The 121,896-nt window shown below is 40.9% G+C and overlaps 2 protein-coding genes and 1 long non-coding RNA gene across 7 annotated transcripts; 1 reads left to right on the top strand and 2 right to left on the bottom strand.

Annotated features, from left to right (window-relative positions):
* Nucleotides 1-2,297: 2,297 nt before the first annotated feature.
* ISCA1 (iron-sulfur cluster assembly 1) lies at nt 2,298-8,947 on the bottom strand. Its single transcript, XM_074856712.1, has 4 exons — nt 8,787-8,947; nt 7,201-7,254; nt 5,420-5,525; nt 2,298-2,744 (listed from the first exon to the last, which is right to left on the bottom strand). Exons 1-4 carry the CDS (start codon nt 8,865-8,867, stop codon nt 2,596-2,598), a joined length of 390 nt encoding a protein of 129 aa, XP_074712813.1. The 5' UTR covers nt 8,868-8,947; the 3' UTR covers nt 2,298-2,595.
* A 1,225-nt stretch (nt 8,948-10,172) lies between these two features.
* On the top strand, nt 10,173-25,342 carry LOC141938150 (uncharacterized). Its single transcript, XR_012627184.1, has 4 exons — nt 10,173-10,338; nt 11,317-11,482; nt 24,236-24,292; nt 25,230-25,342. It is a non-coding gene; the product is annotated as an uncharacterized LOC141938150 (long non-coding RNA).
* On the bottom strand, nt 12,524-49,836 carry TUT7 (terminal uridylyl transferase 7). 5 transcript variants are annotated; one of them, XM_074856709.1, is made up of 29 exons: nt 49,728-49,836; nt 46,662-47,188; nt 39,299-39,474; nt 38,610-38,726; nt 37,440-37,617; nt 36,912-37,000; nt 35,266-35,317; nt 33,419-33,488; nt 32,422-32,548; nt 31,549-31,668; nt 30,298-30,429; nt 29,373-29,553; nt 27,875-29,016; nt 27,600-27,750; nt 26,840-26,926; nt 25,876-25,976; nt 25,291-25,348; nt 24,490-24,593; nt 23,439-23,528; nt 23,238-23,351; nt 23,058-23,135; nt 22,245-22,422; nt 21,476-21,523; nt 21,271-21,362; nt 20,671-20,786; nt 17,358-17,683; nt 14,483-14,559; nt 14,244-14,307; nt 12,524-13,117 (listed from the first exon to the last, which is right to left on the bottom strand). In XM_074856709.1, exons 2-29 carry the CDS (start codon nt 47,155-47,157, stop codon nt 13,050-13,052), a joined length of 4,632 nt encoding a protein of 1,543 aa, XP_074712810.1. In that variant the 5' UTR covers nt 47,158-47,188; nt 49,728-49,836; the 3' UTR covers nt 12,524-13,049. The 5 variants fall into 5 exon arrangements, 3 of the variants coding, with proteins under 3 accessions (XP_074712810.1, XP_074712811.1, XP_074712812.1); XR_012627182.1 differs by lacking the exon at nt 12,524-13,117 and adding an exon at nt 15,365-15,470 and having other exon boundaries at nt 14,289-14,307; XM_074856710.1 differs by lacking the exon at nt 14,244-14,307.
* Between the last annotated feature and the right edge of the window lie 72,060 nt (nt 49,837-121,896).

Here is a 121,896-nt window from a genome sequence, read left to right as displayed (position 1 = left end):
CCTTTTTGTACATAGTTATTTTTTCCCATATGTTTCTATGCTATTCCAATGCTGTTAATATTTAGAAAAGTTTAATATTTCCAATAAATAGTACTCAGGTAACAGTAGTATTCAATCTACTTTGTAATTCCAACATACACACCTATGCTCTCCCCTCAGTGCTTGTTTATTATTGTAAACAGAATCATTCAAGATAGAAGTATTTCATCTTTACCAACAGGCAATATTTATTATTATAACTGAGAACTCTACATACAGTATTTCACAAAATTATAATGGACCAATCAACAAAACCATGTTCCTATGCAATTGTAAATAGCACTTTAACAGAACTTTAACATATTGTGCGTTAGGTGTCTTAGTAAAGTGACAATTTAGAGGATTATTTCATTGCTATGAAAGTGCAAACTTTCATTCAAGGCATGTATACAAAACACATGAAAAGGATTGCTATACATGCCACAGGTCTAAAAAAACCCCAAACCAATCCCTCCCACCCCAAAACACACCTAAACAAGTTAAATGAGTAAGTACTAGCGTTCTTAGCAATCACCGGTGCTACCGCAAAGTCTTATCCTCTAGCAAGAAGCAGAGAAATGCAATCTGAAGAAATGCCTGTAGCTTGGGAGTTTTAGACATATCACTGCAGCTCTATCACATTAACTGCATTTTTTTGTTTGGCAAGACTGAAAGACTTACAGCACTATAAATGCACCTAGTCAGTGTATTACCAGTAATTCCTGAATTACTATATAAAGTTACTGTGTAGGACGGTTGACTGTTGAAGGAAAGTGTTTTTATATTAAAAGGTGATACAGTATACAACTGAAATTCAAGTATTTAACATTAAACTATAGGTGTGGAAATTCTGACCTTCTGTTCCTATGCACTACATAAAACAGATCAAGAATTATACTGGGTTTGGTTTTTCTGCCCTGTACACCTGGGAAAAGGTGTAGAGGAAAACACAAAAATGTAGCTGCAAGCCTGTCTTGACCACATGACTATTCCAAAGCTGTTGACAGGCATGAATTTTCAGATCAGCCTTTACGCTCTCAGTTCACTCCTATTTCAACACCTTTTTGTCCTTGACTGCAAGATTCCAGTCCCTGTTGTGCCCCTCCTTTTTTTTTGCCCTCTTTAATGCAGCTGTTCCGATCAGTTGCCCAGGCAGACATATCTTCTCGTCTGCGTAAGTGAGCACCTTAGCTGCACAATGTCACCTTTAGACAACCAGGGAGGCACGGAGATAAAAGGATGGAACAGTACTTCTTTCATACCAGCTTTTGGGAAGGCCTGGAGAGACATTTACACTTCTGTCTGAGCACCAGTGAAGAAGTGCTGGAAGAACACTGGTTTACAAAAACAAAATTCTGATTAGGATAAAGTTTAAATTCTTTAAAAAAAAAAAAAGACCTCCTATAAACATGGTATTTTCATTACAGTCTAGATTCATTTAAAGCAATTATGAAATACTAGGATTTTTTTAATTATAAATGCTTTTTCTCCTGTTACCAAGTTAACTTCAAGACAGGAGTTAAATGGAAGTTACAATAAACTTTGGTGAAAAACCCTAACATCTACAGAGTTACAAAACAGAGTTCAAGCTGTACAAAATTAGTAGCAGACATGACTACAAAAAAAAAAAGTAATGAGAAGTGCAAGATTCCTCTCTCAAAAAGTGTTCACAGCTTTTGATGCAGTCAGCACATTCTGTGAACATGGAGAATCAGAATCTGGAGACGGTTTTACCAACTTTGCAATTTAAGTGAAGAAAGATAAATCACAGAAACGTGAGAAACAAGGCCTGTGTGTACCCTGATTTAGTACTTCAGTGTCTGAATATATTTCATGTTCTTGAAAATTAAGTTAAGCAGACTGTGCCTTCAACAAGGAAAGGAACAGAATTAAAATTGGGTTAGCCCATTTTGAAGTATTTCTACGAGCAATGCTATAGTAGCCTACCACTATAAATACATTAATACATGAACTTCTTTTTGGACTTCCCCAGATTTCTGGGAAAACAAACCACCAGAAAACCCACATGTAAAAAAATGAAAGCATCAAAAAACTACAAAAGCAAAGCAAGTATCTACATAATCATAGTGAACTCTGAAGCTGAGGACTGTGCACCTGTGTATATAAATCTTCATAAACAAACACACATAAATGGTTGGAGGGGGGTTTTTTTGGTGGTTTCCCCCCCCCCGCCCCCAAATCAAAGCAAAACACACAGGCAATATATTCTTCCAAATGGGTTTTGGATGAGGAAGTGCAAGTAGAGAGGACGAAGAATATGACAAAGGAAAAGAACAGTGAGGTTTTATTTCACTGGCATGTGAAAGTACAGAGATCTTACTACAGCACTTACTGTTCTTACCTTTTGGATCCCAACTCATCACAAATAACAGCATAACTACATCAGTGGTGGAATTTAACACAAAATTTACATTTTCAAAATTTTTAAACTTTATTTTTCTTAATGGTATCCACACTTTATGCAGCCTATGAACCTGAAGAAAACGCATTTGCTTCTGAAAGCCATAATAGTAAGTGTTATAGGGTGTTCAAAGTCAAAGTAGTCATCCTGAGATTTCAGATGTTAAAGCTTTCTCCACAGCCACATGTTCCTTTGATGTTTGGATTATTGAAGACAAATTCACTGGACAGTTTGTCTTCTACATAGTCCATTTCAGTTCCTAGAAGCGTCAGCTGTGCCTTCTTCTCAATAAACACTCTAACCCCTTGAAGACAACAAAGAAAAAAAATGTACATACAGCAAAACCATCAATCACTTTGAAATTGTCTTTCCATCAGTGATAAAAATATGAAAGCTAAATATTAAGACTACTGGTATAAATTAGTTTTCCTGGCCTAACATGAGGCACTTCCATCGCTGTTTTTACTCTACCTATAAAAGCCTAGAACTGTTATTTGTGTGTGCACATGAATGTATGTATTTTTTTGAGGGGGGAATTTAAAAACATGACACCCAGGGAAATAAGCTGAACAACTTCGGAACAAATCTCAGTTTCAATACTTAATTCCCATGCATTACAGTCAGTAACCCATTTCCTACTATTCCTGAAGTCTGCACATCCACAAGATGAAAAACCTTGAAAAACCAAATGTTCCTCTCTCAAAATGATTATTTTTTGCTCTGCCAAAAACATTAGGTCTACCTTAACTATTAGCCATACTCAATCCTCTAATAAGGCAGATGTGTGAACTACCAAAGATATCACAACCTTTAAGGATTAAGAATTAGTAGTTAATCTTAGGAACTAGAAAGAGGTCCCTTTTCTAAATTATACAAAGTATCTACCTCCCTGGAAAGCTGCTGAACTTTAAAACTGCAAATCTGGTAAAAGGTGAGAGTGGACTGCTTTAGTCCTCCACAGACTAGGAAATAATAAAAATATAAAATTGTATCAGTGAACAGCAATAAGAACTCATTAAGTTATATGAGAGATTGCTTGAAAGCTGTTTCATCATAGTAGCATTGAGACAAAGCATATTACTAACACAAGTCTGTGGGCAACTGAATTGCATCAACACATTTTTGAGGTCAATTTGAACAGTAACTGACAGTGAAGGCTAAACCTAATGAAAGAGTTTATGGACCTTATGCCTGAAGCAGTCACTTACTACCTGAACACCAGAAAAATTGTGCTGAGATGCAAAGCCACCAGCTTATTGAGCAGAGAGTTATATAAAAGTCAGAGCCTTCACCAGCAATCTGTCTACAAGCAACCAAAACAAAACAGAAAGCACACAGGCACACCTGAAACTCTCTGGCGCTGGAACTTAAGGTCTACAACCTGACTGAGGAAAACTGCTTTTATCTTGCTTAAGACCCAAGCCAGGAAATGCCTTCTGAAAAATGTGTTTTCAGCTCTGTAAAGCCAGAGCAGCTCTGAGTCACACAGAAGAGGCAACTCCAGAAGTCAGATGAATTGGAAATCAGAAGGCACCTGCAGAATTAGGTGGCAGTCCCTATCTCACATACTCTGGTTCAATTTAATAATTGCCTTAAGTTTCAACTAATTCTCTGTTTAAGAGAATAAAATTTATGAATTGGTCACAGGTGTTTTGAAGACAGCTGGAAGATGGACTCTGCCTAGCAGCGTAGCTTCTTTAAGAACATAATTGTGATATCCCACTTATACTCAAATCTCTTACTTTGCCACCAAATTAGAAGTAATAATGTAACAGAGTTCAGTAATGCCTAAAAACCACTGTCAGAAATCTTTATAAAAACTGGAAAAATGTATAGAACTGTACTGTAGCTAGTATGGGGCTTTATTTTAGATTTGTGCTGAAAACAGCGTTGATAACACAGGGGTGTTTTGTTAATGCTGAGCAGTGCTTGCACAGAGTCAAGGCCTGTTCTGCTCCTCTCACCACCCCACCAGCGAGTAGGCTGGGGGTGCACAAGAAGCTGGGAGGGGACACAGGTGGACAGCTGACCCCAGCTGACCCAAGGGATATCCCAGCCCATATGACATCATGCTCAGCATATAAAGTTGGGGGAAGAAGGAGGAAGTGGGGAGACATTCAGAGTGATGGTGTTTGTCTTCCCAAGTAACCGTTACGTGTGATGGAGCCCTGCTTTCCTGGAGATGGCTGAACACCTGCCTGCCAGTGGGAAGTGGTGAATGAATTCCTTGTTTTGCTTTGCTTGCGTGTCCACAGCTTTTGCTTTACCTCTTAAACTGTCTTTATCTCAACCCATGAGTTTTCTCACGTTTACCCTTCTGATTCTCCCTCTCATCCCACTCCAGGGGAGTGAGCAAGCGGCTGTGTGGGGCTTAGTTGCTGGCTGGTGTTAAACCAAAATAGGAACTTTACCAATAGACCTGTCATGAGATGTTCAATAAAATTATCAGGCAGAAAGTTTAAATACCAGCATATGAAAACAATTTTTTAAATACTCTTAAATTAAATCATAGAACCTGTTGTAACAAAGCAGTGTAAAGGTCAAAAGCATAGAGGGTAAAAACAAATTACAAATCAATAAAGAATAAGACTAGTTAGAAAAGGTAACTGGGAAAATCCCTTGCAAATAAAATCTTTACTTTGCCAAGCCTTGGTTTAGGTATGCTGACAGTATTCCTTTATATATGCATGGTTCTGTATTATTCTCTAAATATCTGCTACGGGACACCTCCAAAGACATGAACAATGAACAAGACTATTCTCGTGGAGTAGTCTCTGATGCAGAGACTGCAAAGCTGCAGATTTTAACTAACTGGTTACTTCAAACCAGAAACTAAGGTGACAACAATTCCCATTACAGCACAGTAGAACCTTTTGCTATAACTCATTACTTCAAGTAAGTTCTAACCCATGGCAAACCTATAATGGGTTTTTCTTCCCTACCACCACAGAAGTTTGCTCTGCTGCATCAGAAACTCACCATCTTGAACTACTTCTTCATCAGAGTCTCCTTTCGATTTTGTATATTCTAACGTGTAAGAAAGTCCATTGCATCCTCTTGTACGCACACCTACTTTCACGCCTACCTAAAAAAAACCAAAAACAAACCAACACCACATTCATGGCTTTTCAAAAACCTATTCTGGAATGCCAAGATAAAAACTATGCAGAACAACAAAATGCTGACATTTATTATTCTCCACTGCCTCAAAGCAGAATTACCTTAATGGGTAAGACTTAACATTTTTTTTTCCTTTTACAAAACTGACTGCCAAGGTAAAAGCAAATGTCAGATGTTTGCTACTATGGATCAAGCCCTAAAGTATGTTAAAGTTTTGAAGTAATAAATTCTTGGCACTCCTGTAGGTGCCTGGTCTCATAAAGACAGTCAAATTTCAAAGATGGATATTTCTGTGACTTCAAATTAACGTTTACTCAGATGCTAATTCAGGTGCTATGTTAAGAATACTGACAGTAACATAATTATGAAGCTGTGAGGTGAAGACAAGGGCAGATACTAGATTTTCACAGAACTCTTGTAATGACACCATCAGAAATCTTACTTACAAACCAAAATTTTGAAAAACGTACTTTGATTTCCTCATTAACTCTATTGCCAGTCTCACTTAAAATGCAATCCCCTCCTGGAATCATGTTTAATTGTTTACTATTTTAATAGGCCTTAAAAGCTCAACCTAGTAATTATGTTTTTAACATTCACAGTATCCAGCAAGTCTGACAAAAAGAGCACCTGTGTAAGTAAAGAACTAAGAAAAGGTTTTAAAGAAACAGAAAGTTATTCGTGCACAACAATCTTTCAAAAGTACTTGTACCATCTTACACACACCAATGCTTCAGAACTAAAGAGGAAAATTATATTGTCTAGCTCCATAATCAATGTTACAATAAAAATGTATCAAAACATATCACTTGTCATCAAGTGGGATCTCAGACAAACAGCATTTATCTTTTCAGACTAAATACCCTTCTCTACAGGAACTACTACAAATGGGCTAGAAAATGCAAACAGCATTTATAGCAAGGGGATGACTGACCAGCTAAGCTGTAGGCTTAGGACTTCCTTAGGATGGTTTAAAACATTAGAACAAAGAGTCTAGTTAGTTGCAGATGTGCAGGAAGCAAAAGAAACAATGGGCCTTGTATGAAAGTTAGAAGAGAAATATTCTTCTTGAAATAATATTTACTGTAAAGAAGAAAATCTAATGCTTGTTTTTATAATGGTTAGAAAGCAAGACCGTGTGTTTTTCCCCAAGAAGAAAAGATGACAAGCTCAATCAGTTATTTTGAGAAATGCTGGTTACTTAAAAAAAATACATTGTCTGGCAAGTTTCCTAAGAATTAGACATTCTCCAGTGGGTGCGAATCTAATTTATTATTATACACTTCACAATGAGAATTCATATAATAACTTGATTAATAACATTTTAATATCAACAGCTGAAGATCTCTTTTCCTACAAGAAGTCACCACTATGTCATACTAAAATGCTTCATCAAAACATAGCTCAAGAATTATTTGGAAGCTTAAATTTTTTTCAACTCAAACAGTGTAATATCATTACAGTCAGTTATTTCCTACATTTTATTTTATAAAAAAATAAAGCTTGATATATAAATATGCCAACATCTCTTAACGCTTCAGTGTTTCATTCAAACTTCTAAGTTAGTGAGAAATGCTTTGTCATCATGAGCTATACTAGTACTCTAGCACAATCTACAGGTTGGCCCTGTTTATACTTACATGCTCAGGTTTATCTTTAAGAAGCTGTTTTATCTTCTGAACAGCTGATGGGGTCTGAAAAACAAAGACATATATATCAATTTGAAATGGGTTTTTTTTGGTTTATTTGCAGTGAGTGCTTGCACATACTGAAGTGTACAATGTATTTAGCTGTACTATAAAAATTTTCTATTCCAACTCTGCACAACTCCGTGCACTCAAATTTTTTCAGTTTACATTGTCTCCTATCTACAAAGTCCACCTTCAGCATCAGCCACCTATCAGTATTGACTAGCCTGTGTTCTACTTGAACTGGTATCTGATATGAAGACATGCACTCTGCTGTAAAACAGATGATTGCTGAACCTAATCCACGCAGAACACAATAGCTCTTCACTCCCCTCATCACCCACATTGTCAGTAAACAGACAGCTCAAGAACTGCAGTCCTTAATATTAGGGCATTTATTTGTTTTTTTCACCACAAAAATCAATATCACAATTCAGCTAAGTAGTTCTGCTCTTGTGAAAGTTTTGTCACATAATCATTACAGACAAAAATAAATTAGGCACAGGAGCATTTATGGCCTACTTCTCTCCTCCCACTAACCAAGAGGGGAACTGTGACTTTACAGCAGATAATTCACTGTTCATGCAGCTCCAGTTGTTGCAGAAATGCAAGATCACAACATAAACACAAAAATTTACATTACACAATTACAAGTTTCTAAGACAAGGAAAAGCATTAGTAACGTGAAGTTCTCACCATAAGCAGGCTTAAACACACAAAGCAAAACAAGTAGACTTACAGTAGAAAACCTTTTTTAATTACACATATTAATCCTCATTTGTTGCAAAATCACTACCGAACAGGCATTACCTTCCCTGACAAATGACTGAACTACCTGCACTTAATCTGCCCCTGTACGCAGGGAACTGGCTGTACTCTCCTCTGCAGTACTCCCCCTCAACACTACAGCCTCCCCAGTACTGCCCCTCGTAGCAACCGTGCTCTTCATAACAAAAGGATACAAAGTCTCCTTGGAAACAACCTACTCATCAGCTTCTGTAGACAATGTATTTCTTTTTTTTTTTTTTTTTCCCAAATAAATACACTTCTTCAGGTGACTCCGCAAAAAGAACCCCCCGCATGAAAGGACCGTTCTCCCGCCGCCTGCCCTTGGCGGTCCTGCTTTCCGCGACGAGCGCCTGCACACGGAGCAGAGGGTCCCCCAGTAAAGTCACGAGGGGGAAGTCACCCCATCAGCCTCCCTACAGCCCTTCCCTTCCGAGCAGAGCTCAGCCTCAGCACACAGCTGGCAACCTCCAAGGGTTAACGGCACTGGCCCTCGGCCACGACACTGTCCCGGGCGAGTCCCACCCCCGGCACGGCCCGGCGCGGCGCAACGGCGCCTCGACCGCCATCCGCGCAGACAGCCTGGGCGGCCCGTCCCGCCCCGCTGTCACCGGCAGCGCAGGGGCGGCCGCGCACCACCTGCCGCGGGGCGGGCGGGAGGCCCGGCCCGGTCCGTGGCGCAGTTCTCGCATCCGTCAGGCGGCGGGAGCGGGCGGGCTGAGCGTCCCCGCCCGCGGCGGCGCGGCACTGACCAGAGTGAGGGCGGCGCGAGTAGCCTGGATCTTCCGCTTGCTGACGGCGCGCACCGTGGCCCTCACCACCGACGAGGCCATCGCCCCCCTCCGCCCCGTCCTCTACCCTCTGCCATGGGCGCCGACAACGTCACGCCGTGACGCCACGGCGCACGGCGCGCTTCCGGCGCCCGCCCCTGTTGGGTAGCGGGTTGTGATCGGCAGCAGCGGCGACTCCGCCCCCTCCGCCAGCCCCTAGCGGGTGGGGCGGCGCCGCCGGCTGCGGGCGCAGCTGCTGGGCGGCGGCGAGAGGAGGGCGGCCCGTCCGCGGCCTGCGCCGCGTGCCCGGCCCCGGGCAGAGGAGGGCTGTTCGCGGAGATAAGGGGGGCAGGGAGGCCGCAGCGGTACGCCCTTCCCTTCAGGCCCCGCCGGCGGCCCGGAACGGCGGCAGGGCCACAGCTCTCCCCATCTACGAGAAATACAGGCAAAGAACATAAATAGATATTGACGGTCACACAGACGGGCATTTAAAAAAACCGCGTAAGGCAATAGGAACCGTTCGCATGGCAAGCAAAACCCGTGTGTGGAGTGATCCAGTTTGGACAAACCCCCTCAGCAAAGCGTGCACAACCCGCGGAGGGCGACGGGTGCGACGTGTCACGGTTCATGCACGGTGTGTGCCCCCCCACCCGCCAGCTTCCTTCCCTTCCCGGCAGGGACTGGGCGAGTGCTGTGCGGCAGTGGGAGCCCAGCTGCTCTTCTCGACACCTGCCTGCTGCACGGTCGTCGTGGGAAGACAGCTTGGAAGCTGCTGGGACAACTGCACTGCCATTCCCAAACAGCTCATGGCAGCCCAGGGAGGGGTGCTGGGGCGACTTCTGGGGACTGCTGAGAAACCCTGACAGCCTTGGCCCAGGAACACTAGTCCCGTTAACTTTAAATTGAATGATGGCTATGCCAGAAGGAAAATGAGTAGCCATTTTTCATTTCCTGTAGCAGCATCCTTAAATATGCTAGATAGTACTATAAACCTGTATTTACAAAGTCCAAGCAACATGCCCTCATCACCACATCTACTTTGGGTACCTGTTTGTAAAGCTTGATAGTAAACGTGCAGGTGTTTTTTCCATATGTAATTATGCCACTGCTCTTGAATGAGGCACAGTAGTTCCACTTCAAATATAAAGATAGCAAGCGTATAGCAAAAGTTGTGTTTACCCACACAAAATGTTGTCTTTCACACACGATTCATGCAACTTTGGGCACACATCCTCAACTAAAACACACCCATTTAGGGTGGGGGCATTTAAATGCAGTATCAGCCTGAAGCTGAAGTCAGTAATATATATGCTTGGAGGGGGAAACTTATGTATGAATTTAACTAATACCTTCATCATTCATACAGGCATGAAGAACTTCTTGTACTTTCTTAGGATGCTTCCAGTCATCACTCTTGAGTCACCTGTCTGCTGAATGAATCTCATCATGAAAGACTGAGCATGGGCTAGAAAACAGCCTTTTTCTAAGATGCTTTTCATCTTTGCTACATTACCAAAAGATGATAAAGGCAAAAGTCAGTATTAAAGTCTAAACAGTTCAACCGAGTAACAAAAAATAGTATTGCTAACTTTATCAGTATAGGAAAAAATATTTTCTTTGCTAGCAAGCTTCATTCTAAGCTGCTATTTCAGGCCCCAAAAAGTTACTAGTGAAGATAATTTTTGATGTGGCTTCTGCAGTTCTTACAAAAATGTGATGAGGTTTATAAAATAAAGCATTGTGTATTAAATACATTTAAATAAAATTTTTAATGGATGACAAAACAGTCTTAAATATAGCTATAAAACAAATAATCACCAGAACAATTAAGTTAGGGGAGATGGATGTGTGTTTATCTAGAACTCATATAGTTTAACTGAGATTAAATTGCCTAAGACAGTTAACTGTGCTTCATACCTGAAAGAGAACTTCATCCCTCTCCTTTTTTCAGCACTGATAACTAACTACTCATAGCATAATACATTTTCCAACTCTGAAAACTGGGACATCAAAAGCATGTGAAACTTTTTTTTTTTAAATAAAAAAAGTAGCGCAAATAAACAGTGCCACCAACTCAGTGTCCGCCCGTATCATTAGAATGACTGAGTATACAGGTGGTTCAGAAGAGTGCTTTTAAATTATCAGTCTCTTAGTATTTATTATTACATTTTATTAGCACGAATTTAGTTCTAAACTATTATGTTCATTTATTACTGTTACTTTTGATACTGTTCTTTTTCTAGAAACTTTTTATTAATGCAGTGTGTCTTTCCGGACTTTTTCTTTGTATGTGGAAAGTTGCTCCCTAATATGCTCCCACAAGACAAGCAGGATCCTGGATATCAAGAACTGTTATACAGAACTTTTCTTCAATTTTAATTTTCAATCCATTTCCTAAATTTTACAACAACTTAATCCAGATATGTATGCCTCCTCAACTGTGTCACATAGCATTTTGTAAGTTATGACTGCGCTCTTTCAGTAAAGGATTTATTGCTTTACTTTATTTTAGGGCTATGAGATGAGTAACTATATGGAATTCGGAGTTGCATAAGGAAGCAGCAGCTGCAAAGCGAGAAGACTGGTGGATCTACTGAATGAGTTTTCATTCAGATGAGTTTAGAAATTTCACAGTTGAAAATTTCACCACTAAACTACCAAGTATCACAAGCAAGAGGGTGAGTATGCATAAATCTGGGTTTTTTTTTTAAAAAAAACCCACAACTTTTACCTTTGTCATAATGCCTTAGAAGTCTATACACTTCATCCCCATTAGCAAAACTGAAAGTAACTCTGAATAGAGGGCTAAATAAGACATATGGAAGGCATGTCAGCCTTTTTTTTTTTTTTGTGATGTGAATGGAAAAAACTACAAGAATGGAAAAACTACAAGAATGAACTTTTTTTGAGGGAAAAACTAACTTAATTTTCTATGATGAAATATGCTATAGAAGACAAAGTTGGAATTCTTGTCTGTTTGTTGCTGGCTAATATTTTGCTTGAAAATACTTTGAGGAAATACAAAAGAAAGTATTTGCGAAACTTGCACGTCTAAAAGTTTACAGATAGCTGGCTACAGATGGATGAAAACCAAAATGGGATTTAGGATCCCAGTTCCCTAAGACCTCTTTGGCAATTCTAGCTTTCAACTTGAATAAAAATAGATGGGTAAGGAAAAAAATTAAACATGACATTTCTAGAACCAGATAATTCTAATAAGTTATCATTAATTCTACATTTAAGTCAGGAATACTGAAAACTACAACCTAAAAAGAAATACAGAAACTTTTAAGTCTTATTATTTTTTTCTTAAAATTTATTTCAAAGTCATAAATAACAGTGGTTTCCATTTTACCATGTAACTAATTCTTTCCTCAACAAGATAAGACAGTACATTACCAGCTCTGGAAGGATTTCCAAGTAAAGCTCAAGTTCTTACTACTAATTAAATTCTTGGCTGTTACAAAGATCCTCTTCACATTTTATGAAAACGGGCATGTGTTTTCCCCAGTTGCCAAATACAATACCTCTGTTCCTTAAAGCATTTTAGTCTCTATCCCCAAGGCTTTGAAAAAGATTCTTAGCAGCATCAAACAGGACTGACCTGTTTCTTCAATCTTTCTTTCTTCCTGTGCACAAGCACAGCAGCAAACGACCCCCATAAAATCACAGAACAGATAAAAACCCAAGAAATCTCAATGGCACTGCTTGTCCGGAGATTGTTTTATGTATGTTTACTAGTATCTATGTTTTCAGTTCTCTACAGGAAAAAAAATAATGTAGCAGTCTACAAACATTTCAAACACTTTTACACAAGGATTCAGTAAACAATCAACATTAATAAATATTTGCTCCTTCAAAAAAATCTATTTTTGAAGAAAATATAATGTATTTGGCTTGCACATAGTTCTAGTGCATTTCAAAATGGCCAGGTGGAACAACAAAACCTTGATAACAGTCCATTTTTAGTATCTGCCCTTTCCTATATGATTTACCTAGTAAACAAATAACAAAACATCACGGCTTTCTATCAAAATGGTCAAATCAATCTATGTAAGAGCAGGGTTCCATATTAAACTCCACAGTTGCTTGTACTAGCAATCTAAAATAAACCACCCATATTTCATTAAACTGAAGTTGAAGGTTGTCTATGCTGCTGTCCTGTGAATCCAGATGCTTCAGCCAAAAAAATTTTTTTAAATGAACAAAGGGCCTGTATTGCAATTTAACAGTGCGTAATATCCCTCATGATTCTTGTTGGGTCCTCTTCGGTGAGGCTTTTCCCTGAGTCATGTATTTATTGGAAAGGCTGCCTAAGATTGGGAGGAAGAAAGCATCACACTTTAAAAGTTTAAAAAGAAAAAAAGACAAGACGTAAAACAACTGAAATAATCCCACAGGAGAAACTTACTGTTAAGTCAAACTATAATGAAAGAACACACAGATCAACTTTAGATCATTACCTGCTGGAAAACAGTAGGAAATATTGAAATACAAGTTGAAAACTAGCATTTTTTTCAATTAAACACCTAATGACAAATCACTTTGTGTTTAAAAATCCCTAAACTTCAATTTGAAAAAGCCTTTCAGTGAAAACAGAAGATACTGTGTCCTCCCAACACAACTGAGAATTTAATTTGAGACACTTAATAGCAGTTTAGTTTTCCAAAGTTTGTAAAGACTACTTAGGTTCCCCCTTCAGGTGCCCCAGAAGACATTTATATATTTCATTGAATTTATGTATTTTATTGAAAAAAAAAGCTGCTAAAACATTTGCAGAGTTGCACTAGAAACTCAAAGTAATTAAAAAAAAGCAGCTGCTTTTAAAATCTTCGTTGTACCTGTTAATAAGTGTGTGAAATTACTGTAAGGAAGCTTCATGTGAAACCATGAATCTAACACAAAACATCTCTGATCCAGAGAGAGTACATAAAGGCCTTTATGATTATCATCTGACTGCTACTTGTAAGTGTAATTTTAACTTCATTGCATTTTGGCAGCTCAGACTAAGGATGTGCTTTGATAGTCTCTCCTAAGTTAGTTGATCATATGGAATTCGAGACAATTACTCTGAGGAAGCCTCACAAGAATGCGCTGCACATGTCATCCCTGAACACAGAACCCCATGTATGCTGAAACAGGAGAGAAGAGAGAGATTGGTAAAAACCCACCATATCCTTCTACAAAATAAATCTACCGGAGTTGAAAAAAAATGCACAAAACTGACATGCCTAAGTTTTGCTTCCAAAACAAAACTGAAGAATTGCACACTTTTCCAGTAAAAAAAAAGTGGCTTCACTTCAGAATTATCTAGCAACCTGTCCAGACTGCTGCTGTTTCGCAAATTAGGTAGAGTTCCCATAAGGACTGATAGAGAAAGCAACTTTAAAATACATGCTTTTATGCAGAATTTCTGAATTTAAATGAAGATATACAAACCTGACTGGGGACTCAAAAATACTTTTCCTTTTTGTTTCTTTTTTTCTTCATGTATAAGCACTCCCTATAAACAACATATACACACTGATGAACCAACAAAACTGAACTATGTCATTCCACAATAAAAAAATGAAAGGTTCTCCTTGAAAGCTTAAGTAAAGCTATTTTGAATTACTTTATATGGACTTTAGAACATTTAAAGAGAAAAAGATCAAAGAAAAGGAACACTTGGTGTTTACCTGATTTAATCTACCAACATGTTTGGCAGTGCTGGGTGAAGAAGGGGATCCATACAACACTTCTGGTTTTGAACCACCTGAAGAGATCGTAATATAACAAAGATTTGCTAACTTGAAACTAGTTTCCATTTCAAGAATCGTAAGATAAAAATACCAAAATATTTGCAATCTACATTCATAGAACGTAGAAGGTAGGACATTGTTATTTTCCTCAATTTTATAATGTGGAAAACTAGCACAATGAGGTGGGATGCCTATATAGTTAAGCACCTAAGTTAGGAACCTACAATAAATTAAGCTATGTATCCTTCTCCAGAATCAGAGGGAGACAAGGAACTTCAGAGAATGAATGAAGATATGGTGATAAGTGAATTGTCCATAGTCTCACAAAATGTATTACAGCAAAGAATGAAGTCTGATCTCTTAGGTCCAGTTGTTCATAGTCCTCAAATAGAGAGCGCACTTCAGGCACTAAGCAAGCAAAAAAAAGACGAAGCCCAACCTACAGCAATTCTCTTCAAATTCAAATAAAGTTCCCTAAATACAGATAATAGACAAAAACACCTACTCCAGAATTCATGATTTTAGACATATGTACTGTACAGCCTCAGCATAGTTCTCGCATGATGAATGTTATAAAACACAATGTCTCTGACTACAAAACACTCAGGCATACTCCCCTTCACCTTAGCAAACTGAATATCATGGTAGGAGGAATGGTAGGAGGAAAGGCTCAACAGGACAAGGTCAAAGATAAGTCAGGTTAAATTTAGCCTTAACATATACCTTCAGAAGGTCACAAGCTGAGTAAAATGTGGCTTCAATTTTTTCTGTCAACCCAACACTTCTAGTGGTCTACTGAACTAAGAACACTTCAAATACCTTGAAAGTTCTGAATATATTTGCACCATTTTCCTCCCACTTGCAGTACTTTGTTAGCAGAGTCTTATGCTCTCTCCACCAATTACTTCTGATTAAGAGGAGTCTCCTAATATAAACCAGACAGAACATTTTTGCTAGTAGAAGAGCTGTTTTGAAAATATATGTATACAAAGGATTCCTATTTGTTACTTTAAGAGCTTGTGCTGGGTTTGTGTGGCAGGGTCTTTGGTAGCAGGGGAGGGGAAGCACAGGGGTGGTCCCTGTGAGAAGCTTCTTGAAGCTCCCCTGGCCCCAAGTAGGACCCGCCTTTGCACCAAGGCCAGGCCAATTAGTGATGGTGGCTGCGCCTCTGCGATAATATATTTAAGAAGGGGAACCTGGGAGGGGGTTGGGGCTTGTAAGGAGGAGTTAGAAGAAGGACGTGTATGCCAACACAGAGGTCAGTGGAAGGAAGGAGAAGGGAGGGAGGTGCACCAGTGCAGAGTCCCCCTGTATCCTGTGGTGAGATGGCAGGGCTGTCCCCCTGACACCCACGAGGGTCTACGGTGGAGCAGATGCTGACCTGCAGCCTGTGGAGGGCCCCATACCAGAGCAGGCTGCTGCGTTTAAAGGAGGCTGGGACTCTGAGGGAAGAAGGCAGCCCCAGTGTTGTAGTTTGGTGCTGGGAGGATTGCAGCACGTGGGGGTGACCCACACTGGAGCAGCATGGGAACAACTGCATCCTGTGGGAAGAACTCATGCCAGAGAAAGTTCATGGAGGTCTGTCTCCCATGAGAGGGGAGCCATGTACAGCCGGGGATGAATGAGTGGAGTTCTCTTTCCCCTCCTGAGGAGGAAAGAAGCGGCAGACAGACTGCACCCCCCATACTGTTACCTGCATTGCAGGGTGCAAGGAGGTAGAGAGATTGGGAGCAGAGCTGAGCCCAGGAAGAAGGGAGGGGCAGGGGGAGGTGTTCTTAAGATGTGGTAACGCTTCTCACTGTCCCACTCTGTCTGTTAAGTGTTGGTGTTGTTAGTATTTGAATTAAAGTGAAGTTCTTTTTTCTTCCCCTAAAGAATCTGCCTTGCTCATAATGGTAATGGGTGACCCACCCGTCCCTGTCCTTATCTCGATTCCTGAGTCTTTTGCTTCATTTTCTCCTTCCCATTGCTGGTGTGGAATGGGTGAGCTCAGTTGCCCTTGGGGCTCAAACCATGTCATGAGTAACCTGCAGAGCAAATTTTTCCAGCATGAATTTAAATGCTCCTAGGTTTACCTACAGGGAAACAATAATACTGTGTTCCTCTGGAAGCTAACTAAGAGTACCATTCACTGTCTTAAGGAGTCTCATTTTTATCTTAGAATGATTTTGCTTTACAACACAGAAGAGAGATCTGTCTTATCTGAAGGATGACATCGATACTGCTAAAACAAGTATTTGATTATTTCATTCATGTCTATCAGTCAAGATCTGGATTTGGGAGCATTTTTGTAGGTGTGGGGTTTTTTTAAGTCAAATTTGCAAACTGACTCCATGAAAAATAAGAAAGATTGTTGTATCCAGGAACATTTCTCTGTTTTCTCCATAATATTCTCTCTGAGCCATCTGTACACTTTCATAGTGACTTTAGTGTCTTATGGAATAATTCTGGTTTAGGTGATGTGAAGAGCTATAAGGATAGCTTTTGCTGCAGTTAAGAGAAGCTGTAATTTGAAATGTTAGCAAACTCCTATGGTGGGGACAATGGAAGCAATTTCAACATACTAGTCACTCATACCTTTTCTACTACAAGCATCTACCCCAGTAAGAGAAACCATGTCAAATCTCTTGGGATACAGCAAAGTTCTGAAAGGTAGGTGAGGATTAGAGGAAAACTGACTAAATGTGACTACATAAAAAAAAAAAAAAAAAAAGAGATAGCAAAGCAAAAATGTTACCTGTTAGTCAACCCTCTTAAAAATACCAAAAAACATAAGGTCTGTTTAAACTACTCAGCTTGACCAGTTTCGTACCTGCAGCTCCTTTATACTGTGGGCATTCCTTTTTAATATGACCTTCTCTTCCACAGATAAAACAACGTTTTTCTCTTAAGTCTCTGTCTTCCAGGCGCTTCCACTTTTCTGCTGATTGCCTGGGAGTCTTTTCTTTTCCAGTTTCCACTATTGCTCTTGCTAGTTTCCTCTTCTGAGGTGTACATAGATGCAACTTTCCCTCCTTGACTGAGTTCTCATTTTCAGTTGTTTTATTCTGAGTTTCTTTTTCCTCTTTGCTTCTTTTCTCCTTGCTTTCTGTGTACCTCTGGATTTTGATATCTTCGTAATCACGACGCCGTCTTAGTCTGCAGGAGCAGAAAAATGCTGCAGAGTTCATAGGCCTTGCATAGATACATACAGTAAAAAAAAACCCAAAACCAAGTGCTGTCTACAGACAATGGATGTATTTCAGTATTTCTTCAGTGAGTTAAATAAAGTGAATTCATGTACTTGTCCCTTTGACTCTGCTACCGAACAGTGCTACACTAATGTAACATACATGTAACTTCACAATCAATTACAATACATCCCTAAATTCTAATAATTATATCTCAAAAAATATAAGCACAACAGAGTATCTGTGTGCTAGAGTTGCAAAGACAATGCAAGAAAAGAAACACTGAGCAAAATGCTAACAAAGCATAAAAAATAGGGCTATAGTTCTAATTTTTTTTCCTACTTGTACAATTCAATTGGAACTCCTTTCCTTCTAAAACTGTATATTCACAGTATCTCTAAAAGTCTGTTCTACTGGGAGAAGCTTGTAACATTCTACATGACTTAAAGATCTAGGAGTGGGGAAACAGCTACCACTAACAGACTGGTTTTATCTAATTCTTTATACATGCCCCAGAGAAGACATCTGTGAAACCTCCAAGTCTGAACATAATACTAGGTTCCTTTGGTCAGTCAGATGTAGTGTTATTGGCAAGTGACTTAGAAATGCCTCACAAAACTGAATGAATAGGCAAAAGAATAGCAGATGAGCTTCCCTTTTTTTAAAAAGGGAAAAAAGGAAGACCTGGGGAACTACAGGCCAGTCAGTCTCACCTCTACCCAGCAGGATCATGGAGCAGATCCTCCTGGGAACTATGCAAAGGCAGATGGAAAACAAGAGGTGATTGGTGACAGCCAACATGGTTTCCCTAAGGGCAAATCGTGCCTGACAAATTTGGTGGCCCCAGCATTGGTGGATAAGGGAAGAGCAACTGACATCATCTGCCTGGACTTGTGCAAAGCATTTGACACTGTCCCGCACAACATCCTAGTCTCTGAATTGGAGAGACATGGATTTGATGGATGGACCACGTGGTGGATAAGGAACTGGCTGGATGCTTGCACTGAAGAGAGTTGTGGACAATGGCTTGATGTTCATGTAGAGACCGGTGACAAGTGGTGTCCCTCAGGGGTCCATGTTTGGACCAGTATTATTTTACATCTTTGATGGGGACATGGACAGTGGGATTGAGTGCACTTTCAGCAAGTTTGCAAATGACACAAAGCTGTCTGGTAGAGTTGATACTCTAGAAGGAAATGATGTCATCCAGAGGGATCTTGACAGGCTAGAGAGGTGGGCCCAAGTGAACCTTATGAACCTCATGAAGTTCTACAAGGCCAAGTGCAAGGTCCTGCATATGGGTCAGAACAAATCTCAAACATGGATACAGGCTGGGTGATGAGTGGAATGAGAGCAGCCATGTGGAGGACTTGGGGGTACTGGTGGATGAAAAACTGGCTATGAACCAGCAATGTGTGCTCACAGCTGTGCTGGGTTTGTGTGGAGGGGTTTTGGGTAGTGGGGGAGGGGGCTACAGCAGTGGCCTCTGTGAGCAGTGGCTCCCCCAGCTCCAAGTTGGACCCACCTCTGGCCAAGGCTGAGCCAATTTGCAATGGTGGCCATGCCTCTGCAATAACGTATTTAAGAGAGGGAACCTGAGAGGGGGGCGGGGGACTTGTGAGAAGGCATTATGAAGGTGGGGGAGGTGTATCCTGTGGTGAGAGGGCAGGGTCACCCTCCCTGCCACCCATGGAGGTCACCAGAGCAACAGGGATCTGCCTGAAGCCTGTGGAGGATCCTCTACATGAAGAGCCAGCCCCCACTGTTGTAGTTCAGCGCTGGGAGAACTGTAACACATGGAGGTGACCCACACCTGGGCATCTTGAGAAGAACACATCCCATGGGGAGGACTCACAACAGAAAAAGTTTGTGGAGCACTGTCTCCTGTGAGAGGGGCACCACGTGGAGCAGGGGGAACATTGCAGAAGAGTGCTTCCCCAACCCTTGCAGGAAGAAGCGGTGGACTGACTGCACCCCCCAGCCCCTGTGCCGCTGGGAGAGGAGGTAGAGATAGCGGTAGAGAACCCTGGGAAGAAGGGAGGGTTGTAGGGAATTTTTTTAAGATATGGTAACACTTCTCACCATCCTATTCTGTCTGTTAAGTGTTCTTTGTGTTAGTGTTTTGAATTAAAGTGATGTCCCTTTTTTTCCTCTCCTGAACAAGTCTGTCTTTTGCCTGTGACCGTAATGTCCTTATCTGAATTCCTGAGCCTTTCTCCTTCCTTACCAGTGCTGGGTGGGGAAGGGGTGAGTGAACAGGGGTGTGGTGCTCAGTTGCCCTCTGGGATCAAACCATGACAACAGTTCATAATATGAAGAGCAGCAAGATCAGTTTGGTATTCATTTGTTACAAGAAGATAGTTGCTTTTGGACATCTGGTTACTGAGGATCAGGAAACCTTCTCTTGGATGTGAAAGAGGACATTGCTCTCCTAGGGGTGTGCTTAAGAAAAATAATGCTGTGCCATTGTCTGCTTTTTGATATGAATTCCATGATTCCGTGAAGATGACAAAAATCTGTCTTGCTGGAGTAGCAGGATTCTAGAAGTAGATGCTATTAAATGGAATACATAAAAATGCTTTCATGGGTGCTTTTCATAGCACACAGCTATTCAGCTCTACATTTAGACTCTCTTTGACTACTGCTCTCCTATATAATGAAGTGCAGAGTCAGCATTATCACCTTGAGCTAAGCAGTTTTGCAGCCTTCTATGAAAAGATTCTGTTTAAAAACACTACAGATGATGCTGGCAGAAGTTTAGTAACTTAACACAGACCACAGATTTAAAAAAATACCACCAACCACAACTTTCAAAATTGGTATTGATACATTTTCATTTCAACAGTAAAGGAAATAATCCGCAGCATGTACAAATTTTGCTTTAACATTGCTATCCTCATGTTTCTTCTGAACAAACCTAAGGAAAAGTTCCACACATGCCAAAACTGTACTCACTTTCTTCTCATGGGACAATCTTTCATGAAATGGCCAATTTTACCACAAATTCTGCAGCACCTATCATTTGGTGCCAATTCTCCTTCCGTTAGCACCTCTGGATCAAAAAAGTACTCCTGAAGAAGAAATCATGCATTTAAAATGAAAATACATATGCTTGAGAATCAAGACAGATAAGCAAGTGTTACACAGCAGGAAGAGTTACAGCGAAAAATAAACCTGGTGTGTGCAGCTGAACTCCTGAAAGACCCAATGAGATTAACTGGCCCCTGGCCTCCTCTTCACAGGCAGCCTGCTGACATCAGGTCAGCAAACCCTTCTTTAAAACTGCATTTTTAAGAAATGATAAGCTGTTTTTGACAGGGACTAAAATATGTAAGCCTGTACAATGAGGCTCTGACTTGATTAGTATTCCTCATGCCGACACATTTTACAGGCAAACAACACGAAAACAGTACCCAAGTAATAACTCCCATAAAGAATGTTAGAGTACTGTGAAAATTTAAGAGAGAAGGGCTTAAAGACAGTGTAACCATGCTCCTACAAGTCCTATGTTATACACCCAAGAGCATGCACATATTGCTCTTAGAAGCAACTTACCATTTTTGATGGATATTCTTTAGGAAATATTTTTATAGGGGTACCAAATACCCTTCTGCCATTGATAAAAGCCTTCATTATAAAATTTGTCACTGTGGAAGGAAAAAAAGAAAGAAAACATCATCCAAACGTCAAACAAGCCAGTAAAATAAGATCTAAGACAAGATCTTCACTTTGTACCCAAATTTGTTAACAGGAGACTTACTTTTTCTTGACAATCCAGCTCCAAGATTGTGGTTCAAATCAAAGGGGTCTGTACAAAAAGAATTACAGGCATTAATCAAGTCCAGGACAAGATCAGCAGTGTATACATACACATGAACAACTCCAAGCAGCTATTCCCAGTGCAGAGTTAATATACTGAAATTTAACTGTTCGCAAATTTATTGTAAAGAAATTAACTCCACAGACAAAGGATCACAGCCATCCAGCTCTGAACTGACTGAAGTATTTGAAAAGAGTAAGCTGAATGTGCGGGCAAGGGTGTAGACATTTTCTGCATGAAAGTCATGGAACTAGTCACCTAAGCCATGAAAGTGGTTTAGGGAACATTTCCAAGACATATCACTGCATTTTCTTGATAGAGACCATGGTATTACTTAATGGTGTAATAATGGACAGGGTTAAATCGGTCATGTAAATATGGACTCAGCTAAACCTAGTATCTGTGAGAAAACCTCAACTATATTACAGCTAATTTCTTTTCCAAAGGATTTGATTAAATCTATTTTTCTGTCAGTTACCATCATCATGAAAAGTATAAAGGCTGCTTTGCAGCTTCTTTTCCGTAGATAAAAAGCACCCTAATTTTTACCACTACTGAAACTCAATGGGAATTTTGCAATGATTTCAAAACATGAGCAAGTAACAATTTATAATCCAGTAATAAAAAAATAAGCCTTGTGGAAAGACCAGATTTTTTTATATGGGCATTAAAGAAATTCCACATATTCATGTAACTCACATGCTTTTACCTTCAATTACAATATATTTGGAGGTCCACTGCTTCTTGAAAGTTGTAAGCAGATTTTTTCTCCTAATGGAGATGACATGCTCTTTGAAATCAAATTCTTCTGTGTAGAAACGGAGAAGTCCCAGCCACAGCTGCCCAACAGATTCAGTGTTTTTGCCGTAGTCTGGCCAAAGAACTGACTGAAAATGACAAATATTTTTACTTCCAGTACTTACATTAAGCAGAATAATTTTCATAACTTGGAAACTCAGACCATGCAAGTCTTATAAACAAACACAATTGAGTTATACCAGAATACTTCCCTTCCTTTCATAATTTGCATTAATAATGCAATATTGATTTTAAAATGGTGTATTTTTAAATATTAAAAACAAAAGTGAACAATTAATAAAGCTTCTAACATTAGGTTTTGCCTGTTATAAAAAAAGAATTTATTAATTCACTTTATATGCCTATTTAACACAAAATTATTCAACAGGACTAACCAGCTATGACTAGATATGCAGCTGCTGTTTGTAGGAGTTACCTGCACCCAGTAATGAGACACACAGAGCAATTAATCATCATTAATACCTTAAAATAATTTTTTTAATCTATTTTTTCAAATTTTTCAGATTTTTTTTTTTCCTCAGATGAATTACAACCAACCGTATTCTTAAAGCTTTACAACATGGAATTAGGATTTTCAAAGCAATAACTACTCCACTTCCATTTCTATATTCAAGCACCATATCCGAGGACAATGTTTCTTAAAAGGAATTCTTTTTCATTTACAAAGCTACAGGTAACACCATTTCAAATTAGGTTTACTCACCAACTCGTCTAATTTATCAAAGAAATATACGTTCCAGTCATCAACTAGAATTTCAGGCTTTTTTGGTTCTTTGTAGATCTGAAAGCATATTAAACTCATTAGAAGAGCCCTTCAAATTCAGTACTGACATTCTTCTTGTTAATGTGTACAGATACACATTTCTTTCTTGATATACTGTACCTCTTGAAGAACAGGGATGACAGGTGGCTCTCTCTGTTGAAGAAAATAAAGCACCATAAGAGTATATGCATAAGAAGAAAGGCTACCTCGAGATGCGTCTCCAATGTCACATATCTAGAAAAAGAAACATGATTTGTATCTTATGGTTTTCATCTCTTGCTGCAGGCATTACTGCTTCTAGAATGTTTGAAATATACTTACCTTCGTAAATACTTTCATTGTGTAACACAGATATTTTACTCTAGGATCAATGGCTGCATATGATGACAGGAGTCTTGTGTTATGTAAGGCCTATAAAAATAAGAAAATTATGTACAGGAGCTCTGAAGAAATGAATAAGCTGGAAACAAAAACTTTTATATTGTGTGCTCAAGAAATGCAGATATGAAGCCCTGCACAGTAGGATATATATTGAGAAAGGAAGCATTCAACAATGAAGTTATCACCTGCTCTGTTAAAAAGCCGATCAACATCCTTAATCTGTGCAGAAATGGTACAAAGCAGCATTCACAGAAAAGTACTTCAGAAAGGGAAGTGTTAATCTACTACTGCATTTTCAAAATATTTGGTGGTAGCTAAGTGCTTGAACTAAGATCTCAGCCCAGAAATGTGAGAGCTATCAACTAACCCATATGTGCATATGTGCAGAACTTCAAGACGACTTTCAGAATTACTTGGTTGAGGTATCTTCCTCAAGACTCCCCTTCAGCTCAAACAAAAACTTCAGAAAGTTTAATGCTTAGCTCTGAAGTTTATTTTCCTTTGGTATTTCAAGTAACTGGCTTTTGAAGTTCAGAGACATTGAAAAAAACCCAAAACTTGTTTTTCAAGTATTTGGCCAAGAACTTCTGTTTTTTTGTAAATTCTAACACATGTTCCAGTTCAGGCAAGTTGGGTTCAAAGTCACTATTCCAGCTTTCAAGGCTAAGAAAAAAGCCATGACAGGAAGTGGAGTGTAGGAAAGCTGAAATTGTATTATTTTGTCTTCTCTTTTACAGAAAGACTTTAACACCTAAACCATTATTTCTTACTGAAGAATGAATATATTTTCTTAGGTAAGTGACAACTCTGAAGTCACAGCTGTACAACTAACTCCATTCATAGTCAAATAAAAAAGGTTGTTTGGAAATCTCAAACTGCAAGATGTAACTGGAAACAGTTGATTATTGAGCCTCAACAAAACAATCACTTCAATCTCAAGAAGCAGACCCACATTTTTCTGTTAAAAAAAATTAAGAAGAGATAACCTTACCAGAGTATTATATAAACTGATGTCTACTTCAAGACCACTTCTGACATGGAAAAATTTGACAATTGGCACTTTAGCAGTAGTTATAGGCAAGACATTTTTTAAACCTAGGATGAAATGTTTAATTACTGAATGACTGCAATACAGTCGTAACAGTATCAAATGCTCTACAAATAACTGCAAACTGCAGTAAAAAGGCCACAAAATAAAGTCTTAGTTGATACCAAAACTGTACTTCAGTTATATTTTAATACTGATTTTAGGCATTTATCAAACATGATGAATCTGCTAAACATAATATTTAAAATTATACATTAGACCCCTAATAAAACAAAGATCAGTCTAAATGCTACAGAAAAGCTTAAGAGATCATTGATAGTTCATTCCAATTGTATTAAATTCATGTGAGATACACCAAAACCAGCACTATAAAATCATAATTTCTTGTAGAAAAAACAGAATTTCCATTGCTAACTTGTATCAGCCTACCTTTTACTATTAACTTATTAGGCACTGAACATACAAGTACAACATAACTACTAACTTAAAGCCTCAAACTTTAACTTAAGGTTTGTTCTGATGCATGTAAGTTATAAATATACCATCTGCCCCATTTGGATGTGTTATAGCCTCACTGACCTACATATGCAAAAGTAAATCCAAAACGTTCACAACACATAACCTCACTCTTAATAACATTAAGCTCTTTGATATAGCTTTATCTTAATGATTTTCTTCAACAGTGCCCCAGACCATTCTCACTACAGCAACTGAACCATCTGTTTCAATTTTCAAGGAAGTTACCTGACTGCTTCTTGAGAACTTTTGCTAAATCTTCAATGATTCTGATGCAATCAAGTCCCTAAGGCATTAAGAAAAAAAGTTGAAAGTTGTATCTGCTACAAGTATTTTAGGTAAACCTTTTATCACTTGCCATTAAGCTTAAAGCTGTATAATTGAGTTTCATATTATACAGAATTATGTGAATACCAGAAATTGTTTCAAAATAGCACTTGTAAAATCAACACTAAATAGTATCCCCATACAGGCTTTTAAAAAGTTTATATTGGGCATGAAAGGAGATTGATGTCTTTTTCCACTGTCTCCCATTCCTAGTTGTTTATGCTACAAAGGATGTTATTTATCTGAACAGCTAATGCTAGAAGTAATGGTAGTGCAGAAGTCAGAAGAAGACTGACTACTGAGAGTAGTTCTTAAACTCATGCCTACGCCAACAGCAAAACCCCCTAAAATAATCTGCCTTTGTGGCACCTATTTGTGTTTTCTTTTAATCTGAAAAGCTTTTATAAAATAATAAATTTGTTACACTATATACACAACCATAAAATTTTGTATTTATTAAAAAAAAAAAAAAACTTTTCAAACTACCTCGGCAGTTTCCAGCCCATCTATCGTCATACAGATATCAAGGTCACTTTGTTTGAAGCCAAAGCCATTTTTTGAGGAGCCAAACAAATTCAGCTTGGTTCCTGTAAGAGATGTGATGGGTTATAAATCACATATTGAAACAGAATCTCAAGTTGTATATAGCTTCAAACCACTGCATGTCTTTTAATACAGGCATGAAACATTACTATCTTTCTATGGTAGATCAAAACTTACTTCCTTACCAACTCTGCAGATGAAGAAAGAATCTCTACTTTTATTGGTTCAAATGAACAGTCTGACAGATCCAGAAACAGGTTTTCCAATAATTAAATCATCAACATGCAGGTCTGAGCTGAAATCTGATAAAAAAGGTAACACTGCTCTCTACAGAGATTTTCAGAATAAGGGATATATCCATCCATGTATCAGGCTCCAGCCAAAAAGATCTTTTGCTAATCTTAAAAGCCTATGAACCAAACTCCAGGTGTTACAGGTAGGAATGCCAGAAACAAACAAACAACAAAAAGATCAAATACCTAGGTTCTGTAGATAGGTGAAATGTTGTGCCTGTATTTTAATATATTCCCAAACCAGTAAGTTTCAGTAGGAAGGACTACAAAAAGGTTGCTCTTTGTAAGAGCAGATACAAGAAGAAGTCTGGCTAATGTATAAGGCTACAATAACAATTATAAAACTGTTCCAACGACTGCTTTGATTGTTTTCTCTTTGACTTGCCATTGTTCCTCCCTATGTGTTGTATATATGACTAAGTCAAAAAAGACTTAAACCAAAGAAAGACTTAAAACAGAAATTAATGTAGTGAAGTATAGCAATGCTGAGCAACAATATAGGTTAAATGTTCAAAACTGAAGTGTTTACTATGCTGATATGATATGTTTTCTTAGAAGACACTCAAGTATGAAGACACTAAAGGATAAATATAAAGCTAGAACTGCATAATTACCTGGGAAATCCTGTCTGATGAAGTTTTCCAAGTTTTGTCTTATATGTTCCCGAGCCTGATCCTCTACAATATTTGGAGCGAAATCATCTTAAAAAAAAAAGACAATTTAGACAAATTTCTGTAGAAAGAGTCAACAGCAAAGATTCAAATGAAACAAGTGAGGGGTTTACAGTGGGGGGGGAAGGGGGGATGGAAAAAGCAAGAGAAGATTCACACGTGAAGGAAAGAAAGCAAGGATGAAGTAGAATAGAAATACCTGTTCAAAGAAAAACATTAATTAGACAAATAATGCATTTTGTCTGGTCAGAAATGGCGAGAGAAAAAGGAGGAAAGTTGGGTCACTCTGAAAAGAACAAAAGTGGAGAAGTGTTACAAAACAGTATTTTGACTCCATTTTTTTCTAGAACACTGAAGTCTGTTTACTGAAAACCACAAGTTAAGGAACAGTAACAAAATTCATAGTAGACAGAAATGTAAAAGCATCAGTCAAAAAACCCACACAAAATTAAACTGTTAGAAATTATATTAAGATGCCTAAATGAGTTATCAGACAGCCAGTGTGTGGAAAATAAACCTAAATATTTTGTACTTCTCTAGATTCAAACTACTCAGTAGTTCTATTAAAGAACTTACAAATCTTAGAATTGTATCCAAGAGAGTTGGATAAACTGGCCCCCTTTATAATACCATTAGCCTGTTATTTCATTATTTTTGCAATTTTTTTTCTACCACACAACAATATTCAAAGGAAAACACTTACAGTAACATTGGACACAAACTTGATCTAGAATAACTGCAAATTTGGGTGTCAGCACTGGCAGTGGGTCAAGCTCAATTTTCTTGAAGTCTTCTGGACAATCCCTCTTTAAATGACCTTCCCGTTTGCACAAGCTACATACTACTGTAGGAGACTGCATGAACAGAAAGCAAGATTGGTTTTAAAAACTGTAATACTTTAATGAATTTGAGAAACACTGTCATATAACTGATAATAGAACACAGCAATATGTTTATATTCTCATACAGCTTGCTTACCTTGCCCTTTGTAAACGCTGTTTTACTGAATTCATAAAAAAGTTCCGATTCTAAACACTGTTCTATTGTGTTCTCTTCAAAAAGGCTTCCCTTCTCAGTAAGATGCTCTTGACTCAAGTTGATCCTCAAAGGTCCATCCACATTTTCTTCAAAATGTTTGCTCTCATATTTACTTGGGATAGAAAAATCTTCTTCTTCCTCTGACAGTACATCATCGTCTCCAGATCCAATATATGTGTTATCTAGTTCATCTCCAGCTCTTAGGACACCGCCACACTCTCTCTGGTTTAGAAGACTTGATTCTTCCTCTTCTTCTTCCTCATCATCTGAGTTAATCATTTGGGATATTTGACTCTGTGATGAACATACGAATTTTTTCAGGGATTCATCCAGTTCATCAGTATCTTCAGTGCTCTCCTCATCAACGTCAATCTTGTCATCCACTATACCACTGCATTCTAAGCCAAACTCGTCACTCTCTGTAAGTGCAGCATTTTGAAAGTGTTCTATGTCTGAAATACTACATGTCTCTGTATCATGCTCATTCACTCTAACAGGGAGATCTCCACTATCACTGTCTTCATCTATTCCCTGCTCAATAGTCAAGATATTATTCCATCTTCTTTTTTGTTGTTCATGTTCTTCCTCTTCCTCCTCTTCTTCCTCTTCATTTCCACTCTCTGTCTCTTCACAACTTGGTTTAAAATCCTCATTATCTCCAGAAATAACTTCCTCAATTATGCAGTCTGAATCCTCATGGGCAATTCCCAAATGACTTATATCATCAGCCAGCTCTTCTTCTGTGAAGCCTTCTGAGCCATCACACAGTTTTGAAGGATCAGTTCTATGTGCCTGGGGTGTACCTGTAGTCTCAGTTATGCAATCTTCCACTACTGCTGTGTTTGTTCTATCATCCAAGTTTTGCAACTCAGAATTTTCAGGCTTTATAGTATCTTTTCCATGGTCCAGCATTTGAGATTTCTCCTCATTGGCATTTGGAGAGGATTTTTTGCTCAATTTTGCACTTCTTTTGTGAGGCAAGGCAAAATACTTGTAAGTTGCTCTCAGACAGTGAAGAATATACTCATACACTAACTGGCTGTTCAGAGTTCTTGCCACATTCCTTCTGACTGAATATGGGTCTAGTAGAAAGAAGAAGTAAGCCAGCAGTGCAGGAGTTAATTTTTTTTAAAAAGAATACACTTACATCCTTACAAAATTTGAATATATTACTGTCAGTTACTCTAAAACATTGTGTAGGGACGTAAGATCTATGAACTGTGCTGAAGAGAATTTTTAAGTCCACTTAATTACTTTTGATAATGTTGAAAAAATACCCAAGAGAAATATTACTTTGATTTTTTTTCAAAATATATTCTACTATATTATTGGTAATCACAGTCCGATATTTAAAAATTTTAAGTTATTACACACAGTGTCAATAGCCAAGACAGTACCCTAGAAAATTAAACTTCTTTGAAGTTTGATATATATATACCTTCCACAGCAATGCGCTTTTTAGGCCAGTCCTTTGACTCACGAGACACTGTTTCTTTGAGCCGTATGCTAATAACCAAATCAGCCATATTGAACTCCAAGGCATAGAAACGAAGCAGTTCTACCCAGAGCTGACCAGCAGGTGCTGTACGCCGCTGTCCTGAATCAAATACTAAGTGAACCTGTCAATTACAGAAGAAAAGCTGAAATAATATTGAATGCACAAGTGTTTAGCTGTTACACTTCCTTGTATTTCATCTGTAATGTAATATTACATAATTTATAGTTGCTTCTATACTCCTGCAATTGCAATAAAAACGGCAATTAAAAAATTGGAAGAGATAGTGTAAACTCGGATTATAAAATTTCAAAATGAAAGACTGCAGCAGTGGTAAAGAATAGCATCAATGATTAATAACAATTGCTTAAGTGTTTATGCTGTAATTTATAAATTTCCAAGAAGATATCACATCTAATCTAATTGGACAGAATGGATTATATAGCCTATTTTCTAGCAAGGCCTAAACTGTATTGCTAACTGTCATAACATTCAACCATATGGTGATACTGTTTCTTGCAAAGTTGTTGTAAAATAATTTGTAAGAACAGTTCAAAGCTAAGAGGAAATATTTTTCATACACTTAACCTACTTCTGAGATAAAAGTGCTTCAACGCTATAAACTATATTCTTCCCTGACAGATTAAAACCCAGGGTCTTATCAAAGAGTTTGAAGTAACACCTAGTTTCCTGCTAGCTTCTTGGCATCAAGAGGCAAACATAGTAAATCTTGCATCAGTCATGCAGTCTCTTAGTTCTGCCCCTTGTTTTGCAACATAAAACACAAAACAAAAATAGAAGATAGTTCTTTTTTTGAGAACAGCGATAGCTGCTGAACTAGTACAGAAATAAATTAAATTGTTCAGACCTTGCCCCTTCTAGGGGAAGTTTCTTGTGGCAAATCAGAATCATCAGTGGGGTTATGCTCCCAAACCACAGCATCATTCTCAACTTCTTTCAGATGAAAATTAGTTAATTTGTTTAATGAGAATCCTCCAATCTAAAGAAAACAGAAATAGAAACATACAGCTAACTATCACGTGAACTTTAAATCTTACTCCCCCATGGCAGTAAGCCAAATTAAAACAGAACGAAGTTTAAAAATAGCTGTTACAGGCCTAGAATATGTCCCAATCTGCTTCTCTCTTCTCCCTATACTTCTCTACAAAAAGCTCTCGAGAGTTCAGTGCTTTTGGAAGGGTATCCATAAGCCATAGAATCTTGTCTTTGAACATTACAGAAGCAAAAATACATGTTTTTCAATTATATGGCCATATACTTTAGGACGTTTCATTCAGTGCAGAGAGTGGAGAGGCTTTGGGAATGAGTCAGTCGTGTATTGAAGGAAAATGTTACCTGCAAGTCCCATGTGATTGGTTATGGAAGCTGGAACATGCACACTAAATATAAACAGGTGACTATAAGAACAAAAACAGGTGCCATGAAGATAACACCTGAATGGTGTCCTGGAGAACTGGATTCTGGATTTGTGTTCATAATACAACTCCCAATATTACGATGAATTTCAGCATCTAAACTCAAGAAATACATACTCTAAACCCCTAGTCTGATCCCTTGGGCAGATATCACACCAGTGTGCTCCCCAACTCTGGTCTACATTTTGAGGAACTAGATATCAAAATCCAAGGCACTGTTTTGGGATGTAGCTATGTAATTCAGAGTTCTCAACTCCGGAAGCAACGCTGAAGAAATGAGGAAGTAGATTGTTATTAAGTGCATTATTCAATGCCCAGCTCTCTTTACTCACAAAGGGGACAACAGAGCACTTAATTCAATAACTAGGATTGTTAATTGCGTCCTTACAGACAAGCATACAAAGGTTACAGAATCACAGAATCATCTAGGCTGGAAAAGACCTTGAAGATCATTTAGTCCAACCATTAACCTCACACTGACCGTTCTCAAATACACCATATCCTTAAGCGCTTTGTCAACCTTACAGGTTAGGTGTAATCTTGCTGAATTCACATTATTTCCCAATTTCTGCAGAAACAGCTGGCTTACGGCTTGCTCAGAATAGCAAGAAGCTGACAGGTTACATGCCACTACAAGTGATTGGTCCTCTCATTCATACTATTTGGTGCATTAATGCACATACCCAGGGTCCCAAATAGACAGGTAGAAAAGGCTCTTTCCTCTGTTGTAGAAAGAAAACAACCATTAAAGCGAACACGTAAGGTGACAAGCCTCCCTCTTCAGGATGATCAACACAGCACAACTGTAAAAAAAATTGTGCAGTCATTAAGGCTTCAAGTGATACCATGAAAAATACTCTTTTAATTACTATTCAGAAGTCTATCACGTTAAAACACTGACAGAAACTCAGACATCTTTGAGCTCTTACAAGATGGACTTTGTTCTCAAGGCCTGCATATTTACTGGAGTCATGTTATTACCATAATGTTTTCAGTGTAAGAGCCATTGGATGCAGACTGGCAAAACAGACAGCATACAGCACATTAGCAAAAATGACGACTCATTTTATGTAGATACAGTACAAGTCAAACGTTTTTCAATCTTTTTCTTAAATCATATTTTAATTCCAGACACACAAAGTTTTAGAACAAGTTATTTTAATTCACAAGAAAGTTTTCATCTACATATGGAAACAAGCAGCTTTTTCCTTTAATTTTTTTTCATGATGGATTAAGTTTATGGGAAACTGGTAGTTCCATTTCATATACATTCTTCTGACTTGTTTGGTAACAGAGCAGGATACTTACAGCCTGCATACCACTGGCTGAGCTTAAAATTCCACTTTTGAAATTTAGTGGAACATTATAGCACACAAATTATAGTTACGTAAGTTATAAAATTTACAATTTAAAGAAAACGTAAATATCCTTTTTCCAACTTTTTCTAAAGACAGTTTCAGCAACTGTTTTCTAAACCATACCTACAGTCTCACCAGCATAGTATCAATGTTCATTTGATATTTATTCAAGGATGGTGGAGTACAAATGACTCTTACCTTCGCCCAGTACCTGAAGGCAATTACTAAAGGTACTACAGTAGGTTCCAGTTTTCCAAGTGTAGCCAAATGGCTTGTTGTCAGCCAAGCATTCTCATTCCCTGCACTCACTTTACAAATAAGGCCACTGAAACCCAAAAAGAAACAAAGTAAAACATCTTGGAGGTTTTGTAAGAACAGCCATGTATAAGATAACATCTCACAAAAAGTTGTAGCAGAAGGCTGTAAGGAAAGACTTATCAGCCTCTCAAAGACACTGTATCTACATTAAAAGAAGCATGGAAAATCAATTCAGTTTATGGTTAGGTTGAAGATATATGCATTATAATTTTCTATTGAAGTGTTTTCAAATGCAATTAAAATTTAAGTATTTGTTACTAATTACATTAATTCACTAAAGTAAAAATTACAGTACTAATTTCCTTCATGAATCAAAAACATTTTCCTGTACCACACCCATCAGAAGATAGTTTCTGTGCTGTTTTCACAGCACAAGAAATATTTTCAAATAGTGAAAGATCAACATAGCAGCAAATAACTGGTAATATTTCTGTATCAGTAGCTGTTCATAGAATGTTTCATGAATCTTAAGCGATATCCATTAAATGGGCAGAATAAAACGTCTTCCACTTGTTCTCAAAATACTGGTGAAGCTAAGCAAACTGATCTTGCCCTTACAGAAATTCATAATTTAATATGGTATCTATATTACCATAAGGAAGGAAAGTTTCTGCTTAAGTAGTTATCCCAAATGGAAGGGTAAGGGTACATGCTGGAAGCCATAATGGTTGAAGGGACTGGAAAATACACCACTGAGGACAGAACAACCCTTACCCTCTTATTCTATGTTAGGAATGACTTGCCCATGAGTGTTAGTTTGTGTTTCAAGATCCATGGAACTGTAATAATTTAGTACAGAAACGTCATTTTTCAGATGTTGGTACATATAATTTACATTGCTATATACTATTAGAACACACAAAGTGACAACCAAGACCTTTGCTTTTCTCTGCACACCACCGTTGGTATTCTAGCATGGAAATCTGCATCAACTTCCATAAAAGATTCTAGGCAGGAAAAAGAAAAAAAGAAGCCATGTTAAAGCATGGTGTTGACAAAAAAATGTTGAAATGGATGCAACTAGAGGAGTACAGCTACAACCTCAACTTCTTAATAAAATGACTAATTTTGAGACAAATAACTCAGTACATCTGATAGGTTAATCCTGTTACTCTTTTAAAAGCAAGTTTTTCATATGTGGTGGATAGAGTATGGTCTATATGATAAACACTGTTAAGAAAATAAAAAAAGAGGAACTTTTCAAAATTCATATACACAGTAGGTATAATTAAGTAGGTATATTTTGGTGAAGTGCTGGCTTCAGTAATCCAGGCATACAGACAGATCAATGGCATCTGTAAAACAATGTTAGTGTGAAAGACATAAAACCACAGCATTATGTCAGTACTAGACAGAAAGAAAATACCCAAGTTAATTTTCCCTGGTAATCTAGAAATGCTCTATGTAGGTGTAAGAACAGGCTTACTGACATGATGTAATGTCTTCTTGCTATGCTTAATTTTTATTTTTGCTCTTATTCTTTATATAGGTTTCCAAATACAATTCAGCTACATTTTTATCTTACCACTAAAATAGTACAGATGCCACTGCAGTCCTTTCTCCAAGTGGAGTTCATTGATCCAAATGGGGATTATTTTTTGATGCCTCACTGTTTCACTGGGCCAGGTAGAAAGAATACTATGAAACAATTTTAGATACCCAACTCAAAAGTTCTGAAATGGCAAGGTTTTCTTGATGTTACCTAGCCATTTGGATACCTCCTTCGAAAAACATCTTGCTCTTACCACTGGGGTACCTCAAACACCTAACGCTCCGTCCCTGTATCTTCTGCTGCACAGAAAAAGTCTTTGCACAAAATGTTAATGCAAATATTGCTTCCTTTCAAAACACATTAGAGAACTTCTTATGGGTTGTGGGCCTTCATTTGTCCAGTCTGGCTGAACAATAACCCCATTCTCAAAGATTATAATGGTCATCTGACCAGACAAGAAGATGCACATACAATGGAGGTGGGAATGGCAATAAGAAAAATCTAGGTCAGTAAATATATGTAAGTTTAATATATGTATTTGGAACCATACTGTCCAATTTCCCAACTGTGGGCATAAAGCAAAGCAAGAAAGTAGTAAAGCTACTTTTTACAATCTGCATTTAAAAAGACAAGAGTTTCTTTCCCATCTTTTCATTTTTTGCCTGCATATGCTTGAATTGTCTTAAGTGCATTTCTTTTAAGACCTTAAAATTTACTTGCCTGTATTAGTGCCTAGAGTTGTATTCATCACCTGGAAAAAACATGTGTCTGTATGCAGTCCTTTGTACGTGGCCTCACTGCATTAACAGGCATGTGCACATAAGTATAGGAAAAGAGACCCCAATCTGAAAGTATGTTACTAAATTTCTGATCACATGTTAGAAGAGCTTAGGCTACTTTCTGTACTCTACATGGCTATAGAGCAGTCTGGGGAAAGGCAGACAGCACAGTCTACCTTCAGTTCAATGACGTCTTCACTTACAATGTAGAAGAAAGCCTCCCACTACAAATTGCTCATGTCAACACAAACAATGGGACTTCAATAGTCATAAAACTGAATATAAAACCAAAGTTAGTTATGCCAATGTATTATTTCCTGAAGTATTTTTCAGTTTCACATCTTTCTGAAAAAAAAAAATAGCATGTGGTTTACCTGTTTAACAGAGGTGGAATTCAACAATACTAAGCAGTAATAGTTTAACAGAAGTAGAAAGGCAGCAATTTCTTCTTACCACTGTTCTGGAGACTTTCTTGCACAAGTAAGAGAACATCTGGTTGAGTCATCTGTCAGTAAAAGTAATAAAGCTGTTTTCATAGCTGTCAATAAGGTGATTTCTCACAACTCAAAAATTTTAAAACATCACTCCTAGGCCACTTCTGTTTTCCTTCCAGAGAGGGCAGAAAGAAGGAAACTTCTCTTAGTCCTTGGCTATTGCTAAACGCTATCAAAAGGAGCACAAACTCCACTTATTTTGAAGAAAAAAATTAATCCGGGAGTAATTGTAAGTAAAGCTATTTTCACCTCTATCAAAGGCTTGGTTGTGGGAAAAAAAACACCAACAGAAACACTATTTCATTGTGCTTAAATATGATTGCCTTCTGATATAACGGATCGACCTCACAAAAGATTGGAATCATAGCTTTTTTAAAGTTAGATGCAGTTTACAAATTTGGATCATTCTTTTTTCCTACATTTCCATCTTTGTTTCCTAGAAGAAATACCAAATTTTAACTATGAGACTGCCAAATCAACTACAGCAGGAGTAAGTTCAAGTATGAAATCAAAAGCTTTACAGAGTCCTTAATTTCTTTCCAACGTTCAAGCATAAAGATGTATAGAAAGAACTAACATGACAAATCAAGACTTTAAATTACTTCACAAATAAATGACTTAAGATAGTTTCATGGCTCAAAAATAACCTAGCAATCACTCTGATGTGCATATATGAGTAGAGAAACAAGATTATAGAAGTGCCATTTAATCCAGCTGTAAGATAAATAATGAGCTATCTCATAGGACTGCTAGGAGTACAGATGTTTCAAGTGTTTTCAATTTTTCAGAAGAAAGATTCAATAAAATAAAGCTATATTACACTGCCTATTACTGGTGTATGAAGCAAGGAATGTTAAAAAAAGGGCATTTTAATGTGATAGCTCTGTTTTACCTAATGCATTTTCATAAAAAATGCTACTACTACACTGTAAATTATATTTAAACTATAATCTACATAAAGGTGTGTCCTGGTTTCGGCTGGAATGGAGCTAATTTTTTCTTCTTAGTAGGTACAACAGAGCTGTGTTTTGGATTCAGTATGGGATTTGTTATGAGAAGAATGCTGGTAATACACTGATGCTTTTAGTTGTTGCTAAGAAATCAAGTACTTTTCAGCTTCCCATGTCCTACTAGTGCACAGGTGTACAAGAAGCTGGGAGGGAGCACTGCCAGAGCAACAGACCGAAATCAGCCAATGGAATATCATACAATGTCACGCTCAGTATATAGATGAAGGTTGTCTGGAAAGCTCGCTATCACTTCTGAGACTGTGGTTTCAGGATTTTCTCTCCTCTGGGTTCCCTAGCTGGGAACGGGCCGAACATTGGTGGGCGGGTAGTGAGCAATCACATTGTGTATTACTTGTTTGTAATTTTTATTATTACTATTATTATAATTTTCATTTTATTTTACTTCAATTATGAAATTGTTTTTATCTCAACCTATGAGTCTTCTTACCTTTACCCTTTAATTCCCTCCCCCATTCCCCAGGGTGGAGGACAATGAGTGGCTGCATGGTGTTTGGCTGCCAGATGGATTTAAACCATGACAAGGTGAAAACATTCAAAACCACTTAGACATACTTAATAAAATAGTCTTACTTACATTGGTAGGAAACTGGATATCTATGTTTATGTCTGAAGTTTTGAAACCAAATCTGCTATAGGAGGAGCCATACAATCTCAATGAGCACTCTGTAACAAAAAGAATTATATTGCATTTACTCTATACCTAATTCTAAGTCTGTAGCTACTCTATCACATTGTCAGTAGATCTTAAACCTAGTTTTGATAACCACAGGAAATTAAGGGTCTTCCAACAGCACAGAATCATGCTAGGAAATCCTGCCTTCCATGCTGTTGCTAGTAAAGGCTTATCATGAAGGTCAGATGTCCCCTATGCCTTGTTCATCTTTACTTTTTACTACAGGTCTGTTTGGGTCATGAGCACCATTGTAATTTAATTCTGACACAGGATTATATCACCCCATCATGTCATTCAACAGGCTAGTAGCTAAATATACTGTTTAAGAATTTAGCTAGCCAAACATTTTAATTAAGTTTTCACTTTATGAGCTGTTGTTTGTTTTAAAGTTGGCATATCTAGCATGTAAAAACAAAATTCAAATAATACCTGGCAATTTTTGACGCAGTAAGTTTTCCATCACTATTTTAATGTTGAGCCTTTCTTCTAGATCTTCATTATTTAAGCCAAACTCCTGTACTACATTTTCAATAGCAACACCAATAGCTTGTATCTGAGAAGGTGTTGGAGGTGGCAGAGCAGTCAGCAGCTGTTCTTCTTGTTTTTCCTTTAAAGACAGTAACACTGAAGTTTTAATGATTTCCTTGAGTTGCTTGATGTGCTAGAATGAATGTCTGCAACTCATTCCAAGTAACACCACCACAGGTTTTTCAGATAATGGAGGTAATTGGAAGCAAGAACATCAAGAGAGAAACTATGACAGGTATAAAGAATTATATATTCCAGGAGGCTTCAGTAATGTGCAGAGGTAAATATACATGTATTTGGAACACTAAAAAAAAGAGTCACCAATTCTTTCATCACCTATGAAGTGGGAAAGGGTGGGAGTTAAAGAGAAAGAAATAGAAAACCTGCAGAAGACAAATATTTTTGTCCACTTCAAGCTGAGACAGTAAATGGAATAGAAGACACTTAAAAAGAAAGTAAAATTGAGTTTATGTTGGAAGTTATTTTGATGTTTATGTTCAAAACAAACCTATTTCCTTTACGTATACACAAGCCTCTAATACTCCAGAAGTTCCTAATTTTTACAGCATTTCTGAATAGAAATCTTCACCCTGACATATAGGTTATAATTTTTAATTGTCATACCAACTATATTTGCTTATTGCTACTCCTCGTTGCTCTGGACTTGATCAAAACTGTTCATTGTTGAAATATGCCAATCAAATATACAACAAGGATACACATAACTAGTCTACAAAAACAATTATAGAACAGCATACAGAAGAGTCAGTTGGTACAGCTTTATTCTACTTCAATCACCAGTAACAAAATATTACTGAGTTAATGAGGACTTCTTTTAATATTAATAGGCATGAAAAATACAAATTAAATTCCAAAGTTGATGGAGGAAACAAAGTCTAAGTCTCAAGTTTACACTTTTTACCAGTATCACTAAGTAACAGTTTTTAACAAGATTCAAACATGGTAAAAAATGCAAAATAATTTTAGAAGCAATGCAGTTTCATTGTCATTAGTAGGGTGAGGACAGTTTCATAAGTCTGCATTTTATACTTTTTCTTGTCCTTAACTCACCTTTAGGCTTTTCTTGTGTCTTTTCTCTTTAATATGCTTATGAGCAAAAGCCACCGACTCAATCAAAACATCACATAATTTGCAGGTGTATTTTGCTGATGGGTAGCTTCGAGATTGCTAGAATAAAGATAGTAAAAAAACCCTAAAATATAGAAAGATACTACCTTCATTTTATTCAATACCCTTGCTAAGTTGAAAAACTAACTGTGAAATCCTGAAACATTCACTTTAGTTCTCCTAACTCCATCTTTACAGTCAGAAAGTTTGCATATCAAATATAATGCTGGAAGAATGGTGGTATACTGGGTCAATCAAGCCCAACACCTTGTCTTTTACAGTGGAAAATACCCAATGCCCATGGAAGAATATATTAACCAAACAAACACAATGCAAGTTTTCTGGTCCACCGCCCCAGCATCTAGTGATCTGACATTAATTCATGAACTAAAGGTGCTGCCATTTTTGTTGCTTAAATTGCTCCCAAACCAGATTTATTATAGTAAAAAAAGATTTATTATAGTAAAAGAAACAAAGGATAACCTGCCTTCTCTTGACAATTCATTAACATCACTCATTTTGTACATTACATCAACTCTATAACTAGACTTTCTAGCTACAGTCAGAGAAATTGCTCAAAGTGTACCCTCTATACTGTATTTACAGACAAAAAAAATAGTAAACAGTGGCACCTTCTTCAGTCTATAAACGCAGTCTCTCTTCAATCGTTCTTCAGCTTGCTGCAACCCTAGAAGTTCTTTTGCTGACAGCACAGATTCATCTATGACTGGACCATCCACTTCATCTTGATCATACTCATCTTTTCTAGTTCTTCTCGATCTTCTTGGTTTCCTAAGTTTCTTCATTTCTTATAAAGAGTTATGAGAGCAAATATGTCAAATAACTTCAGAGTACCTCACAGCATTTTGTTTTATTCTTTAATTACCGTTCTACTTATGTGCAAGTCAAAGAAGATACAAACCATCTACCCTGCATGGTTTCATAATCTATTCTGTGCAAGTCTGATAATAGCAAGAGCATATATTTATGTCATAACCTATAGTACCTTTGTTCTGAACTACTAAAAACCACTAATTTGTCCCACTGAAGTCACTGACCTTATTTAGATAGCTTTGTTAAAACTGGCAAAAAAAGTGAAGTTAAATGCAATAGATTTCACTGCCTAGTTGAGACATACATGTAGGCATTATAATGAAAAGGTAGGATATATCCAAAGATTTCAGGATGCCTGGTCAGGCTTAGGCAGATGAACAAGCTAGAAAGTGAACTGACCCACAGACCACTAGAATTAGAGTGTAGGCCAATCTGAATGATTTGTAAGAGCTAAAAGCATTATAATACAGCACTGCCATGGCTTAGCAGACATACAAAAATTTATTATCACCAGTGATAACTGCCTGTTAACATCACTTGCTTTTCAACTAAACCAGCATATGGATAAGTATTGCCTTCACATTATGAAACAGACAAGTGGAAAAAAGAACCCACAACCCTGTTGGCTACGTAAGTCAATAAATAATTAACTTGCTAAGTATTTGCACACATTGCTTAATAAAGCTATAAAACTGCAGAATAAACATACTTAGAAAGCTTGTTATATTTACAGCAAAAGGTCTGGAAGAAATTCATGTAAATACCACTTCTACTTTAAAGCAAACTTTGTCACCATTTTGAAGCAGGTATTGTTACTGGTCCAAAGAATACCTGTAAAAATCATCTCAGGCCAGATTTTCACACGACTTTAGATCACATCTTACCTTTCACTTGAACAACTAGACAGGATGTCCAGATGCATGTAATTTCTCAAGTTCCCTGCTTCTAAGAACGCTTATGCAACTTCCTTAGACACCAAAACCCTTGTCACAGCATGGGGTTTTTGTTTGTAATAATCAAAAAAACCCCAAACATAAACCACAACTGCTCTGCCAAATACACCTACAAAGTTTCTTTCCTGTGACCACAATCTTTGTCCGTGATAACTGGCAAAAGGGAAACAACCTGGCTGCATATTTTGAACCAGTTACTTGGTTCAGTTCACCAAGCAGCATGCATGTGCTAGTGTTGTAAACAGGAACAGGACAGGAATGGTAACAATCTCTTTCAGAAGCAACACAAGTTTATGATGGAATAAACAGAACTAAGCCTTAACAGGTTGCAGGGACAGGGACAGTGCTCCAGAGGAAGCTCCAAGGAGCAGAAACAGAATTCCAAGTCTCTGAACTTTACACATCCCTTTCATTTTCCATGCCAACTCTCCTGCTCAAACTTCTAAGACCTGCCACACTTGTTTGACTACATTTTTACTGTTCAGTGTAGACAGAACTTGGGAGAAAAATGTGCATTAAATGAATGTTTTTGCAGGAAAGCGTGTGACAAGAACTTACTTACCAACTATTTCTGTAATCACTAAGTAACTTTAAAAAAATTACAAGGTAAATAAATACTTCTAATATTTCGTAGTTACAGTAGTGACAATATAATTATAGGTTAATGACTAAATAAAGGCAAGTCAAAGCTCCTGCAGAAAAATCAGTGCCTCCGAAATTTGATAAGCCTCCTTAGGAGCTAGAGTAAAAAGGCATAAAGGTAAAGGAAAGGGACAACCGCATAAAAGATTTCAAGTAAAAGGAAATGCTAAAAGAAACATTTTTAGTAATTGTTTGCCACTTGAAGGGACCTCAAGAGGCAAATTATGCCATGCCTGTGCTTTGCAGCAGGAGGAAATGAACTTTGTCAATCATAAGCAATGCTCACCTAACCTGTTCTTAAAGGCCTTCAGGTACATACTCCATGAGCTGCTCAAACAACCTCTAGTACTTCCCTAGCTCCACCATTAGAAACTCTCCCTTTACTCCTCATCTGAACCATTCTTGCTCAATTTTAGGCCCATTGCATTGTGTCCCATCTATTGGAAAGATGCAAGTCAGATTACTACTTCAGCTTTTTAATGCCTTTCTAGACAGCTGAAGACTGCTACCATGCCTCCCTACCCTTGCCTTCTGCAGAAAGATTGGGAATTGTATACAGTTTGTGTAGTTTCTGTTTTTTATGTGCCCTGGTATTCTCCTTGCTCTTCTTTGGACTGTTTCCATTTTATTCATTCAGGTGGGGTGCCAACGCTGGACAAAGTACTGCAACTGAGTTTACCAAAGACTTACAGAAAAAGGAGTGCTTCAGGCTGTGAATCTTTTTTTTTTTTCATGCTCACAACACCATGGCACTGACTACTCAATTATCATCACTCACCAAGGCAATCAGCTCTGGTGCAGGCGTTTCCTGCAGCAGAGCAGGGCACTACAGTGTGTGTAAAGTGGGGTTTCTGAGCTGGGGGAACCCCAGGGGTGCACAGAGACCCACCAGGAGCTGGCAGCTCTCATGAGAGTGAGCAGCTGACGAGGCTGGGCAGGGCCAGGAGTAACAGCAGCCACCTCCTGCTCGCACCACAGGCAGCCCCAGGAAGCACCAGCAGCCAGAGTGGGCAAACAGGGCAGGGCCCCTCAGCCAGGGTGGCAGTCGGCACCTCTTTGAAGGAGGGGCATTCCACCGGCCAAGTGGAGAGGTTTGAAGCTCGCATAACCTAGCCACTGGGCACCGTTCTGTGGCCATCTGCACAGGCCAAGGGCACTCATCCTACCTGACCCCCAAGGCAGGCTGGCAGGCACTCGTCTGAGAGTAAAAGCTGCAGCTCTGGCTGGGGAGTCTGCACCATCTACCCCAGCAGTGGCCAATCACTCCACCCAGAGGGGGCTGCTGAAGGGAGAGGCTGCAGTGCAGACCTCAGACTGCAGGAAGGGCCTGGACCTTTCTCCTGGGGAAGGGACAGGCAGCAGATCTGCCTGCAAAAGGTGCGACCAGGCAGAGGACCTTCTGCAGCAGGTGGCTGGACTGCAGGAGGCAGTGAGAAGGCTGCGTAGCGTCAGGGAGGCTGAGAAGGAGTTAGATAGTTGGTTCCAAGTGCAGTCTGCAGTGGACCCACAGCCCATGGCCAAGCAGCCAAAAACTCCCTCACCAGCATGCGTGGAAGGGAGAGGGGCCAATAGTGCAGAAGAATGGAAGCTTGCAACAGCAAGGACCTGTAGGAGGAAGAGGCTCCCCCTGAAGCCTGAGATGCCCCTGCAGAGCTGCTTCACTGCTCTGCAGACTGAAGAAGGACCTGTCACAACAAGATACGCTGGAGCTGAGTAAGGCAGCCTGATCTGCTCCCTGTATAACAACCAGTGCAAGTAAGAAGAGGTGATGGGTGATAGTAGCAGGTGACTCTCTTCTGAGAGTACAGAGGCATCCATGTGACAACATGATGCACTCTATAGAGGGGCGTGGTGCTTACCAGGGGCTTGTATCAGGGATGTCATTGAGAGACTACTGAGCATCATACAGTCCACTGACTGTTACCCACTGCTGTTTTTTCATGTGGGCACCAGTGACAGAGCCAGAAGCAGTCTGAGGTGTATCAAGAAGGACTACAGAGCCCTGGGAGTGGCAGTAAGGAACTCTAGAGCACAGGTAGCTGTTCCATGAATCCTTGTGGTCAAAGGGAAAGGGTCTGAAAGGGCTAGCTGAATCTGGCAAATCAACAAATGGTTATAGGACTGGTGCCACAGTCAGGAGTTTGGCTACTTAGACCATGGGATTTGCTTTGGGAAACCTGGTCTCCTGGGGGCTGGTGAGGTTCATCTGTCAGAGATGGGGAAGAGCATCTTTGGTCATAGTCCTGTCAAACTGCTGAAAAGGGTTTTAAAGAAAAGTTGCTGGGGGAGGGGAACCTCAATCCATCCCAATCCTACCACCTCAATGCCAGTGCCACCAATACATGCGCAGACCCTGGAGAGGGATCACAGGTCAGCAGGAGAGCACCTCAAGAGCAGCACAAAGGAATTCCAGACACTCCAGCCAGTAAGTCAGCTTCATCAGGGGCTGAACTGAAATGCCTCTGTGCAAATGCACATAGCATGGACAATAAACAAGAGCAGTTGAGAGACATGTGCATGTCTGCAGGGCTACGATCTTATTGGAAGGTTCCTATGACTGGAGTGTTGGAATGGAAGGATACAGGCTCTTTAGGAAGGACTGGCAGGGAAGACGAGGAGAGGGGGGTCGCCCTCTATGTCAATGACCAGCTGGAGTGCAGGAGCTCTGCCTGGGGATGGATGTGGAGCCAACTGAGAGTTTATGGGTCAGGATTAAAGGGAAGACAGGGATAGGTGATTTATAGTGGGGGTCTGCTACAGGCCACCCGACCAGGAAGACTGAGTGAATGAGGCCCTCTACAGACAGACAGGAGCAGCCTCATGTTCACAAGCCCCAGTCCTTGTGGATGTCCCATCTTTGCTGGGGACATGGACAGTGGGATTGAGTGCACCCTCTGCAAGTTTGCCGACAACACCAAGCTATGTGGTGCGCTTGACACACTGGAGGGAAGGGATGCCATCCAGAGGGACCTTGACAGGCTTGAAAGGTGGGCCTGTGCAAACCTCATGAAGTTCAACAAGGTCCTGCACCTGGATTGAGGCAATCCCATGCACAAATACAGGCCAGGCAATGAGTGGATTGAGAGCAGCCCTGTGGAGAGGGACTTGGGGTATTAGTGGATGGAAAAATGAATATGGGCCAGCAATGTGCACTCGCAGCCCAAGAAAGCAAACTGTATCCTGGGCTGCATCAAGAGAAGTGTGGCCAGCAGGTTGAAGGAGGGCATTCTACCCCTCTACTCTGGTCTGGTGAGACGCCACCTGGAGTACTCTGTCCAGCTCTGGGGACCACAAGATAAGGACATAGACCAGTTGGAGCAAGTCCAGAGGAGGGCCACAAAGATGATCAGGGGCTGAAGCACCTCCCTTATGAGGACAGGCTGGAAGAGTTGGGGTTGTTCACCCAAGAGAAGGCTTCAGGGAGACCTTACAGTGGCCTTCCAGTACTTAAAGGGGGCCTACAGGAAAGATGGGGAGGGACTCATTATCAGGGACTGTAGTGGTAAGATGAGGGGGTAAAAGTTTTAAATTGAAAGACAGTAGATTTAGGTTAGATATAGGGAAGACATTCTTTCCTGTGAGGGTGGTGAGGCACTGGAACAGGTTGCCCAGAGAAGCTGTGGCTGCCCCCTCCCTGGCAGTGTTCAAGGCCAGGTTGGACGGGGCTTTGAGCAACCTGGTCTAGTGGAAGGTGTCCCTGCCCACGGCAGGGGGGTTGGAACTAGATGATTTTTAAGGTCCCTTCCAACCCAAACCATTCTATGAATCTATGATTCTGATTCATTACAATTTCAGATTATTCGCTAAAAAATATACTTTATAATAACTTTTCCTCCCTCATTTGTACAGCTGATATTCATACTTAAAAAAGAGCATCTGCACACCTTTTGTATTTCATACTATATGTAGTTAATTCCTCCAATTGTGCAGTTATTTTAACTGACCTTCCTGCTTTTCTGCATTGAGTTCCTACCAGCTCCACAGCATATTCAAATTTAAAAGCACACGAGTAATAAGCATGCTGCCTTCATTCCCCATCAAGATAGTAATAAACATTGAACAGAATCCTCACAGATGCTTGCTCAATGCTTCTTACCATTTCGACATAATCTTTGTTAAGTATTTTCTTAGTTATCTAATTAGCCCTGCAACTCTGTTTATTAATTTCATCTAGAGAATTTTCCTTTAGTTGACTGACAGAACTGTCATGTAAGAGTGTCTAAAGTACTACAGTACTGGTACTAGCAGCATCTCTGAACTGCTTCTTCCATGTTGACAGGGGACTGATCACTAAAGAAATATATTAGAATGACTTGACATACTTTTTTCTTGACAAATCCACGTTTGCTGCTACTCATCAATACATCATCTTTCAAATACTTGTAGTAGGTTATTTGTTCCAGAACAGATTTCCAAGATTAAAGTTACGTACCATTTTTTAAATTCCACTTTTAAGAGACGTTTGCCCTTTCCTATATCATTTTGCCTGAATCAGTTCTTACATATGACTGCTGGTGGTTCCAAAAGTCTAATTCAGTGAATTCCTGAAGTTTCACAGAAAAAAGTTCATTAAACCCAGCAAATTTGAGAACTTGCAAGAGTATTATACTCTTTTCTCCTCATCTGAGGTTGAGCTTAAGTGTGCAAGAAGTGTTACTTCTAACAATAAGACACACTGGACACCTGCTCACAGTTTATCTTTTTAGTGATAGCTGATATCAAGGGAAATGTCATTTAATTCCTGGACTTCCTGGTATCAGCCAGCAATAGCTTTCCTTCTCAGCAGGGGGGCAGATCAATACTGTCTCTCGGACCCAGTCTTAACTAAAACAAGATAGATTTCTTCTTAACAGGCAGTTGTTCCATGTTAGCAGCACCTCATCTGTGCCTTAGTCTTTCTTATTTTATCTAATTATATTATATTCTTTAAAGCCTCCTCTGTTTGCTTTGATCTACTTCCTTCTAGTACTCACACGCAATGAAGATCTTAGGATATTTATCATGTGAGCCTGTTCTTCCTTGCATTTCAATACTTAGGGCTTGTATTCTCATGATTAGTACCAATTGCCCATAGAGAAGTTCAATATGCATAAAGAATTAGTTTTGTGTTATTGCTGTATTACTGTTGCTAGTGTTAAGTTCTCACAATACCTACAAGGCATTGTTTTCAGTCTTCATTAAGATATATTGTTACAGGCCTCATCAGTAGCTCCAAAATCGTACCCAGTATCAACCTAACTGAAACATCACTTATCAGCCTTGACAAATTCTATCAAATTGTACCTCAAAAACTGCAAACAGGGATACCACACACATGTTGCAATCTACTTACTCCTACCACTTATAAACTAACAAAGACAACACAATCTATAAAACAAGTTCTGCATCATTTGCTGTAACAATTTGTTTAAAGTGCTGCAGTATAACATAGTCAATAGCTTGCAATATATGACAGAACTAAAACAATTTTTTGCTTTAAGAGTGAATCTTGAAATTTTACTTTTCAGTAACACACACAGAAAGCTACTTTACTGGATAGCTATGTAAAAACAAACAAGTTCATTACCTGAGCTTCCTTTCTGCATGTCTGGTACATCTTCACTCATTAAGTCTTCCTGAAGCTGTCGTCTTACATTTCTATTTCCAGCACCTTCAACTTCATGAAAAGAGTCCTTTCTTGTCCTGCTATGCACAGGAATCCTGGCAGCGGATCTGTACTCTCTCCAGCTGTCTGAAGTACCACGATGGTCATCAGATACCCACTTCTTCATTTGGTCTCTCTGGGTATCATTTAACTTTGACCCTTGACTGTGAGTTGTGTTTTTAAGTGAATATGAGCTACTCAAAACACTACGTGGCCCTCGCCTGGGACTGCTTCCATAATGACCTGGTGTTCCCTTTTTCTTTTGCAGGCTGGTATTTGTTTTATTGCTATAGCCATTTCCGTATTCATCCATGACTTTGTAGTCTTTCTGTAAGGGACTTCCTTTTAATTCTTCTTGATGTAAAATTTCCTGTTCCTTATTTTGTTTTGCAAAGCATCGTTTTGCAGTATCTCCCATGATTACTGCTGTTCAATTTAGTGATTCCCGCCTAGAAATTAAGAAGTTAAAAGTTGCATTTTAAAATTAATCAAGCAATAAACACTGGTTATTATTTGTCATGGAAATCTTAACAATCAAAGCCCTGGTTCTGTAATACCATCAAGGCAAGCAAATCTTAGTAGAAAGCAAAATTTGCTCCAAACAAAAAAGGCAGTTCAAAACTCAGCTAGGTTTCTTCTCTTAGAATGTCTAACACCTGTGGGTGGTTCACAAAATGCAGGGACAGCCTATGGCTTTTTTGGGTATTAAGGTCTAGACACCTTTAGGACAGGTAACTTTTAAGAGTCCACATCAGTCTCAGCTCAGTACAAAAAAGCTTTGAAAGGAACTCTGTAGCATGTAGAATATGTAGGAGGCAATGGACCCAAAGCCATTCTACATCATCTGAATATTCCCCTTTCCCCACAGCAGACACTGTTCACCTTGTTAAGGATGAAAATTGTGATCAGAGAAGACAGAAGCGTAGAAGTTGAGCAACAATCTATCTGTCAGGCAAATATGATACAATGATTAAGAAACAATGCTGCACTCCCAGTGCACTTTGCACATTTTATCTAGACAAGCATTCTGAGGTCTCTCATTACTCAGTATTAAGCAGTCATATTTCATATTATTTTAGTATTCTTTAAAAGATCTGGGCTACTTATTTGCTCTCTTCTCCCCCCTTCCCCCTGACTTGGTCACATCCATGTTCTTATTGTAAAAGATTTCCAGGGAGCTATAACTCCAATGTTAGCATAAACCTGTGTGGATTGTGAAAGGGGGAGTTCCCTGGAAGAAACTGGCTAAATACATGTAAGTAGCAGCGGTGACATTGAATATTGCATAATTTAAATATAGCCACATACAACCAAACAAAAAAAGTTTTCTCTTTCAGAAGACACGTATGTGCTTAAGGATGCAGAGAAGGCTGTAGGGCATTTACAAGAAGCACTTAAACAGCAGGAAATGCCCTTCTGTTGCCTCTAATATGGGAGTGTCATGGTTTAACCCCAGCCAACAACTAAGTGCAATGCAGCCGCTCGCTCATTCCTCCCCCCTCCCAGTGGGGTGGCGAGGAGAATTGGAAAAAAGTAAAACTCGTGGGTTGAAATATGAATGGTTTAATAACTAAAATATAATAATAACAAGAGAAATAAACCTCAAGATAAGACAAGTGATGCACAGTGCAATTGCTTACCACAAGCTGACTGATGCCTGAGCAGTGATCCCTCCCCTGCCAACTCCCCCAGTTTCTATACGGAGCATGACATCCTATGGTATAGAATATCCCTTTGGCTAGTTCGGGCCAGCTGTCCTGGCCATGCTCCCTCCCAGCTTCTTGTGCACCTCCTCGCTGTCAGAGCATAAGGTACGGAAAAATCCCTAATTTAGGATTAAGTGCTACTTAGCAAAAACTAAAACATCAGTGTGTTATCAACATTATCATCACAGCACTATACCAGCTATGAGGAGAGAAACTAACTCTATCCCAGCTGAACCCAGGACAGGGAGTAGGGTGCCTGATTTTCTTAAATGTTTTTTTTAATTCTGCACGCCCCAAAAGCGCCCTTATGCATTTCAGTGTCTGCTTTTCACAGGCATGAAGCTTTTAGCATTTATCCCCCTCTTAAGCAGAAGAGGTTTTTTTGCTCTCACATGAGTGGCTAAACAAGTAGGATTCCTGTCCTAAAGACCTGAATTCGCAGCCCACTATGTACAACTGTGGAGATGCAGCTATAGCAGCTAAGAGCTGAAAGAAGTTTCAAACGCACATGGCGAACTCGCTTCCTATTTTAGGAAAGAAACTGCTGCCAAATCTGAAATTCAGAGTGACCTAAAAACAGCTCGTTTTAGAGTCATCCCCAGAAGCAACGCCCGCACCCAGCCGCCAAGCTGGATGACGACACACTCCCTGCACTGAAGTGAGACAAGTCAAAGTTTACACCCGCCTCTGGCTCCCAGCCACGACGCAAGGTGCCGTCTTGGCGTGGGGGGCGAGGAAGGGGGGTGGCCGGCCCCGCAGGGCCAGCGGCGATGCAGCCGGGGTCCACGAGGTTCCCTGCGGGTCAGAAGCAGCAGGCAGCACCGGCCAAGTTGGCACCGGGACCCAGACAGCGGTGTTACGATACCGGCCTCCACCACCGTCACCACCCCGCACGAAACACGCGATGTGGGCCGAAGCTCCCTTGCTCCCAGGCGGCAGCTTCCGGCCCCCTCCTTCCAGTCCTCCCGCCGGCTGACGAATGCTGCCAGCCCCGTCCTGCCTCCCTCCCACCCTCCGAACAACCCAAGGCCCGGGGAACAGGGGCAGGGGGACAGCCAGGCGGCCGGTGCAGGGCAGCGGCGCGGGGCGCCCCGCTCGGCCCCGCCGACTCAGCCGGACAGCCCGCGGGCAGAGGGGCCGGCGAAGCGGCGGGCGGGCCGCGGCCCAGGCCCCAGAGGGAGGGAGAGAGGGAGGGAGGTGCAAGGGCGAGCGACAGGACGCCGGGGGACGCCGCCCGGAAGGCCTCGCCCAGCCGCCCCCCCGCCGAGAGAAGGGCACTCACCGACCGGCGACGACCCGCCCGCTACGGCTGCCCTGCCATTGTGCCGCGGCGGAAACGGCACCGGTCCCTCGCGCGGCCCGTCCGCGCGGGTCTTCCGGCAGCCCGGCCCCGCCCCCGCCGCCCACCGGGGCGGGGCGGGGCGGGGCGGGGCGGGGCGGGGCTGCCTCGAAGAGCGAGAGACGGGGATCTGCGGGCTGGCTCCGGCGGCGGGCGGGGCCGGGCCTGGCCCCCGCGCCCCCCGCCCTTCCCCCCCCCCCCCCCCCCCCCCCCGCGCCGGCCGTGTCCGGCGTGGATCAGCGGGCGGGCAGTGGCCAAGGCGTTGTGTCACAGCCAGCCCTGCCAACGCGGGACACACGAGTGGCCGTGGAAGGCTCTTCCTCGCAGCTGCGAGAGCGTGGCAATTACTGTTCTGGGGAACCCCACCAAACCGGAGAGGTGTATCGTGTGCACTGCAGTCATCTTCCTGGAAATGCAAGGGTAAATAAATGGATGGGCACAAGCAATCGGAAAACCAGTACAATATAAGCAACTACAGCAGAATAGTCCCTGAATGTAACGCTGTTTGCTTGTCTGTTGGAGAACTGAAGATATGGCCGTGCTGCTGGGTGCCAAACCCAACCCTGTGTAGCCTGCACGTCTCATCAAAGTAACCAGCCCTGTCGAAGTAGATGTTCGGAGCAAATTACTCATGAGAAACACAAATTACAGGGAGTGGGAAAACCTGGGACAACTGAGGAAGTGGACATATACCTGGTTTCCTGTAGAAGAAAAACTACTTCGCTTATCACTATTACCCTTCTCACTGAATTAACTGACCTGTGTATTTTGTGAATATTGCCTGAACTTGCTCAGGCTCTTCCCCTTACGGCTTCCTCCTGTTTCTGCATGCCCTCTTCATTACCTAATTCCTGCCCAGTTTAGGAGAGTCTCTGTGTCGGGTGCACCCGCCCCAACAAAGATGAGGCTTCCTGAAGCACCCTATTGAGAAATAGTGGCTGCTGATTCTTTTGTGCCCTTGTTTCTTAGGTCTTGCGTTAATTGGGGACCTCGGCCAGTGGGAGCTGGTACTGACCACAGATCAGATTCAGCTCGGGTATAAATGGAGTGCCCTGCGGGAGCCACTTTGAGCTAGTCCTCTTTAAAGCAGCGAGGCTGTGGTTGAGGACTCTCCTCTTTGGTTGGGGTGCTGCCCAAGGGAACTCCTCAAGACTGAGAGTCCTCACTTTTAGGTCAGTGATTGTGTATTTTGGATTGTCATTAAATCCTAGGAATTCCTTGAATTGACTGTGCAGTAATAGTTTTCCTCTCACAGACATTTGGATCTGTTGTTTATTAGTTGGGGTGCTAACTGATTGTACTTAAAATGAATTTTAACTCTTTGTCCTGTTTAGTTTGAGAGCCTTTGCAACAGTTACTTCCTACTGCTCTTTTGCATCCATATTTATGGAAGAGAGGTGCTCTAACCTACCTCATGGGATGGTGCTCATGAGAATTCACCTTTCTGTTCCAATCCAGACTTCCGTAGCAAAATGCATACAAGCATACAGATTTTGAAGGGAGGCAAATAGTAGAGACTTCCCAAAATTACTTATGGTACCTTTCAAAGATACGACATTATAGCTTTATAGTCAATTGCTTTGCATCAGCACTTGGAAGTTACTTTTACCTTCCCCTATATGACCCCTTCAAAATAAGAAAAGTCTCCTAGCACAATGATCTCTGGAGAGGGCCTGGTGTGGAGGGATAGCTCAACTTACCAAAAACCTTGCTGTGAGCAGATGTGGCTGGCGTGCCAAACATAGAAACGTTTCTGAGCCCTGTCTTCCCTCCTCTTCCTTAAAATTGTTTGAGTGTCTGCAGGCTTAGCGCGTTTCATGTCATACTGACTGCAGTGGTGACTTGTGGAAAACAGAGTCTACAACTCGAATAGAGTTATAAAGCAGGTATGTTTACTCCGGCGCTGGGGTGCAAGGGGATTTCTCCACAAAGCTTGCACACCCACAGCACATTTTACCAAAAACTTATAGAGGGTGGATATACATATCCATTGGATTACATAACACAAACATACATACGCATGAGTAAGGCTGGGTTAGTTCGAAAGGCTGGTGTCAGCAGTTTATGTTCTCTTTGCACCTGCGCATTGCCTCCTGGTGGGCGTTTTCAAGGGTCTTTGGGAGGAAGGCTCGTAGTCTTTCTCACCTTGTACTTTTCCCGGGAGCATGCGCAGATTCTCTTGGCCAATTTCTTGAGTAACAAGAGTGTTTTTCAGCTGGTTTATTCATTCTGTCTTAGCTAAGAGAACCAATGAAACTTCTACCGTCCGTATATGGCTACCTTTACTCATTACCAAGACCCAACTAGTTAGAGCACATCTGTTTCCCAAGGACAGAAACATGATATTTTGCTGAACACTGCAGTTCTTGGTAGATTTTCACAGTAAACTGCTTTGTTTCGCTGAACACAGTAGTCCTTGGTAAAATTCCACAGAACAGTCTGGGCAAGCAGGATTCTTAGCAATATTCAAAAATACTATAAGTAATACTATAACTTGCTATAAGTAAGTAAATAAGTTGCTAAGCAGTTTGCCATAAGTAAATAAGTCTCCAAAGTAATCATTTCTCTGTATCAGTGGGTCAGACAATGTTTGGTCTTACAGAAGCTCCTTGCTAGTGCACCCATGTAAGACTGTGTCAAGTTCCTGTCATTTTTATGAAACTAAAATTTCTGTTGTTTTTATGAAACTCACAGATTCTGTTTTAGATTTCAATGAGATGGATAATTATATACTCAAATACTAGCATTTTCTATGATCAGACAAATACAAGAGGAAGTGAGCTAAAAGGGTAGTATGTCTTAAATACACATGATATTTGGAAGACCCAAACTTTGATTAGCCAAGATTTTTTTTTTTTTTTCTGAATAGGTGGCAGGAAGATACAATTAGTCAGCTTTTGTGAAAAAAAGTAAACTTAGCGTACTGAATACAAATATACTGAAACAGGAAAGAGAATTAACAGTTCTTGCTAAATTTACCTGGAATAAAGGAAAACAAGAGAGATAAATTGGAAAATATTAAAAGAGTGCAACTTAAAATATGATTCTGTGATGCCTGTGAATACTGTGATTTGTTCTTTATTTTTGAAGAGATGTAATCTCTGGAATTTCTGGAGCGCTGATCTTGAATCTGCCACAGACTTGTTGTTCCAGCTTAAAGCGGTGATTACATTTCCAGTTTCTCTGTAACTACATTTACTTAGCTCCAACAAGTGTTTAGTACATCTTTTAAATAGCTTTCTGTGTGTGTGTGTTGTACAACAGATACTGTTTTCCTTCAGGAAAGCTTACCCACCCAGAAAAAAAAGATTGAGATTTTCTGTGGTTCTATGAGGTAAACAGGGACAATTTGGGATCAGAAGCCTGACATACTGTGCTAATGGGGATGGTATTGCCCAGGCATAGGAGTGGTAGGAAGCAGAGGTGGAGTGCCTGTTTTGACTGTGACTCAGCCATCTCTTGGAGCCTCACCCTCTATCTGCTGTGTTTGTCACCTCAGCATTTCATTGTTGCAACACTCTCCAGCTTGAGAAGCTGCTAAGAAGTATTTAAAATGTTGCTGCTTGTCTACACCAGTGGAAGACTGCATCACTTGCAGGTAAGTCAGAAAACCTGCCTGTCAGATTATTTTATGGTGAGATTTTCCTGAAAGCAGTGGAGCTGACCCATTTACACCTGCAAAGAACTAGGCCCAGTGTTGTGTCCCCTCCCAATTTCAGGTGCACCCCCAACCTACTCGCTGACCAGGGCAGGGGGTGAGAAGCAGAAAAGGCTTTGACTCCGTGTAAGCACTGCTCAGCAGTATCTAAAATACCCCTGTGTTATCAACACTGTTTTTAGTGCAAATCCAAAACACAGCACCATACAATTTAACTTTATCTCAGCCAAAACCAGTACAATTCTCTACCCCTTATTCCATACCATTTATGTCATGTTGAGGTCCCATCTATCTCAATACATCCTCATTAACCACTCCTTTCCCCATAAAATGTTTGTTTTGTTGTAAAATATCCATAAAATGTTCACTGAATTAATTTGGTCTATGACTTTGGGCTTCATCTGTTATGGTATTCACTCAGGACAGGAGTGGTGGTATGTTGTGTGGAGTTACTGGGCACTAAAACCAGCTCAAGTCGGGTCACTGCTGCATTTGCACTGCTTCTTGTGAGGTTCGTCCTTCATTGTTTCAGCTGGTTTCTGCTGTAGTAATTCCTGTAACATGCAACTCAAATCATGCATTACAACAATTTTAAAAGTATATACTCCACCCCTGGTTCCTTTGGACTAGGCTGTAAGTTTTAACATTGCAGTGAATTCCCCCTCTTGCCTCTATCTTGACTAGCAGTGAGAGGTTCCTGCTACAATACCTCTGATATATGGCAGCCACAGAAGTGGTGACAGCCACCATCATGTAACACTGCCATCATACAACTCAAATTATGGATTGTTTTCACCCAGGATTAAATCACCTTGAGATACACATTGGACTTTTCCATCCTTCTGCATTACTCACCAAGTGTGCTTAGGTCTTTGACCAAAACCAATCCCACAAATAGGTTTACCGTTTCCTGAAGAAGGAAGAACCCAGACTGTTTTTCCCAGCCAGCTCCTTATATGTACTATGAGGATCTTATTTCCTTCCACAGTGCACAGGGGTTTTGACTGGGCAGGGCCAGGTCAACTGGCGGATCCTCTAGTGCTAACTAGCCAAGTGGCTTCTGCTAAATGTGTATCCCAATGCTTGAATGACCCAGCACCCTTTGCTCTCAGTGTAGTTTTTAACAGTCCATTGTTTTGTTCCAACTTTCCTGGAGGCTGGTGCATGATAGGGGATGTGATACACCTAGTCAATGCCATGCTCCTGATACAGAGAAATGATTACTTGTTTTAAGACTTATTTACTTATTTACTTATAGAAAACTGCTTAGCAACTTATTTACTTACTTATAGCAAGTTATAGTATTACTTATAGTATTTTTGAATATTGCTAAGAATCCTGCTTGCCCAGACTGTTCTGTGGAATTTTACCAAGGACTACTGTGTTCATCAAAACAAAGCAGTTTACTGTGAAAATCTACCAAGAACTGCAGTGTTCAGCAAAATATCATGTTTTTGTCCTTGAGGAACAGGTGTGCTCTAACTAGTTGGGCCTCAGTAATGAGTAAAGATAGCCATATATGGATTGTAGAAGTTTCATTGGTTCCCTTAAATAAGATAGGATGAGTAAACAGGCTGAAAAATATTTTTTGTTGTTCAAGAAATTAGCTAAGAGAATCTGCGCATGCTCCAGGGAAAAAATAAGGTGAGAAAGACTATGAGCCTTCCTCCTGAAGACACCCCCAGGAGGCAATGTGCAGGTGCAAAGATAACATAAACTGCTGACACCAGCCTTTCGAACTAACCCAGCCTTACTTATGCATATGTATGTTTGTGTTATGTAATCCAATGAATATGTATATCCACCCTCTATAAGTTTTTGGTAAAAAGTGCTGTTGGGGTGCAAGCTTTGTGGAGAAATCCCCTTGCACCCCAGCGCCAGAGTAAAACATACCTGCTTTATAACTCTATTTTGAGTTGTAGACTCTTTTTTCCGTGAGTCACTCCTTGACCCAGGTGTTTATGAGGTTGCTTTGGAAATGAGTCCCATTCAATTCAATTCTTTCAGGGGTGCCGTATCACCATAAAACTTGCTTTTAAAGGCCCAAGATAGTATTCTGGGCAGTGGCATGGGTCACAGGGTATGTTTCCAACCATCCAGTAGTCACCTCCACCATTGTAAGCACATGGTGCTTGCCATGGCAGGTTTGTAGTAGTGATGTAATCAATACGGCAGGCTTCCCCATTGTCCTGGTTTTGGCTGGGATAGAGTTATTTTTCTTCTTAGTAGCTGGTACAGCACTGTGTTTTTGATTTAGTGTGAGAATAATTTTGATGACACACTGATGTTTCAGTTGTTGCTAAGTAGTGCTTATCCTAAATTAAGGATTTTTCAGTTTCCCATGCTCTGCCAGCAAGCAGGTGTACAAGAAGCTGGGAGGAAGCACAGCCAGAACAGCAGGCCTGAGCTAGCTGAAGGGATATTCCATACCATATACCATATATATACTGATATTTCAGCCATTGTCCTCTATACCAAAACAGGCTTTAACTGCTTGTCTTCTTTGATTATGGCACATGCTTTACATTTATGGATAACCTATGCAATGTCCTCAATGGTCAAGTCCACCCCTTGATCACGAGCCCATTTGTATGTCGCATCACTTCCTAAATGTCCTGATGTGTCATGGGCCCATTAAGCTATAGGTAGATCACCCCTATGTTCACAGTCCAGATCCACCCTAACCACTTAAATTCTAGCAGCCTGGTCCACCTGCTCATTGTTTCAATGTTCTTCAGTAGCATGACTCTTGGGTATGTGAGCATCTACGTGACGTACTTTCACCTAAGCAGCAATATCTTACCACAGTTCAGCAGTCCAGATGGGTTTACCTCTGCTCTACCAGTTGCTGTGCTTCCATTGCTGTAGCCACTCCCACAGAGCTTTTGCCACCATCCATGAGTCAGTATAGAGGTAAAGTAGTGGCCATTTTTCTCATTCAGCAATATCTAAAGCTAGTTGGATGGCTTTCACTCCTGCAAACTGACTCGATTCACCTTCTCCTTAGCAGTTTCTGCAACTTGTCATGTAGCTTTCCACCTCCAATGTTTTCCAACAATACAACAGGATTCATCTGTAAACCGGGCATATTGCTTTTAATTTTCTGGTAATTTATTATACAGTGGAGCCTCTTCAGCACAAGTCATCTCCTCTGGTGACACTCCAAAGTTTTGGCTCTCTGGGCAGTCCATGATCACTTTCAGAATTCCCAGGCCGTTGGGGTTTCCCATCTGAGCCAGTTGCATTACCAGTGCAACCTACTTACTACATGTAGCATCAGTTGCATAATGTGTGGAGGAGATGCTCCCTTTGAATATCCAGCCCAGCACAGGCAAGCAAGGTGCCAAAAGGAGTTGTGCTTCAGTACCAACTACTTCTGAAGTGGCTTGAATTCCTTCATAGGCTGTTAATATTTCTTTTTCAGTTGGAGTGTAACGGGCTTCAGATCCTCTATATCCATGGCTCCAAAACCCTAGAGGTCAACCTTGAGTCTCTCCAGGCACTTCTGCCAGAGGCTCCAGGTAGGGCCGTTATCCTTGGCTGAAGCGTAAAGCACATTTTTCACATCTTGTCCTGTTTGGACTGGCCCAAGTGCTACTGCACAAACTATCTCCCATTTAATTTGTTCAAAGGCTTGCTGCTGCTCAGAGCTCCATTCAAATTCATTCTTTTTCTGAGTCACTCAATAGAGAGGGTTTATGATCAGATTATAACCTGGAACATGCATTAACCAAAACCCACAACACCTAAGAAAGCTTGGCTTCTTTTTTATTGGTTGGTGGAGACATAGCTGTTATTTCAATGGTTGGACTAGATGATCTACAAGGTCCTTTCCAACCTAGATGATTCTGTGATTCTGTGATTTTATTGATCACATCCATTGGGAGACGACAATGCCCATCTTGCCGTTTCACTCCTAAAAACCATCTTTTGACCTTACTTTGTTTTATAGCAAAAGCAGCTTTCAAAAGAATCTGGATTATTCTTCTCCCCTTTTCAAAAACCTTCTCTGCTATGTTGCCCCACACAATGGTGTCACCAATATACTGCAGGTATTCAGAACCTTCACCTTGTTCCAGTGCAGTCTGTATCAATCCATGACAAATGATAGGGCTTTATTTACACTCCTGGGGTAGTCGATTCCAGGTGTACTGGATACCCCTCCACATAAAAGCAAACTGTGGCCTGCGCTCTTCTGCCAGAAAAATGCATTAGTGATATCAATGGTTGTATACCATTTGGCAGCCTTTGACTCCAGCTCATATTAGGGTTCTAGTATGTCTGGTATGGCAGCACTCTGTGGTGGTGTGACTTCTAGTCCACTGTTAGCCTCCATTCTCCATTAAACTTTTGCACTGGCCATATGGGACTATTAAAGGGTGAATGAGTCTTACTGATCACTCCTTGACTCTCCAACTGTCAGATCAGCTTATTGGATGGGAACCAGGGAGTCTCCATTGGTGCGATAGTCACTAGTGCACTGTCAGGGTAGCAACTGGCACCTGCTGTTCTTTAACCCACAGCAACCCCACCACAGGCAGATCCTCTGAGAGACCAGGCAAGCTAGAGAGCTGTTTAATCTCCATACTCAAGGCAGCTACACCAAAAGCTCACCAGTACCCTTTCAGGTCCTTGAAGTACCTTCTCCTGAGGTAGTCTATGCCAAGGACACGTGGAGACCCTGGACCAGTCACAATAGGATGCTTTTGCCACTCGTTCCCAGTTAGGCTTACCTCATCCTCCACCACAGACAGTTCTTGGGATGCTCCCATCACTCCAGAAATACAGACAGATTCTGTCCCTTTGTAATCTGATGGTTTCAGAGTACTGTGTACCGGTGTTCACTAGAACTTTATACTCCCATGGGGCTGATGTGTAAGGCCATCAAACCCACACAGTCCAGTAAACCCGGTTGTCCCTTTTCTCTGCCTGGCTGAAGGCAAGGCCCCTCTATTCCTGGTCGGAGTCTTTATCACTTGATTTCTGTAACTGCAAAACAGAAGTCCTTCATCAAGGTCAAAAGTACAATCAGCCCTTTTACTCTGCACAATGACACTGCAGCAGTAATTTTCCTGGATGGATGCCTTTTGGCTGTTGTTCTTCCTTGCAATTCCTGTGCCTGAGCTTCTAGTCTCCAGGTAAGTTCACCATCCCACTTCTTCATATCCCCCCCCGGTCATGCAGGAAGAACCACAGGGTTGCATGTGGTGTGTGCCACCAGTACCCTCTCCCTTGAACAGAGAAAGGCTGACACTTTAATAGCTGAGACATTAGTTGTTGTGGGTGAAGAAGACTTATCCTTCTTGGATTGCTCAGACAATTTTTGGGTCAGTTCCGTCACAGTCAAGACACAGGCCTGAATTATCTTTGCATTGCTGGAGTTGTCTGGCCAATCTATCCACAGTTGGTGCCTCTGTGTCTGACCAGCTCATTATCACCAGGGTGGTGGCATATGACATCAGTGCACTTCATATAAACTTTCACCATATGGACCACGTGCACTGGACTTAATCTGGGTCTTTGAATGACTGGTCATTATCCAGGTTGTTAGATCACCTCCACCATGGCCACTTCCCTCAGATACTGGATCCCTCCCTCCATGGTGGTTTATTTGCTTCAGGAATTTGCAAGTTCTTCCTTGAAGGGATACTGGTCCTTCACACTTGATAGGAGTCACTGCCAAAGCCTGAGGACTCCTGCCCTTTTTCCAATTCCTTTGTCAATGGCCTTATCCTTAGCAAGGCATCCCAGCTGCTGGGCTTCCTTACCTTCTCATATCGGCCCCAATATCCCAGCATCAGAGTAACCAGCTGAGAATTTTCTCTCCTTGTTGACAGCTAAAATCTTTTCACATATCTCGCAGCTCATGTAGGGATAGGAATTGTGTGGTTTCTGTCTCATTTATGATCTCAGTCACTTCCTCCTCCTGTTCTTGTGACTGGTCTGCTGCAGAAAAGGCTGCCTTTTCTGATTCCTTCTCCCTCTTCTTTTTAGGAGAAACTTCTTCATCCCTTACTAAATGAGCTGACTTCCGCTTCCATTGTTTCTTTTTAATTATAGAGGTGATTGATACAGTGTCTGGTTTACCCATAGTGTTTATTGGTATGTTTTCAGATTCAGAGACCTTCTGTTCTCCTTGAGGGTGCTGCATAATATCGAGCAGTGTTTGGTAGGTGCTGGCCAGGTCCCAGCACACTGCAGTAAGTTGTGCTTCTTTGGAATAGCCAGGGCATTATTTTTTTCCAAACATTCTATCACCTCATCAGGATCCTGCACTTGTTTGGGAATGAAGTTCCAGATCATTGGAGATCAGAAATTTTCTAGATACCTGACCATATTCTCCCATGTGCCTTGCTACCTATGACCACACTGCCACAGGGCCTGGGTCATATTCCTAAATAGCTTGTTAACCTTAGAAAAAGCTGAAACAATATTCCTAAGAAATACCAATAGGATTTGTTAGTGGAGAGCAATCTAATGAACATCTCTAGGCGTTAAAAATGAAGTGATTTAGAACTAGCCAGAGAGGGTATACGGTATAAGGACGAGGAGGCCTTATATCAATTATATCTTTACATCTGGGAGCCTACTGGGGAAATGCATGCAAATCCTACCACCAGCTGCACCTTGACATGGAGGGACAGCAGGACAAAATCCTGTATGTCTGGAAGCTAAAACGCTACTGCTGGCTGGAAAACCCTTGCGTTTCAGCTTGATTTCTGCTCACTAGGTGGCAGCAGATTCAAGGGAATTACTGAAAAACTATAGCTCAAACTGCCCATGAAAACAGGGTTTAAAGACATGCTTATGCAGTGAAATAAAGGTGCAATAATAAAATGTGATTAAAAATTTAGCTAGTCGGGGTAAGGACAAAGCAGGGAAAAATGACAGCACTGGCTTCAGCCTGGTTTGGCAAGTAAAGTCTTCTGTCAGAGTTTCCATACAACTTGTGCTTTGTCTGCCTTCCCGGGCTGGGGTTTCTGCCATTCCTCAGGCTCACTAGATTAAAACTAACATGCCTGTGCCTCCCTGTGCCACATCCAAAGGCTCATTCTCTGTGTCAATAGCATCTAAGAGAATATTTCAGAATAGGTTCCCCCTCTGTGAAAGACTTTCTTATTCTAATGTAATTTCTCCTGAAAAATTTCTTGGCCCTGAAGCACGGAGTCTGTAAAAGAGAGGCAAGTGAAATACGTTTAGCTAACTATCATCATTATATTAAGAAGCTCTAGATGATCAGCATATCTGATCTTTCCTTGGGAATGGATTTAGTTGCCTCAGACATGCGACATGCCTATACCTGTTATAAAATTGATAAATTGAGAAATAAAGTGCCTGAGGAAAAAATTCTTAAATGGAAAAGGTAACACCTTCTGCTGGCATAGATGGAGCTAGAAGAGGTGTCTGTCCAGGGCACGTGGATCTGTTAACTTCATTCCAGTTCCTAAAGGTTTGTCAATACCACTGTCACAGAATCACAGAATGGCTGAGGTTAGAAGGGACCTCTTGAGATCACCTAGTCTACCCACCTCTCTCAAGCAAGATCACCAGGAGCAAGTTACCTAGGTCCATGTCCAGTTGGGTTTTGAGTATCTTGAAGGATGGAGACACTGCAGCCTCTCTGGGCAACCAGTGCCAGACTTTGATCACCTACTTTCACAGCAAAAAAGTGTTTTCTTGTGTTCAGATGCAATTGAATATGTTTTAATTTGTGCTCACTGTCACTTGCCCTGTCAGCAGGCAGCACTGAAAAGAGCCTAGCTCTGTCTTCTCTACACTATCCCATCAGGTATTTGTACACACTGATGAGATCCCCTTGAGCCTTCTCTTCTCCAGGTGAACAGTCCCAGCTCTCTCACCCTCTTCTTGTATGAAAGATGCTGCAGTCCCTTCAGCATCTTTGAGGACCTTCATAGGACTTGCTCCAGTATGTCCATGCTTTTTTTGTTTTGGGGAGCTCAGAACTGGGCCTCACACTCCAGATATGTCTCACCAGTGCTGAGTTGAGGGGAAGGATCGCCTCCCTCAACCTGCTGGCAATGTTCTCCCCAGGAAGCTGTTGACCTTCGGTGACGCAAGGACACATTGTTGGCTCATGGTCAATTTCGGTGTGCACCAGACCCCCAGGCCCTTCTCTGAAGAGCTGCATTTCAGCCGGTTCAGCAGCCAGCATGTACTTGCACCTGGGGTTATTCCTTCCCAGGGGTAGGGCTTTGCACTTTCATTTGTTAAACTTCATGAGGTTCCTCTGGCCTGATTTTTTCAGCCTGTACAGGACCCTCTGGCATATCAGCCTGACTGTCTGCAGACTTGGTGAGGGTCTAGGTCATCCATGACAATGTTGAACAGTAGCGGCCCCAGTATCAACCCTTAGGGCACACCACTAGGAACTGGCCTCCAACTGGACTTTGTGCCACTGATCACAACCTGAAAGCTAGAAAGTGAGAGACAGCTATGCAGGCAAATCCTGCTATCAGAAGCTTACATGGCAAACCTGTGGTCCAATGTAAATGGCAAAATTGTTCACATGCTGGTACAGCGTGCAGTCATTCCCCACATGAGCTAAATGATAATGGCAAGGGGATTTTCTAATCTGTAGGACTGTGTCTACATCAAGGCTTTTGCTGGCATAACAGAATGTGTGATTTTTCCATGGCACTGTGAAGTGTAAACCAGGCTTAATGCGTGAAGGAGTAATGAAGCCTGTTTGTGACGCCATCTCATGGCAGACATTCCAGGATATGTGCTCACCCAATAAAACAGATGTCTTCTACTCTCAGAGCAACCAGGGGATTTTGACAAGATTGCTGATGTTACAGAAAATATTAAGCAATGATCCCTTCCATCAACTTAATTCCCAGTTCCTCAGCTAGCTAAAAAAGTTGTGTTTTATTATAGTGAATAGTTTTACAACCTCCACATGTGTTTTAGTTGCCAGGTTAATGGGTTTTTTGAACATTATAATAAATTAGAGGTGCAGAACATGACAACTTGCTCATTGTGAAAATTTCATGTTGTAAAAAGTATATAGATAGTATTTGCTTTCCTAATTTACTGTTTATAAGAAACATTACTTTGTAAAAATATTAAATACTTTCATTAAATACAGCCTACGTACTTACAGGTAGACACACATATATGTGTGCATATGTGATTATCTAAATATGAGGGGTCAGATACTCAGTTAATTTGAACTAATGTATTTCTATTGACTTCAGAAATAAAAAATAACCACAATTCAGGAAAAAGTATGGACCAAAGATCCTCTTACACCAAGATTTTCTCAAGCTGATTGCGTATCACAACTGGGCTGTAAAATTCCAAGTTGTGCACTCTGGGTAGTCAGAAGTACTAATCTTCCTCTGACTTAGTTCCTCCTGCATTCAGTGGCGGTGCTTAGTGTCTCTGAAAATCAGGCTGGCTGTGTAAGACCCACGTGTTCTCTTTAGGTGTTTAATTGAAAATGTTTGCTTATGTTTTAAAGTAAACTCTTGTTATGGCTGTGCTTTTGTACTATGGGTTGTTATAAGTGAGAAGCTACAGGCAGATGAAGAGGAATAGGGCTTTGTAATATTGTTCATTTTTTAGGGAGCTTCCCATGTTTTTCCTCCCCAAACCACTTTTGGAATACTACCAATCTACAATTACACAGCAGGACAAGACCCAGAAAATTATTCAGCTCTGAAGAGTATCTTGTTTGTCATGTAGCAGCACAGCACAGGTGTAGGTGAACAGAGCTGTACTGGACGTGGTCACCCCGGGCTCATGCAAGGACCTGTGCTTTGTCCTGTGGCACCGGTCCCTGTGGTGGGACAGCACATCCTCTGTGCCCCTGCAGCTGTAGCTCCTGTCTCTGGCCACTCTGGATAAGCAGGGAAGGATGGGCTTTCTGCTTTCTCCTGCAAGTGTGTTGGAGGCCAGATACCGGATGCCCTGTTTGTGTGCCTGAGGGACATGTGGAGGGTTTTCAGGTGCCCATTGGGAACAAACACTACCTCTCTGCTGAGGCTGTTGGATGCCTGAAAGTCTACTGTAAATATCCAAAGTCCCCAAAATCTCCCCAGAAAAGATTTCAGGCTGGAAAAGAGGACATAGCTGAGAAAAGCAACAACTCTGTTCGGAGGTAACAAAAAGGAATAAAGAGAACTACTGAATAAGGTAGCCTTTTTGGACTAGTTTTCGCTTGCAAGTCTATATATTCTTAAGAGGGCAGCTGACATGAGGGAATGTGGGTTTAGCACCAGTCAACTTAAACTACACAGTGCTGGCATTTAGAGAATTGTTAGCATTGTTATGGGGTGGTTTTCCAAGCAGTGGAGACACATTGTCCGTATGTGGAAAAGGTCTGCCTTCCTCCTAAGGGAAGCAGGACAACAATTATACATAACAGACAAACGAATTGTACTGTGTTTTTTGTATTCCTATCAAAATATATCCCACAGAACATCCAGTGTTAGAAATATGTTGTATTATCTTTACACATGCATCAAGTTATTTGTATTTAGGCAAGTTTCAAAAGCCTCTTGACTATATGAAGAATGTAGGAAGACGTAGATATTTCTGAAATGGAGGAACTAGGAAAATGGACAGTCTTAAGCCAAAAGCTTTAAGATTCTCTTTCTGGTGTTTGGTCATTAGATATGTGGATTAGAGGATTAGTTGGAAAGAAACTGAGGTTTTGCCTGGACATACTGACATATATTGTTATTTATAGTTTCCAAGGAAGTGTGTAGGCAATTTGGTTGCCAAAATCGGAGATGCAAGTTGTTACACACAACACTGCCAGTTTGTTTGATATACGTACTAGTACATTTGCCCTTAGTCTGGAGCAAATCAGTACTGCCTTTAACAGTTCCTTTGTGTCAAATAACGGTGAGCCAACATTATAAATTCGGAACAGTTTAAGGCTTCTCTGTAGCATAGCCAAAATTGAATTTTGCTTCTCCGTGGGTAGGGAAGATGGCTCTTTGGGGACAGAAAAGTGTGGTTTTGTGGAGCTGGTGCTGGGGAGAAGGATGCAGGTAAGGGAAGAAAGTTGGGAGGGATCAGTTGGAGGTAGGAGAAGGGGGCTCAGAGGAGTCCCCAGCAGTTTCAGGGATCTGTTGGAGGGGGAAGGAGGGACGAGTGGCATTTCAGAAAAATTTTTTGAGGAACATGGCCAAAGGTGCACAGAGTTATGTGTGGGAGAGGTAAGAGATCTCTGAGGCCCTGCGATGACAGGTGCTCAGACAGTAGGAAGGACATAAAGTTGACACACTCCCATTTAGTTAACAAAGGTGAGCGTGGTTGTGGCCAGTGCAGGCAGCTGGATGATGGTGAAGGCAGGGCTGCAACAAGCAGCCTTTTTGTCTGGGGTAAGCCTCCCTCATTAGCACACACTCCTCCAAACCCACATGTTGCTGTTCTTTATGGCTTCAGATGTTGCACTGGCCTCTTTGTCCAGCTGTTGTTCATAGCTCTTTGACCCTTTCATGCCTGCTGAGGAGCTGCAGTAGTAGTAGGAGCAGCTGAAGAGAGAAGACAACACTGCTTAGGCTTCTCTGAAACACCTTGTCCACAGGACCTGATGGCATATGCCTTTCTTGTATCACTGCTTGGTGCCTGGATGGAGACAGGTACCAAAAGGACCTTGTTGCTTTGGCCAGGTCCACCCATTTTAAAGGATATTTTCTCACTCCTTCATCTCCCTCTTGTCTTCCCCAGATTTGCAATGTCAAGCTAGTGCCTACTTGTCTGAACTTGTTCCTGAGGTTGTTAGTTTGTAAACAGGCTGGAGCTCAGAGAGAGTGGATAAGGTTATTTACTGTATTTCAATCATTAACAAAACACTCCCCCCAACTAAATTTATATTGTCTCAATCAAACTTTGCTTTGTAGTAATCTCAAAGACTATGCTTACAAAGAAAAATGCCTTCAAAACCTACAATATACAAATATACAATGTGCAAATTTTGAATATACAAAATCTTGAGCATACATTTATTCAAAATCTTGAATATACAATGTTGGATATATATCTGGAAGTTATGTGAAACACAGTCATGTCCTGACACCCTTTATGTATGTTGGATTGTAGACTGTAGTAGTTTAATTATGTTTATTCGATACTGTGGAACAAAGTAAGTTTCAACACGGAAATGGAGTAGTGCTATTTGGCTCTATGTAGTATTTCCCTGGAATTTCAATAGTTGTAGTAATAATGAGAAATGGGCTTGAACCGGCTCTCATGCAGATTACCGGCATCTTTATCCTTCATCTGTGCCGGATCTGGCTGTGTCTCTGGGAACACTCGTGTCTTCCCGTGTGTTGGCGTGTTTGTGATCATGCAAGGGAGTGTTGATGATGGCAGCTTGTTGCTGCCAGACCACAAGAGGGACCCAAAGACACGCATTGCTGTCTAGTAGCCCCTGTGAACTCGAAGGATCGTTAGCTTCCAACTTGGGTTTTCAGAAAGTAGCTTATTTTCTTTTAGTTTTAGTTTTCAGGAATTTTACTACAACTCACCTACAAGCCTTCTGAGGGAAAGTCTGAGAAAGGGTCTTGCAAAAAGGGCTGCTTTAGATAACAGATGATTTTAAACAGCTTTGTCACCACTGCCAAGGAAGGCTGTGCGGCATCTAGTCATAAATCATATGAAGATATTAGAAGGAAAGCATCTGCACTCACGTATTTTACTGTGGATGCATACAGGAAAAATATTAAAGAAAATTAGCATGAGGAATTTTCCCTTTATTAGTATTTTTGAACATTTTGCCAATCAGACAACTGCTGATGTGATGAGACAGTTCCATAAATTAGAGGAAAACCTTATTAAAAGGGAAGCTGCTCCATAAATATAATAAAATTTGAGACACTCTGTATTATGAAGCTTTACTGCTGCAGAAACTCATTGTTTCTCCAACAGCTGTGCTGTCTCTGAAGTGTGTGCTGCATGTGCAACCAGGACATCCTTCTGTGGTGGTGAAAAAAGGCTTTGATATGAGCTGGTTTGGTCTGGAAAAAGCAGCACTACCTGGATTTAGGCTGCCTCAGTGACCTCATTAAGTACTCCTGAGAAATGTCTTCCTCAGCAAAGAGATCTCAGATGCCTTCTCCTTTGGGACTGCTACCCTTCTCTCTATCTTACACTGTGGTCAGGAGACAGGAGGCAGAGTTATATCCATAGGGCTGACTCCCAGTGCCCATATATACTATTTTAGTCAATGTAAATAATAGCTATGTTTTTCTGTTTACAAGAGTAATTTCCACCAGGACGGTGGGCAGGATGGCTAGGGATTATTTTACTGCAGTGACAGCTCCTTGTTCTTCAACTGAAAATCAAACGATAGTGAGTGGTGATGTGGTAATTTGGCATCATTGCCAATGACAGGATACTGTAACACTGTGCTGCATCTGGGTAGCACCCTCAGTCTGAGATCAAGTTGAACTGCTGTCATGAACCAACCTATCTGATGTGTTCTTGGAGGAGGTAGTACAGTGTTACTCACGATTTACAGATAAGGCAGGTGGGCCCAGGCAGTGATTTACTTGCGGTCAGGGAGTGAGTCAGTAGCAGGACCAAGAGCAGTCCCCTTCCTGGCCGGGGAGGAGAGGAGGTGGTCTTCTCCACAGCCTCACTCTTCTCCTTCTGCTGTCACCCTCCAAGTCACCTCCCCACGCTGAGAGGCTCTGCAAAGCCACATACATGCTTCAGATGTGCATCCATTGTGGAGGTACGGCAGGGACTTTGCTCTGTCCTGTACGATGGGTCATGCTGAATTCTGCCCAGTGTGAGAAGGCTGCGAGAAGCCAACCTTTGTATTTTCACCTCTGTGCTGTATACAGAAAATATAGAGTATAAAGTGCAATGACAGACTGACATAAAGACGGTTCCCTTCCCTCTCTGCTTTTTCTGGCATTAGCTGAACATGCACTGACAACACACCTTCCATTACTAATATTTTGAAACCTAGAGCAGGAGAGTGCCTCAAACCGCAGCCTTATAACGTAATGAAGAATACACACAGCTGCAGTAACAACCACATAATTATTTAATTAGTTTTTGACAGCTTCAAATTGCACAGGCGAAGGAATGCATGAACCGCACATGGAAACCTGCCAGCAAAGGTTTTACACGTACGCAGATGGTTTTAGCTATTGTAAGCGCAAAGCCAGGTTGCTGTACTTTTACTGCAAAACCTAATAGCACATGATGCACTGCAGAAGTTATATCAGGGGAATAAAAGCAGTATATGTAATTATTTCTTTCCCTTTATGTCATAGTGTTTCTTTCGTTGTATTTAACATCCCATAACTGAGCCCCATGAGTCCAAAGATGGGAATATTTTAGCACTAATTTAAGTAATCTGTAAAGTAACAGCTTCTTTGGGCTTTTGGAATAAGTAATTATAATACCACTAATTAACATTATATATTGCTTTCTATTTTAATGTCCTCTTATGGATATGAATTAATTAACACCTCTGTTCGAAAGTCAAGTATTGGTATTTTTATTTTGAAAAAAAGAAGACTGAAGCTCAGAGAAGTATAATAATTTGCCAGAGGCCACAGTGTGATTCAGGGACAAAAGAGACATCAAACTAAGGATTTCCTCATTTTTCATTTGACTCTGTAGAGAGCTAGAGCAAGAAATTTCAATATAGAAATGAAGGAAAAATAATCACCTGCAACAAAAAGGATGAGGAGGGCACTAGCATGAGTAGCAATCTGTCTTTGGAAAATAGATTATTCCAAAGGGGAAGATAATAATTTAGAAATGAAGTGAAGTCTAATGTACTGTAAATATTTGCTCTTCTGCTGCTGCAAAGCCAACACCCATCTCCCAAGTCACTCCAAAGTGTTTATAATTTCCATGTGTTGCGAGCTCCATGATTTTATATTAGAGGGGAAGTGATTTCTCCTGTGTGCACCTAATTAAGGCTAACAGTTAAAATAAAACACAAATTAATTCAAAACTTCACTCTGTGCTTTAAATGAACACAAACGTTGTCTGAGATTTAAAAAGTTAAGTCCCCTGTTTTTCCACATAATTGTAGTTTTCATATTTTCCAGCCTTTGCTTTTTATGGTTCTGGCTGGGATAGGAAATGCTAAAAGCCCACAAGAAAAGGCTATTCCCATAGAGCTGTGCAAGATATTCACAACAGAAACCTAAACCATGTGGAACACATGTGGTTTCAAGTTTCACAAGAAAGTCAAAACCCAGACTCTGTTTGTTGAAGTTTGTACAGGGTTTGAATGAAACTGGGCCCGTTTTCAAGCAAATCTGGTCAGTTGAAACCATCCAAAATTTGCAGTTTGGCAAGGTCTGAGAAGAAGTCTTGGGGCCTGATCCTGATGATGTTTTGAGACAGACTTGCTGTGGATGGGTGATAGGTGGAGGGGATGGCAGGGCTGTGGTGCCCAGCTGGTGGGAGTGGGGCAAGGGCATTGGCTGGGGCTTTGGGGCTGTGAAAACAAGCACGGCATTGGTGGGTCTCCTATGTAGAGGACTGTAGTCAAGAACAATTGTGTGAAAGTCATGTGGCTCACATCCAGTGCGATCCAGAGCATTCAGCACACTCTCAAAGGGCACCTGGCTATGCCTTTTCATGTATTCCCAGCACAAGCCTGAGAATAAAGTTAGGAGACCCCAAATACATCAGGACAGTATCCACCACTACATTGCATTTTGTAGGATTTATGTCGATATCATTGTAGCCACAGGGAAAACACAGTTTTATTTTACTTACAGAGATCTCTCTGACTAAGGAAATGAAAGACTGTGAAGAAATACTTGGTGCCTGTGATGAAGTTGTGCACACAGAAATCTCTGAAAAAGCTAATTCCAGTTAAGAATATTTGCTTCACTGTCCTGCAATAACACACTGAAAATTAGCGTCAAGAGACACACTTTTTAAAGAGCTGTATAAGAAAGAGTGACTTGCTGATGCTTCACCCTCAGTCTCTAGAGATGCTATCAAACTAAAAATTATGAGTTAAATTCTGGTATTGCAAGGATGGATATCAGAGCAGAATTTTTTCTTGTGTATTCCTAGAAACTTCTTTATCTGAGCTACTAATACTTATAATCAAGGCTTTAATAATATGACCAGAATGAAGCATTACCTTTACAGACAGGTTTATTTCTTGATCTCATATATATAGAAACCAATACATTCTCCCACATATATTTCTATGTTTGGGAATATTTAACTGAGAAAATAAAAGCTGTTTTTTTCTGGGGCCAAAATTTAAGCAAAGAACAGAGCAGATGGTTTCTGAGTATGTGGAAAAATAGCGTATGTCTGTGTATAAGGTAAGATCTCCATATCAGACTAATGAATACTGAGTATAGCTTCCCTGTTTTCTCTAATGATATTTTGTACATCCAGTTGTGTAAGTTCAGCACAGTGAGAGCAATAGTTATGCTCACAGATGAAATATAGCTCATTACAGCTCCAGTACTTCCAGCTGCACTCACTTTGATTAAGCATAGGTCAGTCCTCTGTGTGATAATTATTTATTACCCTGTCACTACTTTTTTTTTTTTTTTTTTTTGCAGTTGCCTGTGTTTTGGCTTTAGATGACATGATAAAGTCCCTTTTGCTAACAACTCTTTTAATGCAGCATAATTTTGTTCTGATTCTTAACAAATATCCACAGTATGCAACTTTTATTATTCACGCCTGCTGTTTTTCCTCTTAATAAAAATAGAAGGAAGGAAGCAAACACCATAATCCACCAACTTGCTTCCTCAAGTCCAGTCTGACCATACCTTCATCTTGTCCAGAACTAGCTGAAAATCTCCCAGATGACTGGGTTTTCACCACTTCTCTAACTGACAAACCAGTGCCTTTGAGGCTTCAGTTGTGATGCTGTTCTCTTGTTCAAAAAGAACTTATGGGAAACACCCCCAAAACAGTCTTGTTTTCTTTTAACACCATCCTTTTCTCTGGTGCCTCCAAGAAGCAGTCAGCAGTTGAGCTTTAGGGATTTGAGACTGCTAGCAAGTTATTGCTGTCCTGCACTCATGGTCTGTCTGCATCCACTTCCAACCTCTTTTCCTGGTTGCAAACTCTTTCAGGCAGAGGCTGCTCAGGCAACGGTGTCCCTGCCACAACAAGCTGTGAAGGAGCATCTACTGCCTCATGGAGGTCCACTCCAATGTCTTGCCTGTCTCCACACTGCCTTGGTGCATGGGCTGATTCTGTGCTGGGCACCCACCGGTTACATTGTCCCTTAGAAGGTGATCGCAGATACAACATGGGCACAGATACAAAGTGCTGCAGGGGTGTTTTGTGGCTTTCATGGAGTGGAGGTGACTGGTGGGAATGAGAATTGCAAATGCCCATCTGGGCTCTGCTGTGAGGTGCGGTAGCCTGAGAAAGTCACAGAGTGTGAAAACTCCCTTTTGTTCATAGGACAGTAATCATCTTAAATGTCTTTAGGAACAGAAACAGAAAATGTAAGAGAGTCCAACTTAGTTCACCATGGCAGAGTGGAAATGGAAAATTCCATCTCTTCTGTTTCACTGTCAAATTTATTTTATACTTATGCTGCAATATTTGTTAACATAAATACAACAAATAGAGGAGGGTAATTCAACAAGTGATTACAAAAACCCAGGAGGGGCATATTGTTTTTAAAAATAATATTAATTTGTAATGATTGCATTGCAGCATGGCAATATTTCTGTTTGAAAAGTTTCTTACTCAATTTGAAGGCTCAGTGATGCTGACAATAAGATCAGTAGACCTTAAAAAGAGAGGGACAAAAAGAGAGAAAGCAAAAGCTGCTATGGATACTGGCAAACCACTTGTCAGCTTTGTAAAATCAAGAACATGGGCAAGTTTCCCACCACAAAATCAGAATAAATCCCTTTCCAAATTGCTTAAATTTCTTTTTGGCAGTTTCTGCCCCAATATTCTGATAGCAATTTGATAGCATATCAAAAAATCTTAAAATAAATTTTCTTTCAAAAAGAGATTTAAAGGTATTTTGTTGCTTGTTTTGTGCAACATATCTTTTGTATTTCTTGATGCTGTATCAAAGGTCCTGGCATAGTGCTGGCATTCTCTTGCTTCTAGGAAGTCTGATTCTGTCTCCTTTCCTCAGGTTGACTGGCTTTTTACTTGACAAACAGCTTCATTCACTTCAGCAGCTCTGTGGAATTAAACATAGCACAATCTTACCTTTAAAAATTAGTGCTTATTACGTTGCCTGTTTTTCCCCAACAGAAATGAAATATCACTATTTCACAGACTTTTCCAGTGAGAATTATTGTGTGGAGTTCCACATTTAATGTCATTCCATGCTTGAAAACTATTTGCAGTGCTTACTTTGAATTACAACTAAACAGCAAGTTTTGATTGAAAGAATGGCTGTGACCCAATCGTTAACTACCATACATGTCAATTTGAAATGATGGAAATAATTGCCATTGACAGTTTTACTTTGTAGAAACCTATTTTCTTCCCTTCAGAAACTTTTTTATCTTGGTTTACTGGAAAAAGTGAACAAACACAAGGAAATGCTTTCAAAATTATCAGATTCTAAAGAACACCAGTAATCACTTTGCATAATCCACATCTGGGCTCAATCCAGTTTTCCTTAATTAGCTACAAATGCCATGCCTGCTGCTATGTCTCAATTTTTCACTGCATGTACCTATTAAAGTGGGAAATGAATTGGATTCTCAAGTTAAAGAATATTACTTAGGTGGTTAAGTGGATTTAGAAACTATTTCTTGCACTATAAATAGTACAAAGGTGATTTTTTTTCAGCTTTTAGAACTGGGGGACTTCCATTTTGTGAAGATCACAATGGCTACATACCCTAGCAAACAGACTTAACAGGTCAGTAACCAGTAAATCACACACAGATACTCATGCCTTCTCTTCATCTTGTAAATACAAATATTATTGTAAAACAGTGAGTAACTATAGCTTCTTTGAGTCTGTCCATATGACTGTCTTTCATGTTCCCCTTGTTAAGGCTGGATGTGGTATTCTCATCAGTCTAAAAGCCCATGCAGGGATTGTATCAAGGTGTTCCAGTTAGCTGACCCACATGATCCAGAGGTGACACCATTGTCCAAAGAATGGGAAGATCAAGCAGCTAACTTGCTCTGGAATATCCCATTGCTCTGAGATCTGGGATAAAGGATACATGAAGCCATACATCTTGTCTGTGCTTGGAAAAGAAAACAGGTCTTCCTCAAACTTCTGTTGAGCTTATTATCAAAGGAAAATGTGCCCTACTAAACATGTGAGTGGTGTAGGAGTAGTGCAGGTGGGTGAATAGCATCTTCCAGCCCTCTACCATTACTAGTTTTCATTTCTCACTATGTTGTTCGTGTGTATATGTATATGTATGGCTTCAAGTTGTGCCAGGGGAGGTTTAGATTGGATATTAGGAAACATTTCTTCACTGAAATTGTTATCAAGCACTGGAACAGGTTGGGTCACCACCCCTGGAGGTATTTAAAAGATGTGTAGATGTGCTTAGGGACAGGGTTTAGTGGTGGACTTGGCAGAGTTAGGTTTATGGTTGGACTTCATGATCTTAAGGGTCTTTTCCAACCTAAATGATTCTATGATTCTGTGACTGTATGCATCACTGTCCAGTCACAACATCCTGTTTTTACCAATGGTCACCCAAACAAGAAATAGAAGAGTGTCCCTTGGTGTCCTGTCAGCTGGAGAAGGATTCTGAAGTGCAGCACCATCTATGTGGGACCCCTGGCATCAGCATTGTCATTGCCCAGTGCTCCCTTCTCCGAGTCTGTGTCAAACACTAGCGTTGAAAAAGGGAAAAATTATCTGCTCTTGAAGATTGTTTTTTTTAACATTCAAAACTGCAAGGGAAAACCCAACAAAACTTGAAATTATTCCCTGTCTCTGCCTTTGCTTTCTTTTCCCCCCAAATTTTTCCACACTGATGCATTGTTAAAGGCATGATCCAACCCTTAACCAAGCCAACAGAAGCCTTTCCAAGGGCCTGAGAATATGATAGATCAATATCTAAATGGTAATGTAAAAAAGGCTTAAAAGCTGATTTTGCTAAAGGAAAACAATGAAAAAGCATTTGGCGCTTAGACCAAGAAATGTGGTCTCTAGGTTTCACCTTGATTTCTAAATCCCTGGGAACAAATCTGGCAGGTCACTGTGCTCCTTCAGCTCCTGTCTGCAACATGCAGGAAGGAAACACAGTCCTCAGATTCAGGTCTGTGTGCATGTGTCCGACAATCTGCTTCACTTTCCTCCTGCTCCCAGCCTGCACATGCTGCATGCCTCTTTGTGACAATACACTCAATAATGTTTGTAGATACTTTGCCCTGGAGCAGTCCCTCGGTACAGAAATGGCTTGATTTAGATACAATAAACCATTCCTTGAATCTTTCCCTTCCTGCCACCCTAGTCCTGTGTAAACCTGATGTAGCTCTTTGAAAGTCAGTGGAGTTATGTTGCTGTAACTACAGGACAGTGCTGCAGGGAACAGCTAGCTCCCTTATCATCATCTATCATGCAGAGACAGCAAAGTGGCCCCAGAAGGTTTCTAAGGACAGAGCACGAACACAGCTGGCTTCACTGCAGTTGAATGGGACAGACATGAGATGTGGAAGTCCAACCTGAAGGAATGACTCTTAAAACTGAGAATTTGGAAGATGTTTCTATTCTATGCTACAACAACTTCTTTTTTTCCCCTCAAATATTCCTCCCCATCCTTCAGAACTCAGAGTGCACAATAATCTCACACCTGAAATACATGTTTATGAGGTACCCAATCTCTTTCTGGGTATAATGGGACAGGTCTGGCGATTTGACTGGAACCATGCTGATTTATATGAGTGGAGGCTCTGGTTGACTGTGTCTGTGCAGAGCTAGGCCCATGGCTGCAAAAGTGTGCAGAAAATTCTGTCCCAAAATATGCTGTCCAGCTGTTTCATACCCCATTTATTAGTGACAGCAGCTGGGGCTTATGCTTTTCTGCTTTCCAAAATGTGCTACTAAGGAACTAAAGATTGAAATAATTTCCTCTTCTGTTCACATTTTCAGTTGGTTGTCTTAGGTAAGATGTTCTCTTGGAAATGTTGTTTAGTACTACCCACAACTATTTCCAAATTAACTAAGTTTGTTTTCCAAAGAAGGATTTAAAAAAAAAAAAAAAAAAAGACAAATTGGAACCTTATGGACTATTAAAACTCTCTGCTAGAAAGAAATGTCAGCATGATTGATATGCAGAAATTCTCTTTTTAAAGCCATTAAAAAGCTATGTTCCAGTCTTTGAGCTCTTGGGAGAAATTGCTTCCTGTTGTCTAATTTCTGAAAATATCCTGCCCAGAAGTGACACAACAATAGAATCATGTCAGGAATACAAACACCAGGTGAGCCACATGCATGAGCAATTGTGGGGAAAATGACTTTGTTTGTTATTCAAAAATGTTCATAGGTAAGAAGAAGATGAAAAACAATAGCTGGACTCTCTAGATGCTCCAAGTAAATCACTTGCTTTGGAAGCATTACTGTGTCAAGCACACTAAATCCCGTGTAACCTTGACAACCTGAAACATACCTGGCTGAGCTAAAAGTAGAAAAGAAAAATACATTAAAAATTTAGTTGGTAAAGAGAGAGGTCATCTCACTGGAGTCATTTGGTGATATTTAAATTTTGATGAAAAGACTTTACCGTGAAATACATACACACAAGGGCCTTGGTGTTTCTTACAGATTTCATGCTAAATTGATGCTCTTTCTTTGAGTATATTTCTAATTCAGCAAATAAACCAAGGGATGCAAGGGAATTTTGCTGAAAGCCTCAGAACTGCTGGGCTCAATTTGTTCTTGAGACATAAGTGTGAATTATGCATGCTTGTTGCTACCTGTGAGCTGGTCTGAACTTATGGCAGGCTGCAGGCGCTGCGGTGCCAGCCTGGCAAAGTTACAGCAGCAGCAGGCAGCTGCCTCATTTTCTGGCTCCCAGCAGTATGTGGGTGAAGAAAAACAATGTTAGTGTTTGGCTAACATCACATGATGGCTTCCAAAATATCAGTTCAGCAGGCTTCTCTCATCCGACAAAAATGGGTTCTCACTGGGTATTAGCAGTAACACACACACACGCCCACACCCATAATCAGTGGGTGTAAAATGTGAAAAGGACATTTGCCAGGGAGCTTTCAGATCCAGAGCTGTGAATGGGAACTGCATGCTTGGAACGGAGGCATGAGAATGCTCTAGCTGTTTGTGTCCTTTTGTTCCTCTGACATTTTGGGATTTTATGTGGGTGTGATGACAAATCTCCTTAAAGCCTACAGAACCAAGTCATGGGTTTCAGTGCAGGCTACCAGAGGAGGATTGCTCCTTAGAAACATGGCTGCAGGGAAACAGAGAGCAAGCTCTGGTATGCACTGGAAGGATTAAATTGTGCCCAGGCTCCCCTGGCTGGTTGCATTCGAAGTGAAGGCAGAAAGGGAAGCACTTTAGCCCGCTCCCACTTCTAACCTGCTGCCTGCATCCGACTGCTGCTGCCGTTGCTGGCTGCTGCCCAGCTGAGAGCCTCCCACAGGGTGCTGGAGGCCCATGCAGATAAGCACATTAGTGCAGCTCCTATCTGTACAACTGCGTTACTGTTTGCACAAAAGCATGTTACTTCTGGCTTTCACTGAGCTGTAGCATAAATGAAAATTTTCTCCAAACAACTTAGGAATGGTCCAGGAGGATTTGTTTTGAATGAGCCCTAGTGACAGCAGAACTAGACCTCACATATGGCTTCAAGGACAACTCAAGAGATGGAGAGAGTGGGGAGATTACAAGACTAGATGGGCATGTAATAATTTAGCTGAGAAGAAAGCAAGCCAGGAACTGGGTGAGATTTGGGGATCACAAGTCTGAGAATCTGTCTCAGAATATTGTCCTGGGGAAGGTTGTGCAGCAGAGGGCAAGGATGGGCAAGCATGATGCCATGGACTGCTACCTGAGTGATGTTTGTGCTGGAGCACTTCATGAGTCCAGGGAAGGACAGTAAGAGCAGGATGTTTTATCAATTACCTATTCATTACTATACCAGACTTTGCAAAGAGGAAAACAAGGCATGTCTCAGCTATGGAAACATTTCCTGCTCCACTGAACTTCAATTTAATACCATCAAAAAGTGAGCTAGGGGATTTGGGTGAGATTAACTCACCAAATGAGTAATTTTACATCTGAGATTGTCATCTGATTATAGGTCTGCAAAAGAAGAAAGAAAAAGTGCTGTCACTTGACTGTAGATGGAAAAAGAGTAGAATTCAGTTGCAGTGGACCAGGCTGCTGTGTTTTAGGTTTGAAATCTATTTTCTTTAGATACTTAGCCCTATAAGAAGTCTCCATCTTTCTCTTTCACAATGAAAAAGAAATTACTTTGGATTTAAAACCTCAAATAAAACATGCAAGAAACAAAAATTTAGAGCAGTACTGCTGTATAGATGGAAAGAAAACTGAATCTGTTATGATACAATAGTATGCCTGAGAGTTTTATTAATCTTAGAACTGCTCTGTAGCATATGATTCCAGGATATACATGATTGTGCGGATACCTAGGGTTTTAAACATATAATCCCCGGCATATGAAACATAGACCCCTTACACTTTTGGTCATCCTGTGTTTTGCTCAGGCTGTCAGGGGAGAGAAAGGAAGGCAGAAAGAGGAAAATGAAGACGAAGTGGTGAAAAAATTGAAAATAAAACATGAAGTAAATAATAAAACCCCTAGGTCTTGTAGAAAAACTGAGGGTGAGAGGGGAGAAAAGACTTAATACAAAAATAATGTAATCCAAAGCTGTAGAAGACACTCTTACAACTTTTCTCTCTCTGACAATTTTAAGGTAGAATGACCTTTGTTTTCTTTCAGTAGGAGGAAAATGAGATTCAAAAGTTGCACCTCCATCAATGTCCCAGATAGCGTGATGCACTGTAGGAATGTTCAGCCTGAGGAGGGTCTTTCTCCCCTCTGGGAAAGCCTGCCTCCATAAAGTCATCATGTCATGCTCATAAATAAAAATTATGCTTGCATTGAGAAGAAATCCAGACTCGGGCTTCTAGATGCACAGAGAAAGAAGCAAGCCATCTCTAATTGTGCTAGTAGTGATATAAAGTAAATGTTTATGACTAGGATTAAGATGCTTTATTATTTATGGCCTAAATGCAGATACATTATCTACTCTCCAACCTATTAGACAGTAACTGCTATTTTTGTTACCTGTTTGACTACTTTATTATTGACCTCCATCAGAAACCTCAGATGTATGTCATCTAGAACTGTTCAGATGATAAATTTACTTCCACATATTTTCTTCTGACGCCTCCATCTTTGCAGATCTTTCATTGTTATTACTAGTTAAGAGCTATGCCAGTATCTTTAGTGGTGAAGATTAATGCCAAGAAATTGCACATCTTCTCATCAATGTTTTCATCTCCTTTAACTACCCATTATAGCCTATCTAGTCAACAGACCTCTCCCATTTCTTTCACAGGCTCACCTGATTCAGGTACACCCAAGTGATCTGGTAGTGTTTGTTTTTAAGCCTTATGCTGTTTGCAATGGAAAATCCAGCTTAACCCTTTTCTCTCCTAGATCCTACTCTAATTTATGTTCTTGTTTAATGACTTCATCTATGTCAAATTTCTAAACACTGAAGACTTTCTCTTTCCCTCAAAGAACCCTGCTGCCATCTAGTTACATCGATGTCTCTTGCTTCTCTGGTTTCCTTTCTTATTTGGTGGCACATACATTTTCTGAGTCTCAGTAGTCATCTTTCACATCTAAACTACTTTTGGGGGTTTTACTCCCTTTAAGCTATTGGTCCTTTGTAACCAACCTTGACCTTTTAGTGAAGTCTCCCCTTCATAAAATATTGCTCCTTTCCAAGTCCTTTCCTGGGTGTCAAACCTAACTGTATCTGCTTCCAGTGGCATCAGTCTTCTTCTTAGGCAAGTTAGGTCCTGTATGTTACTTAAGACTAGATCAAAACTAGCTTCACCTTCTGCTTCAAAACCCCTCTAAATAGCATATACTTTGAGTGTTAAGAAATCTGGAGTTTACCTTTGGGGCCATTTGGGGAAACTGTAACAGACCACAGAGCTCTGTTATGAAGCTGAAAAGCTCCTTCCAGTTAAAAGGCCTACGCCCGTAAGTGCTTGAAAACCACTGCATTTTCGCTAATGAAGTAACTGACAGCAGTGTCAGGTTGTCTTCCCTTGTGTGGAGCCCATCTTCATCACTGGAAGACGAAATGCAGCTGAGAGAAGAGGAACGGTGGGACAAGGAGACACGGGGTTATTCTCCGGGTTCTGAAGCAAGCATGCACACCCTCTGCCTCTGCAGCTGAGAGTCTCCCCTGTCCTTATTCCCATTCACCCTCTCCCTGGCAGGTTTGCTAGCAGAGGATATTTAGCAGCTGATGCTGCAGCTCCCCAGTCTGCTGGAGGGGCCAGTGGGACCTGCTGCTGTGGGAAGGGAGGCTTCCCAAGAGGGGCTTATCCTCACCCTGTCTATGAATTAGTTTTCTTCTCTTGTTTTCCTTAGTCTTCTGTTCCCCTCGGCTCGCACACACCTCAGCCCTGACCCAGCCTCCTGGCTCAGCCAGCCCCTGTCTCTGTCCTAGCCTTCACCCCAGCTAGCCCACTGGCTTCCCAAAATCCTTATGCTCAGCCTCCATGCCTGCATAGCTCTAGCTCCACACCCCACTACCTTTCTGAGTCCCCTCACTCTGTTTTGGGCCCGCTGGTTGTGTCCTCTCACAGCCCCCATGGCCAAATACCACCCACTTCCCACTCTGGCTTGCAGCATCTGTGCCAGCAATATTGGTTGTCTCATTTGAAACACCCATGCACTTGACATGCCACGACTCAGCTGGCATTTTAATTACATGCAGCAATGAATTACAGCTGTCCATTATAATTGCAGATGAGCACACCCTTTCTGCAAGCAGTGATGGATGGATTTAAATCCTTCTTGTCACCACTTTTTAGCTAGGAAGGAGGAGGCCCTGACATGTCTTCTATCATGGTGGATTTGCATGTAGATCTGGGTGCGTATCAGAGAAACATTGTGGAGGCCCTGGAGCTAATAGCCCTATTAACTAATGGGAAATCTACTCCCCCAGCTCCTCTATGTAGCTTCTTGCATCACTGCTGCTGAACATGAACCATGAGCTTGGGTTCCTCCCCAGAAACCCATCTAGGTGCCTTGTGAAACTGACCCTGTTTTTCTCCCCTGTTGTGAACAGAGAATTTAGTCTGGTGGTGCACAGAAAATGAGCAGGTGTGTTCAACCTGGCATCTGGATTTAGAAGTTATATAGCTCATTTTGCATTGCAGACCTCTCGGGGGCCAGAGTGGTGAGGAGCATGAATGAATCTCCACACAAGCCTTTCTGGCCGCACTTAAATGTCCCCCCATGGGCAGTGTATTTCTTGTAAACTTAATTGCCTGGGATTAGGGTCTATTTCCTGGCACCGCTGTTGAGGTTTGAAATTCTTTGGTGCCTGGAAGGCTTCTGCTTGGCAGTTTGCGTCCCATCTGCAGGGAGTCTGGGGCTGGCGGTGGCAGAAGTGGCCGCTCCTTGCACCAGCCGCCGAGGTGCCCTTTGCGGGGAAGAAATGGCACAGGGTGAATTTGGTGAAGAAATCCTGGCGCCAGGGACTTTCCAGTCATCGGGAATCTGCTGGGATTCCTCTAGGTGGCAGGAAGTGCACGCCCCACTACTGGGGTGCTGCCACCGCAAACGCGCCGCAGCTCCCCAGCCGCAGGAGTTTATGAACTCGTAAGAGTATAAGTGAGGGTTATTCTGAGACGCGGATTACATTTTAAGAGTTGCCTGTCCACCAGCAATCTGATTGACGGGCCCCGACCACAGAGCTTGTTTGCTCTGTACCACAGGCTTTCGGTTTCATGCTAAGGTTAGCCACTAAGCCATTCCCTTCCCTTCATCCTGGGTAGTGCCGTCCAGGGTTTGCTTACCTATGTAGCAAGAAGAGGTTTACATGTTTTCAAAGCAATAAAGTCAGGCTGTAGCAGCAGATATAATGAGCACCACATAAAACAGTTGGAATCTGTGTGCCTGCTCCACTGGAATGGTAAAAAAATGTTGGTATGAGTTTAGTGGATTTGATTTTAAGGCATAAGTTAAAAGCTGGATTTTTTTCCCCTGGCTGCGAACTCTTTATTTCTCTTTATCCTAAGTCATGTTACTGATGAGCACCACAACATGTTCTTCAAACAGGCCTGAGCATTAGTTTGGAGAGTGTTGAAATGCATAAACAACTGTACTGAGTGTACAGATGTGGTCTGATCCAGCCACTGTGACCAGAAGGGAAGACAAGGCTGCCTTATATCCCCACTAACCCTCACCTGGACAGGGGCTGACACAAACCCTTTGGTCACATAGGGCCCTTTTCCCCCTCTCTGCTCTGCATCCACTAGCAGAGTCTTCTCTCCAGGACAGCTCTGTTCCCTGGACACTCTGCATGCGGTCTCAACCTGAGCTCCAGCTTCTCCCCCAACAACTCCCTGTCCCTGCAGAAAATGTCAAGAAGATGATGGAAAGCTATGTGCTGCTGAGGAGCTCTGCTTTATCTGCTTTATTTTTCTGGAGAAAATATACCCTGGGGCATCAGCTTTAAGTTCTCTTTTCTCCCTGAAGCATGATGAAGAGGACCTCAGAAGGGCTGTGGCTCTGGCTCTAGATGTTTGGTGTGTACTGCTGTGACATCTGGAGATTCATTTTTGGCCCATTTCTTGGGACTGTAGTTAACATTCACATGGGGAATTCTTGTTTTTAAGAACAAGCAGCAATATTCTAATTTCTAGTTTTTCTGTGACCTCGTTCAATCTGAATCATGTCTAATATACCTCTATCTGTATCATTTACAAGGATGAAGAAACTGGGTTTTTTAATGGTGACACACATTGCTTAGGTGAGCTACGTATTGATAACAGAAAATCTTCCTGATGAGTAAATCATCACCAGAAACTTAAGAACAATAAATACTACTTGTTCTATTTAGTTAGAAAATGACGTTATTTTCATTGCTCCTTTCATTTAAATCCCATGATTATTCTTCAAAGTGATATTATGGAGATTTGTAGTTATTAAAATAATTTCAGATGGGATCAATAGTAGTATTATGCACCTGCAGAGTGATGACAATCCAAAGAGCTCAAAGAACTTTGACAGCATTATTTTGGCCTCCCAGCACTACTGTCCCAAGCAACATCTAGATGAGCTAATCCCTGTTTTTAAGTTGTTCTCAAGTCTGCAAAGAACTGAATGCTAATGATCCTGCTCAGTTTACCTCCACTCTTTACCCGTGAGGCAATCATCTATTCATTCCAAAAAGCCTGAAATAAAAGGTGCTGGTTGTGAGTCAGAGGGGAAAGTAATGCTTATGTCTGCACAATGAATATCTGTGTGTAACTAATAAATTCAGACCTAAAGCAATACCAGGTCTGATCTATATACTTAGTAGTGATCAGACATTCATGCTGCCAGAAGCCAAGCCCCAAACCACATGTAGCTCGCTCTCTCCTGTCGCCTTTATTTGCTCTCCATCTCTGTCATTGGTCAAGACATGTCCCTCTGATAGGTCATGAACTTGTAAATAACACAAAGGTGTTGCAAGTTGTATTATTTTTTAGTGACATTATTGGTATTATTGGGGATAAATCTCTAAATTTTTAAGGAAAAACTCCAAGAGCATGAATAGCAGTTTTAAAGCACAGATAACATGGTCTGTAACTTAAGTCTTCATTAACAAGCACAGCATGCAATACAAGTCAGATGCAGTGCAGTAAAACAAGTTCTTTACCGTCTCTTCTATCACATTTCATAGGAGCATTTCATTTACAGTAGATTAATGTCCTAAACTCTTAGCTTGTTAGTGTGAAACACAATCAACCCTATGTAATAAGATTAGACAGTAGGAGCTTAACCCAGTGCTAATTTTTAATAAATTTTTCCCCAGTTAGAACATACAATGAGAACTAGTAGACTAGAAACTGACTATTTGTTCATGCACAGTCATGTAACAAAACTGACCAGTTGCAAATAAATATTTCTTGTACTTTACATTTTTGTGCTGCTCCACCTAGATCTGGACTCTTAGCTTTAAGAGGATAATAAAGCTCAAATAGTTGGACAACATTACTGAACAAGATTCAGTAAGATTCTGGGATAGGAGAGGTCTGATCTTATTACCCTGCATACAGGATTAAGAAATGATGGGCAGGTAACTTCAGTTTCTGCTGGAGACAGTATTTCATGTCACCAGTTGTTCTCATCTGTAGCCCTTCGTAATGAACAAAAAAATGTCCAATGACTTCAGCTAACTATTCCTGAAACCCTGGAGTAGTAATATGAAATTTTGGCCATTGTTTAGTGCTACACATGATCTGATTTTTACTGCTTGCCATCGTTGTCTTAGACCCGCTGTTATGAAATCAGGATTTCAGCAAGTTGCATGCAATGCTGTCTGCTATGTGCTTCCCTGCCGTCCATTCTCAGAGGGATACATACATTTGTTGGAAGCCTGCTGTAACCTTAGTATCAGGAGGGAGAACGTCATTTGCTAAGAGGTGCATGAGGGGAAAAAAGCTAAATTCCTTGTGCATAATTGAAAATTCCCCATTGTAGCTGTGAGAGCAGAGCTTGCTTACCATGGGTGTTTACAGTTCCAGGAAGAGAGGAAGTTAGCTTTGCATAATGGGAAACCACTGTGGCTACATAATAGTCCCCTTAAAGAGCATGTTCCCTTGAATTTTTATACAAAAAATAATCTCAATAGCAAATCTATAATTTTTCCCCGTGGCCATATTTTATCAAAAGCCTTCAGTATAACAGGGAGCTTTTCAACAATAGGAGAGCCATTTTGTCAGTTGAACATGCTATATAATTAAAGGATTAACATTTTCTCCGAAATGGAATTAAGAAACAGAAACAGGTCTGGAGTTAACTCCTTCATGGTTAGATGACTGGCCAGGGATTTAAAGGTGTAAAATTTCATTGGGAAATGTGCATTTTGGCTAGAACTCTGCAAAATACTGCTGTGAAGATATTTTGGATTGAAATATTTTGAAAAATTTCTGTAAGAATTTTGATGGAAGGAGACTTTTAGAGGAAGAATGATGTGAAAGGTGGAAAGATGACACAAAAATGTGTATTTTCCAATCCAGCAACCCTTCGCTCTCCTACTGCAGATGGTGATCTCAAACCCATACACATACTCACTGGCATACACATTTACCTAAGTTTGAAAATATGCAAATACAAACTTTGAGAAAATACACGTTTTCAGTTTTTACATATTCAACATGGCAAGCGTCCACCACTTCATAATAATCCTGTGTAACTTGTTACTGGGATAACACATGTGTCTGAGCATCATCCACTTGCATGTGGATTCCTGGGCCTGCCCAGAACACCTGGACACCTGTCAATCCTAGCAAGGCCATGTGTCTATTCTGTTACTGCCTTAGTTATGGGCTGTAAACACTGAGACTAATTTTATCTTTCTTTTCACATGAAGTTAAATCTCCTGAAATTATCACTATTGTTTTAGAGAAAAGAATGGCATGGAAATGCATGTATTTTTAAGGTGAGGAGTTTCTCACAAAGATTTCCAGAGGTTTTTCTACACCCAGATAACTAGCATCTTTTCACAGTTTGGTGGGTCCTGTAATAGATTGCAGGATTAACTGGTGAGCAGCTATTAGGAGAAGACTGTGTGCATGCTCCTGCCCAGATTACTGCAAAATAGGTTATCTTTCCTCTGGCTTTTGTCTAAGAGGATGGTGCAGTTTCGTTGTCACTGGACTAAGGACACCGATGGGTCATATCATCTGCACAGAGAGCTCATGCTACCACTTTTTCTCTCACCTCTTCCTTTGCCACTACTGATGTCACCACCATTTCTTTGCCAGGTTCATGAATGATATCTTGGTGCCATCTTCTGCTTTGCTTGTAGCCTTACTTTCAGCTTGACTTGTAGCTCCTGGGGCTACATCTCAGCTCCTGCGGCTTCCTTCACAGTGGAAAAGGCATCTTCTTTCTCCTTTTCTCTCCTCTGACAAAGCAGTTGTTGGGGCCTTCCTTGGCTCCTGCTGTGCTCCCTGCTGCCTCCTTATGTCCCACCCATGCAGAGTCCCCTAGGCACTGGTTCTTGGCAATGCTGTGGCTCTCCTTGCCTGCCATTCTCATCACATCATGTGTACCTTTGTATGAGTGTCTTTGCTGGCCTTCCCTCATGTCACCATGGGTCCACCATGGGTTTCTGTACATCACAGGGTCCAAGCTAGCTCTGAATGGGCTGGTTTGGCCATCAGGAGCTGCATAGCCATAACAGCTCAGGGCCATCTCTTGTTATCCATCCCTGCTCTACTTACACCAGGCAGAATTTGTCTTTCCTTCACAACTATCCTGGGTGTCTTTACATGGTACTTTATTATGCTGGACTGACACACTTTGGACTCAAAATGTGTAGTTTTCTCACTCAAGGCCTGGAGAATTGGCCTTTCTGCTTGTTCAGTGGTGCCCTTTACTGTTGCATGTCTCCCACTCAGTTTGCTCTATGACTTGTGACTGACATACAGTACCAAACACATGAAAAATATTCACTGTCAACTCCAAAGATTTTTAGAAGATTGTCATAAAGATGGGCAGGTGAAAAAATACATGTGTTTTGTTTGTGGAATGAGATGCTTCATTCCATCCCTTTTTAAAAATTTCAGTGCCATTGAAAAACTTCATTTTGGAATTATCAGAGTGATTTAACTACATCTGCTGCCTTTGCATTAAAAAGGCTCCAGGCATAAAACTCCTATCAGCTCTATCTGGTAGAAGAGCTTGCACACTGATTCGTGTGTTTGCTTGTCACGGAGGTGTCTCTCTGCTATCCTCTGTCCCTGTCACTAAGCATGAAACACCTGGAGCACTGTTGCAAATGGTCTTGGCTTTCCCTCAGGCCTTTGCCTCAGACCAGCTTCTGTCACAATGTCTGATGTTAAAAAATGATAGCTTGACAAACAGTCATTTTAGGAACAATTTGTTTGTAGTGTTTTGTCTTGACACAATACACTTTGTATTCTCCATCAGCCCTTTGGATGTATCTTGTTTCAAATAAACACTTTGCAACAGGGAAGGAGTCTTTGGATAGATCCCATTGGTACTATGCTGTCATTTAAATAGAAGTATCAGAGTAACTTATTAATCTTTCAGTTCCTAATCACAAAGTCAGATGTAGCCTCAACATGAGTGGAAATCACCAGCTTGCAGCTACGCAGCCTATCATGCTCTGCACGAAGGGTGCTCAGACACACAGAGACACGCATACACATTGCTGCTGTGCAACACTGCATACTTTCCCTAGCTTTTTAGAAAGAAGAGGCATGTGTGAACTAAGGAGGAAAGGGGTCTTGCATAAACTGCCTTCACTTCCACAGCAGGCATGTCACTGCATTATAGAATTGCACTAGAAGAACTGACACTGTTGGGGGGAAGGATTAAGACCCTCGTTGATCTCCTTTTTGGGAAACCTAGGCCTGCTTACTTCAATAACTAGAGAGGACCCTAGCTCTACATTCTTTCTGGTTTTATATAAGTGAAAACAATGACAGTTTACAAGAAAATTATAAGCTTCTTCTGCCTCCTTTCTTGTCAATAAGGAGTTTTAGTTGTTTTGAAAATCTTAAAGGAGCCTTGGCAGCTAAACAGACCTCACATTTCCCCACTTACTTGCTTGGAGGACCTAATTTAGTATAAAAAAATCTGTGTGTACAGAAAGGAACAGAAAAAGCAACTGATAAAAGTTTTTGAATGGTTAGCTGATGATTCTGCCTTGATCCATAATTTTGGTGCAGAACCGTGTGGCTGCTCACTTCTAAATCCCAGAGAGCCTAAGGGTTTAGAGGATAGACAGCAGTTCTGCTTGACTGTGTCCAGACAGACACAGACAAGAAGGATTACCTGTGCAGTACTAATGCCCTCTAGATAGGTGATTAACGCGGTGCAAGATAATTACTTCTGACATTTCTCATTCCTACTTTGAGCAAAACAGAGTGATGACCTGGTGCAGTTGTGTATAGATCATGATCATCTGGCTCCTGACACTGCTGCAATGTTCCCTTTGCTCTGATTCAGCTCACATTAAAGCCAATTGGAAATTTTTTGCTGGCTCCAGAGGCAGTCAGCTGAGACCCTGCTGTAGAAAAGTCTTAAAAAGGGGTTGTGAGATAGAAGGAACAAACCAGTCCTAGCACCCTTGATTTTAATGCATTTAGTGCTCAGTGATTGCTATAGCAGAAAATCTCTCCCCACACTTTGTGCACATGATTGATAGACACAATTTTCCCATGTATTGCTCTGCTGTTCTGAGCTGCTTGCAAGAAAGGATAGTCCGCTTTTTTGCCATAGCAACTTCAGGATCTGCTTCTGGCAGGCTGGCACTATGTGTAATCATTCTGGTTAAGTTTCTAGCCAGCAAACAGCATCAGATCAGACTTAGCAAACTGAAAACCAGCTGTATTGACTGAGCCAGTCTACCATAAATCCCTGCAGAAATTTACATGGCTGCTTACTATATTCAGACATGAAATAAAATACCCAGAATTCAAGCTGTTCCCTCCCCAGCTTTGAGGCTCACAGTAATGCATGTCATCCCTAATTTGAGCTGTGATAGTGCAACTATGCGCAGTGCAATCATACTGCCAAAAATCCTGGCTTGGATGAGGCTGCTGATGACCAGTGAAGATGTCTGGGGAGTGGAGGTCAGTGTCAGGCCCTAAACATGTCCCCCCTCCCAGGCCGAGGCTCTTTATCTGGAAAAGCCATCATGGGGAGGCTATAGGCAAGGGGTGCCCCTCCATCCCTGGGGAGCAGCATATCGTTGGGAATGCTCACCCTGGCCCTGTGGCATGGCTGTGGACCAGTACCCCTTGATCCAGACCCTGATCTTGACCTGCTGTTGCACCCTGGCAGAGATCTGGAGATGCTGTGGCAGAAGAAGACGACTCTCCCTTTCTGGAAGTTCTAAAAAGCCACCTGGATACATTGCAACAAAATCTTTGTGTGTCGACCATTTCTGGTGGTTGGAAACTATTCCAGCGGCTTGAGAGGATGCAAAAAATAATGTTTTTTTCATCTTTTTTTGACATTGCAGAGATAGATCATGCATTTCAAATGTCAGCTTTCCACTGGTGTATACTGAGCGTAGCTTTTACCTCACCACAAATCTATTGCTGAAACTGTTCAAATACCTGGTAATTTAGGACTACTTCAGAATAAAATAGTTTCAGAGTGGTTGAACTGTCCATTATTGATGGGGCAATACCATTAGTCCACACTGACTGGTAAACTATATTGACCCATTTTAGGCTAGCATAATTCCTTTTTGAAGGTGTTTTGAACCCTTTAAACTTAAACAATTTTAAAAGAAATGTAGATTGAGTCTTAGGACGTGAATTCTACTCTAGAACTAGGATTTTTCAGCCTTGGAACCACTTTTAATAAAGAAATTGTTCTCTGATGAAGTTAATTAAAACATGTAAAGAGCTTGCTTTCTGCAAACTTTCTGTCTTGAAAGTCAAAATTTGAGCCTGGGAGGGTCGAGTGAAGTCTGGTCCAGATCTTTCAGTTTGGAACTATCAAAACACTTTTAATCAAAAGGAATTTTTTCTGCATGCCCAATGGGAAACGTTACCTTTTTGCTCCATCCAACATTAAAAAATTTCTGCATTGCTGTGATGCTTCGTAGAAATTGTAGTTCAGCTGCCACATGCCCTGCCCCGTCTGCTAGGACATTTTGATGGGATGCATAATGGATACAAACCCCCTGTGATAGACCATGAGGGATCAGTCAGATTATGACACAGCCATATAGTTGTCACATGAGAGCAGACGGGTCATACAGCTGAAACACAATTTTCTGAAAGCCACAGAGTTTGGCCACAGTTTGTTGTCAAACTGATTCCAAATGAAACATTTCTTCCTGGTTCAACAGGTTGAAATCTTTTATGTAAGTTTTCCCAAGAGAAACTTTTGATTTTTAAGTTCTGTTCAGTGTTTGCAAAATCATGTAATCAGCTTGGTATTTGGAAAAAAAGGAAAGCTATTTCTTTTTAAAAAAAGCAGCTCAATCTATTCATAAAATGGCAACCAATTAGTTTGATTACTTCTCCTTGATTCTTAAAAGAAACTCTTCTTTAATCTGGCAAGTTAAATTTATAGTTCATAGCATACTGTTCTTCTAGTAATGCATCATTTATCCAGACACAATACTTAATCTCAGGACCCAGGGTACTGTGCAGAAACAGTATTTTTATACTGGGTTTATACTAGGTTTATACTAGTTTATACTAGGTTTATACTAGGTTTATACTAGTTTATACTAGGTTTATACTAGTTTATAATTATACTAGGGTATTAGCTTGAGCTGGGGAAGATGTGTTCACTAACCTCAAGAAATCACATCCTCTGCAAAATTTAAAACTTAATGGATACTTATCAACAACTGCCATTTTGTCTGTGTAGCAGAGGTACAGTTACATCACATATGGGTGATTTTAATCAACTGTACAGTAAAGTTGAAATAGTGGAATCTCTCTTTGTTATTTTACATGTTAAACTTAATCTGGGGCCTCTAGCTGAAAACAATGTTCTTAAATATCACCCCTAATTATTAAAATATTATAAATAACTTAATGGCACAAGACTGTGTTGTAACTTCTTAAATATTTATACTCTCTTTACAGCAATTTATCTTCATATTTTTTATTGAGTTTATGTAAAATAATCTCCTCTAGAATATCTAAAAAAAGCAACTAATATATTAATTGAAACATTTTAGAAGTGCAGTTTACCAAAGAACCTTCACTTTGCTGAACACTGTACTACATGTTTGATCTACCATCCATCTTTGAAGGGATTTGACAGCCTCTGTGGATGAAGGAATAGCATCAAATTGAAGGAATAGCATCAAACTGAGCAGTCTTCCAAGATGGTTCCCTAAGACTGCATATCAGGTGTGTTATACGGCCCTTGGCCCTCGCTTTCAAGGTTACTGGAGACATCAGCTCTCAAGATTCAGCTGAAGCTATGGTTTAAATGCACAGCTGGTGCTTAATTGTCGGTGAAGAAAGTGTAAACAGGTAGAAATAAGCAAAGTTACTTGAACAAATTCATTTGTACAACACAGTAGCTGTACTTATGTTTTCCCAACTTGTTTTTTTGTGGTTCTTCTTTTGCTGCTGGTAGTTTATGTCCAGGCACAGTAATAGCAGGTCTGACATCCCGCTTTGATGGTATTTCTCATACGGCCAGAGGACGTATGGATCTGTGGCACATTGTTCATTCAGCAAGGTGCAGAGGGTACTGTTGTGTGTGAACTGGGTTAGGTAAGCACCTGGATCACAAGGTCTCTACCCAAAGCAAACAAAACCCTGAAGCTTAGAATATGGCAGGTAAAGATCATATTAGCTGACACCAGTGGAGCCTGCAGGAAAGGATGTGACTGACAAGATACGCTCACAGATCTGCGCTGGGGTCCCTGGTCTCTCTGACTTGGGAGCGCTGTGACACACAGGAGGTGACATACTATCCCCTCACTGTCCACCCCCAAATGTACCAGATGTGGTGTGAGGGTTCGTACCCCAACACCTGCGACGTGCTTTTATGGAGAAGAAGTTGCTTTGCTGGGACACCAGGAGCCTGCTCACTCAGTCCTGCTGGCAAATAACAGCTAAAACCATTGGACAATAACAATAAACAAATAAACCTGGCCCAAACAAAAATAGTATGGAAATCACAGGTGATGATCACAGGTAATCAGAACTTGAAAATGGAGGTACCTGATAAGGAAGGCTAGAAGTATTCATTTAAAAAAAATCTCTGATGAATAGGGTTGGAATAAAGGGAGGAATTTAAAAAAAATTCTCATGGTCACTTAGGATGTACAGAATGGAAGAAGTTCATACAGCTCTCTCTAGCTGGAAAGAGCTTTTCTAACCTGCTAGTGTTGATTTTCTTATAAACCAACCCTGACAGAATAGCAGAGTACTGAAAATTCTGATTTAATGCCAATATTTGAAAAAGTAAATAAGATAATCACAGTATGTATATAGCTGGGTAGCCTGGCATAGGTGTTGAGTAAAGTTGCAGACAGGATGTTATAGCATTTAAGATAGGTTTTCAACAACAGGCCTTGTAACATAACCTTGGTGTCTTTTCTGAGGAAATTTGATGTTTGAGAAAGATAACAGTGCTGCTAGTTTATCATCATCATGATGATTGTGTTTCACTATCGTTGCCCAAAAGAGCCCTAGGGTTTGCTCTGTACTACTATGACACCTGTAAGTGAAATGTGTGGAACTGACAGTAGCTATTTAAGCAGTTTGGTAGCACATCAGTCAGTCTAAGCCCTAGTGTCTTTTAATGCAGAAAACAGTGGCTCCCAGCAGACTGACCGAAGTCTTATGGAACATATCTAGATCTGGTACATTTGTGTCCTATAGTCAATAAGCACAGTTAGGGTGCAGCAGAGCCTACATGAGCTTTTCATTGTTAGTGTTGCATGGGCAGCAAAGAGAAACAACAAAATATTTGACTGAGTCCCATTTGGTGTGCAAATAAACACATTGCAGACTTAGCACTGTATTAAAAATAGAAAGTATAATAGACATATATTAAAAGTTGCTTGAAAATAGCTGGAAGTGGAGAAACAGTGTGCTAGAAGATAATTTCTGGTATGCCTCTTAGAGCAGATCTGATTTTGGCCAAATGATGTGCAATGACTTTTTCAGTGTATGGGAAGAAGTTACATAACTAATGCTAGTGAAAGTGGGAAAGAATACAAAAAGTGGAATTTGTAAATGTTTGCATAGTTACATCATCTATATGTACTGATAAGAGTCAGATGGTAAATAGAGCAATATGTCAGTGATGGACCATAATGCTACAAGAACAGCAAGGATAGAATATCCTTATAAAATACTGAACTTTACCCTGTAGATCAATCTGAAAAACAAATAAAAATCATATTAGGCAGCCCATGAAGCATGTGATCTTATGGCAACATAGCAGCTAAATTTGTGAATGACATCCTTCATTGCAGAAGCAAGAGGCAATCAAAATATGAAAAGGAATATTATCTCTGTCTCCAACATGAATAAGGCCATTACCAAAGTATAGACCTCATGTCCTCACTTCAGAAAGGACACCAAGAAACTGGAGTGTGTTCAGAAAAGATTTATAAGCACAACTCCAGGTCTGTAAATCATACTTGACAGATTAAGAACTTAGTCTGTGTTATTTATCCAAGAGAAGATTTAGAAGTGAATGAATTCCAGCCTAGAAATGCTTACATGGAAAAATACTTCAGATCATAGAAGACTCTGATTTAACTGAAAAAATCATATTGAGATCAAGTGGTTGAAAGCTGGTATGAGACAAGCAGATGAAAATGAAGCGAAAATCTTTAAAAGGGAAACTACCTAAGCTTTGGAGTGATTTGGGTATGGATGTGGTGTGTTTTCCCATACCTGATGCTTTTAAGTCATAAATGGATATTTATTCTAAAAGATATGTATAAAGCTCAAAGAGAAACTATAATCTTGGTGCAGAAGTTATTGGGCAAGGTTCTTCTGGCTTGCAAAAGGTAAGACTGTATGATCATAATGCTCCCTTTGGATGTCTGGCTCTTTCTGTCAGCCACATAAATGTGGCAGTAATATAGCTAAAGAAGATCTATGGTTAATTGTAAAGCTTAAAGGATCTTCTAGGTAAAGTTATTCTAGAATTCCATCTATGTTGCCTATACAGCATTTCATGAAACTTTGAAAAACAGCTGCTCTATATTTCCAGAGCAGGACCAGCTGAAACTCATCAGAAACAAGATATGACCCTAACATCAGTTATGATGACTACTCTAACCTCATGTGATCGTGTTTCCAACAACTCAGCATGTGTGACAAGCCCTTTGTCCTGCTGCTCTTCTCAGACTAAACTGGGATTCACATGCTTCAGGCATGAACTGTGAACTTTAACATTCTGAACTCTCAGGAGCACCCCAAACATCTCTAACATCCTTGAATTCAAGACATCTCAATATAACCCACCACTAATCCTGAGAAGCTAATGCACATACAAAGTGCTCTGAGCACTTTCGGGGGACAGATGAGAAAGTGCTCTGCAAGGCTATATATTGATGGATGTATACATTAGGTACAAACACACTGAGTGATGGAGTAGAAATCATATGCTTGTGGATTCAGAGCTATGATTTCATGGTCAAAATATAGTAAATCTGCAGATCTCTGCAAATCCCTAAATTTTCCTGCGGTTTTGTTCTTTCTGTGTTAAATAGACAGGTGGCCTACATTTATTACTAAAAAACCCACAAAGCTACCTTTGAATGATTCGGATCCAAGTAATTCTGCATGCAGTTAGTACAGCCAAAAGATCCCATTGGCAATGCCCTGTCCTCCTTGTCAGATGCCATACCTGTCCCCAGATGCCCCTTGCAGACCTTGCTTTCCTTGTGGTAGGAGTGGATTGATTTTATTCAAGTCCATCCTGCCTTGCTGTGGGGAGATAGGTGGGATGGTAACAGCTGATCTTGATGGGTCATAGGTCACCCAAAAGCTACCTGAAGCAGCTGCTGAAGGAGGTGAAGGGGCAGGACAGGACTGCTGGGGGCCAAGGTAGTTCAGTGCAGGTCTGCTCATCACCATCCTGCTGCCCTCCCTGGAAAAATTATTTTGCCACCGAAGTTGCAATCTTGCCTTATTTTTTTCACCCTTCAGGGTGTTCTTGGTCCTAGATGCAGTGTGACACATCTGGCCAGCACACACCAACCTGCACTGCAGTGCCAGCCATCTCCGAGGAAATCTTTCACAGGGAGGCCACAATCCTTCAGATGTTACCCACCACAATTTCAGATTTCTAAACAGAACATTCTTCACCTGCCCTTTAATCAGATGAAACTGCTTATTTGGAGGAAAAAGGATCTAGGGTGTTTTCTATTATTTTTCATTCCAAGTATTTCTGCCAGGGTTTGTGAGTGATGACTTGTTCACTCTTGCTGTCCTGTGCCGGGTTAGGTCATTTCTTCCAAAAGAGCAATCAACTATTTGTGCAGAATATAAATCTTTGAGGAGGGCTGTTTTTCTGCTAACCCAGTAACTGGAGCTTGTTACATACATTAACTGGGTTTTAATTTCATTTTTCTTCTCCACAGTGGACACTTACCACTGTTCTCTGAACTGTCTCATGAAGCACGTTTGACCTGCTCATTCTCTAATTGCCTATCACTGGACAGAGAGACTCTTAATGACAGAGAGTAAGAAACCCTCTTAAAATCCAGACTAAATAATTCCCCATCTGCTCGAATGTTTTCAGTGAGTCTTTCCCTCTTCTTCTATTTTACTTTCTGGTTGTAAGATATCATGGTGGGATAATCTAACTTCTAAAAAACAAAAGCAAAGTAAAGAGGGGGTTGACATGGTCTAGTGCTGGCAATAATCCTGCTTTGAAGTGGAGGTTGAGCTCAATGACCTCCAGACTTCCCTTTCAACCAGCATTTCTAGAAGTCTATCAACTCGGGCTAAAATATATCAGTGGAAGAATTCAAGCAGTTTTATTGAGGGATGACCATTCTGAGCCAACCTAGCTTAAAAGAAATCTCTGGTTTTAGTCACCTTTCAGAGTGCAGAAGAGCAAAGGAAATTTTATTTACTGCAGTGAAAAAACAAGGTTATATGACAGAGCTGTTCCCAGTTTTATCCAGAACACATTTGCCAGCTTTGTGTCAGAAACAGTTTACGTGGATTTGCAGGTCCAAAAGTGTGGAAATGTACAGATATGAACAAATCCAGCTTCCCCTCACCCAAATCCTGTTGTGAATCTGAGGCAAGGTTCAGAATTGGTAGTCCTATGGGTGTTTGCATAGGTTCACCTTACACAGGATATGGCCCATAATGAATAGTGTAGTTAGAAGAAGAAGGATTACAAAAGATTATGGTGGGAAATACTTTCAAGAACGATGAATTTCAGCCACTAATTCCTGTTAATTCGTTTCAGAAAGCTAAGTTGCCCATAATATGTCTGGATGATTGGTGTGGTGAAAACTGTTGGTAACTCACCAGTTGTACATCCTTAACGCCTTCCCAAGAGGCTTATGTTACATGGCTTGGCACTTTTGCATTTATTGATAGCAGTCAGGCAACCCAAATACATGCCTTTTTCATCCACTTAAACTGCTGTATGGGATCAAAGCCAACTAACATATCAAATTAGGGCACGACAAAATCTAAGAATAAGCCTTGCATTTCTTCTACTTTTCCTGCACAATAATTTTAAAGGTGTGGTACTAGAGTTAGGGCTCCCTTGCTAGAAGAAGCATAAAGTGGTAGTACTTAATGCATTGAGTTGCTAGCATCTCTGCAAAGAATCTAGCAAGAAAATAAATTACCCATTGTTGATTTATAACAGCATAACTTGGTGATAGAAAAAGTGTGAGGTGAGAATCAGGTCCATACAACTTCCTCTTTGGATTCATTTGGATGAGATCCCAAATGCCCACACACTTAGGCATGATTATCCCCAATTTGCTGTTTTGTGCAACTTCATTTGGCCAGCTCCATATTTAGCAGAAATTGGAGACATTCCACTGAAGTCCTGTGGAGAAAGCCAGATGATCAGAGCTGCATAACACAAAAGAAACCTCAACACTTGTTGGAATGTATCAAGAGACATCTCCCATCCCTCCCAAAACTCACATTAAAATCTGGAACAGTGCTAGGGTTTTCATTTAGCAAGTTTCTTTCACAATAGCCCACTCCACATGAAGACAATGGTGTCTTTCTACTATAATTTCATTCAAAAACCACTCTTTTTTTTTTTTTTTTATATGAAACAATAACAGCTATGTAAATTCATTTTCTAGCACAGGCCCAGAGTAAAATCCCAGCTTTAACGAACATTCTGCTACTGATGTCAAAGTTGGAATTTATGGACTGTGCTTGCACACTGCCATATGGATGAGAGCTTCATTCAGTAACCCACACCTTTCTTTCTTTTGCTCTGACAGAGCACATAGCTTCTGATAGAGATCCAGTTATCCTTTGTGGTGAAATTGCTTATCAGACTGTAAATTCAAAATTCCCTTAGAAAAGTTTGCAAAACAAGGCTTGTAAAGATACATGAAATATATCCCCAGATCCCTATATACACATGCTATATGGCATACCATTATATCATTTTCCCTGGGTCTGCCATAAAAGGCAAGAACTTGAGTGTAGAAGTCAAGGGGCTGATGAATGTGTGTAATTTACTGAAACTATTGGGCTAATCCCCTTCCCCCCACCTTCTTGGCTGAGCTGTGAGAGCCATAAGCCAGCTGGAGGAACTCTCTGAAAGGAGGAACAGATACCAGCACTCTGATAAGAAACAGAGCATTCACTTGTCCTAGTTACCATCAGAGAACAATCAGCACCAGATCCGCTCTCTCACAAGGAGGATAACTTTCTTGCATGAAAGATATGACCAGCTCTTGCAGCTACATCATACCTCACAGATACCTAAAACTCCTTTGCCCTTGATACTGTGGTAATGCCTGTGGTTCATAACAGCATGTATTGGTGAATGTTCATGGGCACTTCAGTTATGACAGAGCTAAATAACTTGCAGCCTAAACAGCAAAGGCAACCCATAATCCATGAAATCCTACCTAAGGTTCCCAAAGGCACCTGAAATTTTGTCAAGCATTTTCAGAAAATATCTGTCCTTACAGAGTGGGGCTTGGAACAATGACAGTGGCAGACATGATTTTATATTAAAATAAATGTGTGTGTTAAATTGGGAGATAAAGGACGGTGTCCATTGCCTTTTATATAATAGCCTATCTGGATCACTCCCCCAAGAGATGGCAGGCTTTAAAGTAAATGACATTTTCTTCCTGAGGGTTTGAAGACAACCTACCTTTTCCTACCCCACTGCAAGCTGGAATACTGTAGAAACACTTTCCAGTCTTGTAGCTGAAGATGAGCAATTAGAAAGTAGTCCAAGATTTACTGGTCCAGAAGAGAAAGCCCATGAGAATCAGAGAGAATGGAGGCTAGAATAAAATACATGATCAGCTATAGAAACTGAATTGAACTTGCCGTACTACATTGACTTGACATACCATGTAGTAAAAATCATGAAGCACAGGAAGTACCTGAATTCTCTGAGCAATCGAACAAAGTTCTTTATCGTTGCTTTCCATATAATATTAGGATTTTGACACAATTTATTGATTTGTCATGTTTCTTCCTAACTTTTAGTTATAGTCAGATACCTGACTACTAACCATTTACAAATATATTAGGAACAAGAAGATGACTGCGAGTAGTCAGCATAGACTTAGGAAGGGGAAATCACTCCTGACCAGCTGGACAGCCTTCTATGATGAAATGACTGGCCCAGTGGACAAGGAGAGACTAGTGGATGTTGTTTATCTTAATGTGAGAGACGCTTTTGATGCTGCCTCCCATAGCATCCTAATAGACTAGTTGATGAAGTATGGGCTAGATAAGTGAACACTGAAGTGGGCTGAAATCTGGCTGAACTTCTGGGCTCAAAGGGTTTGAAGTCCATATGGGGGCCAGTCCCTAGTGGTTTATGCCAGGTGTTGATACTGGAACCAATGCTGATTAAAACCTTTGCTAATAACTGGGACAGTGGGACATAGTGCACCCTCACCAAGTTTGCAGACGATACACAATTGGGAGGGACGGTTGGCAAACCAGATGGTGGTTCTGCCATTCAGAGGGACCTGGACAGACTGGAGAAATGGACTCAAAATAATGTCATGAAGTTCAATAAAGGGAAGTGCAAGGTCCTTCCTCTGGGGAGGAACAACCCCATGCACACACTTGGTAGACTACCCTGGAAAGCAGTCCTGCAGAGGAAGATCTGGGGGTAGACACCAAATTAATCATGAGTCTGCAATGTGTCCTTGCAGCAAAGAAGGCCAACAGCTTCCTGGGAAGCACATTTCCAAGAGGTGGAGGGAGTTGATCCTTCCACTCTACTCAGCACTGGTGAGACATATCTGGAGTGCTGGGTCCAGTTCTGGTCTCTCTGGTACAAGAGAGACATGGGAATATTGGAGAAGGTCCAGTGAAGGGCCATGAAGATGATTAATGAACTGGAGTACCTCCCATATAAGGAGAGGCTGAGAGAGCTGGGACTGTTCAGCCTGAGGAAGAGAAGGCTCCAGGGGGGATCTTATCAGTATGCATAAATACCTGATGTGAGAGCATAAAGAAGACAGAGCCAGGCTTTTCCTTGTGGTGTTCAGTGACAAGACACAATGGGCACAAATTCAAATTCCTTAAATGTAGGAAAAGATCTTTTTTGCTGAAATGGTGGCTGAACACTGGCACAGGTTTCTCAGAGAAGCTGTGGGGTCTCCATCCTTGCAGATATTCAAAACCCAACAGGACACATCCCTGAGAAACCTGCTCTAGGTGACCCTACTCTGAGAAGAAGTTGGACTAGATGATCTGCAGAGGTTGCTTTCTGTCTCAGCCATACTGTGATTCTGTAATGTTCAGCTGCTACATTGACATTTGGGAGAAATGTATGCTCATCTTTTCATCCTCCTTATTACCACAAAGACAGAAAACCAAAATAAACTTATTTGGAAAAAAGTCTTTAGTATCAAAGAAATATCTTTGACAATTTTTTTCAACTGTGACGTGGACATGAGGATATTTTTCAGATGTGCTAAGCAACTCCATAGCTGTATATCAGTAAATAATTACAAGTCACATGGACTGAGTAGAAGAAAAAGGAGAAATGAGAGAACATAGGAGTGAAATAGAATAAATGATGCATCATGGCTGACCATGTAATACCATTTCTTTAACTGCATTGCCGTTGTCTTTCCAATACTCTGTTTCCTTTCATAATGCAATCTGGTTTTGTACTGTAAACCCTTAGGGGCACAAACTTTGCCTTGTTTAGACAGTTAAATTAAAATTGAAAGTAAAATACTCATCTGGACCAACAACAAATCTGAATTTCACTCTTGTTTTAATCTGACTGTAGTAAACACTGTTTTGTTTTTTACACAAAACAACCCCCAACTTATCCATAACATCCTAGAGAAGCAGTCTTAGCTAATTCAGTACTGCACCATTTCCACATGACAAAAATCAACATAAGAACTTGAAAAGCCTTAAGTAGGTCATCTGGATTATGGGTTTTAACACACATTTTTGGTCTATGCCTCATTCCAAGTTTCACAGAACATCAAGACTGATCATCAGATTTTCACAGTAGCTCACAAGTGTTCAGTGATCAACTCTTCCATCTCACAAAAGTGAAACAAGGGTCTGTACCAACCAGACCTCAAGGTTGCCGCTCTCTTCTGGAGCTTTATACCTTCTACCCAGAGTGATGTGAGATCCAAATGGCAGTAATGAGCTGTCCATGTGCACTCAGCCCCAGACATGAGCCCTTGCCAGGGCAGAGGAGCATTCCACCGCCCCAGTGAGACCTGGCTGGGAAGGTGACTCCCACTTCAAAACAGCTCTCAAGCTTTGCTAGGTTTTGCTGTCACTCACCTCTTCTACGGTTACTTGCCCTAGAAACTTAGTAGAAAATTTCTAGCTCAAGCTCTTGGCAATGAAGTTGATTTAAAAAAGACAAATGGGGTAAGCCACCAATAATAAAACCAGCCCTCTTCCAACCAGCAACTGTAAACACGATGCTTTTTCTCACCTTGTGTAATCTAAGAGACAGGAGTTGTTGCACAATGAATCTTTTTTTTTTTTTTTTTTTTTTCCTATCCAGGCTGTTTTAACCCATTTAACCATTTCCAAGAGCTGAAAAGAACTGAAAATTTCAGTTTTGAAGACATTTTCTTCTTTAGATAATGACAAGGGTCCAGGAAGGCCTGAAAGTAGCTGTGTGAATCAGTCCCTGCAACTGTTCAGGCTGATCATGCAGCTTCTGCTTGAAGAGGGAGAGGATACACTGGCAAACAGCACATCCATGTAAAAGAAGATGTGGTTTGTATTGCAATACCACCTAGCAGCTTGGAGGTTGGTCTTGGTGTATTTTGGAAAAGGTAACCATTGCAGGTACTCTGAAAGCATCAGAAGGGCTAAAATAATCTCCTTGAATGGAAGGAAACCAGTGCCTTTTTGTATCTGTCATTACTTCTCTCAGCTACTTCAGATTTAAACAAAAAGCATTTCTGCACTCAGGGTCTGTCGTTTTCTGATCTATGTCTGGTGCCTCCTGACAGGCCTTCTTCAGCATGGCAAGGCATTCCCCATCTTCCAAGGCAAAGTTCCCTTTAAATACCTCAGGTCTGCAGAAGTCTTTATGGTACTAGCAGGCATTTTCTTTCACTGCTAAAACTGGCCTCCCAGCAGAGCAAACTATGCTGATTAAAAGGCATTCATGTTGTGTTTATGTTTGGGTTGGGTTTTATGGTCAACATAACGGCATCTTTTTAGGCATTGTGATATCTGCCAGCACTGGGGAAGTAGTTGCACTCCTGGGAAAATAAAGTAACAGAGACAGGCCTTGCTGCAAAGTTGACTGTTCAGGGTAAGTTATGGCAATATAACTTACCTTCAGATAATCCTCCAGGGTACTGCTGGGATTTCTCTGGATGAAGTGGTTCTGTGCCACTGGAGCTATATGAGAGAGCTGAATGGCATCACAGAAACCTCAGAGGGGTGCCGTGTATGCTCTGTGGGGAGGAAGGTGAAAGAAGTGTCCGGATATTAGCAGTGAGGTACTGAAACAGAAATGAAACCCCACTCCCATAAGCACCTCACCACATAAGCATCTCAAGTTTCCTATTTCCTACTGCATAAGACCTTTGGAACAGGAGGATGGGGTTGAGACTGCATCTGGCACACCATGCGATGGGATGAGGAAGCACCACAGGCTGCAACCCCTTAAGAGGCTGTTCACTATTACGGCTTGCTAGGGGATTGAGCTACTGCTAGGTGGCACATCTGAGGTCAAGGGGTGTGTTGCAACCTTCCTGAAAATGCCTGAGATGGGTTACAAGGGAGACTGAGACCTTGTGTTTAGTGTGGCAGATATGAGCAGCCCAAAGTCCAGGCTTAAGTCCTTGTGAGTTGGGGTCATGAATTGCACAAGATAAGGTTGTGACTATACGAAGGAATTTGGAGTTGAACCCAAATCTGATTTGCTTGTCAAAATATGACAACATCTCTAGTGGGTAGTAATGTTGGAGAAAAATATGTGCATGTATTTACATGGATGAGAGCTACTGTACCTACTCCAATAAAAAAAGTTTTAAATTAAGACTTGTCTGTTTATTTTATGAGGTGTGGTGTGGTACAAATAATAAACATATTGAAGTTTTGAAGTGCTTTTTAACAAAGTACTTGGAGCCCTGTTTTAGGTATTCTTATCCTGATACTGCTCTGGAATTCACTAATAAAACAGTTTCACAGGAGCCTCTTTTCATTCTATATGTCTTTCGAGGTACAATTAGCTCTTTGAAGAAAGTGTTTTGTATTCAGATGTAAATTCACAAGTCGAAGCTTATTTCTGCCCCTTTAACAGATTAAATCATCTATTTATATGTCTGCTTTTAGTGGGACAGTACAAACCATTTTTAAGTCATGCAAAATATATTTTTATGGACCTAATTTGCTGGAAAGCTGCCAGAACCTCTTGTCTCATTTGAGCATGGTGCTGTAGGAAACAGACATGAGGAAGAGAAGCTGCAGAAGATGAGATATTGATAAAGCTGCTAGGATATTATGGGTAAAATTAGACTGATTTACAGAACATTCTAGACAGGTTTTTAGTCCTGTATATAACATGTCTCTACGAATGGGAGGTTAACACAGCACACAATGAAAAATGTTTTCCTGACTAGAAGGTTTCATTTATATCTGTGCCAAAAATAAAATAGTCTCTGATTTACAGTTCTGCTGGCTGAACAAATTGTTTGGTGTGGAAACTTTGACAAACTTTTCTGGCCTTACTTTTCTCATTAGGCATCTTTCTCTGTCCCCTGAAAACATATTTCATGCTGAATTCAGCCCTCTCTATTCCTCCTTTCCTTTTGCTGCTGCTAAGTTTGATCTCTTCAACATGGTGAGTTAGACTTTCAGTCATTATATCTGCTTTTGTTGCCAAAGTCTTCTCTTCTTTCCAAGAGTAAGACTTTTTCTCCTGTGCTCTAAATTATTTTCCTTTAAAAAAAAAATTTATTTAGGACATCTCTTGGAAGTCCTTTTCTTTTGGGCATCTCCATCTGTTTAAGGTCCTTCCAGTGCATCTCCCTGTTTAAGGTCATCTACTTTTTGTGACTACATTAGCCTTGATCATACCTGCCTCTGGACCATTGGACTATTTAATGCTCCAGATGAGATTTCAAGGGGTCCCATAGTTTCATTTTGTCTCTACTGATTACTCTTCTCTTTCTGTGGTCTAATATGGACGCCCTTGGTTAGGACATATTCATTCTTGCTGTAGTAAATATCATCTAATTGACCCAAGCCATCACACCACCCAGTGTAGAGTCATGGTAAAGATCTGCAAACCTCCTCCAAATGAGCTTGAACTTTGTACTGACTTGCAGGCAGTATTGCTACTTTAGCACAGTCGGACATCCAGGCTAAATAGTCTTACATTGTAGCATGGCTAGATAGCCTAAGCATGGCTCTATACTGGTACAGCTATGCTCTTCCTGGGTCTGGAACCTAGTGCCATCAGTGGTACTTCAGGGACGTCTATGCTGATCTCTGTTGTGCAATGTGAACATGCTCCTGAACTTCCAGTCCCCTCTTCACACAAAGACACACACATGCAGATGCACACATTTTACACTTCATTCACAAAGAGATTTACCTTGTCATTAAAATTTGAATCTATGTTTGTCAGAATCCTGACCTGGCAAGATGTTTAAGAACACGCTTAAAATTCACCAAATTACAGTTTATAGCACTTGTGGCATCCACATAATGCAACTGTTTCTCTTCTCATGGAGAAGAATGAGCACCTGAATAAATACAATCATGACAAGTAACAGCTCTCCAAGAAGTATAATACAAAGTTAATATGTGACTTCATCTTCGATAGTGTGGGTCATATTGTTTGGTATATTCTTAAATCTCTGTTGTGTTGCAGATCTGGTAGGTATGAACAGTGAATCCTAAAATTTGTCATCCCAGCTTCTCTTGCCAAACAATGTAAATAGACACACATACACGTGGCACTGCAGGAACCATGTAATCTACATTCTTTGAGCTCTTCCAGCAAAGGACATTTGTGGATGTCCAAGGAGACAGCAGTAGAACTGTGTGGGTGTTAATGAGGGTTGCTTTCTTCATTTTAGATGGCTGGAATCACTGACAGTGGAAAGATACTGCCCAGAACATGTCCCGCAGGTACGGTAGGGTCCTGCAGGCACCTCTGTTGCTTCCATATTGACTTCTGCAATAGTTAGTCACAGGTCAGACTGATTTTAGTTAAATTCTTCTTCTTGAAGTCTGATTTACTAAGCATTTACAGATACAGTAATGATTGGAGAACAGGAAAATGGTGTAGTAGAAAATAATCTGATTACTGTATAATTATGCTGGTGCATCAAGAATTAAGTTAACATACTTTTACCAAAGGGAAAGGATGTTTTACTGTTTTAATTTGTCCTTCATATAACTGTGTTACCAATGTGTTTTAGTATTCTGCCTATAAAAGACACTCAGAGAGGGTCTCATTTTTTCTGGATTTCTGGATGAAAGCACGAGACACCAGTTTTAGTAAGAACCCATCACTGCTAACTAGACACAGTCTCTGCTACTGCCAACACCACTTAGTCAGAGGGTTATGCTCCTAAGTATTTAATTGCAGTCTAGAGGCAAAGTTCTTATCATTCTTCAAGACCTAGCTCACAGATAACCCCTTTTTTATTTTGGTGTAGGAACCACCCATATCTGGCCAACCCTGAGAGTCTCTTCGTGGTGGTAGGACAATGAGCCCTATCTTCAGTTCATAAACACATCTGATAGCACATAAAGCAAAACCAACACCAAAACAAAGGGTCTGTCCATCAAAATTCCTTCTACTGGAATAAATTGTTTGACATTTAAGTTCAATGGCAAAAAAAGCCCTTTGACATTGTTTACCTTTGCCCATAGTCTCAGTAATGAGGACAAGGCAATTGTAAGACACACTCTGGGGTACTTTGGCCGTTGGTGTTTGCATATGCTTCACTATCCTGTCCTCTCTAGCAGTACATTAAATGCACCAAGAAGGAACACTTCAGTGCTTCTGCCTGCTTCATAACATCAGCAAGTGCCTTTTCCAGCTCCTTTTTGCTCTCCATGTCAGGTCACTGGGGAACTGTCCAGCAAATGAGTGCCTTCTAAAATTAGGATGGCTTGGAGCATTCTTTTGTGCTGTTATGTCTGAGGCCTGTCAGGGAGAGAAGAGAAATACTTGCAATTTTCAGGCTAGGACAAAGCTCAGTAATTCAAGACTGAACAATAATGAAAAAAAGAGAATCACAAAAGGGAAAGCTGGCCACAATCACTATTACAGCCCCTGCAGCTGTTCACACCATGTTCAGTGCCAGAGATAAAGAAAATGTCCCAAAGAGCAGGGTATTAGCACAGGGTACAGACCTTTAAGGACATTTGTGCTTTGTGGCAAAAGTTCTCAGAGTCTGAATGTGATCAACACAAAACTCTTTAAATCATGACATGGGTATTAAGACAATTAAGGAATTCTTAATTCCTTAATGCGGGAATTCTTAATTCCTATTTCCTTCCTCTGGCAGCACAGGTAGTTCAGTGCTGGTTAAATGAATGTGAAGACAAATGTCTCCATCTGTCTAGCAGAAGACCTGGGCTCAAGCACCATTCTCCTCTTTTCATTGTCCCATGCTGGTCCTTGCCATGCTGAGAGGACCTCAGGAGAGATGCTGCAAAGCACCATGGCATAGCACTCCTCTTCTCCACTTTGGAGCAAATTGTTAAAAAGATTGAGGACAAGATCAACTCAACACCTGTTTGAATCCTGGGTGAGTAGCATCTTCTTAAGGGGCTGTCATCTGGGAGGTGTTACCAGCTGGAACCACTGGGGATTATTACACTTTAGTCAAGCACAGATTAGTTTTTGGACAGATTGTCTAGATTTAGATAATTTTGTGCTGAATGGGGCTGTTGACGGGCATTTTTTCTTATGGACAGCTCTTTTCCCTGCCAGTATCCACAAGTGATTCCTTCATTTTGCCTTCTTAATAAGTGCAATATTAAAAATGTTCTCAGTAAAGCTGAACCATAGATGAACCCTATTATCACAAGGTCCCACCATTTGCTGGCTCAAGAGAGTGCAAGACTCTTGAAAGTTCATGTATAATTATGAAGAAAGACTGTAATTTTATGCAGAAAGTATTATTTTCTGTTACGTCAAAATCTGTGGTAATTAATTATGCCTCAGAGTGGTCAGGTTTCTGGTCTTGCCAGGAAATTTTTTTTTTTACTTTGGAATTAAATTTAAGCACCTTTTTCAAAAAAGTGTGAGAGTGCATGTGTGAGTATGCCTGCATTTCTTATCCATTTGTTCATTAATAGTATTTTGGGCAAGAAGTATTTCTCACTCCATTTTCACATAAACTAGTCAAAAATGGCCATGAAGACTGGCATTTCACTCACACATGACTCAGGGATGCTGTTCTGCCCCTTTGCAAAGCACCAGTGTGTTTGTGCACCAAGAGTAGCAAAACCAAGGTTGTTGGGTTGGATCAGCCGCCAGCTAGGACTAGCGTTTGTAGCTCGACCAAGATACACTACAGCACTGATTCACACTGAAAACAGAGACACAGGCACATGCTACAAGGGTGTATTATATCATCATCAGATGGTTCATATTATTCTCTGACAAAATAATGCATCAGTATTTATTATGAAAGCTAACTGATTTGGTCCTGTGTCAATTTTATTTGCCATCAATACTGTTTTAGTTTTTGGTGGAACTCTGCCAACTTTTCCTGTTCTCCTTGCTCCAACCAAGCCCCTGAAAGCTGACTTTCACAGGCTGTCTGTGATTAGACAGTGGGGTCTCTGTAAGTGTGGTCTCATATGAGCAGCTGTATGTTTTTTCTGTAGAGGGAACTTGTCATTAAAGAACTGAGAAGATGAGTGGGTGGTACCTTGGGCTGTTTTTCTTTTAATTTGTCCCTCGTTTACTTTAGACACTATGAAGGAGTCTGCATTAGTTGATGGTGCCCACAATTCACTTGTACTGATGAAGGCAGCTTGACAGCTGCATAAATCACTGCTAGATACCACTAATAGATTGCTGCATACGAATTTGTAGAGGACCACCCAGGCATAGCTCGGGGCGGCCTGCAGTCATACTAGTCTTGCACAGGAGTACAGTAATGCAAATTTGCTTAACTCTTTGTTAGCATTTTGTATAGTTTTCCTTTTAAGGAAGGTATCGTCATTTCTCCACTTGCTCTTAGGCTTATTTGCTAGCCAGGTGAAGAAAGTTGCCAGTGTCCAGTGCCTCCCACCATCAAAAGTTGCAGGCTTGAAATAAGTTTTATTTACTTGTTCATGGAGGGATACCAGCTTGCTTCCTCATCTTGAATTGTACAATCTGGTAGGAGGGAGAAGGAGAGTGAAAGGGGTGGGAGAAGAGAAATGAGCTTCTAGATCAGTGGAGGTACTTCTTGTACACTAGAGAGAAAAGCTTGGGCAGGGCAAAGCAATCGTTAAACAGCTACAGTATGCTGCCTGTCTAACAGCGAGGAATTGTATTCTGCCATCTCTAATTAAAGACACAATGGAGGTCAGGACTTGGTAACATACCCATCAAAAGGAATAGTACAAGAGCCAGAGGAACAAGAACTTTTTCTTAGTGGCTGTATGTGCAAATCTTGATGAGGAGTTTAGCTGCTGCATTGAAAGCTAGAAAGCTATTGATCCATTGCCACCTGACATGACCCAAGCCCTGGGAAGCATTAATCAATAATAAGGTTATGCTACCCATCATGGGACATGGGATTAGAGGTTGGAAAGCCTCATTCTTATCAGATGCTCTGTGTCATTTGCAGGGCTCTCTAGGGCTGCTCTGTCGCGCAGCTACTGGCCCTACGGCTTTCTGCAGTGGCAGCTGCTAATGGATTCTTGACCTTTTGGCTAATGACTATGGTATCAGCAGCTTTATGGTTGCTATGTGCTTTACTAGGGAGTACTTTTCTCACTTTAAAAAAATTACGTACTTGTGCTAACATAGTACTCTCTTCCAGCATTTCCCATCTCAGCCTGCTACAGTGCTATCATGGTAAAAAAATCCCTGTCTTTCTTCCCAGTATAACATTAATCAAAATGTCAATATAATATCATCTGAAGCATTTCTCCCTTATCCTTATCCTTTAGAGACAGAGGTACCTTAAATAGGAATTTCCATATTCCGCAATCATAGCCTGACCTCTAACCTGAATGGAAATACAGAGAGTCAAAACTTCATAAATGTGCATTTCTGTAATTTGCACATAATTACCATAAGTATATGCAAATTACAATTCACAGCTGGCTTTTTAGTACAAACAGTCATTTGTATGGGCAGTTGCAAAGACTGGGTGTATGGTCATAGTAACGGTAATGATGTGTTTGTGTGTGTGCGTGTGAATGCGCACATGTCTGTGTTGAGATTGTATGACCTGTCTTGTGGGAAGGAAGTCAAAATCACAAACAAGTATTGTATAACTCGAGGGGTTCAGCAAGGGAATTACTCTGCATTTCCTTTTTTTCCTCTGTTGGCCTTTCATTTCTTGCCATACCTGTTTCTGTGCTAGCATCTGGAAATTCCCTCTTTGTGTCATGTGATTTGATTTGACCAGTTTTTGGCATCTGAAGGTCAATTAAAATCTCCTGTGGGATGAGCATCCTCAGCATCACAGTGCCCTAACCCCAAAGTCTCAGTCTAAAGGAGGCAAGTGGCAAGGAAAGAAGACAACCTGGAAGAACAGACATGCTTGTTCACACCTGTGAAAGAAAAAAAATGGAATTTGAGCAAACATTCACACTTACTTACAACTTTTTTCTGTTTAAAACAAGTCTTTGTTTCGCAAACAGAGACCAACAATAATACTTTTTGACTTAGAGTCACTCATATTCCAATACTGGATATGATAGAGTAGTATATATAATGGCACTGACCATTAACAATCAGGAGATGTGTCAATCAGGAGTTTTAATTGCAGGTAAAAACATGCCAGAAGTGTTTACTAACAGTGAACTGAGCAGACAGACGTCCTTCAACATAAAGATCATTTAGCATATATTTCATGAGTTACATGTACCATTGGCTATTTTTCATAATATACCAAAGCTAAACATCACACCTTACACAACCATGAAAGCACAAGTGGTCTTGATAAGTCTAAAAAGCCTTTGTCAGTTTTAAATATTTGCGGCATTCCCACACTCAGTTACGTGTTCTGAGAAACTGGCAAATGGGTGCAGATACAAAGTGTAGCAGGGGCACTAAACAGGGTGGTAACAAATGCCATGCAAGCTCTTAGATTACATTTATTGACTTGGTACCTCTAAAGTAAAGGAAAACCTTTATTAAAAAAAACCCCAAACCTAAAACATACTGTTGTGCACATCTGGTTTGGTTTTATTTCTTTAAAATTAGATTTGTTTTCCTCCTCTACTCACAGGAAATATATTTAGAAACAATGTTCATCTTGGAATGGCACGCAGTGGTATGGCAGGCTGACACTTTTTGAAATCTGTTTACTTTCTACCAGTCAACAGTTGCTAAAACGTTCTGGAATGAACAGTGTTTTTTATCCCTTGAGTGTTTGGACCCTTGCATCCAATTATAGTACTTTCTTGTACTCACGATTAACCTCCAAACTGCCTTGAAGGCTGTGACAGCCATTATCAGGGAAAAAAAATAAAAAGCTTAAATGAGTTTGTGCAGTGAAATGTTGTGTTCTTCCAGGGTCCCTTGGTGGTTTTCTGCTGGTCTGCCCCTGAAAGTGGCAATGCCAGGCTTTCCTTGCACAACACCAGGCTCTCATGCTGGTCCCCTGCCTGCTAGTGGCTGCCGATGCTCTCACACCATTACAGGGAGGCAATTCCTGGCTTTAACAGCAAAACTTATGGTTTCAGATATGCACCAAGATGGCCCAGAAGATAATTTTACATCATTTTGTTTCTGGTATTTCTTGCCTAATACAAAAGACCCAGAAAAACAGTAAGTTTTGGGTCCTCTCTGCTGCAACATCTGTAAAGAAAATTTTGCCTTTCAGCTCCAGAGTAGTTATTCCCTGGGTTCAGAGGTTTGCTCACAACATTCCTTGCCAGGTATGGTGGTCTCAGTTACAAGCCAGACTCTTGGCCATGCTTGTGTAGGAGCTCCCTGTACTCCAAAGGCCATGGCAGGGCCTCAGTGAGACAGTGCTGTTGGTAATACTGAGACATGAGCTGCACTTTCAGGGGACCATGGACCTGGTCAATCCACAGGGCTGGTTTCTATAGCTCCTGGGGTGGCTGTTTAGCCTGGCTAGGCTTATGGCCTTGGGGTTTCAACAATGACCATGCTCATGCCCTTGCCTCTCCATGGGTAACCTTCCCACCACTTGAGATGGCTTGCTGGGAGATCATGACCCCATAGGACCATCAGTGCAGTAGCACAGGTATGGACTGATGAGAGATCTAGAAGAGAGAGAGATAGAAATTAATCTGGCTTCAGCAATCAAGGACAACAAGAAATGTTTCTATAAGTATGTCAACAGCAAAAGAAGGACCAGGAAGAGTATCCATCCCCTGCTAGACGCGGGAGGAAACATGGTAACAAGCAACGAAGAAAAGGCTGAGGTGATTAATGCCTTCTTTGCCTCAGTCTTTAATAACAAAACTAGTTGTACTGAGGGAATCCGGCCTCCTCAGCCAGAAGCCAGAGACTGGGAGAACAACCCCCCTGCAATCCAGAAGGAGATGGTCAGTGACTTACTACATCACATAGACACACACAAGTCTATGGGACCGGATGGCATACACCCGAGGGTGCTGAAGGAGCTGGCTGGGGTGCTCGCCAAGCCACTTTCCATCATTTACCATCAGTCCTGGCTGACCGGAGAGGTCCTGACAGATTGGAAATTGGCCAATGTGACACCCATCTATAAGAAGGGTCGGAAGGATGATCGGGGAAATTACAGGCCTGTCAGCTTGACTTTGGTGCCCGGGAAGTTGATGGAGCAGCTCATCCTGAGTACCATCACACAACACATGCGGGACAACCAGATGATCAGGCCCAGTCAGCATGGGTTTATGAAAGGCAGGTCCTGCTTGACAAACCTGATCTCCTTCTACGACAGGGCAAACTGCTTATTGGATGAGGGAAAGGCTGTGGACGTTGTTTACCTTGACTTCAGTAAGGCCTTTGACATCATTTCCCACAGCATTCTCCTGGCAAAACTGGCTGCTTGTGGCTCGGATGGGCACACGCTTCACTGGGTAAAAAACTGGCTGGATGGCCGGGCCCAAAGAGTTGTGGTGAATGGAGTTAAATCCAGTTGGCAGCCAGTCACGAGTGGTGTCCCCCAGGGCTCGGTTTTGGGGCCACTCCTGTTTAACATCTTTATTGATGATCTAGACGAGGGGATCGAGTGCACCCTCAGTAAGTTTGCAGATGACACCAAGTTGGGTGGGAGTGTTGATCTGCTCGAGGGTAGGGAGGCTCTGCAGAGAGATCTGGACAGGCTGGAGCAATGGGCTAAGGCCAACTGTAGGAGTTTCAATAAGGCCAAATGCTGGGTTCTGCACTTTGGCCACAACCCCCAGCAGCGCTACAGGCTTGGGGAGGAGTGGCTGGAGAGCTGCCAGTCAGAGAGGGACCTGGGGGTGTTGATTGACAGCCGGCTGAACAGGAGCCAGCAGTGTGCCCAGGTGGCCAAGAAGGCCAATGGCATCCTGGCTTGTATCAGAAATAGCGTGGCCAGCAGGGACAGGGAAGTGATCTTACCCCTGTACTCGGCACTGGTGAGGCCGCACCTCGATGACTGTGTTCAGTTTTGGGCCCCTGCAGTGGTTTAGGCCCTGTCGGGACCAGAGACCACGTTGCCACTGCCCCTCCCCCACCCTCCGACCGGAACGGGGCAGAGAGTGAAATACAAACCCCAGTGTTGAGATAAGGAGAGTTTTAATACAACAGTGTAAGAGCAACAAAACGAATAACAACAATAACAATAACAGTAATATCAATGAACAGAACAAGAGATATACCGATACAGCAGTGAGAGAAGCGACCGCACCAAAAGGGCGACTACTAATCTTCCTGCGCTTGGGCGCCCCAGACATGACATCAGCATAGTATCTAATAACCCGGCTAGAGCTCCCTCCCCGCTGCTGGGGAAACTTAACCCTATCCTAGCTGAACCAGGACAGCCCCTCACTACAAAAAGGACATTGAATTACTTGAGCGTGTCCAGAGAAGGGCAACGAAGCTGGTGAAGGGTCTGGAGCACATGTCGTACGAGGAGCAGCTGAGGGAACTGGGGTTGTTTAGTCTGGAGAAGAGGAGGCTGAGGGGAGACCTCATTGCCTTCTACAACTACCTGAAAGAAGGTTGCAGAGAGCTGGGGATGAATCTCTTTAACCAAGTAACAAGCGATAGGACAAGAGGGAATGGCCTCAAGTTATCCCGGGGAAGGTTTAGACTGGATATTAGGAAGCATTTCTTTACAGAACGGGTTGTTGGGCGTTGGAATGGGCTGCCCAGGGCAGTGGTGGAGTCCCCATCCCTGGAGGTGTTTAAGAGTTGGGTTGACATAGCGCTGAGGGATATGGTGTAGTTGGGAACTGTCAGTGTTAGGTTAATGGTTGGACTAGGTGATCTTCAAGGTCTTTTCCAACCTTGATGATTCTGTGATTCTGTGAGATGAGCCAGACACCCAGCCTTTTTACTCCATGTTGCTCAGGCTGCCCATCTCAAAGAAGCTTTGGCAGTTAACTCTCCCACTAGTCACCCCTAAAATGGCTTATGCAGGCAAAGTTGGGTCTTGCCAGACATGAAAGGGAGTCAGTTACATTAAAAAAACCTGGAAGTTTACATCATGACTTGTGTGAGTGTGAGCTGGTCTTGCTGCTGTGCAAATGCTCCAAAAAATCTGGGTGCTGTCTGGGCTATGGAAAGCCTGCCTCCATGAGGAGACTGGGAAAGCTACTATTCAGTCTAGGAAGGCTGTTTCAGGGCTATACTCAACTGTATGTTACTATATAGGGCATATGGCCTTTACACCCTTTCTGAGCTAGATGATGATTAGGAAAGAATTTTTTGTCAGGAAGAATGGTGTAAGCACCAGTCAATAAATACTGAGCAGACCAATGAACACTTAAACCATTCATAGGCATTCTGAGTCTTTAAAATTATTTATTATTTCATACTACTTGCCCAGTAACTCCTGTGGATAATTCTTTGCCTCCTTGTGATTTATAGACTGCTGCTGGGGATTCTTCAATGTTGAAAATCTGATCTGTGTTTATCAGCATTTTTTTGTTTGTTTGTTTGTGGGTTTTTTTAAGAGATCATGTGGTCACACATAATCATATCATACAATATGTCTCTATTTCCTAGTTGGACAATGGTATTTAAATTTATGGAGTCAGTTGTGTTTACCAGCTCAAGTATCAGAGTCCACAAGCATTTCCTGATTTCCACACACAAATTGGTGGCATCATCAGCATTCCCCCAGGACAGCTCAGCAGCATATCTGAGAACATCAAAGAACAAGACACTCATTGCAGTCTAAGGTGACTTCTGCTTCTTAATTTGAGTTAATGTTTCTGGAAGGTTTTTGAGCTCAAGTCCTATGGCTCTGCAGAGCTGCCACTGCCTGTCAGGGAGAGTGTTAGGATCCGGCTGGCTGCTTTCTCTCAAATGGCTGTTTAATGAGGCAGCCCGGCAGCTGCTCCGAGCCGCTGTGTTTCCAGATGCATTATTTGGTGTGAGAATTACTGTGTTCCAGAAATTTAAATTATGCAGTGGTCAGAAACACTACCTGAGTACTCAGAAACACTACCTCACTACTCTATGAGTGCAAAAGCAGTGGCCTGATTAACTGGGCAATAATTGGAAATTTTAACTCAAGGCATCTTTACAAACAACCTTAGCTGACTACAGAGGACTAGTTGCAGTCCTCCTTTGTTACCTCATGGTTCATCCTTGAAGAAGTGGAGGGGGAAAACAGCAACAACTTGTCTCTGACATCTTATTTTAGCTATCAAGAAATGAGGTAGTTTTTTAATTTTTAAAAAGCTAATGATAAGGTAGCATATATTGAAAGACGATTAACTGTACAACAGGTTGGATCCACTTAACAGCCTTTTAACATGTGCTTTTAAAAGGTGTGTTTGTAACAAAAATGAAGAAATGAGAAAATTAACATCAATGTGATCTAGGTAAAGGCTCTTGTTTTCTTTTAATTCTTTTGGGTTTGTGTTTCTTTGTCATTAAAGCTCAGCTAATCTCTCGTATCTTGGAGCCAGTTCTTACTGACAGGGTAGAAGGAATAAAAAACTCCCACTGTCTTGGTGATAAGTTATCTAAAGAAAGATCACCCATTACACAAACTTTCTCTGTTCATCCTCTCGGATGTTTCGAGCTTTGAGGAGGATTAAAAGGAAAAAAGATGAAGAAGAATACATGCTAAAACTTTAAAGTGTCCTTTGGGAAGGTATGTAGCTAAGCAAATTAGCCTTATTCTCCTCTCATTTACACTAATGTAACCCCAAAAGAACACAGAATTAGAGAACAGCATCAGTGTAAAAACAGGATGGGGGAGAGAAAAATCAGTCCCAAGCTGCTTCTAAATACATTGGAGTTGCACTTACATGGCTCAGGCTTTTCACAAATTGTTTTAGATGACTGCTGCACACCGTGCAACCTGACCACACAGAAACATTGAAATTGAACAATGGAGCTAAATTCTAGAGCTAAAACTTGTGAATGCCGCAGAAGTACAGATCTGAGGTTTGCTGCTGGACCATAGTTGCATCATGGCATTAGTCAAGTTTAAAGGTCCAAACACATTATTTTAAGTAGGTTGCAACAATAGGAGAGATCAAACTTTGTGGCTTGGACTTATTTCTGTTTAATATGTAGTTTTATCAGTGATTTTTTCAAAGTCTGTGTTGATATTTCAGCTGGAGCACATTGATATAATGCTACTGAAATCACTGGAAACTCAACAGTTAACCCAGCCTCACATAAACAAATTGTAACTGCTTCTCAAATCAGGATTTTACTTGAGCAAATTGATAACTTTGACATACTTTATGAGAAAATAGCTAGAAATGTCCAAACACCAAGAAGGATTCAGTTTGTCAAATACTCTTTTGATCTTGTTTACAGCTCTTGTGTCTTATAAATTCCTATCAATTTTACTGAAATTTCATTAAAAATATATTTCAGCTGGTTATGATCTTAACTGTCCCTGCATGATCCAAACTTCACTTGCAACAAGGGCCCAAAAGCTGTAGAGATCCTTTCTAAGATTTGTTTCCAGCAAGTCCAGAGCTTTCAATCAGAACGTAGGACATCTTATATGTGTTTTTAGTAATCTCTCACTCTGCTAGGGAAAGTCTAGGATTAGGAACAGTTCTAAGATGAGAGTGTGGGTGAACACACAAAACCAGGGTGAATAGTACAGTCAGTACGCCTAACTGTAGATAGGTATTTCTGAGAAAAGGTGAATCTTTGAGAGATACTACAGAAAAGTAGTTCAAATTTTGTACACAAGTCCTGGAATGCGCTCAGACCTCCCTCTGTGGATTCCTTGTTACTGAGAACTATATGGAAAAGTTTTCTTGGACTCTATTTCCCTCCAGTGCTGCATAAAGAGTGGTGTCTAATATCTTCCAAATTAAATAACAAGTTTGGTGTCCAAATGTTAGGTCCAAAACCTACATCCAACACAATCCAGAGGAAGCTGGATCACTTTCAGAAGTGGTTAAAAGGATGAAGCCAAAGCTGACAACATCAAAGGCATGCTCTGATTCTCTTACTTATCTGGGTGAAAGGATGATATCTTATCTTGGGAAGTCTCTTCTCCTTGAAGATACATTCTCATGCCCTCCTGCAAACATCTGATACTTGTGCCTTACCAAGGAACTCATCCACTGCAAGAGGTCAGATAGCCACCAAAGAGTTCATTATAGAATTGGAATCTTCTGCCTTGTGGTAAGGAAGGAACATATTGTTATCATTAGATTATTTTAACAAAGGGAATATCTGACTCACTCTCAAAGTGGTGTTACTTGTATTTACAGCTTCCTTGTCCTTACTGACCTCTGAATTTCAGGAAGCAGCATGGAAAGCAAATGAGTCATTACAGGATAAGTGCTATAACTTAACCTTTTAAGCAAATTACATTCAGGAACCAAGAACTTGGAATGAGAGTAATGGGGAGACTGAAGGAGCCCTGAATAAATCTTCAAAACTGAATGTCGAAAGAGATACTCAGCAAGTTAGGCTAAAACCCGTAACAATAAAAACCTGAGAGATACCTGATATAGGCTTTCCTGCAGTTTCTGGATGTGAATGGTAAAAACAGAGAAGAAAGAGGCATTTATTACCTAAGTTATGCCACAAGCCCTTTGGCCACACAGAGGCAGACAGTTCCAGAGAGTACTTCCGGAAGACACTTCTCATGTAAAACCTCTCAGAAATCTGGGCTACAGACTTCTAAACACCAACAAGTATAAGCTGAACTTTCAGGTGAGAAAACAAACCTCTTTCTGTTCCTCCATGCAACGTGCAGTGTTAAGATGGTATGGTTGGTTACTACTTTGCCACACATGGAAAAAGCAGTTGTGGGGATTCCAGCATTTCCTTGTGCACTCAGAAGAGTGTCTGCATGTGGACTCCTGTGATATGACAGGGGGGTTGCCAACAGGCTTACTGTGGCACTAGAAAGAAAAAGGATTTCTTCTAGCAAATGACACCATATCTATCCATTTCTCAGCAAATATCTGTCATTTAGAACTAGAAAAACTCTTTTACCCTGACTGCAAAACCATCTCTACCTGGTGCATAGAAGAAGAGGTAATATGACTGGTCCCGAGGTGCCCAAATCTGCCCCCTCTGACTGGTCCCAGTTGTGACTTGCAGAAACACCTGAGCTCTGTCACCCTCTTACCCATTTCAGGTTCTCAGGTAACACAAGTGAAGCTCTTACAATGCTTGGGCTCTATCCTACTGCATCTTTCACATCAGGGTGAAAAGGGATCTTAAAGAGCAACACAGACCAAACCCATCCTGGTCCTTAAATTTCTTGAGACCTTGCCCCATCCATGTGACTGACCATGTGTCCTGGTTTAACCAGGATAGGGTTAAGTTTCCCCAGCAATGGGGGTGAGCTCTAGCCGGGTTATTCAGATACCATGGGGACGTCACATCCTGGCAGGTGACATTTTCCTGGCGCGGAGCGCGGTGCACTCGTGGTTTTGTACATGGTGCTTCAAACTGCTGTATTTGGTAGCTATTTTGCTCTGTTCATTGCTATCACTATTACTGTTATTGTTATTGTTGTTGTTTGTTGTGTTGCTATTGCACTGTTGTATTAAACCTTTCCTTATTTCAGTCTTGGGGCTTTGTATTTCACTCCCTTTGTGGGGGAGGGGCAGCGGCCGCGTGATCTCAGACCCCAGCAGGGACTAAACCACCACACCATGGAAAGCAGAATTGACTATGCCTAGCTGCCCCATGTGACTTGGTGAGTGACTAGTAAGACTGAATCACCTGCATCACCTAATTTATCATTATCACCATTATCAGTCAGTCACCTCAGCCAGCTGATTGCCCTTGGTCAGTCACTTCAGTTCAGTAAAGCATGGCAGAGATTCCATGGCTCTGATGGACCTCATATTGTGTACAGAATAGCTATTAAGATTCCAGGTGTTTTCTATTATCCTTTTGTTTGTAAAAAAAAAAAAAAAAAAAAAAAATTACCTTTAATATTTAACAGATATAATTATTTATGTTTTTTATCAAGCATGAACTTTACCAGGAGCACTTTGTGGTTATATTTTAGTAGTATTTTAACTGCAATGAATAGCCTAGATGTAAATTGTTGCTTGAAAAATGCTCCCTGCTGTACCATGATATTTCCTGGAAATAATACCATGCTGGGATAACAGTTCAATTCTGACTGAGAGAGAAGAGTGCTGAATCATCCCCTATCTACTTCTGATCCATAAGATAACAGATTACAGTTTTGTAAAAAATAATATTTCATATGCTTAAATGTTAAATTTCTTATTCAGTTCCATCTCCTCCCTGGCCCAGGTGCCAGAAGAAAAGGAGGACACAGGATCAATCCTTTTTTATGAAAGGGTAAGCTATCCTTTGATTAAAAACAGATTTATGAACAAAGATGTACACTATCTCCTTTCTCCTTACATGGGATTTCACTGTTTCTCAGTGAATCTCTACCAGAGTTACGTACCTACTTCATGTGCCAAGCTGCAAATGTATGTATCGTTAACACTTGTATCCTCACAGAAGGAAAAGATTTTGGTAGCTTCATGTTTTCATCATGCCCAACTCCTGACAACAGAAAAAAGTGATCTTTCTAAAGCCAGAGAGTATAGGTGAAATGCAGCTGTATTTGGAAACTGCTGATTCAGGAATGCATTATAAAAACAAAGTGATGCCACAAGAATCATATCGTCCAGTGACAAAAACACATAAAGCCCAAATCTGCAAAGTTTGAGCAAAGCCTAAGGCATCCTAGGATTGAAAAGGCCCTGGGCTAGCTCTGGTGGCACCACTGTCATTAGGAGCCCCATTCACTGAGATTGAGATTTGGGATTAATGAGTGGCCTGTTTTCTCTGAGGGTACAGCTCAGGGGGCTGGTCTGAAAACTGGCAGCATGGTGCCTACACAATTCTGCAAAACAACCTTATACTGACATTTCTTATTGATGTGGAATTTGTCTCTGCCTTTTTTAGCCATATAAGAACTTAATTTTTCACTGTTTGTGGGGGAAAAAGAGAGAAGAAAGCTCCTAGGTTGTGGGCACAACTTTCTGAGATTGCTGTAATTAGAAAAGCCTAAACGATCCTAATCAGATTTAAGAAAATTACATGCAACAAGAAGCTTAGCTAAGTAAGCCAACTCTCTTGTTTTCCACTGGCAAAAATGATGAGTGGCAGCACAAGACTTCATTTCCTTTCCACTTGTTCCTAATCCTTTGTTTAGGAAGCCTTCATTGTCATGAGAAAGGTTTCTTTAGCCCCATCAAAACAAAACTTCAGCATGATTCCACCTGTTTGATACAGTGGGTGTGGGAATAAGAGCTGCCGAATGAGAGACTGTGGGGTGTTAGGGAGTCAGGCATTTTCATAAGACTTTTTTCCATTGTGATGTTATTATGAGCTTTAGCATCCGCTTGGGTTTCAGTGCCAAGCAACAACAAGACTTTTTCTGTAGTCTTTTAGCACAGGAACAGGAGAGTTCCTTGATCTGTTTAACAGAAAGTTTAAAAAATATAGCTAAACATTTTATGCTTATTGTTGGTAAGTAATCAGAGAAAGAGAACTAAGGTGGCAAAATTAAGAACGCTTGTAGCTGCAAAACTGTGCTGTGACAGTATTGCTAATTCTCCTTATACATACTATAATGAGATACGTACTAAGGCTGCATTTTTTCCATCACATTCCTCTTTTCCACACAAGGTGTAATACTTCCTTGACAGTTATTTATTTTGAAACCACTCCTTTGAACAAGTAATCACTTTTAAGCCATGCCTGTAGTCTGCTAATGGCTATTTAACACCACCTGTGCAATCATTCCAGGAATCTGCCTCTGTCACTCTTGACACTGGAAAGTACAAAAGAGTAAGATCATAAAACATCCTCAGGCATAGGTCCTACTCTGCTCCCAGTCTCACCCTTGCAAATCTGGACGAAAATCATTGGTAACAATGGGACTGTTATGAACTGACCTCAGCTTAATTGAGAACAGGGTCCGTAAGGCATTATAAAGTTCCCCCATGTTTCACACCCTGATAGAGGTGCAGTGAGGCTGACCAACTGCAAGAGCAGCATTGTTCTGAATTCCCTCATGTGTGGACTATGCAGGTGCAGTTAACTTGGCTTCACTTCATATTTTTAGGGCTAAATTAACGGACTTTCTTTGGAAAAGTTAGTACCAGTACTGCCATATTTTTATACCAACTTCAGGGCCTACTCAAAGCAGGGGGAACTTTCCACTTTACTTTCTGGGGATCAAGACTGGATTCCTGTTGCTTGCTCCTGTGAGATGCTGAACACCTCTTTTGAATTGTGCAAATGTTATTGAACATCTGTCAGAAGGTGTTTAGTACTTTGGGGAGACTGAGCCGACATGCATCTCTTACTCCTGTTAATAAGCTCCTGGTTCAGGTAACTGTACATGGCACTTCTGGGTGGACAAAGGTTCCAGTGTTTGGTTCATCTAGGTGACCAACTCTTTAAAAATAGCAATTGATTTAAAGGGTACAATTCTCTCCAACTAGTAAATGGCTAGAGCTGCATATGAACCTGCAGAAATTCCAGCATGTTTCACTTTTAGGATTTTTTCTTTTCTGTTTTTTTGTCAAGAGAAGCTCAATAATCATAAGGGGTTTGTTACTCACAGGGCACATTCCTGACTCCTCCCTGTAAAAAAGCCTGATGGCCTAATGTCAAGAATGCACCTGTAAACAACTAATACCTCACTACTCCTGTCCTTGCTGTACAGGTTCTGTTTTAAAAGGGCATGAAAGGTGCACACAATTGATACTTCCAGGCTTGCTTCCACACTTACTGACTGGTCTTTTGTGCCAATATAAATCACAGACATACGGGAGTCTGTACAGATGAGCGTGAAATCAGTGTAACTAAAGAAGGGGACAGCATTTTCTAACTCACATCCCCATTTCAGGTTAGATTCAGATTATTGTTTCAGCTGGGAATGTTCTTCAAATTGCAATGCCAGATCACAACAAATGTTATTTAAACTGATGATTCAAATTAAACACTGAAATTATTTTTTAAAATATTAATGTGACTACAAGTTTTTCATATTCAGTCTTTCCTGTTTTTCTGAGCTACAATTTTTTCCCAAACATTTTGTTTCATGAAACAAATTGATATTTGGCTTTATTTGGTGCTGCTTCAAGAGGAATGCTTAGCCTGAAATAATTTGGGCTTTTCCACAAGGTGGGAATTTGGTTTTCTAGGCAAAGAGAGCCTATATATTGAGGCAGACTGGGATATAGCAGTGCGGTGGTGGACAGTGTACCTGTTATGCAGGATCCTGGTTAAGTGAGCACAAGGCACAAGGGACACAATAATTATGAGGTGTTTTGAGCCATTCTGTCCTCTACATGGAAAGTTTGTCCTGTGATTTTCCTCTTACTCTTCCCAACGCCTAAAATAACCATATCATTAGGCTGACTTTCCCCTTTCTCTTCCAAAGTGACTAACAAGATTATATTTGACTAGCAATGCAAGTTTTGAGTCCTTCTGTCTTCCATCCTCCTGTCATAGTACGCTTTCCCATAACACACTGCTCAGTGCTCTGTAATAAATCTTTTTGTCTCCCTTGCCTTCATCCAACTATCCCCATGTTGCACAGGCCCACCTGTTTAACAAGCATCTCTGTGCTTTTGCTTCTGTGTAGCTCATGCATCATGCAACCTTCCAAACCTAGTCCTTGCTTAGACAAAGTCCCCATTCATTTTTTGATGTCTCTTAAAAACCTTTCATGCTGGTCAAAAACTTCATTGCTTTGTACAGACCATCCCTTTACTGCTTCCTGGTCACCTCTGTCTATCACTGAACTGACTTCCTGGGGCAGGACCTAAATTTTCTTCAGTAAAGAGGCTAGTATAGCAGCTTGAATCACTGTTTCAAAAAGAAATGCAGTGTTTCAGCTCTAAAGGCTAATTTGGGACAACAAAGTCAACATGGATCAATTTCCATGGACAAAGCTAATTTTCAGGAGATTCAGACTTCTCACTTTTCCATTTTATCCAAGTTTTATCAGATTTTTGATACAATTTCTCTCCATTGTACCTCCTCCAAATGAGGATGTTCTGCTAAAAATTACTTCCTCATGTATCCTTAGTGTTATCATGCCTCACAGAAGTGAGGCAAAGGAGTTTGAGGTGATGCCACTAGCTGAGAGACTCGGTTTCAGGAGAAAATGTGAGAGATGTAATGATACTGAAAGTTGTTGAAGCATTGTTGATTATTTCAGTTTTGATAGACTATACTTATAGCTTACACAAGCAGCTACAGTGGTGTTGAATTAATGAGTTTTTCCTGTGAGGCAAACTGTCTTTGTACAGTGGATTTTTATTTTGCCATATTGATCTGTGCGGGAGGGAGGATGAGTGCTTGTAACATGATCCCACAGCAACAGAAAACAAAGAATAAACAAGCTTTTGTTCCTTAAATGCCATTGCTAATTTTGAACATTTCCTTCTATTTGAAATACAGCTTGTTTTATGAACAAAACTCAGACTGTGTAAATCCCAGTTTTCTCCCTCAGGGATTTCATGACAATCTTGGTGTTTTGAAGTTTGGAGAGCTACAGATTGAACCTGGACATCAAATGAACCTCACCTGGGGTAGAGTCTATTTGCAGATGCAGTGTGTCCAACCACTCCATGCTCTTTTACTGGATTTTTGTGCCTGTGCTGTGAAGTCCTCCTGGAGTGAATGGTCCAGATACACCTCTGATTTCACTGTGACACTGAAAAAAATACAAATACAAAATAGCACGGGAGGAGTAACACAGAGGTCTGTGCTTCTTATCTGCTAAATGTTTTGTGAAAGCAGTATAATCAGACAAATAAGCAAACCATCAACCCTATTAGTAAATTAAGCTTAGACTGTGTTAAAATATTAAGGGTAAAATAAATATTAAAAAGGGCAGGAAATGCAGGGTTAAGGTGCCGTTCCATTTTATGCTAATCCTCCTATGTGTAGTGGCACTTCACCTGGGAAGTGACTGTTGTGAAAGGGTCTTTGGGATAGTTTCACCTTTAACGCTTGCCTTCCTGGCTCATGTTCACTGTATGTGACGTTTTGGAATCCTGTTTTTTCGTCCCGGTTTTCAAATGTGAGTCTAGAATTATTTACGCAGCTTTTCCTTACAAATCATGACAGATGCAAACTGTGCCATACACTGAGCATCTAAATCAAGCTCAGTACACACTAGCCCAACAGTGTTTATGCTGCCAATTAAAGACATCACTTTTTTGAATTATATAGGGAGTGAAATGATCTCTGACAGCTGTGAATTGCAGAAAAAGGGCTCTATTGTTCAAAGAACTGCCTTTAATATAGAGAAACCCTTGCTAAACTTTTGATTCCCAAGTATGGCAAACATTAATTGGCCATAAACTTAA

Source organism: Strix uralensis, chromosome Z (genome assembly GCF_047716275.1).
Source record: "Strix uralensis isolate ZFMK-TIS-50842 chromosome Z, bStrUra1, whole genome shotgun sequence".
NCBI lineage: Eukaryota > Metazoa > Chordata > Aves > Strigiformes > Strigidae > Strix > Strix uralensis.
This window is presented reverse-complemented; position numbering and strand designations above follow the sequence as displayed.

Excerpts from the sequence above, each read along its gene's own strand:
- ISCA1 (XM_074856712.1), bottom strand. The coding sequence starts at position 8,867 with ATGGCCTCGTCGGTGGTGAGGGCCACGGTGCGCGCCGTCAGCAAGCGG. Across the intron at positions 5,526-7,200 it reads TTAAAGATAAACCTGAGCAT|GTAGGCGTGAAAGTAGGTGT; the intron begins GTAAGTATAAAC and ends GGTTTTTTTTAG. Across the intron at positions 2,745-5,419 it reads TGAAGAAGTAGTTCAAGATG|GGGTTAGAGTGTTTATTGAG; the intron begins GTGAGTTTCTGA and ends GTTGTCTTCAAG.
- TUT7 (XM_074856709.1), bottom strand. The coding sequence starts at position 47,157 with ATGGGAGATACTGCAAAACGATGCTTTGCAAAACAAAATAAGGAACAG. Across the intron at positions 27,751-27,874 it reads CAGCGTTTACAAAGGGCAAG|TCTCCTACAGTAGTATGTAG; the intron begins GTAAGCAAGCTG and ends CTGTTCATGCAG. Across the intron at positions 25,977-26,839 it reads CATCAGACAGGATTTCCCAG|GAACCAAGCTGAATTTGTTT; the intron begins GTAATTATGCAG and ends CATCTCTTACAG.